The sequence below is a fragment of the Akebia trifoliata genome, chromosome 2 (genome assembly GCF_017979445.1).
Source record: "Akebia trifoliata isolate Shusen 1 chromosome 2, ASM1797944v1, whole genome shotgun sequence".
Taxonomy (NCBI): Eukaryota; Viridiplantae; Streptophyta; class Magnoliopsida; order Ranunculales; family Lardizabalaceae; genus Akebia; species Akebia trifoliata.
The window spans coordinates 26,437,074-26,581,252 of record NC_141376.1 but is presented as its reverse complement, the minus strand read 5'-3'; the positions used below and the strand labels follow the sequence as shown (position 1 = coordinate 26,581,252).

At 36.0% G+C, this 144,179-nt stretch overlaps 3 protein-coding genes across 4 annotated transcripts; 1 reads left to right on the top strand and 2 right to left on the bottom strand.

Moving 5' to 3' along the window:
- The first annotated feature begins 42,003 nt into the window (after positions 1 to 42,003).
- Positions 42,004 to 47,934, top strand: LOC147409995 (myb family transcription factor MOF1-like). Its single transcript, XM_086460264.1, has 6 exons — positions 42,004 to 42,597; positions 42,676 to 42,752; positions 42,838 to 42,874; positions 43,279 to 43,432; positions 43,536 to 43,773; positions 47,523 to 47,934. The coding sequence occupies exons 1-6, from the start codon at positions 42,471 to 42,473 to the stop codon at positions 47,829 to 47,831; spliced, it is 942 nt and encodes a 313-aa protein (XP_086316390.1). The 5' UTR covers positions 42,004 to 42,470; the 3' UTR covers positions 47,832 to 47,934.
- Positions 47,935 to 62,283: 14,349 nt separating this feature from the next.
- On the bottom strand, positions 62,284 to 139,186 carry LOC147409993 (protein ACCUMULATION AND REPLICATION OF CHLOROPLASTS 3, chloroplastic-like). Of its 2 annotated transcripts, none has more exons than XM_086432186.1 (16): positions 138,762 to 139,186; positions 135,716 to 135,774; positions 107,171 to 107,235; positions 97,915 to 98,049; positions 96,331 to 96,379; positions 86,382 to 86,494; positions 86,233 to 86,304; positions 85,839 to 85,949; positions 78,963 to 79,144; positions 69,876 to 70,160; positions 69,715 to 69,785; positions 67,201 to 67,604; positions 65,472 to 65,576; positions 65,250 to 65,387; positions 64,697 to 64,863; positions 62,284 to 62,824 (listed from the first exon to the last, which is right to left on the bottom strand). In XM_086432186.1, the coding sequence occupies exons 1-16, from the start codon at positions 139,115 to 139,117 to the stop codon at positions 62,767 to 62,769; spliced, it is 2,370 nt and encodes a 789-aa protein (XP_086288312.1). In that variant the 5' UTR covers positions 139,118 to 139,186; the 3' UTR covers positions 62,284 to 62,766. The 2 variants fall into 2 exon arrangements, with proteins under 2 accessions (XP_086288312.1, XP_086288313.1); XM_086432187.1 differs by having other exon boundaries at positions 67,201 to 67,553.
- LOC147409994 (uncharacterized) lies at positions 127,579 to 134,744 on the bottom strand. The gene is made up of 2 exons (XM_086432188.1): positions 127,943 to 134,744; positions 127,579 to 127,706 (listed from the first exon to the last, which is right to left on the bottom strand). Exons 1-2 carry the CDS (start codon positions 128,448 to 128,450, stop codon positions 127,669 to 127,671), a joined length of 546 nt encoding a protein of 181 aa, XP_086288314.1. The 5' UTR covers positions 128,451 to 134,744; the 3' UTR covers positions 127,579 to 127,668.
- Positions 139,187 to 144,179: the final 4,993 nt, after the last annotated feature.

Here is a 144,179-nt window from a genome sequence, read left to right as displayed (position 1 = left end):
ATGGATGAAGCTGCGCTCCGTCAGATTTTAGAAACTTTTCAAGCACATATTATTATTTCTGTCCAAACACAAATTGAATCCTTGAAAATTGAAAAGAAAAAAAGATAAAGCTATAGAACCTCAAGCTGTGTTTGACCTCATCGAAGACCAAGAAGATAATGAATTACCTGTCGACCCTATCTTAGCTCATCAAATAACTCAGGTTGAAACTACTTTGAAGAATATCGAAGACCCCGACGATCTTACTCTTGGATTAGGAGCAATGATCTCGTTTCCCACGGTTCGTCTACTAGAGAAGTTCATAATGCCAGATATGAAGAAGTTTGACGGGATTGGATGCCTTAGGACTCACTTGAAAGTATATGTCAGCATAATACAATTTCGGGGTCTGAGTGAAGAACAGATGGCTCAAATTTTTCAAAGAACCCTTACAAGTCCTGTCCTACGCTAGTTAATGTCATTGGACTCATCTCGGGTAAGAACATGGTATGAAATGATGAAAGAGTTTATTGGTTGGTATTCATTCAACACAGATATTTAACTCACAAGAAGAGATTTAGAAACTACCAAACAGAAGTCTGGGGAAACCTTCACTGAATTCATTGCTCGATAAAGAGCTAAAGTCGTTCAATTATGGGATCGACCTCAAGAGAAAGAACAAGTCAAGATCATCCTCAAAAATCTCACTCTAAATTATGCTAAGTACTTGATGCCTCAATATTTTCCTACTTTTCAATCCCTCCTTGAGGCTAAAAATCAAGTAGAGGATGCCTACTCTTCTGGACTTTTTGATAACTTATCTGAGTCAAAACCCAAACATTTCAAATCCAGTGTCAATTCTTTACAAGTGGCCAACACCTCTTTCACACTATCTCCTCAAGCTGCTCAGTCCTCACAAAATAAGTCGATGAGACAATTTTTCAATCTTGGAATGTCCCTTAGTGTTGCCTATCAAAAATTAATGAAAAAGGGATTGTTGACACCACTGCAACCTCAGACTTTACCTAATCCCCTCCCTTCAAACTTGGACAATGGGAAATTTTGTGAATTCTATCAAATGCTTAGTCATATTCTTGATAAGTGCATTACCCTCCGTCATGCTATCCAAGACCTTATTAAGCAAGGAAAAGTCACCATACCCGTTCCTACTACTCCCAATGTTAAGACTAACCATTTGCCTACCTTTCAAAATCAACCTCTTCCTATTTTGAACCTAATATCCATATCCAAATTCGAATCAATTGACCCAATTTCCTTTATTCACCCAATTGGTCCTAATAGTACGTTCGCTCCATGCCAGAATGAGCTCAACTACCCTAAGGTAGTGACAAAACTAAAGAACAGAAAAATTATTGAAGTAATGAGTTGTTCAGTATATGACATGTTCAAATCAGAACATGAAGAGGTAGCAAAAACGGACAAGTTCAAGTCACACATCGAAGATATCCAAAGTTGCAGAGGGCTTAGAATTGTGTCCTTTCATTCAAAATGATGTCCTCACTTTAAGTCTTCTTTTTTAGTTTCAATTTTCTTCAGTCTTTAAATTCAGTTGGTTACTTCAGTCACATTAGTTTTTTTTCTTAATTTTGAACTTTAATCAAATGTGTCAGTCTATTTTTTTTATTTTCAATATATAAAGAAATTTTTTATTATTATGCGTGTAATAATGATGTGAATATAAAATTTAACATGAGGAATGACTCAAAGCTCACTAATCAAATTTGATAAATATGGGAGTTAAAGAGTACACTTAAGAAATACAAATCGGTACTACATTATCCTCAGGGGAACATTAGAGAATAATAAATTTACTTGAGAAATTCAACAATGTTCATTTATGGTCTCATGAGGATATATTGATAGATTGCACTCAAATAGATCAAGACATAAAGTCAATGGTGATTTTCAAAATCAAAGATTATTAGTTAAAAATCATGCAGTTGAAACCATCGACAAAGGTGCTAAGATCTAAAAGTGGATCGACCATGTTTTTCACTCAAGAGAGGAGAGTTCTCATTCATAAAAGAATAAAAGATTTTCTCAAGTTCTAAAAGAGTTGAATAGTCAAATACAAAAAACTCGATCATACTTGATTTCACAAAAGAAGACTGAAGAATATTCATTCTCAAAAGAAGATCATACTCGACAGAGCAATAAAAACATCGAGTTCCTAGAATCTTGACCAAATCAATTAGCATTTGACCAAAGGAGGTCTCCTTTGGTCAAACCATTTTCTTGTCTTACCAAGAAGAAGATAACCTTCTTTAGCCCCTTGCAGCCTTTTAAAAAAAATCAATAGCCTCTTCTTTCTAAACCACACCAACCAACCTCCAGAGGGAAGTCTAAGTATGAACTACGTTTTGACCTGATTCTAAAAGAAAAAGAAATATTTTGGGTACGTAAGCAACCTAAAAAGTTACTTCAGGCCCGATCACGCAAAAAAATGTATTCTCTTAAGAAAAGTGTCATCTAAAAGGAAAATTCCCTATTGAAATGTTCAAGAGAAGAGAATGTCAAACTAGGGGCATTAGAAAAAAACTGACAGAAAAAAAAAGAATGCTAAACTAGGGGCATTAGAAAAAAAAGAGTCAAAAGAATTTACAGAAAAGAATAACAAAAAAAGAGAATATTAGACTAGGGGCATTTTGGAAGTCGAGGCTTTTACCCTTTCTTTCTAAAGCATGTCCTAAGCCCACTTATTAAGTCCTCTTGAATGTTAATTGACTCGGTTAAGGTGTAGAGAACCAAGAAGCTGTTGAGTTGAATATTCAAGATCATCGAAAAAAAAGAGAAGTCTGCTAAGTCGAAAATCCAAAAGGGTGACTTAGGCAAAAGATGTAGCATAACTATAAAGCCTACTAGGTTGAAAATCTGAAAAGATGACCTAGGAAAAAATCAAGGCATCTTTAGAAAAAAAAATCCGCTAGGTTAAAAATCTGGAAAGGCAACCTAAGAAAAAATTATGGCACCATCAAATGGGAGGAAAGGTCCCATCAAGAAGAAAAATTCAGAAAGAAGCTTGTACAGAAACTAGGAAATGTAGAACCATTCAAGCCACAATATTCGTTTTTCAGCCAAGAGCTCACATCCGACGAAGACAATGTTGAAGTTGAAAAAATCAGAAGTCATCTTGAACATTGTAAGATCTTCAAGAGTATGTTTACTTGTTCAAATATTCGCTAATGGAATATGTAGAATCATCAACCACTTTGAAGAGAAAGATCTTATATTCTAATATTTATCAAGATTTTTTAAGTCCAGCTTAAGTATTTTTCAAAAGAAATTCGAAAGAAAATGATCAATCCCTTATTGCACATATGATAATCTTAAGAGTCTTAAATTTAAGGGAATATCAGTTCTTCTATCTGTCATACATCAGAGTTCATATTTTCAAACATAATCCATTCCATCAATCTCGTAGTCAAATTCCAGTTAAAGCCAACCTTGAAACTAGGGGCATTTTTTAAAGTCATTTAATTCCAAAGTTTTGTTCTTAATCACATGATAAAAAATTAAAATCTTACTTAAAAGTCCGATGAAGTCTAATGATAATTATGAATCCAGATACATTATAAGCCAATAAAGGCCCGATCTTTCAAACTTTGAACTTGATTTTGAATCATAGAATGAATTAATATGATTATTTCAGTCACTATAAATCTGAGCCCGAAAAACGTGAATTAGTGAGTTCGAGTCTGAGAAACGAGACTCCAACTTTTTTTTGAATCATAGAATGGATTAATAGGATTTTTTAAATTCCTATAAATCTGAGTCTGAGAAACATGGCTTAGTGAGTTCAAGTCCGAGAAACGAGACTCCAACTTTTTTTGAATCATAGAATGAATTAATATGATTGTTTAAATTCCTATAAATCTGAGTTCGAAAAACGTGACTTAGTGAATTCAAGTCCGAGAAACGAGACTCCAACTTTTTTTGAATTATAGAATGAATTAATAAGATTGTTTAAATTCCTATAAATCTGAGTCCGAGAAACGTGGCTTAGTGTGTTCGAGTTCGAGAAATGAGACTCCAACTATTTTTTAATCATAGAATGAATTAATAGGATTGTTTAAATTCCATAAATCTGAGCCCGAGAAACGTGGTTCGAGTCCGAGAAACGAAACTCCAATTTTTTTTTAAATCATAAAATGAATTAATAGGATTGTTTAAATTCCTATAAATCTAAGCCCGAGAAACATAGTTTAGTAAGTTCGAGTCCGAGAAATGAGACTCCAACTTTTTTTTAATCATAAAATGAATTAATAGGATAATTTAAGTTCTTGTAAAACTTAGCCCGAGAAGCGTAGCTCTAATAAGTTCGAATCCGAGAAACGAGATTCTAACTTTTTTTAATCATAAAATGAATTAACAGGATTGTTTAAGTTCCTTAGCCCGAGAAGTATGGCTACAATAGGCTCGAGTACAATAAACAAGACTCAAACTTTTTCGAACTCTAAAAAAGAATTTCAAATAGGATTTAACGAAGTTCCTACAATGTTATGGCTCCAATTACCTCATTGTTCAATCTTGCCATGATTGCTTTCATTGTATAAGCACATTTCAATTTTGAATCATTATTGTCAGTGAGAGAAGATTTCTAGGACTTGACACATTTTTACTCAGTAAGCATCACACTATTGCACACACGTGCACTTTTGCATTAGTCAAGGAAAATTTTATAAAATTCGAGGATCTGACATCGCTAGTGAGAGTTCAAGCTCGAGGACCTGACAAACTTATTCGGGGAGAGTTTTATCCTCAAGGATCTGAACGTCCCGACGAATTGTTAAATCAGGCTGCAAAATGAATTGTCACTAGCTTTGGCATTCGGATATCGCATTATTTACCAAAATAAATTTTCTATCAAGTTTGCTTCAACCGACTACCAAAAAGGGACATCTGTAGACACCCCATGCACTCGCCTGATTAATCAACTTGTCAACCCGATTGCGACAGTTTCCAATGTTAGATGGTTATTCCAATGCTCTGTTTGTTACTAGATATGTTTTAGAAATTCAGATGAGGTATCTCAAACTAACAAAACTGTAGAAATCACGTTACGCTAGGAAAATGTGCCCTAAAAACATAGAAATCATCATTTTTCAGACAAGAAGAAGCTTCATGATAAAAATTACTAAAAAATGATCAAATTACCAAAATACCCCAACATCAAAACATCTCTAGAGTCTACATTACTCTTAGGAAAACTCTTTCAATCACATAAAATAATAAATCGAAACCAAATAAATCATTTTGCCAATTTTTATAAAATTCGACAAAATTATGAAAATGCCCCTCATACAGTTCACGACCATTTCGCACAAAAATTTTCATAACTGACACAAACAAATATTTTCATTGAATTCCTTACGAAAAATCGATTCCAAAACATCTTGGAATATTGAAAAATGACTTAAAAAAGCAAAAAATCCTCTCTTAGGGTAAAACGGTAATTTTATAATTTTAATAATTAAAATTTTTTAAATTAATAATTAAAATATTAATTAATGTAAAGTGAAATCCTAATTAAAATTAAATTTTTTTTAAGTCAAGTCAATAAAGTAAGACTTAAGTCAAAATCCTAAAATCTAGTCAATCAAGTGAAACTTAAGTCAAAATCCTAAAATCAAGTCAATCAAGTAAGATTTAAATCAAAACCCTAAATTCTAGTCAATCAAGTAAGACTTAAGTCAAAATCCTAAATTCTAGTCAATCAAGTAAGACTTAAATCAAAATCCTAATCAATTTAATAAGACCAAAGTCAAACCCTAATCCTAATAGAATTCTAATTAAACTCTAAAACTATCTAAAAGAAATTTAATTTAACTCTAACTTTATCTAAAAATCTTTTTAAAATATCTATAAATAGGGGTCTCCACACCCTAATCTTGTATGAAAAAATAAATCTTAGAAAAAGTAGGTCAAAAAGTCTTCCTAGCCTTCCCCAAATCCTAATTTTGAAGCCCTAACTCCTTACCTAACATTAAACCCCAACTTTTGCTCAAAAAACACCTAGAAATCCTTCAAAAACACTCAGAAATCCATCAAAAATTAGGAAGTAGTTAGATCTAAGGAGAAGATACTTCATCTTGAAAATCCGAAGCGGATTCAGTAACGAAAACGAAGCAAGGAATCTCTTCGTCAGCTCTGAGGGAACTATCGTTGTGATCATTTAAGTATTTTTCATTATTATTTTTTTATTATTTATTTAGGCTTTTTAGTAATGTAGTTTTATTTGAAAAAAGTAGAGACCGGCGTTTGTCGGGCGAGGTTAGTACGTAACAACTTCCAACCCCGTAACGTGATCCCCGGACCTGTATTTTCTTTCGTAGATTAGTGTTATTTGTCTTTTAGAGTCAATGTTCGGTTCCTAGACTGTAATAACTAGGTGGCGACTCCGAAACCTCAAAAATTAAAAGCGGATCCGGGCACCAAGCAAATCGAGGGTGCTTTCACAAGGCTACCTTCCCTAATGGTGGCAAATCTCTGTCTTTACTGCATCTGAATTTCTGCGGGAAGCTCTGCAAAAATAATAACACTAGTAGTAGCATTAGTAGCAGTTGAAGCAGAAACAGAAGTAAAAGTAGAAACAAGGGCAATCGACCCCCTAGGTACCACAACCAACTGACTAACCTCTCTAAAAAGGCTAGAGCCTCGAGAAATCTAACTCATATTTTTCTTTCTCCTCCTGGCTGGGATAGATGGAGGAGCGGCCCTGGTGGTAGGGGAATATGTGATCAGGAACTCTGAGAGGTTGATGTCTATCACGTCTGAAGACCTTGACAGAATCCTAAAAGGGGAAGAGTCAGAAGCAGAATAAATCAAATGTTTTATACCCTGCCCGCCCAAGGAAAAGGAAGTTGGATCAGTGGGATTCCCTCGTCGTGGAGGTGGCAGAAGGGGAATAGAATCAAGAGGAAATGGATCAAGATCCCCCATGGTCTGCTCAGCTCGGTTGGAGGCAACTCGTAAAGGCAGGCCGTAGAACATCAGCAAGGAGGTCTTCCACCATTGTCCTCTCTGTAGCCCTGGTTCGGCAGTCCACTATGAGCCTCCAATCTTTGGACGCTCTACGTTATTCTTTCTTAGCCTCCGTAGCCACAAGGGCAAAAGAATCTTTAAAAAAAGATAAGGAAACAGTTAAAAGAGAAATAAGCCTTGAATAGAGTAAAGAAGTGGGACACAGCCAACAATCTCAAGTTAGCATTACCCTAGAAAGTCTGAGGGGCCCTGAATCCCTCATGAGGAATGCCAGGGGAAAATTCCCAATCCCCAAAAATGAAAAGGGGGTCTCTATGCCACCCCTTATTAAAACTGGGGAGATAAGGAATCAGTGTCACTACTGCAGTCTTTGAGGACAATAAGTAGTACCCCAGACTTTTGAGGATGGCCTCCAGATTGTACTAGAAAGGAAGTTGTTGGGGGTAATGCCCGTCTTTTTCGCAATCTCCATTAGACGATAGAAGTTCCGAGACATTTGGCCTGGGACCCGGTTTGTCTTATTAGAACCTCTTTAAGGAAGGGAGAGAGAGATAGGGAAACTAAGGCTAGCCTTAATTTGGCCAGTATAGACCAAGATTTCTCCGTAGCGACATTCGCTAAGGGCTTCAGAGTCTTCACCTACTCGAATATGTATAAAGGTCGGAATATAGAGACTCCATTGAAGTTGGGAAACAGTGATAGCCATTGAGAAGATGAGTGTGTAGAAGAAGGTGGGTAGAGGAAAAAGATTACTTTAGTTTGAGAGAGGTAACTGTAGCAGCGAAGTAAAGAAAGAGATAGAGACTTTTCACAAAAAAATGTGATTGAAAATTTTTAGAATTTTAGCATGATAACGAGAAAAGAAAGTACTAAGTCCCCTAATTATAAGAAAATGCGAAGGAACACATCTGCCTGAAAGGATAACTTGAGCCTAGTTGAAGCGTCGCAAATTGGGGGTAGTGCAGAATGTAGTAGGACACGTGAATGGACACAGATGAAGAGTGATCCATCTGAGCCGTCAAAGAAGATTCAAAATGGCATTGTATTGAATGCGTCGATTTGGAAATAGTAGACGCAATTATGAAGATCAAGGCAATTGATAGGAAAGTAGAAACATATCTCGAGGAGATGAAGGGACGTTATGCCTCCTCGAGAGGGGGTAATTGTAGAGGGAAATAATTGCGCACTAATCTAAGCCATACACGTGTCCAAATCTGTTAAGTAATATCAGGTGCTAATTAGCATACAGGCGCTGCCTTGTAAGTAGGACAGGTTGGAGCAAAAACGTCTTTAGTCTGACCGGTAAGACAGCATAGCATTGAGCAAATCCAAGTTAGTCAAGCCGGGCAGACTGGGTTGTAGAATAATCGTAAGGCTGATATACGCACATTAATCTTAGAGATCCCGGAGGAAATCTCTGTAGTTTAGTACGATCAATCCAAGAGATCTCGATTAGGTAAACAACTCCGTATAATCGGTAGATACCCCATGATTATAGCCTACAAGGGGAAACCCTATGGACAACTAGGGGGGATAAATAACACAATAAACATTATTGAGAGATATTTTTTTGGGGAGGATCAAAGTCTAATCAAATTTTTGAGATTATTCATCTGTTTCTCTAACTTGACCGTCGAAGTGAGTTTGGCAGGTACCACACCGCCACGGGAAGGGAGGTGCTAGGAATGACTTCGAATCAGTGTGATTGAATCCATCAGAGCCGTCCTCCAGATTTCGACCGCACAGAAATGATGAAAAGTATATTGAAATTGATCATTCATATCATGCATCTTAGGTCATGCCCTCACTTGTTAGAGTCAATAACCTATCATACGACATGTTTTCTATGAAGTTCTCTCATGCTCATTTGACACATTTACTGTCATCAATTTATTTTGTTGGAAGGCGCCAACAAGGATTATTTATTAACTTGTGATTTTCATTCCATTGTAATCAATACCATTTCCAATTAATATATTAAAAAAATCACTATTCAATGCCACCAAAGATCATAATTGTATAATTGAGCAAGTTACGACTTAACCAGCTTCCATTTTCTGATGACCTTTTGTCACTATTTGGACATTGATGATGTTTTTGTTGTAGTTCGGTGAGATATATTATTTCATGGGGGCAGTTCAAGGGACATATGTAAAAACAATGATTTTTCAAAATATGGGTTAGAGGTTTTGGATTGAGCTGATTTTTTGTGAGGATGGTCACTATGATGAGAAGATCATCCTCACAAAAAATCAGCTCAATCTGAAACTTCTAAATCCATCCAAAGTGATTTACAAATTATTGATAAAAATTGACAAAAATTTAACGGTCCACATTTTAAATCACTTTTAATGGGGTTAGAAGTTTCAGATTGGACTGATTTTTTTTTTTCCGGATGATCTTCCCATTATAGAGATCATTCTCACAAAAAAATCAGCTCAATTCGAAACTTCTAACCCATATTTTGAAAATTTATTAATATTACATTATTTTTACATATGTTTTTCCATATGTCCCTTGATCCTGACCCTTATTTCATATGCCTCTCACTTTACACAATAAGGGAATTATATAATTGGTCCAAGGTAGAGTCCGCATCTTTCAAGACTAAATTAGGGCTCAACTAGCATTATTAATAGGCAGGTTTAGTCCGACTTAGTTAGTCCTAACCATTCTCTAAAGTGGCGGGCTTTACCTTAGACCTGTCTTATATAGCTATCAATCTTTAGTTGTTAAGCCCTAGCCTAGCGATAGCGTACTCATGTCTGACGATAAGACCAAATTGGATTAAGAGGCCAATTGGCTCAATTGACACCCCTAGTCTCAACCAAACCCACCCAACCTTTATTGACAATCCCACCCAAGTAGTTAAAGCCTCTACAATATAGTCTCCTTCAAAAGATTGTTCATTGTATAGTGTGTGGATTACAAAATTTCCAATACCAAACACAAGAATTCTGATGGTCAATCCTACACAGGGACCCAACAGTGATTTCAAATGATTATAAGGATTTCATTGTGAAAAAAAACAAAAAAAACGACATTAAATGCTATTGGATCCTCTTGTACACATATCTCTAATACACGATTCCCGAGGCATTTGCTGCTGTACAATCCAAAGAAACCGGCGCCCTCGAAGCTCTATTCTTTTGTTTTTAATACAATTAAAACTTTATTTTGGAGGGTATTTCTGTCAACAATCATCATTCCGTCTGCCAGAATTTCCCATCATTCCTTCCTGCTACTGTCTCATTAATACTCTCAGATACCGACAACCACTAAATATTATTTTTCAAGCTATTGCCTTTAATTTTATTTGGACCATTTTACCCCTTAAGTACATTCGCATACTGTTAACGTGTCATTCCTCCATATACCCTTTAACAGGAAATAGTCTATGGTTTTCACCTCGGCAGTCGAGTCGGCGATTTGTTTGCATCTAGGAGGCAAAAAGAACGTTTACGTTGCTTATTTGTACGATTTTTTTCTGACACCTCACCGACTCCGCTGTAAAAAAATCGCCAAAATCAGAGCTCCTGTACACATAGTTGACACGTATCTTGGAGACTTGGTGACACAGGATTTACTGTGATTCTCACAATTCTGCTGTGGAGATGAGCGTGGATGATTTTTCCTTGTATCGCGCGGAAACACATTATGTGCACATTCCACGTAAGACTTGTGAGAGTCGCAGTAAATACCTATGTCATTCCAGCATTTTTCTTTAAAAAAAAATATTTAGTTAACGTCGGCCCTTATCGTACACTTTAAAGTGTAATAAATACACCTTGGGATAAACCACATGAGTAACAATTGACTTCCTAATATCTCTTCTTAACATGCTAGGAGTGATTATTTTGGATCCTATGAGCTTACCTAGAGAGCTACAAAATATTGTAAGTAAGGATGTGATTGGTCATATCTATAGTAGAATGTAATCTTATATTTTCCGGTTGGGGGTTTGTCTAATCCCCTCTTATTTTATTTTATTTAAAAAAAAAAAAGATAAAACCCCTAACTATTTTAGTAATAAAGAAAAATATTATCCATAATTTAAAAAATATTTAGTATTTTACTTTGATTATCCATAATTTTGCATCTCACAAATATTATTTTAATATTAATATATAATTTAAAATCTGAATTTATTTCTGTTTAGAAGAATTTCACATTCATAATAAGTTATTTGAGTCAACTCAATCTCTATGGATACAAGGCAGAAAACAAATTAGGTTTGAAAATTGTAACCATTGATTGAGGTTGTGATAGGTGATGTGTTTGCATTTATATACCAAACTTTGGAATGAAAATGTCAGTCATAGAGGACAAAATTGGCTTGAATTATTGTAGCTTTCTAAACAATCTTTACACCTACTGGGTTGAGGAAATAATTTTTCAATGACCATCAATAAATAAATAAATAAATAAAATTTTAATTACTTGATAAATAATGAAACAAAAAACATATTTTCTCTAAAAATTAATATTTCATGAATTTTCCCATTAATTAAACCCATTCTCCTATATGGAATTTGAGTTTGATATAGCTAGACGTTTACACCAAAAAGGTTTTCTACAACATATGTCAATATTTCGTGTCCACCTTTTATATGTTCATGTGGTTGTTGAGACAACTTGAGAGTGGTAGAGGCATGGTTTCCCTTTTCACACATTCCTTGAGAATCTTTCACGTTGGGTTGGGTAAGGTTTGATTTTCTCCTTGAGGTTGTGTGTCGTGTAGAGGTTTATTTTCCTAACATATTGACCAAGTTTGTTATTGCAATTGTTCATTTTTAACAAATCAATCAATCTACATGTTTTACTAGGAGTTATATTTATATTTATAAAAATAGTTAATTGACATGATAATATTATTTGTTTTTTTCCTTAATTTCCTCATGGGAAATACAAAATATCTCTCTCTCTCTCTCTCTCTCTAGACCATTGTGAATATTTGAGATGAGTCATGATAATCTAACTACCCCACGTGGCACACTCAATCGACTTTCTTGATGTGGCATGTTTGGGAACCATAGATCCATACGCCTCGAGATACACGACTCTCTTGGGATGCACTTTTTGTTTTATTTTATGTGAAATACAATTTTGTATCCCAAGAGTTATAAATCTACAGTTCCCAAACTTATCACGTCAGGAGATTCGATTGAGTGTGACATGTGGGGTAGTCAGATTATCACGATTCTATTTGAGATAGATCCTTTGTTTTCAAATTGACAAAGATATATACTTGACCTTAGTCTTCTCTAAGAGACTAACAAAAAAAAAAACATGTAAGTGTCCTTTTATCTTCAAGATTTCATCTCTTTAGATCTTCAATCATTAATAACAATATAATTAATATTTTTTTGTTGAAAAAGTTGAAGACTAAAACTTCAATATATGTAGATGATTAAAGGTTTTCCCACAAAAGGTCAAAGACAGGTCGAGATTGAAAAAGAACCCAAGAGATTGAAAAGTTTCAAGAAGGAGAATTTGGAGTTAGGTTATTAGACTTGTGAAAACACCAATGTCAAAAGGAGTAAGTCTTAAGTTTGAAAATGGGCATAGAGGGCGTATCTTAAATATGCACCAAAACATGAATGGGTATTGTTTAAGTCACCTTTTCTTAAATACACGATTCCCAAAAGCATTTTGACCTTTTTATAACTAAGCATTACCTCTCCCTAACACAGGCGGAGCCAGGATTTTCTTTTAGTAGGGGCAAACTTATAGTTACTTGGAGGGGGAGGGGGCAAAAATTAGAGGGAGATGAGGGAGAAAATACTTTCAAATCCATCTCCTAAGAAATAATTTTCCCTCCTAATTTTATTCTCTCATGATTACTTCATGTCCTAAAACTAAAAGCCATAATTTTGAAACTCAAAAAATTGATTTTAAACTAGATGTATATCGTGTGAAATGAAATCGATAACTCACAAATCGATTTAGATGAGTCAAATAGAAATATATCAAACTTCATAAATATTTTATTTAGATGAGTCAAATAAAAATGTTTTAAACTTTATAAATATTTTTGAAATAACTAATATATATGTTCATTTTGTTATTCTCAAAAGAAAATATTATATATAATTGAATAACTCGAACAACTTCCTAACCTAACTTGGTGCAATTTTGGTTGATTTGATCAAGTTGACAAACTGACTTCATGATTTGAGAAGTTGATTCTCTCAAATTTTGTAATTGAATTGTCTTGAAATCTAATCGAATAAAATCGACTTTATCAAATTTTAGAACTATTCAGATTAAAAACAAACTCTTTGTTTTATAAATAATTTTCTCATAAAATTTATGTTTTCATTACCATTTTCCAAGGGTTTCATAATCATTTGAAATAGAAATCCATGCAATCACACAAATCCTTAAAATTATTTTAGATTATTATATATTATTTTTTTATGAATCTAATGGTGAAAATATATAAACTAATTTCTTTTATATAAAATTTATATGATTAATCAAAATTATTAATTGAAGAAATAAAAAATAAAACTATGATCAATGGGGGAATTGATTGTAATTTCTTCTATTAAATGTCCTTTTAAATTAATCATGAAAATATCCTTTATTTCTGGTATCTGAAACGTCTGCTGCATGAAGAGATCATTTATGGGGTCAGAGGAGACAGATAGAGGTTTCAGGGATATTTGTGGGGATTTTCAGAGTGTTATACAGAGAGAAGAGAGAGGAGAGAGGAGAGAGAGAGAGAGAGTATAACAAAAGAAAAGAAAACGTGATTGATGGAAAGAGTAATTCTATAATAAAAAAAGCCCATAAAAATATTGAAAATTACCTATTATACCATATCATATAGTAGGGCCTGGATATTTGTAGGGGGGTTTCTTTTCTTCTTGGTTAATTGATCACGTCCACGTAGTTGACTTTTTGACAAGAAAGGACATTGTTAGGGTTTTGACCGATTCAAGATAAGAATGTAAACAAACAATCAAAACTGGGCCCACTCACCAATCAATGTTTTTGTCCACCCAACTTCTGTACTAATTCTTCATAAATGTTCCAATCTAACGGTGAAAAAATAATCAATCAAATTAATTGAATTATTTTTATGTGTTGATCCCATGAAATAATGACGTCATCATTTCATAGAGAAAAAAGTTAGGTTAATTATGCTGCGCAGTGCAGCGCAACAACGGGTCAGATATTCTACCGGTAGCCGTATTTGATTGGTGTAGTTTTAGAAAACAGTGTTTTGTGTACATAGACAGTGGAAGGAAGAAGTCTACAGAGGCAGACATCTTAGCACATAAAAAGCTACACCATTCTCATTCCTAAAAAGCATCAATAGACCCTAAAATGGACTTATTTCTATCAAGAAAGAGGATTCTAGTCCACAGCAAAATAAGGAATAATTTAGTAATTAATGTATTTAAATATTTGATTGAATAGTTCATTTTAACAATTTGTAAAAATCATGAAATAATGATTCACAAATAATTATGTCTAAAACAACTTTAAGCAATAATTTGCCAAAATAACAAAACAGGCACTCCCAATAACATTCATCGTGCCATTGCCATTCCATGACAATACAATTTTCGTTTGTCCTCCTTCCCTTATCGATAATACGATAACATTTAAGATCATTCGACAATCTTCACTTGATAATGATGATGATTAATAATGTATCAATCAACCTATAAATTCTTCAATACATAAATCATTCAACCTACGCAACTCTTTGTCAATAAGTTTTCAGCTCTTATACTTTGCTCCATGACTCATCTAGTCAGTAGGTTTTTACATAGGTTGATCCCATTATGCGCACTTGAGGTGGAATGGAGAGGAGGATGGTAAATGGTTATGAGAAATTTTAGGTCTTAAGGCCTTTTTTTTTTGCATAATTTTATTTTTCGTTATCATTGGGTAGAGTTTCAAATGTTTTAGTATTAATTTTTCATATGTATTTGAATTTTAAAATTGATTTTTCAAATGTAAATCTAAATTGCACTTGAGATGTTAACGTTGATTCTCCCACAAAATTTTCATCGTATTCCAAAATACTAATTATAGTAAGATGGCAATTGCATTTTCTAGCTGATCAAATATTTATGAAAGGACTAGCTTCTTTGAAGTCATGATTTAATCCTAGCTATCCAAAAGGCCAAAACCAACTAATATATAGTCCATAGTACCAAATCCCGCTATCCAATTCCATGTCAAGTAGAACACATTAAAACTATTTGGCATACCATGGTGGTGAATCATTACTTTGAAATTGACTTGATTGATTTTCTGTTGAATTCACCAATAGACTTGTTCATGAAAACAATATTCACTAAAAACATTCTCCAATCCTATGACTACAAATTGAAGTTTGATAAGACACTACAAAATATGAAGTTTTTTTAGACAGTTTTAAACTGTCACTAAATTCATGAAAATCTCTTCCAATATATATAAGGGTGGTTTAGTCAAATGCCCATTATAGTGGTGTCGCCAATTACTTTTAGCGGCCAATTAACGGCGGTTACAAAACCACCTCTAATAATAGCAATTTAAGGGTCTTTTTAAAACCGCCTCTTATTAATGTGAATCAAGGGCGGTTTTCTAGTATTAACAACTATTTTTTAGAAGAAGATTGTTATATTTTTAGAGGTGATTTAAAACCGCCTCGAATTATTATTATTATTTTTAAATTAAAGAGATAAACTATACCCAACAGTTTAAAATCGCCTATAATCTCAAAAAATAATAATAATAAATTAAATAAATCTTATTTTAGGTGGTTCAAAATGACCCCTATAGTTATCAATTTTTTTATTGAAATTTTCGTTTCAAAATAAAACCTACATGTATATAAAGAAAAAGGAGCTGTTATTGGCACCCCAAATTTCACTTATCACACTTCAATTTCTTAAGAAATGCTATTGACACCCCACATTTTGCTTATTACACTTCAGTTAATTAGCACACCATAATTAAAATAAAACACAAAATTCACATTACAAAACATTATCACACTCTGTTCAAAAAATTTCACTAAAAACGATTGCATTGTCACTTAGAACAAAGAATACAGTTCAATGGCAATAAATATCAATGCATAGAATTGTAGAAATTTTATTATAAAGAATTTAAATCAACAATATAGCCCTTAAAATTAAGGTAATTGATTAAGTAGTGAAATAAGCAAAAATGACATCTTTGTCTACCAAAACGATAGTAAATCTGAGATACCTCTTTACATGATGGAGGTGCATGCTTTCCCTTTATGGTTCAAGACCTCCTAAAATACTCATCTTGCATCACAAATGCCTTAGCAAACAAGATTTTTCTAAGACAACAAATAGTAATTAGTTCTTTAGATTCTCACCCTTAGGGATTGAAGAATCACCAATCCGTCATCTGCAGCTTTATCAAGAAATGTCTATTTTTGTCCAAAAGCAAAAGGAAATTTGTTTGCAGATGCCGTGATTTTATAGGAATATAATTTAACAATTTTGAGTTTCAATATATCATAAATTCATCTAAAAGCGTAATAAAATCCAAGACCCATTAAACAACATTTCAATAGACCCAACCAAAATCATAAATAAAATCATAAATCTTACACAAGCAGAAGTAGAAAAGCAAGTTAACTCACCAACAGAAGAAGAGTGAGCTTATTTCCCTGAAGTAACACTAAGAAACTTTTGTTCGATGATTCGTAATGAACCACACCACACATGTAAACAACTGTTTTCCTCCTTGCTTCACTTTTTTTTTTTTCATTTTTATTTTTTTGATCGGTAAGTTGTTGCTATAAAGCGCCCCAACCTATAATATTAAAATTAGAAGCTAACACCGAATAAAATTACAAGTTTATCCTTTAAAAGAATTAAAAACAAATCATGAAGAATACTAACTTGATAAAATGAATGGAGACGTCCTTACAAAGAGTCCCTTTTTTTTTTTTGAATGGTCTCATGGATTCTCATTATCTTAGAAAAAAATCACATATTGGGTTTGATTATAGACGATCTTATAAAACAAACTTGCATAAGTTAATTAAGAGTTGTGCTACACTCGTCATTGGACACTGCTTTCAACACTTCGCTGACATGGTAGTACGTAGATAACCATAGATTTATTTCCTTGAGATAAAAGTAAAATATATACGTTTCTCTATGCCCTGCCACATCAACGAAATGTCGAACGCAGCATCCAATGAAGTCAATTAAGCATTTTTCGTTAATTAATGTGTTACAGTCAAATCATGTTTAATTGAAAATGAGTTTCCAACGTTGCTACACATTTGCATAGTAACAATGGCATGTTAATGAGTCACTCTATTTACAAACAATCCATCATCACCAATTGAGTGAAAAGTGTAACCATCACCAACATCATAAATGTGAACATAGAGATCTAGAGAATGTAAAGATGATAGATTTCAAAGATGATGTGAAACAACTCTACTAAACCATGCACAAGAGAGGTTAAGATATCTCAATTCATGGAAATATTAAGAGAACATTAAGATTTTTCTATTAGAAAAATTGTTCCAGTTCAAATCTAAGTTATTTAAAATGTTTCAACTCTAGCAATGAATGATTTACCTCCTTCCCCCGCTAAGCACGCAACTTGGCGCAAGGGCTTCAGTCAACGTGGGTGTAGGTCGGGGATTGGGAAGCACTAGATACTTTTCTTACAAAGAGTACGCTAAGTCTTTCCTAGGTTTCCAGAAGAAAACATCAAAAGTGGAGGCCAATCATACTCCCTTATTATAGAAATGGCACTAAGCTAACAGATATGCCTTGGCACGGGGCTGATATGGCTTCATAGTGAGCTTTACATAATATTACATGGGTGCTCCCGGGTGACTCCAAGGAAAGCTTACCCCTAACTCTAGGTGATAGAATGTATGGTCGTCATAGTTTTCCCTATCTATTCTACAGACGTCCTCTTCGCATTGCCTTGACAAACTCTTCCATCTTCTGTTTGAAAGGTTGTAGGTTGTCTGCACTCTCCTATATAGCTTCACATTCTGATATGTTCTTCTATGTGACGAAGTACTCCACGTGCTACTACTACTGTTACTGGTTTGAACTGCTGTGACTTGACACTTTCGAGAATTTTGTTGACAACACGTTCTAGCTGAATAATTGAATGAGAAGATGTACGTATTGGAATGTTGTATGCGGGATCTCCTGGATTTGCATGGTACCGCTTGAGACTTCTTGCATGGATGACAGGGTAAATGCTACGAAAATTTCACGGTAACCAGAGTTTAGCAAACTTGTAGGTCCTTGAACTATGTCTCCTGTAGCCTGAAATAATTGTGTGAGAAGTTAAACACTATTGGCCTATTATAATTTCAAAAGGATTCTTGTTGGAGGAAGAGTTCTTCTAAAGGTTGGAATTTAACAAATTCACCCAATTCATAAGTTTGGCATTGGCAAGATGCCTAAAATACTCCAACACAGAATTGAATCTTTCTGTTGGCTAATCTGATTGAAAATGTCCACTGGTTGGAAAGTCAAGCTGAAACCCAAGTAATTTGCATGGTTCGTCCCATAACTTCTCTATGACTCTTGAATCTCTGTCGTTGACAATACTTTTGGGCATACCCCAATTCGTGTTGACATTCTAATGAAGTAACTGAGAGACTTCATCTGCAACTTGACAGTAACCTGATCTCAAACCTAACTTTGAAGAGTACTTGACTACCCCAAGTTTATCAAACAAGTCGGTAATCTGTCAGATAGGATACCTATTCTTGATGGTGATCTTCTTTGACACTCAATAATCGACACAACATCGTAAGAACCCATACTTCTTCTGTTGCTTTCATAACTTAGTTAGTCTTGGAGGATTCATCCTAAAAGGACCCTCTACAGGAGGCATGGTTCCAGCTAGCAATTCATTCTGATGATCTATCGACCTACGTGGCTGTAATGTCTTCGGAAGCTCATTCGATATCACATCATCAACTTCTATCAATACTTGTGTAACTTGTTTGGAAATTTAACTATGGTCATGTTCTTCAGGTTCAACTTGTAAGGTAGCAATGTATGGTTGCTTACCTTTCTTCAACTCTTTTTTCAGCTGAAGGGCTGCAACCAACTTTCTTTCTTTCTTACCTGTGGAGATGAGAATGAAGCTTGGACATTCACCTAGTATACCCAATGTGTTAGCGAATAGCATTGGTGCAACCCTGTTCTATTGTAAGAAATCCATCCTAATGACAACTCTGAATTCATCGAGTGAAACTATGAGTAAATCAAGCTTACCCTTCCATGTACCTATCTTGATGGATAGTGGCTTAGGAGTTTACATCATCGGTACAACCCCGATGATCTATCGCCCTTCGTGGCTGTAGTGATCACGTCATCAACTTCTGTCAATACCTATGTAACTTGTTTAGAAGTTGAACTATAGTTATGTTCTTCAAGTTCAACTCGTAAGGTAGCAATGTATGGTTGCTCATCTTTCTTCAACTTTTTTTTCAGCTGAAGGGTTGCAATCAACTTTTCCTCTTTCTTACCTGTGGAGACGGGAATGAAGCTTGGACATTCACCTAGCATGCTCAATGTGTTGGCGAATAACATCAGTACAACCCTGTTCTACCACAAGAAATCCATCCTAATGACAACTCTGAATTCATCGAGTGGAACTACGAATAAATCAAGCTTACCCTTCTATGTACCTATCTTGATGGACAATGACTTGGTCGAATCTTGGATAGGAGTGGCTTAGGAGTTTATAACTTTCATGTGGCTTGAACCTTTATCGAGTCGGATATTGAGACGCTTCGCCTCTATAGGGGTAATGAAGCTGTGTTTAGCTCTTGTATCAACCATTCTTGGGTGGTTTTGCCACTAACTTCGACATCAACATACATAAGACCCTTCCGTTTATGGCTTTTTTGAGTCTCGAATGTTTGTTTCATTGCATTCAATAGATGCATAGCTCCCATGTGAGGAGAATCTCGTCCACTCGTACTCTCGTGACTAGGATCACTTTGGAAAGTTAGTAGTGTAGTCAGTTTGACTTGCTCTGGGTACTTATATGTCTTGTGCAGCCCACCACACAAAATGCATATATGTTTGTGATGATGCTTGACTGGCGAAGTACTTCTACTCTGTGAAGGGGAGGAATTCCGTTGGGATCCGTGATCAGAACTATGTCTTTGTCCTCTATTCTTACCATTCGAAGACTTCTTTTGTGTGTTCATGTTGCTTCGAGTACCCTTCGAGTGAGGGTGTACATTTTGTTGGCTCCCTTTCGCGAGAGTATAATTAGTTAACTGCTCGATTGCTGTAGTTGTAGAGACGAGATCTTGCACACGTTGCCTTTGGAGCTCTGTCTGAACCCAAGGCTTGAGACTTTTTCGAAATGAGAACAACTTGTCTTTCTCTAACATGTCATGGTTATCAAGCATCAAGGCTGAAAACTACTTGACATAGTCGTGAACTGTACCTGTCTGGTGAAGTTGCCTTAATTTTCTACGGGTGATGAACTCCACATTCTCTGATAAAAATTGGTGTTTCAATTCCCTTTTAAGGTCCGCCCATGTATAGATGGAACATTGGCCACTTTCCATCTCGGTGTACTTTGTTCGTCACCATAGTTTGGTGTCACCTACAAGATACATAGAAACTATTGTTACCTTTATCTCTTCTGAATCCGGACGAGCTGCAAGGAAGTACTGTTCCTTGTCGAACAGGAAATTTTCGAGCTCTTTCACATCCCGAACACCATTGAAGGTGCGTGGCTTGGGGACTCGTAAGCGCGAGGGAGAAGTAACACTACTAGTAAGCTGATCATTACTGACAGCTCTAACAAGGAGACCTACCTTCGTAGTGAGCTCCGTAATCTATTCCTGTAAGTTGGCTAAGGATCTTCGGGTATTGTAACACCCTGGATTTTCAACTCATATATCGAAGAAATTAAATGGTGAGATTTGGAGAAAAATATCGAAGGAGAAATTTAAAGTAAAATACCCGAATATTATTATGATCAATTTTAAAGAAAATCAACTTCGCCATTAGATTCAAAAGGATCAGAATATATCCATTAGCCTGTAAGCAAGTTCGAATTCGAGTTCGGAGGAAAAAGTTAACAAATCCTCGAATTTCGTGTTAAGTGAGACTCAAAATAATAAAATTTTGTTAGAGTGAGAATCAGAAAGATTTGATGACACTGTTAGGTCCGTAATGAAAAATTATTCGAAATGGTATACTTACTTGTCAATTTCCGAGTCCGAATAGTTAAGTTACGGTCGAAACTAGAAATAATAAGGAAATTACAAGTATGCCCTCGCCCTTATTATAAAAGAAAATTTATTTTGAGAATGAATGACCGTTGAACCCCGACGAAGAAGATAAAGTTGTCGGCTACGACGATAGCTACAACCTCACCCTCTTTGTTAACCCATTCACGTTCGTTTCCTCACCTTCCATAAAAAATCAGTAAGCAAGTTAGGGTATCATCGAACTTGGAGCTTCACCTTACTAGTAGAGGCTCGTCTTCTAGGGTAGAAGTGGAGGAGAGTGCCGTTGTCGAAGGAGTTGCAAACCCTCGTCCTCTTTGCATCAAACTCAGCTCAATATCAACTCTTTCACTACCAACTTTGATCCTTGTACGAGTTCATCACTTTCGGTGTCCACAAACAAAGTAGGGGACTTTCAATTCCTATTGGTAACTTTAGATTTCTAAAAATGTGCATTTAAGTTGATTTAACAAAACTTATTATTTGTTTTAAATCGTAGAAATCTTTGTTTGAATTGAAATTCATGCTAGAAATAAGGATTTGGTGTGTTTTTATCTATGTTTTAAAATGTTGAATTCGTGGGTGGGTTGAGAGGTTTGAAGAACGGAACAAAGATCCAAAAAAGGGATCGAAAAACTCAAAAATCGCGAGTGAGGTTCAGGTTGTCAGCGGGAAGGGTCGGTGCCACTGGTACCTGCCGAAGGCATTCTGTGGGTCCCACCGACAGAATAGAGCTTCTACCACTGACAAAATCAAGAAGCTGTCGAAAATTTTATTCTGTCAGCAGATGCCGTCGGTCCCACTGACACTTGCTGATGAGTATTCTGTCAGTTCCACCGACAGAACAATGGTTCTGCCACCGATAGAAATAGTTCTCTTCAGAACTGTGTTCTGACTCTTTGCTTAACTTCCCCATTGCTTATACTGGATTTCCCACCCTTCATTTCATTAAAAACATTCCATTTACTTTAAGTTCTTTAATGAAATTAAGGTTTTACCCCCCATTTCAGAACAATAGGAATGGTTTCAAAATCCAAATCTCAAAGGATCAAAATCTGAATTTTGATTTCAAGAACAAAACGTAGATTTCGACGTTTTTGGCAAATTTTCAAAATGTAATAACTTTCGCATTAATTTAAATTAGATTTAAAAAACTATATGGTGTCGAATCTCATGATCGAGACTTTCATTTCGAAAAATCCATTTTCAATTTCAAGAACTTTGAAAAATTGAGTTTCCGACACGTAGCCAAATTTTCACCAGTTTTTCTTATTTTTTAATAACTTTGGTCTCGTGCATCATTGGGACCTTATTTTTGAATAAACTTTGATGATTTTCAATGGAAATACCAAAAGAATGACTTTGAAAGATTGGAAATGGATGGCTGATTTGAAAAGATGAAAAGTGAGAATGTCGAGAGAATGGGAAAAGGGAATGAACGGTAAAATGTCAGAATCACACCCGAGGGGTGATGTCTACATTTTACATTGTATGTTGTATGTAGGTTGGTGAAAGGATATCCAGGTTATTAATGAAAGGGTTGCATCTTTATTTTCGATTATGTTAGCGCGTACGCTGAGTACTGTTATTTATTTTTAAGCCGGGTGGCCACAGTTGCATGGTAGGAACTGGATATCCATTCTCAATCCTGTTCTGTTAATTTCTATTTTGTTTCAAATGAAAAATCATATATATACGTAATTATTTTGTGAGCTGTTAAAGGATTTGTGAATTCCTGAAGGGATAGTGCGTCACATCATCCGGAGGGATGCACTATCCTGGGATGTACGGTAGGCACCACCAAGCTCATACGTGGTATAGGATGCGTATGAGAGTGGAGTCACAACTGGAATCCGGGTCCATTCCTTTCTTATCTTTACCAGTGAACATGTATTGTAAAGGTGGTCGTATACGAGTGAAATGTCATTTGGGAATCACATGCATGCCTAATAGGCATAGACGAAGATGATTGGTCAGTGATCACTAACAATCTAGTAGTAGTCGAACGTTCTGACACATCGAAAAGAGACCCATTGCTTACGGTCACGTCAAATGGCCAGCCTGAGTCGGATAAATGGTCCTACAAGCGTGGTAAACAGCGACCAACCACAAAATCAGGAACTACAATGTTATTGAGGAATATCATGTCCCGAATGGGAGCGATCCAGTCGTGAATCCCAATTCTTTAATTCCAATACTCCACCACTTGTATTATGTATCTGTTGTTATATTTCGAATTATAAACTGAAAAGCATGTCTATTATTTCAATGTTGTCAACAACTGTATTTGCATAAAATGAAAAATGTATAATGAGTATGGATGATTGATGCTATGTGACACTTTAAAATGTTTAGTTGCTTATCCCTGACTATAGGTACCAGTTGATCGTATTTTATTTTGTAAAACCTTGCATGTGTTAAAATGTTCAGTATGCTTTATTCGATCATGTTTAAGAAGGGTTATTAGTAGGAATTACTTGTGGACCTACTGGGTAACCATTGTTACTCACCCTTTCCTTTCTATTTTTTTTAGCTTCAGCACTTGTAGTTACGGAGGTAGGCGCAGAGTCGGTAAGTGAGGAGTACTTGGTCGGTCAGATCCACGGTCAGAATTTGTTGTCCGATGAGCGCTAGGGCCATATCTTTTTTGTGTAGTCAATTTCATCCAGGTGTATACATATTTTGAAGTTGAGTACTAGGGTTGTGTTAGAGTGAGGTTAAATTTTTGTATGCATGTATATCGCTAAACTTCCGCACTCTGATCTATTTACACGGTAGATGTAATTAGTCTTCCGCTGTTATTTCTATATTTACATCTTATATACAGGTTTTGTCATAACTTTGCTTATCAGGTGTTGTGTTTCGTTGACCGCTAACATATGCAGAGGAGGCCATGCCAAAATTTTGAGGTGCCACCTAGTACCTTGAGATTTGGCATTGGGATTTGTGTTAGCGTTCGGCGGGACGCCACAGGTATCTTCCTCGAGGTCAACTACTCTAGTTCTGATGGTCACAAATTCTTTTTCCAACGTGTTCTGACGTCCATTTAATTGCGTAATACCATCAATGAGACCCAATAGCTGGGCCATCTTATCTTCGAGTACCTCAATACGTTCCTTGTTTATAGTGGTGGTGATATGGTTGGAGCGAGTTGGTCCACGATACTTTTCTCTCCTCTTGCCATTGTTTGCATGAACTAAATGGAAACTAGGGGAAAAGCTTGGGGTTGAAACCAACGTGAACCTGAACCAACGTGGTTTTACTACCAATTGTGCTCTACCAACTGAGCTCTAATACCAACTATCACGGTTGTGTTCTTTCAGAGTGAGGTCGTGTGGTGCAAGGGAGTGTTAATCCATAAGTAAGCCTGTAAAAATGATCGTACACCACAAACGTAGTAAGCAAACAAGATAACGGGGCAAAGTCCGCAGGTAACTTTGTTGATATAATATTGATTACACGGGGTAACACATTACAAAAGCATAAAGATGTGTTACACTACAATAGATGATCTTATGACACGTGAGACTTCCACGTAGCTTGGCGTGAGTGCTTCAGTCAACGTGGGTGTAGGCCGGGGATTGGGAAGTACTAGATACCCTTCCTACAAAGAGTATGCTATGTCTTTCCTAGGTTTCTAGAAGGAAACATCAAAAGTGGAGGTCGGTCATACTCCCTTATTACAGAAATACCACTAAGCTAATAGATATGCCCTGACACGGAGTTGATATGGCTTCATAGTGAGCCTTACATAATATTACATGGGTGTTCCCGGGTGACTCCGGGGCAAGCTTATACCTAACTCTAGGTGACAGAATATATGGCCGTCACAGTATAAATTTCATCGATGCCTTTGTCTTCATTATAACGTTTTTTGTGAAATGCAAATGAGTTCCGAAGATTAAGCTTGATGACATGCCCGATTTTATTATCGTAGCATATTCCTTTCAAGGTTTCTCAATATTTTAAGTCCTTAAAACAGAAAGTAAAAAAATATTTATATGCATAACAAGTGCTTCTTTTGAGGGTAAGACCTACTGCAAAGAAAAATATGTATAGTGTTTAGATTTTATAGTCTTGCAAAATAGGAATCACCACCAACATAAAGAGGATTTGAGAGAAACTCTGGATTATCAATCAACCACTGTTAACACCAAAAATCAAAATTTGTGAAGAAATATTTCTATGATGAGAATGGTTCTATACTGTTAACACCACAAATCAAAATTAGTGAAGAAATATTTCTATGATGAGAATGGTTCTAATCTTCAATGGAAGCTATTTAAATTTTTATTGCTTGGGCATTTGGTAATTTATTGATTCATTCTATCATGGTGGGATCTTGATGAGATTTGGGTTTCAAATCTTTCATCCCCCAATAATTCTTTGTTTACTTACCTTTCTAAGAAAATTGTAAACTTGTTTTGCTGATTTTGTATCTCCAGTACTAGAACCTTGAATTATGGTGCATAACAATTTAATTTATTAGAAGAAAATCTTTTGTGATGCATAAACTCAGGGTTCTACACGATGCTTATAGTTGGAGACATCTTTGTTGAACATGATCAATGGAAGCAACCATAAAACTGTATCACAAGCTTAATTATGAACTTAGAATATCAGAAAGTGAACCATTAAAATTTGTGTTAATCCATCTCTTAACCCCTAGCCTTTTCCATTTTAAGTCCAATATTTCACTCCTAGCTACCTGTCCTTACTCACCATCTAAAATAAGTATTTAATGAGAGAAGTTAAAGTTTGTTTCCTACTAGAATTAACCATGCACACACATCCTACCATGTTAAAACATATAAAAAATAAAATACACATACAAAGATGAATCACTATTGCAAAGTCTTAAAAAAATATATATATATATAGTTTAAAATCACATATCCCAGATTCTTAAAATTATACAATGGAAAAGCATTAAGAGAGAGATTAAAACTAGTCCTCATATAGGGAATGACATCTTAGAAAATTTCCTCACATCAAAATGCTGCCAAAGAACATCTAATTTATTCAATAGTTTAAAAATCTGAGGATACAACCTCTTCTTTTGGAGATATCCAGATAAGTAAATAATATTTGTGTGCGAAACCAGTTTGAAAATTCGGGCCCTATTTTGTAATATCTCATTATAATATGTTTGAGTTAGAATGGAGGTACCCAATTAGATCCCACTTTCAAAATCAAATAATTGGAATTCATATCCAAATATTGTAACTTAGAGAATTTATCAAAGTGAACCTCATACACGTGTAAATATTATCTCTACAACGAAAGCTTTTGCGGGAAGTACAACTAGGGCAGTGTTTTGTTCAACTCAACATTCTTGTCAACTTTTCCTTAAATTCCTCACCAAGTAAAAAATAAAAAATAAAATGGCGGTTAGTAATAAGTAAAAGCATCAAGCTACTAAAACATCATTGCTTTAATAGTAAAGTAGCTTATATTCCAGATTATATAAAATAATTACCTTTTGGCCAGATGTATTAAGCGAACTGCTCCTTGCTTAATCCTTTTTCCTTTTTTTTTATATCCAGATTTTGGACTAGCAATGTAAAATGTTTAATTTTATATTGACGGAGTTAAAAAAGGTTTACTTAATAAGCAAAAAAATGAGTTAGTAACAAGTAAAAAAAATTATATAGTAAGAAACAAAAAATATGATATATGGGATACTAAAAAAATATGAGGAACTAACAAACAAAAAATATGATATGAGTTAGGAAAAGTGTATGAAGTCTTATACCAACATACTAGTATATGTGTAGCTTACATTTTTCAATAACAACATAATTTCACTTATAATTTTCTTAGTAGCAGCATCATCTACTAGCACGTTATCATCATTGGTGTGGATCTTAATAAATAATTATGCTCAACTAAGTGGACCCTTTGTGAGATTTTTCTTTTTCTATTCACATATTAGAAAATAACATAACAGTGACTATATTTATAATTAATGAAATATTAATAGGATTGATATACATCTTCATGAAGTACACATGAGAAATTCTTCAAACCAGATGTATGAAACATTGTCTGGTGGAAATAATTTTTCTGATTAGTAGTACTCCGACGTTACATTAAGATCAATTTATTAATTAACAACTCAATATGTAATGTTAACAAACTTAAGTTCTTTTACACAAAACATATCTGACCCAATTCAAAATTCTAAAAATCAATCAATGTGATCCACTGCTCAAAAGAAATATCATTTAGACATTTTTGAATTCGAGTTCTATCATCAGTAAATACATCATAAATATGAGTCTTCAGTCTGTGTTTATAACTTTCCATAACTTATTAATTTTTTTCATTACATGCTTATGATGTTGCGAACCAATGACAAATTTATCCTAAAAATCAAATAAATATGTAAATATATTATAGAAAATTCATAAAAGTATATCGATAAAAAAATTTATATAATTTTATTAAAGATATCTAACATACTGAAATGCTCTACTACACCCTTTCTTTGGTATGCTTATCAATTATCTTACATGATATGACTTCTAATCTGAGTAGATGTAGGTTTCTAGTTAAGACCCCACAAAAACTAGACAAATTTTGAATATGCTTACCATAAGATTGTCTAGTTTTGCTGAAATATATTTTCAATATTCGATTATGTTTGACATTAAATATGTTAATGCATTATGTTGGGTTTCGCCTTCTCTTGGGGATCGCTCCTGAAGACACTTCATCAACCTCATGCTGAAGAGGGTCCATTTACATTTACAAACAATGTTAGAACATAACTATGAAATTAAAATAGAAATTAATTAAATATTCATTACAAATTTAGGTAGTACATAATTATTTAAATAATGATATTGATATACCGATGAATACTTAAATTAAAGAATTTATTACAAAATATGAGCTCTAACTTAGTGATTTTCAAAATCAGATTCATTTGCATCATCAATTGGATGAGGAGGCGGTTCAGATAGTGAGTGGGAAGGTGTATCGATAGTAACCCTCGATACATCATCTCTAACTCAATTAACATCACCATCATCACTCTCTTTAAAGAAATTTTTATCAAAACTACCACCAATGGATGGTTCTCCCATATATTGTCTTCATCATTAGCAATTTTCTCATTATGTTATATAAATCTCTTGATTTAGTCCATCCTAAATTAATAGGATCTTCTACATAGAAAACTTGTCATGCTTGTGAAGCGAATGCAAATGGTTCATCTATGACTTTATCTCTTTGAAATAAAAGTTGTGTGAAGTTGACAAGTGTAAATCTATGATCATCAACTTTTATTCCTTTGCTCATTGTCATAACATCAACTCAATCATACTTAAACAATACAAACTTAAGACTATGAAAATATGTCAATTCAATTATATATGTTAAACACCCATAATATATTATTGTTCATGTAACGGGTTTTTTATCTCTAGCAATTGCATCACTTGTAGTGGTTATAGTAATTGCAACACTACTATTTTGATTTTTTACGTTCATTCTTCTTATCCGATACACAAAATCTAAAATCGTTATGAATATAACCCTTCAATACTTTTGCAAAACTTTGTGGACCTAAGTTTAAGTTTACATTTTTATTTGATTTCTTTAGTAATTGTATCTAATTGAAATAAAAAAGTTAATATTGATACATTACCAACATAAAATTAAAGAGTAATAATCATATTTAATTTATTTTACTTACATGATCATTGAATTAAGTAGTAAATATTTCATTTTATAATTTTGTAATTCATGATAATTCTTGTGTGAAAATTATATTCTAAGATAATGCATATGTTTTCTGCACAATCATAAAATTAAATTACATTACGTACACTTGTGCATAATGTAAATAATTAAAAAAAAATCATTTACTCTATGTAACACATAACATTCTTGTTGTTGAATAGTATGTAACGATGTGCTAGTTTTTTTTCTAATTCCCTCAAATGAAATGTAATGACGCCTCCTATCGCACAATCATCGTAATTTCTAATTGGTCTATTAAATCCTATCTCAATGTTATGTAGATATCTTGAATAGAATATGAGACATTCTTTAGCCAAGTATCCCTCAGTTATGGATCCTTTAGGCTGAGATCTGTTTTGTACATAAAATTTTAATATGTACAAATACTTATATAAAAATAAGTATAATGTATATGAGATAATTGTTTGAAAGTAATTCAAACTAAGGTCATAATTACTTTTAGTGGTACATACTTTTCGATTAGATACATCCAACAATATTGAATAGAATCACTTAATATTGCATCTTTAGCCAAATGGATCGGTAGATGTACCATAATATTAAAGAATGTTGGCAGAAAGATTCGTTCTAAATTACACAACATGAATGCAATGCGTTCCTCAAGTTGATGTAATTCTTGAACATAACATACTTTACTACATAATTCACAGAAGAAAATACACAATTCAATGATGACTATAACAATATTCTTGGATGATGATCAATTAATAGTTAATGGAAACAAGACGTGCAAGTTGCGATTCTTCAAATTAGTAATTTTACGTTCTTTCATATTGACATATCTTGTGATATTGAAAGAGTATGTATCTAGAACCTTCAGACTCTTTAGTACCTTACAAAATAATTATTTCTTGTATTTGTCCATATAGAAATAAGTAGTTGGTAAATAAACTTTATTTATCGTAGACACTATATGTGGGTGAAGTGTGTCCCTCAAACCCATTTCTACCAAGTCCAAACAAGCCTTTCAATTGTCTTTTGATTTACTTTCAATGTTTAACAAAGTATCGATTATATTATCACATTCTTTTCAATGTGCATCACGTCTAGATTATGTCTCAATAAATTGTTCTTCTAATATGGTAATTCGAAAAGTATGCTTAAGTTCTTCCAATTATCTAGCATCATGTCATCTTATGTTTGTCTCTATCATTTTTTTTCAACTTGTTTCCCAAACTTAAACTCAATCCCATTCAACAAAGTTATAATATCATTTCCAGACATAATAAATGGTAAAATCCTATTGTTCACCATATCATCAAATGATTTTTTTTCCTTACGAAACTTATGTAATAATATTTTTTTCTCTATGAAAATATCAGCTATGTAATAATATTTTTTTCTCTATGAAAATATCAGCTATATGTATCCTTATTGCAAATAGGACACGCAAGTTTCCCTTTTGTACTCCAACTTAATAACATAGCATAACCAAGTAAGACACTAATGATCCATATCAAAGGTACACGCATCTGAAAAGGTCTTATTTTTTTATGCATCATACATCGTTATTTTACATTCTCACAATTTGTTCAATTCTTCTATTAGAAGCCTCATGCAAACATCTATGTCATTTTCAAGACTAATAAGACTAAGGATTAATAGGAGTAAAATCATGTTTGACTGTTTCATATACATCCACATGGGAAAATTATATGAAATAAGAAATGCCCATAGTCCTGAAAGGGGTAAAACTATTGCTAATTAATCCAAGTCTTATATTATGATCGTTTGAAACAAATGATAAATTCTAATGGTCAAAATGTTTCCATGCTAATGAGTCTGTCGGGTGCCTTAACAGGCAATCCTTCATATGACCCTTGTCATATCATCTCATGTTAGAAGTAATTTTGGTTGACATAAACAGTCTTCGTAGCATTGGTTTTAAAAGAAAATATCGTAATATCTTAGTTGGACTTTTATTCTTCTTATCCCTTAAATCATTTCTTTCATTTTTTCATCTTGAAACATTGCATGTATTATATTCTTATTTCTCATTGGTTTCCTTCCAATATATCATGCAATTATTGGGGGTATCCATGGATCTTAGTATAGTCAAGACCTAAATCTAATATTATTTTTTTGGTCTGACTAATTTTTTTTAGTAATGTTGACCCATATGGGAATGAGGCCTTAACAATTCAAGTAATATCATAAATGATTTGTTGTTTCATCCATTAAGACACTTTATGTGAAATAGTTTGACTATGAAAGATAATTTGATATGTTTTGTACAACTAGAATACAACTCCTTCTCTCCATCACATATCAAATTGTAAAATTTTTTTAACTTCTACATTTAAATTACTATAATTTGATATGTTTTATATAACTAGGATGCAACTCTTTCTCTCCATCACATATCAAATTGTAACTTTTTTTAGCTTCTACATTTAAGTCACTATTTATTATATGCATACAACTACTAATATCACAATTTGCTTAGGGGATTATAAAAATATCATTCAAAAGATCTCCTATTTTATCTCCCATACTTTGACATTTGATCCCACATTTGAATCTAAATTCCGCTCTCTCGATAATGTTGATCCAATATCTTCACCGTGGAAGAACCATCTAGTATAATGCTTATCAAATCCAAAACAGATCATATGGTCATATGTATTTTCTCTACTTTGATATAACACATTGTTGCATTTCGAGTATGGACACTTCAACAATGGTTATATGCTTAAATGCTAACTCAATGAATTATTTTACCCCTTCAAAATATTCTTGGCTAATCCTAAGATATTCAACAAATTCGTACAATCAATATATAAATGGTGTGACATTCCCATACTAAACTTAATAAGCTATTAAACTCATTACCATGGCTGAGCAATAACAAGTTTAAAATCCCAACATTTATATAACATACCTAATGTTGTTAATAGGATCAATGGGAATAAAAATCATCATCGCATCTAATAAGAAGGAAATTATAAAAGTACCCCACGAATTAATAAAGGCAACCCACATAGTCTTATAGAGGTTAAAATTTTTGGAATGTATTGATTTTGGGTGAGGATGATTTTTATGATGAATAGATCATCCTCACAAAAAATTAGCCCATTCTGAAAATTCTAACCCCATCAAAACAAGTTAAAGAATCTTAAATCGTCCATTTTTTAAAATTAATTTTCATGGGGTTAGAAGTTTCGGAATGGGCTAATTTTAGGTGAGGATGATCTACTCATCATAGAGATCATCCTCACAAAAATCAGCACATTCCAAAACTTTTAACCTATATAAGACTAAATAATTCGGTTATGTGTGGGTTGTCTTTATTAATTCGTGGGGTACTTTTATAATTACCCTTAATAAGATATAATCTATCGACCACACATTTATAATAAAAACAAAATATTCCAAAATGGATTTCGGATTCACATAATTATTGTTTTAGAAGAAAATGAAGAAAGTAAATAAAAACCAAGCTGAACTAAATTCAAGATAAGAGGACTAATAAATATGGCTCATTATGTACAAAAATATTTTTTTTAGCCATAGAGACTACCTTAGGCCTACATGAGAATATATAGTAGTATGCATTGAGGCATAGAGATGAAGCTTAGCTCCATAGAGTCAAAATTTGTAAAAAAAACTACCAAAACAAATTCAATTCGATAAGGATCCGATCTTATAAGATTCTAATCCAATAACCCTATTTTTGATAAACCATGTCTAAATTCGATAAATATAAGTACATGAATTATATTACATATTCAATCAGATTTGATTTGAACTTAATTAAATTATTAATAAGAATGTGATTAGATGCTTGTTGCAACAATCACGAGTCAAATCCGATCCATATCAAATTAATCCCACATCCATCAGATTCGAATTTGATCCATTGACAACCATACATATTATTATATAAAAATCACAGGGGTGGATGTCAAACCTAAGTATAGAAATAACAAACCATTGATTAGTCAGTAATGAATACTATAAGCATTAATTTTCCACTCATAAGCATTGGTTTGATGAAAAAATATATGTTTTTATTAATAGAAAATAAAATGGCACTTATTTCACAATTCATTAGAGAATAAAATATGCACATTAAAAAAAAGACACCGAAAAAGAAAACTTTACATCATTTACTTGTGACTACTTAAATATGTGATATATAGATATTTCAAGAGAAGTAAAATTCTTTTTAAAAATGCATAGTACAAGAAAACTATACTGACATACATAAGCGAAAGTAAATAATTCAAACTAGAGGAGAAGACTTCATCTTTCTTTAAAGTCCAAAAAAAAATTTAGATTTGAATGCTAAGGTTGAAAATGGAAAACTCAAATAATCATGGATTGCCTACGCAATATTCTTGAGTTTTTAGGTATTGTGTGGGTATAACAAGTTCATCATGTAATCGATAAATCTTATTATATTACCACAAGTGTGGTGCAAACATTCAGAAAATTTTAAAAAGATATAAAAAAAAATAAAAAAAAGACTTATATATTGTTCCATAAACAAATCTTAGTTGTTTTCATGTAAAAAAATTGAAATAACAAAACTATCCCTAATTCATAAAAAAGGATCAAGAAAATAATACTTAAATCTCTTTATATTGTCACAAGTGTGGTGCAAACATTCAGAAAATTTTACAAAGCTTACAAAAAAAATACTTATATATTATTCCATAAACAAATCTTAGTTGTTGTCATGTAAAAAATTTGAAATAACAAAACTATCCCTAATGCATAAATAAGGATAAAGATAATAATACTTAAATCTCACTATATTGCCATAGGTGTGGTGCAAAGATTCAGAAAATTTTAAAAAACTCACAAAAAAAAAAAAACTTTTATATTGTTCCATAAACAAATCTTAGTTGTTCTCATGTAAACAAATTGAAATAACAAAACTAACCCTAATGCATAAAAAAGGATAAAGAAAATAAAATAGAAAATAACAGGTTTGTATTATATTTCTCTTTTTTATTTTTAAAACCTGAATGGGTCTTTATTCTTGGTGATAAGTTCATGCATTCTTCATTAGGTTTTCTTTAATTGTAGTTTCCTTCCCTTTCAGAACAAACAAGAGAGATGATTTGGAGTCTTTGGGTTATGTATTTATGTATTTTTTAAGGAAAATATTATGTACATATGCCCTATGGTTCATGTTCTTTACATTATTTTCCTTTAATACTGAATTTTCCAGTATGTTTGTGATTTATTTTCCTGCACACTTTAATTCAACATTGATGATTGCAGCTATCAACCTTCCCTGGTAAGGTTTGAAAGTTGGAACTAATTAAAAGGCAAAATTATGATGTAATTAATTAAAAGAAGAAGCTTATACACATAGAGTTATTGTCACTCACTAAATGTATTATTTTTCTTAAGACAAAAACCCTTAATAAAATCAGAATGTAGGAGATCAAAAACCCTTAAGCTTGAATTCAAAACCAATTGTATTGAAAGCAATTAAGAAGAAAAAAAATTATATTCCAACTCTTATTCACAGATTTGGAGTTTGATAAAAAAAAACCCTCATTTCTTCTTCTTCGTCTTCAACCTTGAAAAATTGTGAGAGAGTGGGATGGTTTAATAATGGAATGGAGATATATAGTGGGAGAGGGAGAGAGGGTGAGAGGAGAAGAGGAAACAAAAAATTACCATCAAATTGGAGACCGCGAAGGCGCCAAATTTGTTGATCAACTACAGAAGGCATCTATAAGAAAAATGTCTTGATTCTTTATCTCTTTAATGGCATTTTGGAAGAAACAACCTCGATTTACGGTTTGTTATAGCAGTTCACAAAATTGCCATTTATTTTCACCACTAAAATCGGCTCTGTTTTCATCGATTCCTTCTACAAAGGCATTTCCAATGGAACTACCCTTGATTAACCCTGATCGATCTCCTATCTTGACACTTCACATAGTCATCTAAACGAAATAGAATTGGAAACCCACTGATTTTTTAGTGAAGCCTGTAGAGACGTCTTCTCAAACCACCTATAAAGAAAACCCTAATCTTTTGCGACCATGTTCTTATATAAGAATGACTAAGATTAGTTTAAAGGAGTTTCTAAGAAAAACGCCACTATAATTACGCCTCTAAATCCTGTCTTTTTTTGTAGTGAGAGATTTATTTTACAAGTTTCCCCAAGGATGGGAGAATTGAGTCTAAAGAGTTTTTCATACAACACATGAAGGAAAGTGGCATTATTGATGTTTTGTTGTCTTTTCCATCGACGGTGAAACGCTATAAACTTCTTCTAATAAGAAATCTTGCAAAATTTTGTCAAATTAAAAAGATTTGTGTCGAGGTGACTTTGTTTTTCACTATGTTTCACACTGTGCTGACGAGGAGGTGTGCACATAACCATAATGCTTTTCACTCGTATCTCGAGAAAATGTATTTATGGCCACCACATTAATGCAGTGTGAAACATAGTGAAAAACAAAGCCCCTCTAGGATTTTTCAATTAAAAATCATCATAGAATTATATAAAGTTTCACAATGAAAATAGTTAACAATCTAAAACTTGTGAAAATTTAGAACTTCTCATAGTGTACCAAGCAAGGCATAAAATTAGAAAAATCTTGATGTGGGAGTGAATCCTCTGTCATACTTTTTCCTACAATTTCCTATAATCTAGTATATGGTTGAAAGAGCGTCTCGTGGCATGAATGCTGGAATTCATTCACCAATTATTTCCAATCTATTTGATCAGACTTAAAAAAGAAGTTTTTTAACTTTTTTTTTTCTAATATGATCCAAATCAATGATCATCACATGAGTAATGTGTTAGATTTTATTTTTCAGCCTGGTATCTCCATCATTGAAAGAATACCACAAGAACTACAAGAGAAAAGTAGCACAGAGGATATGTTATCTTAATTCTAATATTCATTTTGCCACGTAATTGATTTTGAAGGACTTTTCTAGTTGAGGCTCTCCATCAACATAACCATTTCGATTTGAGGATAAATATTGATTTTCTAGACATTAGTTTAGACCTTTTGGGGATTAATATAATTTTTCCTAGGGATAACATTTTCTTGGGAATCCAAATGGCCTTACTTTCAAAGAGAGGATAAGATATTCAATCAAGTTGAGACCTTTTGGTTGCTAGTTAGAGGTGCACATTGGATCGGACCAAACTAAGAACTGAACAAAGGCATTTTGGATTGGTTTCGTTTGAGTTTTTAGCTCATCTATTTCGATTTTGATTTACAATTTTGAAAAATCGATTGATTCGGTTCGACTCTTATGTCAAGAAGTTCTAGAACCGAACTAAACCAAACCAAACCAAGAACCGAACCAAATTCATTATATATATATAACAAATAAAATTAAATATAATAAAAAAGAGCTCTATGTTTATTTATTTTTTATTCTGACAAATTTAATCACCAATTCGAGTGATCCAAATGACATAGCCTTAATCATCTAATAAGTTTCAATTTTGGAAAAATCACTTATGTTATTAAGTAGAAAATTGAGATTATAAATATATTGATATTATATTTGTTAGATTATATTATTTTTATTTATTTTGCTTATTTTTTTTATTATTAGTAGGTATCCTATTGTTAGTAGGTTTCCTATTTTCTATGTTTCTTATATGGGTCCCGTTCAGCAACAAACATTTTGGCAAAACATTTTTCAAAACATGGGTTAGAGGTTTTGGAATGGGCTGATTTTTTGTGAGGATGATCTCTACGGTGAGGAGATCATCCTCACCAAAAATCAGCCCATTCCAAAACTTCTAGCCCTAGTTTACACGTTGAAAACTCGTGGACCGTCCATTTTTTGTAAACCATTTTTGATGGGGTTAGAAGATTTGGAATGGGCTGATTTTTGGTGATGATGATCTCCTCACCATAGAGATCATCCTCACCAAAAATCAGCCCATTCCAAAACCTCTAACCCATGTTTTGAAAAATGTTTTGTCAAAATGTTTGCTAAAATGTTTGTTGCTGAACATTTCCCTTCTTATATATACTTCAGTTTTTATGTAACATAACATTAAGTGATTATTGGAATAAGAAACCCTAGCTACTCTTGGTTTTCACATGGTATCAGAGCCATCATCTTATGGATTTTGCTCATATTGTTGAAGAATGATTATTTTTGTTGAAAAATATTTTTTTTTGGTGCGTTAATATAATTATTTTCGCTACCGTTCGCTTGCTTCCGCACGTCTTGATTAGATTCTGGTTTGATTTCGCATCTTAGTTTGATTTCGTTATTGTTTGGTGATTATTTGTTAGTCTTCTTTATTTTTTTCTCATCATGGCTGGTCGTAAAGATGATTCTCTCTAGTCGATTAGTGTGAAATTAGATGGAAAAAATTATTCGTATTGGAGTTATGTTATGAAGAATTTTTTGCGGGACAAATCTATGTGGGGTTATGTTACGGGTACAAGAATTCAACCTACAGACAAGGCTATTGATTATATAGACTCGTTGGATGTTTGGGAGGCTGATAATTCGAAGATCATCACTTGGATCAATAATTTTGTTACGCACTCTATAGGTGCTCAGTTGGCAAAGTATGAGACTGCCAAAGAGGTTTGGAATAATTTGGCAAGATTATACACGCAGTCTAACTTTGCAAGACAGTATTAGTTGGAGACAGATATTCGTATTCTTCAGTAGAAGGATATGAGTATTCAGAATTTTTATTCTGCCATGTCAGAATTATGGGACCTGTTAGCACTTACAGAATCCGTTGAATTACGAGCATTCTCACTTTACATTGATCGTAGAGACGAGCAACGACTGTTACAATTTCTGATGGCCCTCTGTGATGATTTTGAGGGATTATGTGGGACAATCTTGCATCGTAACCCACTCCCTTCTATTGATTTGGTGGTCAATGAACTTTTAGCTGGGGAGATACGTCTTAAGTCTCAAGCAGACAAAGGGACTGTCCCAATGTCTACTCCATATGTTTTTGCAACACCTCAAAGACCCTCTAATCAAAATAGGTTGAATTCAAAGGTTTCTCATGATGAATGTGCTTTTGTCAAAAAAAAATGCCACTAGAAGGCTCAGTACCCATTACTGTTGAATAAAGTCAAATCATCGCAACCCCAACAACAACAACAACAACAACAACGACGACGACCTCAACAGCTACAACTGCCATCTCAGATTCCTCCATGACAATTTGGTAATCAATCACCCCAGCGTAATAATGTAGTGGCTGCACCATCATTAGATCTGTATATGTTTGAGCAATTTCAACAGTTTCTTGCCTCACAACCACATGCCATGTGTGCTTCTTCTCATGTAGGTTTGTCATCTTCGAGTACTTCAGGTATATCTTCCTCCTTGTGGATCTTAGACTTTGGCACCTCTCATCATATGTCACCTAATCTGTCATCATTTGTTTCTTTATCTATCAATTCGTCTGTGTCTGTTTGTGATTGCTGATGGCACTCCTATGCCATTAGTAGGCGTTGGTTCAATTATTACATCTTTTTTATCTCTTCCGGATGTTTATTACATTCATAATCTTACTTTGAATCTTGTTTCTGTTAGTCAATTATGTGAGTCGGGATACTTAATCTCTTTTTCTTCTTCCACTTGTTATGTGCAGGACCCGCGATCTCAGAAGCTGATTGGGACAGGCCATAGGCAAGGGGGACTCTATGTTTTGGATCAGCTCAAAATACCGGAAGTTGCAGCTTCAAGTGTGGATTTGTCATCTTTCGTGAGTCATTCATCTTTCGATTTTTATTTTTGGCATTCTCGTTTAGGTCATGTTTCAGCGACTCGTTTACAATTTTTAGCTTTTACTGAAGCATTAGGAAATTTAAAAAACTTATGATATTTTTGATTGTAGTGGTTGCAAACTGGCAAAATTTTCTACTTTACCATTTTATAGAAGTCTTTCTTTTTCTCTTGCTCCATTTGATCTTGTTCATTCTGATGTGTGGGGACCTTCCCCTATAACCACAAAAGGGGGGTTACGATATTATTTTTCGTTTATTGATAACTGTACTCATTATTCTTGAGTTTATCTTATGAAATGTCGTTCTGATTATCTTTCTATTTTTAATAACTTCAGAGCTCTTGTAAAAACTCAACATTTGGCTATCATAAAGTGTTTTCGTTGTGATTTGGGATGATAATACATTTCTAACGATTTTTCTAATTTGCTTGCTTCCGATGATACCCTTCATCAAACTTCTTGTACAGATACCCCCGAACAAAATGGTGTTGTAGAAAGAAAACATAGGCATCTTGTTGAAACATGCCATTCTCTTTTATTGTCTGCTGATGTTCCTAGTATTTTTTGGGGAGAAGCAATTCTTACTGTTGCTCATTTGATTAACAGGATTCCAACCTTACACAATTCAGGTCTGTCACCTTTTGAGAAGTTGTATGGATATGCTCCTGATTACTCTTCTTTGCGTGTTTTTGGTTCTATTTATTTTGTTCTTCGACCTCAAGTCGAGCGTAATAAATTGTCCTCGCGGTCTACTTTGTGTGTCTTTCTGGGTTATGGCGTAGGACAAAAAGGATATCGTTGTTTTGATCTAGTTAGTCAAAAGTTATATGTCTCTCGTCATGTTGTGTTTCTTGAGCATATTTCATTCTTTTCTATTCCTGCTAGTCCTCATAATATGACCAAGCTTGATTTTATTCGCATTGATCCCTTCACTATTGACACTGAGGAAACACCACCCGCTACTCAAGTTTTAGATAATACATCTTGCAGGTTTTCCACTGATAGCTCAATAGATTCTGGTACTTTGGTTCCTGATACACTTGTTCCTCCTCCTGCGACTGCCCAATCATCTCTTGAGACTGTGGTTCCTCATCCTATTCGCTAGTCTACACGTATTCGTAAGTCTACTAAGCTACCAGATTTTTCTTACTCTTGTTATTCTAGCACTTTTGCTTTATTTTTAGTTTCTATTAATCTTTTTTCTGAGCCCTTATCTTATAGAGAGGCTGTTCGTGACCGACTTTGGTCGGATGCTATGGCTGAGGAACTTGCTACTTTGCATCAGACTTGTACTTGGGATTTGGTATCTTTACCACCAGGAAAACGTGCCATTGGTTGCCGTTGGGTCTACAAAAATCAAAATTAAATCTAATGGATCTATTGAAAGATACAAAGCCCGACTTGTTGCTAAAGGTTATTCTCAAGAGTATGATATGGATTATGAGGAAACTTTCGCCCCTGTTGCAAAAATGACTACTGTTCGTACGCTCATCGCAGTTGCTTCTATTCGTCGATGGCACATATCTCAGATGGATGTTAAAAATGCCTTTTTGAATGGTGATCTTCATGAAAAAGTTTACATGGAGCCTCCTCCTGGTGTTTCTCACCAACCTGGTACAGTTTGTAGGCTCCGAAAAGCTTTTATGATCTCAAACAAACACCGCGAGCTTGGTTTGAAAAGTTCTCTACTGTGATTACTTCGCTTGGTTTTCATCCTAATCATCATGATTCGACATTGTTTGTTAAATGTACTGTTGCAGGTCGTATTATGCTCTCTTTATATGTTGATGATATGATTATTACTGGTGATGATGTTGACGGCATTGCATCTTTGAAGTCTGAGTTAGCTCATTGCTTTGCAATGAAAGATTTGGGCATGCTATGATATTTTCTGGGCATAGAGGTCGCCTTCTTTCCGAAAGGTTATATGTTATCCCAGTCCAAGTACATCGCTGATATATTTGAATGTGCACGTCTTACTGATAATAAGGTTGTTGATACCCCTCTTGAGACTAATGCTCGGTACTCTCCGTTTGATGGCTCTCCCTTGTCGGATCCTAGTTTATATCGTACTATTGTTGGCAGCTTGGTTTATCTCACAATCACTTATCCAGATATTGCACATGCTATTCATGTAGTTAGTCAGTTTGTTACTGTACCTACTACAGTTCATTGGGCTGCTTTTCTTCGTATTCTAAGGTATCTTGGGACACTCAATTTCAGAGTCTTTTACCTTCATCTACTTCATCTTTAGAGTTGTGTGCGTACTCTGATGCTGATTGGGCTAGTGATCCTACGGATCGTAAGTCTACCACTGGCTTTTGTATTTTTCTTGGTAATTCTCTTATTTCTTGGAAGAATAAGAAGCAAGATGTTGTTTCTAGATCTTCCACAGAAGCAGAATATCTTGCAATGGCTTCTATTACTTGTGAGATAGTTTGGTTACGTTGGTTGCTTGTAGATATGGGTATTTTTCTTCATCACCATACTCCTTTATATTGCGATAATAAGAGTGCTATTCATATTGCTCGTAATTCGGTATTTTATGAGTAGACCAAACATATTGAGATTGATTGTCATGTCGCTCAACATCATTTTCAACTTGACACCATCACATTGCCTTTCGTTCATTCTTTCGTGCAAATTGTCGACATATTTACCAAGGCGCACTCCACTTCACGTTTTCGTTTTTTGTTTGGGAAACTCTCCATGCTTCTAGCAATAGCATCATGAGTTTGAGGGGGGATGTTAGATTATATTATTTTTATTTATTTTGCTTATTTCCTATTATTAGTAGATATTCTATTGTTGGTAGGTTTCCTATTTTCTATGTTTCTTATATATAATTTAGTTTTTATGTAACATAATATTAAGTGATTATTGGAATAAGAAATCCTAGCTTCTCTTGATTTTCACAATCAATGCCATTCTCTTTGTTATGCCTTTTACTGAAATCATTGATGATCGTAAATTTTTTCATATGATTTGATGATTGTTGTTTTGATATCTATGTTTAGAAGACTTAAGAATCAAATCCAACTAAGGTTGGTTTGGATTAATTTGATTTTAGGATGATTCCAAATTTGTAGAATTGATTAAATTCTATTTGATTCTAATTTTACCCCAACCAACCTGATCCGTGCGAACCTTATTGTCAATTAAGCTTCCACGTGCAAGAAAAAGCCAAGCTGTCGAGAGTTGGATACTTCTCTCCACTGTCAGTGTACAAAACTTTCTAAATGTTTTAATAAGCTATAATTGATGGGCTTTTGCTATCATAATTTGACGTTGTTTGTTTGCTGCGAGAGAGAGAGGGAGAGAGAGTAAGGGTTGAGGTCAAAGCTTTTTAGTAATGATTTCGAGGAGATCAGAATCTCGTGATGAGAATTTTCTTTGCAGGGAAGCAGAACAGAAGCAAAGACATCTATAAGGAATTTACAGGCCCCCCAAACTTCGTTCTTTCCTTTTCTCCTCCTCCTCCTCTCTCTCTCTCTCTCTCTCTCTGTCTCTCTTACACACACAAAAGAAAGTGATATATATATTTGTGAAGATTTGTTTAGAGAAGAAAACCCAGACCAAGACAGAAGCTGAAGCCCATCAAGTAAGACAAAACAAGAAGAAAGATACCAAGAAGAGATTCATTCATTTAAAGGGATATCTGAAGAGTAAGCTCATTGATTTTCTTTTGGTTTTAGAGGTTTTGGTTAAGAACCCATTGTTGTATATCAACTATCTAAGTGAAGAATTTAGGAGGAAAAAAAAGGGAAAAAGATGGGAAGTTGTGGAAGGAGTGGAGTAGTAAGACAGTATATTAGATCTAAGGTACCTCGTCTGAGATGGACTCCTGATCTTCATCACTGTTTTGTTCATGCCATTGAAAGACTTGGTGGTCAAGAAAGTAATTCCTCTCTCTTTCTCTCAAGCTTTCTCTCTCAAGTTTTCGTCTCTCTCTAACCTCTTCTTTTCTTCTTTGTAGAGGCTACACCTAAACTTGTTCTTCAACTTATGGATGTACGAGGGCTAACTATTTCACATGTCAAAAGCCATCTTCAGGTTATTTATTTTTACTGGATTTTTCCCATTTTTCTTTTATTTTTCTATCTATTTTTATGACTGATGATTTGCTGATTCAAATCAGATGTATAGAAGTATGAAGAATGACATGAGTAGACAAGGTATGTGAAGGTTTTTTTTTTTTATTATAGGTTTTTCTTTAATTAATTAATATCAGGAACGCAAGATTTTCATTTGTTTATTATAAAATAAAATATGAAGTAGTCAAGTTCTTCTGAGTTTCCACAATTGGTAACCTGTGAACTCGGATCTTTTCTTCTTGTTTTCACCTCTTCAAACACTACTGGTTTTGGTTCCCGCTCTTCATTTATTACTTTCTAAAGTTTCTGATAAAGCTGGTGCCTACACAAAGTATATCATAAATGAATAAGAGACCACATCTTTTTTTAAGCTTCTAAAGAGTCTCTCTCTCATCAAACCTTGTCAAATGTTTGGTCCATTTTCTTATCTAAACCATTAAATATTCTTACATGTGTGTGTGTGTGTGTTGAACTTTGAAATACAGATTTGAATAATCCAACCCAGAAAAGAGAGCACTCTTTTGATTTTCATGATGCCTGTGTTGATGATGAAGAAAATGAAATGGGTTTCTTACCATCTTTAAAACCCATAAAGGATTCCAACCCTCAGTCCCTCCACAATGCTCTCCCTCTAAAAAGGTCAGTTTAGTATAGATCTCTATTTATTTTCCAAAAGTGAAATAAATTAAGACTACAGACTCTTTTCTCACTTACCCATGTTTCTTTCTCTACTCAAAACCAGAGCTAGAATAGAGACGAGTTCTATCTCCAATAGTCAGCAATGCAGTGAAAGATTAAGTGATACAGTCCCCTTACCGTACTATTTTGATGATTATCTGCAAATCAATGCTACTAAAAGGTCTATAAAAGAGGGGTTCAGATGGCAGACAGATCCTCAAAATACACCACTCTTCTCTCTGCCAAATGATCTTTGCAAGCTAAATACACCAGGCTACATTGAAGAATCTGAGTTTTTCAAGGTAGAAATATTATACCCTTTAATTATCTCTTTATCTCTTCTATGTTTGTTTTGTTATTTTCTTTTCTTCATTATTATTATTAAAAAAAACTTTTTAGCCTTTTTAAGCCTCTGATTCTACTTTTGTAATTTTTCTTGACCTTCCCTTTGTAGGGTTTGTTCATATTGTCAGTTTTATGTAAGATTCTATGAAATGTCCCACCATTTTACCTGGACTTTTCAGATCATCCCACAGTAGAGAGACCTTCCGTCAAAACAGATTTCCTAGGGATCTGTACTAATCATCTAGATATTAAAAAACTTTTTTTTTCTAGGGATATGTTTTCTAGGGAATCCCTAACATCTCAACCCTTTGTTTGATGGAGAGCTTCAACCCTCTCTCTTTTTTTTTTTTCTTCATATTTTAATACTTTTTTTTCATTAAAACGTGAAAGATTCTCCACTGTTATAAGATGGTCCTTCAATCTAAATGTAGATCATCCGACATTGGAGTAAATGCAGTGTCCACTGCGTGTACCCAAGCCGTGTCAAAGGTCTTGAACTCTTGATTGATGGACACATGAGCCACGTTGTGGCAATACAATTTATAATGATTCACGTGGGGCTCTTAGTGCCTTTCACTATCTCAATTCATTTTTTATTTTCTCTTTCTCTTGCTCAGCCCTCAATTGGGCAAGTGGGTATGGGCTAAACCTGTGTTATCTGGTTCGTCAGTTCACTCCGTTCGAATTTGGGTTCCAGGTTCGCCACTCTAGAATGAACCCAATTCGGAGGGGTGGGTAGAGATAATTGGTTTCTTGATTAGCTTTGGTTTGCTTGTCCATATATATATATATATATATATATAATTCAAGAATACAAGTTATAAAAACATTTATAATGTTAATTTTTTTTTTTTTTCAAGTTACATAGAAATAAATTAAGAAAAGAATGCTGGAGTGACCTCAAGCTGGAACCTCATATCGCACTTCTTGACGTGAAAGTAGATAAGAGCAATAGATGCGTCTTCACTGGTATCTCAATGAAACTTTCATGTCAAGAAGTGCGATATGAGGTTCCAGCGTGAGCTCACTTCAGCATTATTCTTAACAAAATAATCCATATTTTAAATATGAACAATGAAAACGATATAATAATATATTTTTTTTTAAAGAAAAAAATATTATATATAATAAATTAGTTGGATTCATTGAACCAAATAAAAAATTATTTGGTTTGTTGAACTTAATGCTTTGGTTGGCTGAACCAATTATGTTTTGGTTCACTGAAGCCAACCAGAATTCGGTGGATTCGTGGTTCGCTTGAGTTTACAAACTCAGTAGTAACCGTATTGCAAATTGGTTCGCTTCGTACCAATTCGTGGTTCAGACTAGTAGCAATGAATTGGGTAACATAAGATCAAATTAAGCCCCTACACATTGTTCAATATAATTTATAATGGTTCATGTGAGTCCTTAATGCCTCTCACTATCTCAATTCATGCCCCAAAGTGGTAGGAGGGGCCAAACTAAGCTCTAGTTATATTCGGAAGAGGCAAGATGCCTAGTCCAGCTCTCAAGCCCTAACTCATTCTGGATGAGCTTGATCTGACTTTGGATTTATTACAAGGCTTGATAAAATAGGTTACAAAAATTTTACTCGGACTTGTGGGTCATTTGGTTAACATTTTTTAATTAATCATTAGTATTAGCATAGAAAACTTGAACTTAATTATCGATTAAATGAATTTGAGTTTTAGATCAACTTTTTGTGCGGTCTTGAATGTTAGAATGCATTGAAATTAGAGGTTCAGATCAAATTTTGTATAGGATATTTTAGACATATATATTCTGGGGGTAAGCCAGACCATGTCTAAATTGCAGTCGAACCCAAATTTTATAGGCTTAGAATTATGAGCCGACCATACTTTGTGGGCTCAACATCAAAAGTCCTAGCTCTCATTTTTAAGGTTTGGGCAGGCCAGCTAACCCGACTTATAGCCTTCTTCCTCTCACTAGTTTAGAACTTCATTCTACTCTTTCCCTACACATTGCCCACACATTTTTCTGTCAGTCTACATACAATTTTATCTTTCATAAATGTTTTCTTATTTTCCTGATATTCTTTTATTTAATTTGTAGGTATTAATATCATGTATTCTTGAATTTAAGATAACTTCTTGTCTATTTCAAAATTATGGAATGACTATTAGATGGACTTTTTGCATGGTTTTAGTAGTGGTAGATAATGTTAAAAAATCCAAATAATTACTAAAATTGGGAGGGGGAAACATATTTAATTGTTTTGGAAATTTACAAAGTATAGGTATCAAATTTTGATTTTTGGAAAATTATGGAAAAGGTAAAACATAAACATTATAAATGTGGATCAACCAACACTTAGAAAATACAATGTCTTACTGTCCAAAAAAATAAAATGCAATGTCCATCATGGTCCCCAGCCATGTCAGTGGTCTTGATTGATGGACACATGCGACATGTTGTGCTTTATAATGGTTTATGTGAGTTCTTAATGCCTCTCGGTATCTCAATTCATGTTATTTTCTGTTTTTCTCTTACTTGTCCAGTTGACTGCCAAACAGGCAAGTATGGTAGGGGCCAAACTAAGACATAATTGATCTGTTCCGAAGAGGCAAGATGCACCCTAATCCAACTCTCAAGCCCTAGCTCAGCCTGGATAAGGCTGTTCCGAATTTAGATTTGATCTAAGGCTCGATAAGATAGATTTCGAAATTTACACTGACATGTGTCATTTGGATAATATTTCTTAGCATTATTATTCATATGGAAAAGTTGACCTAAATTACTGATAAAATGAATAGTACAAATTTTCAACCTTAAATATATTTTTGGCGCGGTTACAAGTGTTAGAATATATTGAAATTTTGTTAGGAGGCGTCTTTGAGGAACACATGAATTTTTTTTAAAAACATTGTGACATAAATGAGATGGATCAGTGGAAATAATAGGAAAGATAAAATTATGAATGAACTCATTAGAGAAAATGGAGGAGGAATAGCTCCGACAAGCAATAAATTGAGAGAAGTACATTGAGATGATTTTTAGGCATGCTCAATGAAGGCTGGTTAATTACAGTCCCCCACTCCCCACCCCCCCGCGTTAGAAAAAAAAAAAATTATTGAAGCTGAAGATTTTAAAATAGAGTGGAAGACCCAAAAATAAAATGCTGATTGATAATACACTTTCAATGATGAAAGATGTGGCCTTGGATAGCATGGACGGAGAACTAGGGTTCGTTTTACTGACTCTGATCCTTGGGAGAAGGTTTGAAGATGATGATGATTTAAAATGTTTAATTTAATATAAATCAGTGGACCTAAAGAGTCTAAGCACACATACAATGGGTCCCACCTAAAATATCTATTTAGTTAAAAATTGACATTATTAAATTGTCTAAACAGTTTGCTCTATGGTATTCTTCTGGAAAAGCTTGAAAGAACATATGATTGATCGGTCATAAAATAGTATGATGGATGGTTTTGTCTCAACCATCTAGGGGGATACATTATTACATATACATGCATGTTACATTGCTTAATATGGCACTTTAGACTATTTGCAAGTAAACGATTCATTTTTTACTAGAAAATATGATTTGTAATTAAGAAAATGTTTTTGCTGTCTTTATTTTTCCAAAAAAGTCATTTTGTCTACAATCATGCAAACCATAAAATATAATCTGTTTTGTTTAGAATTAACTATAGCATAAAATCTCATCTTCTTTTCACAGAGAGCTAAACTGGATGAACAACAGTTGTCATCTTCAAGAGAGCCAAGAATCGAAAACATGGATAACGTGTTTCAGCCACCTATATCTCGGGGACGAATAGAAGAGGAAGAAGCGGGTGGTTGCTCTCTATCATTGTCACTCTCACTTCATCCTTCGACTCAAAGGAGCAACGCATCATCAGCCAGTGAAATCAGTGAAGCTTTCTCTTGGACTTCAAGATTGAACTTTCAAGACTGCTCAGGTGGTTCTTCTTCTTTAGGGGAGTATGATATAAATTTGGATCTCTCCATATCTTTGAAGGGTACCTAATTAATGTTGGATGCTAATGTAGATCTCTTCTTTTTAGTTCTAAACAAATTCATCTATTTTCCAATATTATTCTTATTTGATTCTCCTTCAGTCTTTTTATCTTTATTTCCATCTCCAAATAGTGAAAGTGGCTGTGTTTGACATTTCACGTTTTTAAAGGGACAAGACAAGACTAGACTATCGATTTTCTTTTTGTAGTTTCTTCATTTATAGCCAGATATACAAAAGGAATTTGTTTTAGTGAATCGTGTCACTCCTATTATTATTATTATTATTATTATTATTTTTAAAGATGATGAAACATATTTTATTTTTAACATTCTCCTATTCCTATTTGACATGTCAAGTTTTTAAAGGACTAGATTTGACCTATGATGATTTTTGTTTTTGTTTTTTCGTTTCTTTATAGCAAAGATATACAAAAGGAACTTGTTTTAGTGAACGTCACAGTTTTTTCACTTCTGTTTTTGGCTTTGCAATGGAGAGATGTATTAAATAAGAGGAGAATATACAAAGGGAAATACCCATTCACACAAGTCTAAAAAGGGGTAGAGATAATCTATCCCCAGAATAACATTTTGGAAAAATGCTGAAGTAACATTAAAATTGACATCGATTCTCACATTGCTGATGTGGATGTATGTATGAAATCATAGATGCTTTTAATTGAAGTATAAGTGAAAAGCATCCATGGCTATGTGTGCACCTCCACATCAGCAATGTGAGAATCGATGTCAATTTTGATGTTATTACAGCACAACCTAACATATTTTTTGTTTTCAAGGGGAGATTACAAACATTGTAAAACAGGGAGTCCGTCTGACTGACAGTACCAAAGTTTGCAAGAGAATCAGCCATCGAATTCTTCTATTTTTTTTTTTTTGTTACAAACGTTACTCCTATTTGTTTTTTTTCTTTTGTAAAAATGAAGAAACATATTTTATGACGTTGAAGAATTAAATTATTATCATACTTATTTCTTATATTTATTTCTTTTTCTACTTCTAGTTATCATTCCCCCGAGGTTGGTTCAATAATAATACTAACTACGGGAGTTTGCTCCCTCTCTTAACTTACATTGTTGCACGTTGGAAATTTTTGTAGAGTTGTGATGTGTGACTGTAGGACTAGTTCCATCTCAAAAGGGTGGGGAACCCTGTATTATGAAAAAAAGAAAATTATTAGCATTTATTTATTTGTGTTTTTGCTAATTAAGAAAGTTGATATAAAATGGTGAAAGTGATAGATACAAGAATCGGACTTACCCCTTACATTACAAATCAACTCCGAAAAGATTATTCAGATCCAATTTGTCCCTGGTTATAACTTGTCTAGCACAAAATGGGAGATCTGTTCAAGGAAGAAAAGTAGAGACCTTAGATCTAATTCACACACATTCGAACTAATCATTTCATACAGTTCATGTTTAATTTCCTAAATGAGTCTTAGGAGTTCTCTCAACTCGTTAAGTTACACAAATATGCTTAAGAGCATTTGAAGAATGTTAGTTTATGTATGGATTGCTTAGTACTTGACACTTAGCATAATATCTCCTTCTAGGTGCGACATTAATTAGCAAAGGAAAATGTATAAACTTGCCACAAAGGGTTCAGCCTTTGGTCATAATTAGAAGAAATATTTAAGTTGAAAATTTAAAAAGAACAAGATGATGAATCAAAGAATGTGGGTTGAGATAATGAAAACAAATATGAACAAACTTCAAATAACAAAAGACATGGCTCTGGACAAAATTGAAAAGAGGAAAATGATTACATTAACCAAGTCCTTGGGATAAGTTTTTTTATTTTCATTTTTATTTTTTTAAGACAATGATTAAGGATTTGAATAAATCAGTCCAAATTTGGTGAAAAACCAATGGATATATCAAGGTTATGCCTGATATGGTATTCCAGAATTGGTCCAATCCATGTGGGTCTTGAATTCTAATGTTGATTAGTATGCGTATAAATGAGTCCATAAGTGAGTGTCTAGTAGTTATGTTTGAAAAGAAATGGAGGCTCTTGAATTGGAGAGAATCCTTGATGATCCTCCAAAGGAAAATTAACATTTGACATTGATTTATATGTATGATAAACTATTAAAGACCATTCTATGAACTTCAACAAATTTTTTATTTTTTTTTGAAGATTAAAGGGGGGTTAGGCAGACCCCCAACCAGAAAAAAGAGAACTACATTCTGCCATATCTATGCTTGGAGGCATCTTTACAATGTCCCTAACACGAATTGGGAGATCCCTATACTCAAAGAGAATTCTGCCCGTAGTGGGAAGGAAAGAAGCTAAAAAATCCATTGCTTGGTTGCATTTTCTAAAGCAGAATTTGAAATTAATTTGTTGAAAAAACGAAGCTCTATCTCCTATGGCTTTGACCAACCTCTCTTCCCTCCATGGAGTAGCATCCTTCCCCTTGATGCACTTAATTGCCACCTTAGAATTTGATCTAACCTGCAGGTGTTGGATATTCTCTTCTACTATTATATTCATTCCCTTTAGGATGGCTTGAAGGTCGTGAAAAAGGATGGACTTTTCTTGTGTATGTTCAGATAGGTCCCTGACTGTAATGCCATTGCTATCTCTGATAATGGCTCCTTCTTTTCCAACATCCCCTCTTAGGAAGTCATCTGTATTCAAGACATGGAATTCCTTTGGGGGTTTGTCTCATTTGCACCTCACAAGGGTTTTAACCCCAAAATTAGGCGAAAAACTCCACAAGGCCATGAAGTTCCTTGAGTGGGCATTATCTTCAGTGCTGGTTGCCAAGCTTTGGAATTTCTTTTGGACATCTCTAACAATGAAGGTCTCTATTAGTTCTAGAGGGTTGTAGCTGTTATGGAATAGTCTTCTACATCTTTTAGCCTACAAATGGTGTATGAAGGCGTTGAAAGTAAGCTTTTTGACAATGGTTATCGTGGATTTACCTCTGAAGTTGTTGTTTGCTCATTTTTCTTCTTCTCTCCAGTCTCTATTCGAGTAGCTAATACAAGATCTCTTTAAGATCTTCTGCCAAAGCTTCAAGGAGAACTTGCATCCTAAAAACAAGTAGTCTTCATCCTCCATCGAGTTTCCGCAAAAACAACTTGAAGCCTGGATGATGCCTTTCTCATTCAACCTATCTTGGGTCTTAAGCCCCTTGCTAAGACATAGCCAAGAGATAGGAATGTGTTGTTTAATATTGTTTGGGAACCACACCAAGCTATGCCACCTAACTTGAGGAGAGGGAGGTTTAATGCTTTTATAGGCTGATTTCATGGTAAACATGCCTTTGGGGTTAGGAATCCATATAACTCTGTCCTTCTCGGCACAATCCAAGTCCAAGGCACTGATCTGCTGCCACATTCCCCCTAAAGAGGCCGCAAGGTGATTAAGCAAGTGTTAGTGCTCACTGAAGATCAAGCTGTTGATATTAGCTTCTTTGTACAAGTTGTTATCATAAGGGTCGTGTTGTAAGTGTATAGAATTACCCCATATCCAACCATGAGTCTTGCCAAATAAATGTATCATCGTCGTCACCAATTATATGCACAATTCAGTCTTAGATGGTCTCCCTTAGTTGAAGAAATTTCCTCCACATCCATGAGGCATTGTTAGGCTTTATGGGCATTGTCCAAAAATTTTCTCTTTTAATCATGTTTTTCTTAATCCACTCCACCCAAATGCTGCTCTTGTTCGATGCGATATCCCATATTTGCTTAGCTATTCCCGCCTTATTTTGAAGTTCCAACTCATAGAACTCTAGCCTTCCTTCTTCCCTATCTCTTGTTATCTTCTTCCAACTGATGCAATGCATCTTATTGCTCATGCTCGGGCTAGCGCAAAGGAACTTCTTGCAAATACTTTTGACCTATTTCAGTACTTTCTTGAGCAACATCAACACATTAGACCAATAAACCTACATGCTAGTGATTATCGACTTTATAAGCTCCATCCACCCAGGTAGGGATAGAAATCTCACTTTCCAAGTCTTTATTTTGCTTGTGATCTTGGTGATAAGAGGTTGACAATCAGTTAGTTCTAGTCTTGAAGAAATGAGGGGCAGTCTGAGATACTTAACAGGGAGAGAGACTTCACCAATCTACAATGTATTGCTAATTTGAACTTTGTCGCTAATACTTACCCCTACACAATAGAAACTACTTTTCTGCAGATTCATATTAAGCCATATTGTGTTACTAAACCACTTGAGAGCTTCCCTGATGGCTATTGCTGATTTGGGGCTGCCTTTGAAGAAGAGCATGAGGTAGTCTGCAAAAATCAAGTGACTAATTTTCGGGGCTTTGCACCTTGCATCAACTCTTTGTTTCCTTTTTTAGCGAGATCCTCTAGCTTGGCTGAAAGCAACTCTATTACTAGAACAAATAAATAAGGGGAGATTGGATCCTCCTAGCGGATTCCTCTTCTACTTTGGAAGTAGCCTTTCAACCTTCCATTTACATAGGCGTGGACATGCATCCTCATATCCAAGCAATGAAGTTATTAGGGAACTTCATCATTTCAAGACACTAAATGATCGCCTCTCATGCCATTGAGTCATATGCTTTCTTCAGGTCCACTTTGGCCACACATATGGGAGGCCCCCTATCTCTGTGAAGGTTTTTAACAAGCTTATGGGATAACATTATATTATCTTTTATGGATCTGCCTTGAATAAAGCTGATTGGTAGGGATTGACTAGCTTGTTTAGAGTACCTTTGAGCATGTTAGTTAGAATCTTCGAGATACACTTGTACAACACGTTGCAACAAGCTATGGGTCTGAACTTTTCTACGGTGGTGGGTATTTCAGTTTTTGGGATGAGGGTTAAAATTGTAGCACTCACTTCTCTCATCAGCTTGCCATTTTGAAAATAGAATTGTATAGCAGACATAACATCATTTTTGATGATGTTCCATGTCTTGTGGAAGAAGTTAGTCGTGTACCCATCCAGGCCTGGGGTTTTGTCCCCATCGATGGAGAACATAACTCTAGTGATTTTATCTTCACTCACAGGAAAGAGCAACTCATTGGCTGAGAGCACATCAAGCTTCTTCAACTAAACTTCATTGACACCAATGTTGGTTTCAGATCTGGCCCCATACAGGTTCTTATAGAATCCAAGAATTTTTGTTTCCAACGCATCTGCATTCTCCACCTAATTCCCATTGCCATTTTGCAGTGAGGTGATTCTGTTCCTAGCTCTTCTAGCCACCAAAGATTTGTGGAAGAAGGGTGTGTTGGAATCTCCCAACTTGAGCTAGTTGACTTTAGACTATTGTTTTGTTACAACATCTTCCCTTCTTACAACCTCATAGTAGCTTTTAACAACTCTTTTCTCCTCTTATGCAAGGCCAGGTTCATAAGTTGAAGTTGTATCTCTTTTTGGACCCTTTGAAGATGTTGGAATGTCTGCACCGATTTTTTCTTGTCATCTCCATAGAGGTTGGAACTCCAAGCCTTTAGGACTATCTTGAGTTTTTTTAACTTGATAACCACCTTGTACATTGGGTTTCCTCTCACATGACCCTCCCAGCTGTCTCTCACCACAACCAAGAACGAGTTGTTCTCTACCCAAAAATTGAAAATTTTAAAGGGCCTTAGCTTTTTGACATCAATAATACTCAGGGTAATAGCCATGGGACTATGATCTGAGATCCCTGGAAGAAGGAATTCAAACTCGGAGTTGTTGAAAGCCTCTATCCAATTAATGTTGGTGAGCACCCTATCTATCTAGGAGAAGATTCTTTTATTATCCTGCTTATTGCACCAAGTAAACTTGCAGCCTCTTGCTTTTAGGTCCATAAGGCTAGTCTTTTGAAGACACTTCCTAAGATCATCGACATTAGCATTCGTGACCCTTTTACCTCTTATCTTCCCCCATTGAGATGTAATGGCATTAAAGTCCCCCATAACTACCTAAGGGAGATCAGTATGGGTTGTTATGCATTCTAGCTCCTTCTAGGCCCGTTTTCTTTCAAGTCTGGCATTTTGCCCATAAATCACAGTCATGAGGAATTAGGGACTCTCCTTATGGCTCCTTTCATAGTAATCAACTTATCTGATTTATAAACTAGTTCCATCTGAACCATTCTACTGTTCCAACCGATCCATGTCCTTCCCTTCAAGGCATTGGTGTAGTTATCTTCCATCTCTTAGTCAGGTCACACCTTTCTCATAATGCTAACTTTATTGATTTTTCTTATTCTTGTTTCCATTATCCCCATGACATCTATTTGGTTCTTAATGAATCTCCAAACCTTTTGTTGCTTAAGAGGGTCGTTCATCCCTCTAATGTTTTAGGTGATGCACTTCATTGAGAAATCTCTATGTCCACCCCTCCTCTTTCTCTACCTCATGCCCCTCTCCATATTGTTCTTGTTCCTTCATGACTCTCATTACCTCTTTGATGTGCAGTAGAGAAAGGAGAATGTTGGCTTGCTTCATAGAAAATTCGTCCACTCTCAACTTATTGAAGTCTTTGCTATTTCACTTCTGAATTTCAACACTCATGTTGTCTTTCTCATCCTGAATCGCTAGAAATCTATTAGAGGGAGTGTTGGACTTTGAGTTGGGTGTTTTAATTTTCCTTTTGTTGATGCCTCTCTTATCTAGGGATTCTTTCTCCCCATAAGCCCTCTTATTAGCCCCTCATCTCTCAGGAGTCTTGATGCTAGTCTCCTTTTGCTCTTTAATATGATTCCCTATATGTGCTGGCTCCTCCCACTCCAATCTTTGCTGGGAGTGATTGACGTCATTTTCCCTAGTTCGATATTTTTCTTTCAAATTGTCTCCTTGGCTTATAGTAGTTTGGGTAGAACTGATTTTCCTATTGTGCTTGTTGGGGATAGTAGTCCAGTCCTCCTTTTCTCTTTGCTCATCTTTTATTTCTATTGAAATTCCCTTCTCAGTTGTTGTGCTTAGAGCACTCTCCATTCTAGTTTTCGTAGAGGTGCAATGTCCTTCTAGGTGGCAAAAGGTATAGCAGGAAGGGCACCTAGGATGCATCCAATTGTATTCAATGAAGACCTCAGCTTGAGCTTCATCCCCCACTTCCACATAGATCTTGTTGGGAAGATCTTTTGTAGCATTTATTTCCATATAGACTCTAACATAAGACAGCCTTACGAGGTCTTCAGTAGCACTGTCCATAAACATGGGTTTTCCTATCGTACTTGTTATGTAGCCTAGGTCTGGATGCCAGAACTGGTTAGGGAGATCATGGAGCTTGATCTAGGTAGGGATGACTGTTGCTTCCAGTTTTTCTAACTCTATCTTGTTTGTCCATTCTTTTAGGATCATGAGTCTTCCTACAATAAACCATGGCCCCTCTTGGAGGGCCTTCTATCTGTTTTCTTCACCCCCGAACTTAAAAAAGTATAACTTATTCCCTTTTGAGTAGGTTTCAAGCTTTCTATCGATTTCCAGAGTTTGTTTACTGCATTCTTGACAAGTACGTAAAAGAACTCTTGTCCTAGAAAGTGGCCTACCAAGCTGCCCTTCCATTCTTCCTCTCATTTCTTGAGCATTTCTTTAGTGCAAGAGATGAGATTTTTGTTACTGTCAAGTGCTTGGGGCTAGAAGGTAAGTTTTCCATATCCTATAGTTGAGGCTTTTGTTTTTGCTCCCACCAGCCCTGCCCAGGACAAAGGCTTGTTGTTTTTAGGAATAAGCCCCTTTGTGGGAAGTACTACTAAGGCTTCCTAGGTCCCAGTTGCCTGATCTTGTGTTTGAGCTACTACAGTGGTCCCTAACTTGGTTGTTAATCTTGCCTCGCAGCCTCTTGCCAAAGTACTGGTGGGTTGGATGTCTCTCCCTCCTACAATGGTCTCGTGTGGCTGAGCTTCTATAGAGCTGTTTTGCACAAGAGGATGTCCTTCCTATCAGAATGTAAATTAGATTAGTTATTGGAATCTAATTCAAATTCAAACTTCCTTGTATTTAGTAATTGGTTGAGTTTTCCTTGAGACTAGGACTTTTCCTTGTATTTCAGAGTGATTTAGTTTTCTTTTACTGTATATGTACTCCTCTTTGATTAATGAAAATATACAACTCTTCACAATTGAATCTTCCAATATGGCACCAGAGCATCTCTTTATTCTCCTCCATTACAAAAAGTTTTTTTCCTTTCCCTTTTTTCCTTCCTTATCGTCCAACAATAGAATGACCACTCCAATCACCTCCTCAAATACTACCTCCTGCTAGCCTTCAAAACCATGAGGTTCTTTTCATCACAATAAACATCTTAGCTCGAGCCCCTCTCAAACTTACCTCCACCAGTTACATCTTTGGGAAGCTACAATTTGAAACTTTATTCGTTGGATATGATTTCCTTGGGTATATCGATGGATCCACACCCTATCCTCCCAACACCATCATGACAAACAACACCACCACAGCAAATCCATCTATCAAACTCTGGATTCGCTAAGATTAACTACTGCTAAATGCCTTGATTGGCTCTCTCCCCCCTACCATCATTCCCTTCATTGCACAAGCAGGGACTACTAAAGAAGCCTAGACCATACTTGCTAACACGTATGCCAAACCCTCTCATGGTCGCATCAAACAGGTCAAAAACCAACTCAAGAATCCAACAAAAGGCACTTAGGAAATAACTAAGTATCTTCACTCTGTCATAGCCAGTGTTGATGAACTAGCTATACTAGGTGCACCACTGGATCTTGAAGATCTCACAGACAAAATACTGGATGGCCTAGGAGACGACTACAAAGAACTTGTTTGTGTTGTACAAGCTCGTGACACATCTATTTCTTTTGATGGGCTTCACGAGAAGCTTCTCTCTTTTGAAGCCTCTACATCAACAACCACCAGTTCAAAAACACCTCTCCCTATTACCGCCAATCCAACACAAAAGCCTAACCACACATGGCGTCCAAACAAATCTAACACCAATTGGCGTCCCTATTTTCATTCACCTACTGGTAATCCAAATTGGCGCCCACCAGCTATCACCACTGGTCATCCTCCCATGCTCTCAGACTCACACTCCCAATATCGTAACAATCGTCCTCCATCCCAATCATAGAGGACACACAACTAAGAGATGTCTTTTCTTTCAGGTGATTCCAATTCAGTCCTCCACTATTGCGCCTTCACCAGCGCCGAGTCAACTTTGTTGTCAACAGCACATCCCCCAATCCGACCTGGTCACTTGATAGCGGTGCCTCTCACCATGTCACATCAGATTTAAGCAATATGTCTCTTCACTCACCTTACAATGGATCTAATGATGTTATGATCATAGATGGTACGAGTCTCTCCATCACACGCACATGCTCTACCACTCTTTCCTTTCCCAACTCAACTTTTACATTGTCTGTTGTTCTTTGTGTCCCAACCATGAAGAAAAATTTAACTTTCATTTCTCAGTTTTGTATCACTAACAATGCCTAGGTTGAATTCTTACCATCTTCCTTTTATGTGAAGGATCTTCACTCGGGGGAAATTCTATTCCAGGGCAGTACCAAGGATGGAGTATATGAATAGCCGATTCCCACACCTGTGTCTACCTCAATTCTAGCCTTCTCTACTACCAAGACAACATCCACCAACTAGCATCATCGTTTAAGACATCCGGCTTTTCCCATCTTAAAGCATATTCCATCTAATTATCATTTAAAAACATCTTCACCTATGATAAAAGATTTCTCATATAATGCATGCCTCTGTAATAAAAGTCATAAGTTATATTTTTCTACTTCATCACTTGTGCTACACACCCTCTTCAAATTATATTTTCTGTTATATGGACTTCTCTAATTCTGTCTTCCAATGGCTTCAAATACTATGCCATCTTTGTCGACCACTTTACCAAATACATCTGGTTTTATCCACTCAAACGAAAATCAGATGTTTAAGAAGTGTTTAAGCGCTATAAAACCATTGTTGAAAATTAGTTTCAACACAACATCATCACTCTTTATTCTGACAATGGGGGATAATATCTAAGCCTCAAGGATTTCCTTTTTAAAGTTGGTATTACTCATCTAACCACTCCACCTCATATACCCGAACACAATGGTTACTCTAAAAGAAGACACCGTCACATTGTAGAAACATGACTCACCTTACTCTCACATGCCTCCTTACCTTTAACATTTTGGTCTCATGCATTTAGTACTGCTGTCTATTTAATTAATAGAATGCCTACCACTACTCTCAACCTCTCCATTCCCTTTCAATTAATTTTCAAAACCACACCAAACTATTATAAGCTCAAGATTTTCGGATGCTTATGTTATCCATGGCTTCGCCCCATAAACTAGACCTAAAATCCAAACCCTGTGTCTTTCTTGGTTACTCATTATCTCAGAGCGCCTATCTCTATTTTGAACCATCCACCCCTAAAACCTATGTCTCTCGCCATGTTCAATTTGTAGAATACATATTTCCTTACACCACTCTCAACAATTAGTTACCCTGTCCTACTTCTACTACAACTGCAACATGGCTTCCACCAGTTATCATAGTTCTCATCCCTATTCTAGTTCAGTCGCATTCTCACACTCCAAAAATACATGCTCCAGACTTGTCTCCTGTTGCTGATCCCTCTCCAACCTCGTCACCACTATCCCAACAAACAGAATCTCCAACACAACACCCCCTTGCTTCACAACCTATCTCTACACCACCTCCTCGCCATCCAATGACTACCCGAGCCAAAAACCATATTACCAAATCAACTCAAAAAATAAACCTTCACACCCACTTAGCCTCTTCACTTAGCCTTGAACCCTTATCCGTTACTCAGGCCCTCAAAGACCCAAATTAGTGCAAAGCTATGTCTGAAGAGTATGATGTCCTTGTTCACAATAGGACATGGGAATTGGTTTCTCCCGCTGGTATCACCAATCTTGTAAGTTGTAAGTGGATATTTCACATTAAAAGAAATTATAATGGCTCTATTGACAAGTTTAAAGCTCGCTTTGTAGCCAAAGGCTTTCATCAAAGACTAGGTGTAGATTATCCCGATACATTTAGTCTAGTTATTAAGCCAACTACTATGAGAATTGTGCTTAGTACTGCTGTAAGCAATGGTTGGTCCCTTCACCAACTGGATGTCAACAATGCCTTTCTCCAAGGAAATTTATCAGAAACAGTATATATGGCTCAGCCTCCTGGCTTCATTGACTTTGATCATCCCACTCATGTGTGTAAACTTCACAAAGCTATTTATGGCCTCAAACAAGTTTCTCGGGCATGGTATCATGAGTTGCGCCAATTCCTTGTGAATTCCAAATTTAAAAATTCTCATTCTGACACCTCTCTGTTTGTTCTAAACAGTGGCCCCAAAATGATCTACTTGCTGGTATATGTTGACGATATTATAATAACTGGTAACAATGAATAACTTGTATCCCAGGTTGTTGATTATCTAGCTCAGCGTTTTTCACTCAAGGATCTAGGCACTCTCTCGTATTTTCTTGGTGTTGAAGTTGTTCCTCATCGACATGGTATCCTACTTTCCCAACGACAATATATCCAGGATCTACTTACTCGAACTCATATGCAAGATGTTAAACCGGTCCTTACTCCTTCACCAACCAATTCATCATCACTTACGCTATCATCAGGATCACCTCTCTCTGATTCATCTGAATACAGAACAGCAATAGGAAGTCTTCAATACTTGTCTCTCACCCGTCCGGAAATTTCCTTTGCAATTAACAAAATGTCTCAATTTATGCATGGAATCTTGTCAAAAGAATAATGCGCTATCTCTGTGGTACTTTGAATGATGGGCTTCTTCTTCACCGAAACTCACCACTATCACTTCATGCCTTCTCCGACTCACTTCATGCTTTTTCAGATCTGATTGGGCAGGTAACAAAGATGACTACTCTTCCACTGGTGCTTACCTTGTTTACCTTAGCCGCAATCTCATTTCCTAGAGCTCTAGAAAGCAGAAAATAGTTGTTTGCTCTTCCACAATTGAATCTCGTTCCAATACCTCCAAGTCAATTGTGTTCTCTCCCGTTTCAGGCATTTCGTCGAACAACTGCTGCCCTTGGTCTATCATTAGAAGAGGTCCCCCTTGGGTGGGAGACAACAACTTTCTCCTTTCCAAAAATTCCATGAAGCTTACAGGGGTATGGCCAAACCCTCCCCTGCCATGACCTTTGTTTCCCCCACCGTCATTAGTGCCCCTCGACCATCCTCCTCCTCCTCTTATCCTTAGATTTACTCCTTCCCAAGTTGTCCAGAGTGGCTCCTTGTCTACTAATTTCTTGTGCTTTTCAGTGCTTAACATCGTTGTCATCTGCATTTCTCAATTCTCTTCTATGAGAATTATGAACTTGAACATTTTAAACACATTAGAAATATCATTTAATGGTCAAATGTAATTATTATTATTTATTTTTTAATTTAGATATTCTTTTCGAGTTTGACAACTTTTGTATAAACCTGATTGCTTTAAAAAGGGTTCGGATGACTGGACCTTAAACTTTTCAAATGGCCAGATCTCAATTAGGCTATGGTTCAATTTGGTTGGACATATTTATATTTATTAAAAAAATTCAAAATGTACAAATTCATTTAATAAAATAATAAAAATGTGTAACATTATAATAAATCACCTTCAAAATATTTACTGTAAAAAGAGAGCACTGAATTGTTAATTGTCATTACGATTTGACCATTAAAAGTTTAATAAGGGTGCGTGTAATTGCATGGAAAGTCATTTTAATCCAATTTGAAATCCATTGAAAAATTAAAGTAAAAAAAATGAGATGGTGAAAAATCAAATTTCATTGTTTGATTGCAAAGTACTAGTTTATGTCTGCTTCTCTATGGTACCAATTATTGCTTCATTAATAGGCTCTCGATTCGACTTTGATCGTTGCGGACTAGTACCAAGATTGAGTTCAATCACGGCAGGGCTGCAAGTCAAAATAGAAAAACTCACATTGAATTTAGGGATAATCAGGCTCGAACTGAGTTATATCTCATCCCTGCCCCCATCGAGAAATAGAACTGGGTAAAAAACCAAAAAACAAAAAAACAATAGAGGAAGAAAAGGGGAGAGGAGGGAGGATGGCCAAAGATGGCATTGACGTTACGATTTTGGCAAATGTGGTGGTGACTGTTAGAGCTGTCAATGGGCCGGAATTTGGCCCAATCTAGGCCACCATGGATCAGATTTGGGCTTAATTATTAAGGCCATTTAACTATCGGGCCAAGTGGGCAAAGCTCGTTTGATAAGAGGGCTGGGTTAGGATTTTAAATATAGGCCTAATGATGGACCAGCCCGCTAAACTATATTAAATTCAATATATAATAGTTTTATTAAAAAATTAATGATGATTCCCTTACCTTCATGGTATCTTTGAAAATGGGTTTGACCCAGCTCGTAAATGGCCGGAATGCATGTGAATGTGGACCCAGCTTGGACTACGGTTTTATTTACTAAACCCGGCCCAAACCAAACCCAACCCAACCCAGTCCATTGACGGTCCTAAGAACTGTGGTGATGTGGAAGAAGAAAAACAACAAGGATTAGGATTTAATTTGAGGTTAGATTTCATTTTCACATGAGGATAGGTAGGAAAATGAGATGTTGCAAAGGCTGAATTTTTGAAAAAAGTCGAAATCATTTCCCAATAGGAAAAACCGTAGGTGCCAACTAACTTGGTAAAGTCTTTAGATGATGAAACCATAAACGTAAAGTTTAAATCCCGTAGCACCAAGTTACCGACCTCATTAATAACAAGCTTACCTATTAATTAAAAAAAAACCAATCAAACCCATGGAAAATGATTTTCCCACCTACATTTTCCATGTGAAATCAAACACACCCTAAAATAAATATTGTTTTCTGACAATTATCTCAATATTTTGAAAGGGTTCACAAAACCAATCCAATTTAAATGTAACCTAGTCTGATCACCGGGTGTTCAATCCTTTAAAACATTGTTGTTTTCGAGGTAGGAAATTAGCCTGCAACCACCTGAGTCCAAAATCTGAACAACCGACAAGATCCCTTGGGAGATCAATAACCCCAAATCAGGATAGGTAACTCTCAACTTCTTTTGTGCAAGTTCCAAAACAGTTTCAAGGAAGAGAACATTATAATTTAGAAGCCAAAATGGCAATCACATACACCTTGGGAATGAGTGTGAGTCGTAACTAGACGTGTTTTAAAAATTAGGAGCCACAATGGCATCATTACCAAATACCGAAACATGCCAATCATGCACAAAGTGTTGTTAATAAAACTTTGAAGTCATATGTTGCAATTTTAAAATGGAGTGTGATACAAGCAAATCCAAACAAGATATGACCAAAAATTTCAAAAAACTATATAAAAGTGGAGAACAAAAGCAAAGGTACGTAACTTAACTATATCATAGTACTCTGCTATTTTTTTTTATACTGATTTTATAGTATGGTAAATGATTGATAGTTGAAATTCACCATCAAGCAACGAGAAAAAAGAATTGAAGCCGGAAGACAATTTAAACCCAAAACTAACTATAAATTACAACAGTTTAACATGCTTTTTACCTATTGAACACGTTCAGCCAGGGGTGGATTTACAGTGGGGGCTGTTGTCCCCACAAGAATTTTCAAAGTCTATGGATTAGTGAGCTATTGCAACAAATAAAAAAATGTCACTATTGCCTCCACAATTTTTTTCCACTCGTAGTTGAACCCCACCCCCCAAATATTTCTTTTCACTCTTACTTGTCCCCACAAAAAAATTTCTACTCTTGGTTGCCCCCACATGGGCAAAATCCTGGCTTCGCCCCTGCGTTCAGCTGAGCTTCTCATGGGACCATATGGAAATCATCCTATAAGAATCAGCCCTTTCTGAAACTTCTAACCCTATCAAATATTGAGTAAAATATTTATAAAAAATATACATTTATATAATAACATGATAGTGAACTTTCTATACATGGTGTTACCCTGGCCTAATTTCAGAATTCCAACTGTTCACGGCTTAATAGCACACCTTCATCCCAAATCTCAGCCCACCTGTAAATAAAAGACATTTGATGGTAAGTAATAGACACAAGAGATAGGATAATGATTATTGTGACAAGGATCACAGTAATAACAAGCTATTTTTGGTATTAAAAGGAGAGACAACATCGACAAGCATAAACTCATTTTGAAATGTGTGGAAAACGCATTAGGAATGATGCTTGACTTATGAGGGAAGAAATAGGAACTGCAAATCCTCTTTTAGGTCGTGCTCTTACATTCAACTTACATATAACAATAGAAAAATGAACAATAATACTACATATCATTATGATGAAATCAGGATTTTGCAGTTTTGAGACTGTTGTTTGCACTTGGTGCATGCAAAGGTTCTAACTTAATGTTTGCCTTATTGCAAGTCAAACAAGTAAGGTTCAAGATTACAGATTCAGATAGATCCTCTTGCTTCAATAGGGAAAGACAAAAATGAATTCTCTCCTTGTATGTACCCTAAATAGCTCTATCATCTGACCGTAGGCTGTAAATAGTGTAACAGGCCTTAGTTGGGACTTAGTGCCAACTCATTTTCTCTTGATGATCAGCGAACAAGGCATTATTTTCGATGATCAAAGTGAAGCAATGATGTCCATGGGTTAACTCCCTTGCACCTGCCAAACCTTATATACATACTCATCTCCCTTGTGTGCTCGGAGGTGGTTCACTTAGATTGCACCATGTAGCATATAGTGAAGCCAAATGGAAAACTCCCGGCATCTGAGTGCATGATTGACTCCACACGACCAATGCATGGTTCCTATCTGGCACATTGCAGCTATGTAGCACATTAAAACATATCTATATGTATGTCCACTTTGCACTACCTAACTTTATTCCCCTACACAATGAGAAGGCCAATGCTCCTCACCAGGTACAAATGATTGTTTTTCTTACTGGAGCAGTTCTGATGCTCAGAAGAAGTATTCAATTCTTTTACCTTCATCCCGTAAAGTAATCATTTCCTCATGGAAAGGGAGGTCCAATGACCTTGGTAAAAAATCAGACAGTTTTCCGATTTACAAGGTAAGGTAACTAGGTGGATTAGGGGAAACAAAATGTAGAGAACAAAATTGAACTTTTAACCTATCAAATCTGTCATCACCAACAAATGACATAAGGTGCACAAGTGACACAAGGCAGTAAAAAAGGTATGGGAAGTTTTGAAGCTTCAGTGCATGATGTACTCCTCACAAACTTTTAATCCTTTTCAATAAGGTGGAGTGCTACCCCGAGGCAAGTAGGGGAGTTTTGGGCCAGCAAATCACAGTCCCCTATGGTGAGAGGTGTTTGCCTAAGAAACCGTTTTTGACAGTAGTGGTCTATAGTTCTATTCATAGTAGCGTAAGCACTAATTACTCATGAGTTGTTCACAACTTTGAATACCCTTTCTCAGCCTGTTATCTATACAATTCTTTGCCGAGCCTCCATATCCAAACAATATTGCCTTTTCTTTCTTCAATAATCTTCAAAGGCAACAAGTGCTAGAAGAATGTATGCCTAACATATCAAATAGCAAAAATAGCAATCAAGAGTTCTAGAACCAATAGAGAATCCTAGCAATTGAGCACAAAGAAGAGACAAACAAAGGAGAAGCTCTGATTATATTTTACATTGTGGATATTTTCCATATTTGAGCATATAGAATTATTTTAAAAAAAAGAAGGAAGGGAACACTTCTACTGCAAAGCTTCCAAAGAAAGATAACAAACCTACATATACGAATGCAAATAAAATTAGAATATAATTCTTATGATAGAAAAACTTGCTTCTTTGTAGAAGCCCTCCAATGCGTTTGGTTGGCTACTACTTTCATATTCATTAAGTAATAAAAAAAAGAGTGCAAGATGGTCAACCATATATACTTACCTTGTTCCATCAATATCAATGAACAGGCTGCTGCCATGTCGCCATCCATCTTGGAAATGGCCAAAAAAGATTTTTCCATCTTTTGAATAGAAGCGACCTTCACCATTTGCCTTTCCCTTCCAGAAGTTTGCAAACCATCGATCCCCAGTGTGGAAATAGAACCAACCCTGTATGAACATAGACATTTAGCCATCCTAGGTTTACAGCAGAATACATTATACCTTTTGAAAGCAGTTATACATTGGGTGAGCAAGAACCAAGTATTATTTATTTAGAAGGCTAAAAATTGACAGTCGAGTAACCTAATTTTCAGATATGGAAACAAAAGGTTCTGTAATCTAGTTCCAGGTGCAAGATGAGTATGTATCTATGGAAATTTGATACTAAAAATGAAAGTAAGCAAACATCAATACATTCTATAAATATGCACAAAACATTTTGGACTTGGCAAAGGCATGAATGCACAGATGCACCAGAATCACACATTTCTTAGGGTCAAACATATATAGTCGGAAACAAATACAGAGTTGCGAACAGATATAAGCAGGCACACCTTCCCATGCATGAGGTCATCTCTCCATGATCCTTGGAACACATCCCCATTACTGTAGTAGAATGTACCCAGACCTGATCTCTTACCATAGCGCCACATGCCATCATAAATGCTTCCATCCACAAGTGTTAGACAACCCTAAAGAATCAAATAATTAGGTACATTAACAAACTTGTGATACAAAATAAGAGGTAAGATTGTGTTGAGTGCATGGTAGATTACTTTTCCTTCAGGAAGTCCGCCTTGGCAACGTCCTTTGTAGATTCCTCCTCGATACTGCATCTCCATAATAGGACTCCACTTTTTATGCGAGTCTCGTTCAGCTTCCTGCATAGAAATATTTATCACATGTGACTCTGTCCTTGAGTGCCAACTAACATATGGCATGACTTTGACTTGTGAATATTGAACAGAATTAATGAATTACTAGTAGTCAATTTTCCACTCCAAGATTTAGTGAGGAAAACAAGTCAAACATTGAATCAAGACTCAAACAAAACCATGGATCTAGATTTCTGAATTTGGAGTTTACATGTTCAGTGAACATTACAACCCTAAAATAAACATTGAAAATTAATGGCACATGGGAAGGTTAAATTCTTAGAAAATTGGGTCATGCTGGTTAGTCAAGAAAATGGCCTTCTAAATCATGGAGATCTTATTAGTCAGGGGTTATTAAATATCAAATAAGGTTCCTTGTATGGGATATTTCAACAAGAACTTTTGCCCCTTATTTTCTAATAGTTTGGATTCCCTAGTTGTTAAAATTGACTTGTCTTTGTCTTTTAGGAACAAATCCAGACAAGATGAGGTTTAAATTTCCTATGCCAATTCACCTCCCTCTTCGTGTGGAAATGAAGGATCTGTATCAGTAATGATCGGTAGTACCATGCCACTTGGGGTTATTTGATGCATCATAATCCGATGTTGTAGAAAGTTCCTAGAGTGCAAATTTGCCTGAACTTTTTTTTTTTTTTTTTCTAGAAAGGGAGTTTGTTTCACTCTTCATAGGAGAAAAGGGACTCTTCCCAAGTTGTTCCTCCTTTGTTTTGCTCTAACAAATCAGCATTTTATTGACAGAACAGAGATCACAGGGTCTTGAATTAATCATCAATTATCTGCATTAGATAGATTTCTAAAAAGAGTTGTGCTGGAGAGACCTCAAGCTGGAACCTCATATTGCACTTCATGACGTGAAAGTGGATAGGAACCATAGATGATTTTCATCGAGATATGAGTGAAAAAGAATCTATGGTTGCTATCCACTTTCACATCATGAAGTGTGATATGAGGTTCCAGCTTGAGGTCACTTCAGCATTATTCTTCTGAAAAATCCACCCAATTATGCACATATAGAAGTGTCAGAAAAAAGAGTAATTTCCATACCTAGCCTACCAGAAGTTTAGATGATGGGCCTAATATTGTTAGAATACAAAGATTCATGTTATACTTTAATGCTGTGAACTAATGATACATCAAATATTAAAGTAAAAAAGATTGTGTTTCAATTGTGTCATAATGGTATTATATAAATCTAACCAATTAAAAGCAATGAAAAACATGTGGTTGAAGTAATCTGCTAAGGGTATTTTAGAAATGCCCCCCTGTTAATTGATTATATTAGGTTTACCTTCGTGCCAAATGAAAGATTAGGTTTACCCCCCTTGACCGTAAGTCAACGTTGCATTTTCTTGATGATTTAACGATGAAATTTTGAATTTTTTTTTTTGTTGCAAAATGCTCTTCATTTACTTAAATTATTAAATCAAAATTTCACAGTTAATTCATCAAGGAAAAAGGGGAAAGGGGAGGGGGTAAAACTAATCTTGCATTTTGCAAGGGGGTAAACCTAATATCACCAATTTAAAAGCGGAGCGTTTCTAAAATACCCATCTCCTAAAGGTCAGTATCTCAGGAACTAGACATCCATCTTTCATGATTGCAGTTTTACCAGCATGGATGATGCGCGCACAGAAAGCAATCCTTGCTTCCTCGGAGCGTCAGCATATTTTCCCTTTAAAAGTGTGGATGCAGCATTATAAATATCTATTGCTGCTTCAAAACCTGCATCAGTTAATGCATCCCAAGAAGGCATAGTTTTAGTGCCCAGAGATTCTGCACTTGGATCATCAGAAGTTCTTGGTTCCGAGGGTTGTGGAGTGTTCGTGAACTCAGTACTGTCTGTTGAGATTTCAGAGAGTTTTACACCAACTGGAAGATTGTAAAAGGGTTGGTCATTGAGCACAGGACTAACTCCAGAGATAGATGCCCTTTCTTTGGCCCATTCTTGTGCAACGTCGAAACCTGGTCCAACATTCCAGCAATTAAGTGTCTCCCTTTGAAAAACAGGTCCACCTAGGCAATACAACCAAATTATGATTCGAAGTTATAATCAACATTGAGAGATGATGAAATATAAGAGATTGCTGTTACGTATAGTAAGGTACAGATGTTTAAAGGGGTGCGCTATTTGCACCCACTTTTTTGCTTGTCTCACACACTTTACTGCTTTCACCCACCATCCCCTACCAAATGTGATTCATTCTTCTCTCTCTCTCTCTCTCTCTCTCTCTCTCTTTCTTCTTCTTTGCATCTATGAAAGTTTCAACAAGGATTTACCTTGGAAACCTTAGAGCTTGCAAAATAGGTTAGAAATGATTGTGAAAACCTAAACTCCTAATTCTAGGGGTCGTTCGAAAATCTTGGCAGCAAAAAAATATAATAAAAAATCAAATAAAGTCTACATTCGGTAGGTCAGTACTGGATTCACCAACATAGATTCGGTAGGAACCTACTGAATCTACCTAAAAGGATTTGGTAGGTTCCAACAGTGTCCCAATCGGTACGTTCCTACCAAGTCTGTTTAGGTGGATTTGGTAGGATCCTGCTGAGTCGCAACGAAAGTTTTTACTAGCTTCCTACTGAACAAAAATTAGTCTACCGAACAACAAAATATATATATTCGTAAAACACTCGGCCTTTGGAGGAGTAACTGCACTACTGGTATATGTGGATGATATTATTGTCACTAGTAATGATGCAAAGGAAGAAGGAGCACTCAAGAAACGTCTTGCAGAAGAGTTTGAAATAAAGGACCTAGGCAAGTTGAAGTATTTCCTAGGTATAGAGGTTGCTCGTTCAAAGGAAGGAATATTTGTCTCACAACAGAAGTATGTGCTAGATCTTCTCAAGGAAACTGGAAAAATAGGTTGCAGGCCCATGGAGACACTGATATAAGCAAATCATAGGCTAAGTGAAGCTCCAAAAGATGAGACTGTAGACAAAGGGATGTATCAACGATTGGTTGGAAGACTGATTTATCTCTCTCATACTAGGCCTGACATAGCATATTCTGTTAGTGTGGTTAGCCAATTCATGCACAATCCTAAGAGTATACACCTGCAAGCCGTATACCGCATCCTCCAATACTTAAAAGGTAGTCCAGGTAAGGGAATTTTATTTAAAAAGGGAGCAAACTTGCGTTTGGAAGCATACACAGACTCAGATTATGCAGGGTCTGTGGTGGATAGAAGATCGACGTCTGGTTATTGTACATTTCTAGGAGGAAATCTAGTTACATGGAGAAGTAAAAAACAACCGGTTATAGCAAGATCAAGTGCAGAGGCAGAGTTTCGGGCAATGGCACAAGGAATTTGTGAACTTCTATGGATCAAAATAATTCTGGAAGATCTTAGAATCACCTGGGACAGTCCAATGAGGTTGTATTGTGATAACAAGTCAGCCATCAATATTGCTCATAATCCAGTGCAACATGATCGTACAAAACATGTGGAAGTGGATCGATATTTCATAAAGGAAAAACTAGACAATTGTTTAATTTGCACCCCATACGTTTCAACAGAAGGGCAACTTGCAGATGTTCTAACGAAAGGATTACCTGGAACCACATTTCAAAAAGTCATTAGCAAGCTGGGAATGGAAAGCATATATTCACCAGCTTGAGGGGGAGTGCTGAAAAATCTCCAAGGCTTATTTTAGGAAAATAGGACATTCTTGATTATTTTTTATTTTTCTTAACTTTCTAGAATATTCTTGTAATCTTCTACAATAGGATAGTTTCTAGAATATTCTTGTATATTCTTATAATCTTCTACAATAGGATAGTTTCTAGAATATTCTTGTAATCTTCTACAATAAGATAGTTTTCTAGAATATTCTTGTAATAGGATAGTTGGTCTATAAATACCCTATTAGGGCATTTGTAATAGCAATCCAAGAATTATCAATAAATTCAGTTTCCTACAAATTTTTTTTTTTTTAAGTGAGCGTGGCGAGTAATTTAGAAAATTACATTTAAGTGGGTGAGACAAGCAAAAAGGTGAGTGCAAATAGTCCAACTCATGTTTAAATCATTGATAAAACCACAAACATAAATTATAGAATTCGACTTCAGTGGTTCAGAATCACATGAAATTCAAAGAATATTCTCTCATGCTGTACATACCTTCAAAAGTTCGATCATAAACATTAGAAGCAGAGTTGTTAATCCCAATCTCACTTTTTTTAACTTCACTACTGCATTCTCCACAATCACATAGTATCACATCTCAATGCATTAGAGTACTGCCACAAAGAAAGTAAGACAAGAGAGGTGAATCAACGAACCTCGAAGCATGAATTTCATCATAACTGCTGCCCAATAGTGTCTGTAGCTCTTCAGAGTCCAGATCATGACTTCCATTAGTAACATCCACAGAATTCAAATTTAGCATATTCCCACCATCCGATGAACTCATCACTTCTGAGGGATATGGATTTCTAAGAGAATGAGCTGGTATAGGGTCTTCAGATTCGGTATGGTCTCTCCTCAAAAGAGAGAAAACAAAAGGAAAACGCAGGGCCAAACCAGACAAAAAACCCTTTCTTTGAGGAACATTTTGTTCACTAATTCTGAGAATCACAAAGGAAGTTTAAGTGTCAAAAATCAGAAAATTAATAAGGAAGTCAACAGTCAATAGATTGCCTCAAGTAAAGAAATTAGCAGACAGTAGTTATTAGCTATGGAACATGGAATATGGAACTAAAATCACAAGGGGAACTTAGTTGGAACATCAACTGGTTTTTTAGAAGGCCATCCACACTTTCAGCTGTTCTGCATTGGTTAACATTGGCAGAATCTTATAATGGGAGGAAGGTTTTCTAGATGGCCACCCATTTTGTATCACTAGCTAGGCTGAAATGGCAAAATACAACTTTCCATCTGATTGGATCCTAGGGATTGGTCTCTTGGACAATGCCCATCATTCCATGTACTGCAATCTTTCCCTCTGAATAACAACCCTTTAATTTTTTAAAAATTAAAAAAAATCAATTATGTCATGCTGACCTTTTCCCCCCTTTTGACAGGTAAGAGATTTATTAGAAATCAAGGAATTGATGAGAGAGAAATTCACTACAACCAAAAGTTTTTTATCCTCAGTAACTCGGCCCATCTAAAATTAAAGATGTCAAACAAAGTACCCCTGAATTTATGAGAATTTTGACTAAAAGGAATTATCTTAGGGATGGGTTTTAAGGGTTTTCAAGATTAAAGTGGTTGCAGATTTGTCCAAATAGGGTGAGACACTACTAGAAAAAAAACTTATAACTAGAAGAAAATGTTAAGAAATAGAGTTGTGTAGAATTACAAGAAATAAGTAGGAACCATAGTATTAAATTTCTTCAACAAAATATGTTGAAATATTTCATTTCCACAAGGTCCAAGACGAAATTTAATCAACACTTTTCTTTTGTCTATATTTCGGTGGAAATCACTATCATTTTGCAAAATATTTCTATGAATAGAAAATTTTGATTGAATTAATTATACTTAAGTACAAAAATACGATATTTCGGTGGAAATCACCATTCATTAGTCATACAATAAGTCACTAATAAAAAAATTACACATAATATTTAACTTTCAGTACAAATGAATTATAATTAGTTAGGAGTCTAAATCATCTTATTTTGATTTATATCTTTTAATGATTGGGAGCTAGAAAGTCTACAAGTAGTTTTGTCAACAGGAATTTTTTTTTTTGATAGATAAAGATGATCTTGATTTCATTAAAACGACGGAGGTCGAGGAGACCAATCGAAAGGAACAAGGAAAACAAACCTACCAAAATGCAGATAAAAACCATGAACAACACCAAGAAGACTACCCCAAATCTAGATTACAAACCCTTTCCCACCTCACAAGGAAATCTTCAAAGAATATACCACTAAATTCTTTAAACCTTTTACACCAAAAAAATAACAAAGCTAGGATCTACACGACCACATCTTGCAAATCCTCTTCTTTATCCTCAAACACACGACGATTCCTTTCCTTCCAAATGCTCCAACTTACGCACAAGGTAATAATCCCCAAAGGGTGCGTTTCGCCTTTAAGAAGTACCTTCCCGAATCCAGCCAACTTGCCAACAAGTCTTTCCAAGAGTATGGAAGACACCCCCACCAAATCAAACAAAACAAAAAAATGGTTCCAAATCTTACTCACGAACTTGCAATGAAGAAGATGATTCACTAACTCCTTGTCTTTCTTGCATAACAACAAAAATTTGTGAGATAAAACCCTTTCTTTCTCATAAGATCAATGGTTGGCAACCTCCCAAGAGTGGCATGCCACATAAACATTGAAACCTTGGAAGCGATAGAAGCACTCCAAATCATGGTGTGAGGAAAATTGTAATCGCCACTCTGAACTCCGCTTAAATACAATGATCGCACGGTGAAATTACCATCTTTTGTGCCCACCCAAACCCGACTGTCCTCCACATCATAGTTCATTCGCTCAGAGTTCACACAATCTGTAAATCTCACTAAACTTTCTAGCTCCCAGTCATTAAAAGGCTATCTAAACCCAAAATCCTAGTTGATCCCCTCACCAACTCTATGAATAAAGGAAGAAAATACTTCTCCTTTTTCAAAGAAACTTCAAACAACTCCGGGAACTATAACTTTAGAGCTTGGTTCCCGCACCACCAATCCTCTCAAAATCGAACCCGGTCGCCCCTTCCCACTTTAAATTTAACCTTCTTACGTTACAATAGAAGCCTTCTTAGAATACCTTTCCACACCCCATACCCATGAGCACTATTAACCAAGCCACTCTCCCACCCATTTCTTCGAATCCCGAATTTATCTTTTATTACGCTCCTCCAGAAGCTGCCATCTTCATTTCCAAATCTCCAAAGCCACTTCCCTAAAAGAGCCGAGTTCATTGTGTTAAAATCTTTGATACCCAAACCTCCACTACTCTTGGGAGAGCACACCTTCTTCCACCACACAGTGCAACTTCTTCGTCCCATCTCTATCATGCCAAAAAGAATCCCTACACAATTTGTCGAGCTTCAACTCCATACTTTTCAGCAATGAGAAGAGGGAAATGAAGTAATTGGAACTGATGACAATGTGCTTCTAATAAGTGTCAACTTACCTCCTTTTGAAAGGTATGCTTTCCAATGGCTCAACTTCTTCCTCACCCTTTTCAACACTAGATCCCATAACTCTTTGTTGTTATATCTACAACCCAAGGGTAGACCTAGGTAGGAGAAGGGAAAATTGCCAACCTGAAACCCAATCAAAGCCACCAACATCTCTAACCATGTAGTTTGGCCTACTGCATAAAGCTTATTCTTCTTGTAATTCACTGGAATGCTCGAAATAGCCTCAAAGCAACCAAGGATCCCACTCAAAACATGGACCTGTCTAGTTGAGTGATCCAAAAACGCAAGTGTATCATTTGCAAATTGAATATGTGAATTAGGAATACCCCCCGTGCTTGCACGGAACCCAGTAATATTTCTAGTCTCCACCGCTTTGGCTAACATCCACCCCAAAGCTTTCCCGACTATAATAAAGAAAAAAGGTGATAGCGGATCACATAGTCGAAGACCCTTGAACTCCGAAAGAAATCGGAAGGAGACCCCTTCACCAAAATCGAGAAGGAGGAATTAGTGATTCATTCAAAATCCATGTAATCCATTTGTTACTGAAACTCATTCTCCTCATCAGATATTTTAGGAAATTTCAATTCACATGATTGAAAGCTTTTTAGAGATCAACTTTGCAATCAAAATTGGCTCATTCGACTTCTTTCTTGAATCGATGCATTCATTAGCTATCAAGACGCCATCTAGAATCTATCTCCCCTGCACAAAAGCCCCTTGAGTTGATCTAATGATGTTTGGAATCACTGTTCTTAGTCTTGCAACCAACACTTTGGAAATGATCTTATACACCGAGCACACCAAACTAATTGGTCTCAAATCCGATATTTCCTCCATCTCGAAGCTTTTCGGAATGAGAGCCACAAACTGCAGTTAGACCCATGGTCCAAAAAGCCCTCGGCAAAGAAGTCATCGAACACTGCCAATAAATCCGTTTTCAAAGTTTCCCAATTACTCTTGAAAAAAGTCACGGAGAATCCTTCCTAACTCAGCGCCTTCTCACCATCCATACTCGAAATTGCAGCAAAAATCTCTTTCTCGTCTAAAGGACGCTCCAACCAACATTGATTCTCATTGGAGATCCTATCAAAAGAAAGATTGTCCAAACGAGGTCTATCAGGGAATTGTCCTGTATACAATGTTCTATAAAACTCCACTATGCCTTCCACCACCTCATCCTCCCCCTCTTTCCACGCCCCCTTCTAACTTCAAACGCAAGATAAAATTAGCTTAATTGCCATGACTAGCCATCTTGTGGAAAATTTTGGTATTACTATCTCCTTCCTTCAACCATCGTATTCTCAATTTTTGCCTCCAACTTATTTCCTCCCGGTCTGTAGTTTTTTGAAATTTTGGTTTTAAATTAACCCGACATATCATTTTCTCTTCGCTAAGGCCGTTTGTCTCTTCTTTCTTGTCTAAACATTCCAACTCCTTCAAAATCTCTTTTTTTCTAGCATCAATGCTACCAAAGGTGTCAACATTCCATTGTTTCAATCTCTCATTTAAACTTTTCAGGTTAAATCGGAAGATTGTGCCTAGTCTCCCCTCGAAACTATGCTCATTCCACCAAAGCGTGATCAAGTCATTAAAATTGGGATGGGACAGCCACATATTCTCAAACCTAAACGGAGTTGGGGGCGATTCCTGTATAGTCCTGCAACCAAGACAATAGGTGAATGATCCGATGTTGGATTCGTCGACGTACGCCTGATCCTTGTGCCCATTATTGATTTTATCAGGAACTCCGCCACTGATCTTTGGAGATCCTGTAGCTCTCTGAAGTCTGATGTTCTTCCTCTTTGCTTTAGTGGCTGCGTCCAACAACGGTTTCATTACCCGCAAATTTGCTAGCTCAGTTTCAAATCTCTCTTGAGGGGCCAAACTTAAAGCTCTTTGATTAGAATGGCCCCCAGTCCCTGTTGTTTCAATGTTTGGCCACCTTCCAACCACCTTCTTCATACACAATTGTGCTTCTTTCCCAATTTTGAAGGTGACATCCAGTAAAATCACAGTTTCATCCTTTTCTCTCCTAATTGACATCCCTACTATTAGACCTGACTCCAACAAGTTTGCCAAAAATTCTTCTGACACAGCTTTTAGGCCCTATTGATCCTCATCTTCCCACTCAGGCATGCTCACAATGACAAGTTCCTGTGCCAATCCATTGGAACACTCTCCAAAATCCTTCGTTCGAACATTATCAGCCATACAAATCGCCAACTGACCTCCAGAACCATGGGAAACACAAACTTCTTCTTACATTCCTAGCTGCAGCCCTTTTGGATAACCCCAACAAGAAAACTAGAGACAAGGCACGAAGGACGGAAGGGATCCTTTCAGTTCAAAGAGCTCCAACTTCCCTTCTTGAACTGTTATACCAGAGATCAAGAGACGACTCGCGGTCGATCTCTCATGATCAGGCATAGCCCCCAGAAAAATCGCTTCGAGCTGTTCCTTCCACGCCAAGGCACATTCGATCCTAGTCTTCTTTGAAAGAACAGGGGCCGAATCAGACCCCAAACAAAAAGAACCTGATGATTGGGCCTCTGCCAAAAGCCAGCTAGCATCAAATGAATACAAGTCAAAGCCTCCCCGTTTTCAAATGGGCTCAAATTTGGGTCCAGATCCAAGACTAACTCCTCAAAGGAGAACATGTTTGTTGAGTCTCCCCTTTCATCCAAAGTGGGAAAGTCCTTGGGCTTCTCGAAAGAACTAGGATCCAGATCCAAATCTGCCACAACACCAGCAGGCTTGCCCAATACTATTTGCCCAACACACGAGTCTGCTACTAACCTCGTGATTTGCCCCTACAAGCGTAGAGGATCCTGCATTTTCCACGTCGCCCTCAGCATATAAGGACAAAGGAACCTTCTCATACAAGTTCTCTATGTCCCTGTAAACGAAATCCTCCGCACCATCCTGAAGCACAATCAATTCCTCTGCAGCAGCCGCAGAATACTCGTCATCTGTCCTACAAGACTCTTCCTGATGTACAACTACTTACACCCCTTCCCTCTCATTCCACTCCACCACATGATCCTCCACTACCTCGGGAACGCTGCCACATGCTCGACATGTGTCAACCTTGAAATCAAATTCAAAATTTGAAAAGTCTCTTGGTTTTGCTACTGCCACACCCAAAGTGTTATTTCTAGGCTCATCTTCCCCAACACACCTCCTTGTAACTCCAACTTCTACAAGTGACGGAATCTTTAGTGGCACACAAGCTCCAGTCTCCACTGACATCAGCAAAGCTTGCTGGATCCCCTCTTCTGGATCTGCCTCCACTAAGGTCAATATTTCTAAATTCGCGAGGATCCTGTCTTGGGTTTTGGCCCTACTACCCATCCCAAATTGAGTTCTGGCCTCCAATATCCATGGGTTTCTGCCTCAAAACTCTAACTGTAGCTGCAGCTTCATCATCCGCTTTATTGATCCCAATATAGTATTCGATGCCTTCCGAGCAGATCAAAAGGCCACAAGGTATTCTCCATTTTCTCCGCCCAACATGGATTCTCGCAGCCGATTGCTCACCCAGATTCGTTGTTGTTGCATCTACTTCTAAAAAACCACCCATTTGCTCTGCAACTTTTTTGAACACCAGCTTGTCCCACAACTAAAATGGTAAGCCCATAATCTCCACCCGGCACCCCTTAAAGTTATGCCACCCACTGTCCAGCTTATTAATTTGAGCAAACCAAGATTTCAACTCGATAACACAGCCATCCACCTTGACTGACCCTATAGAGCAGATCCTCTTCTTTTCAGCCTCCGACCCAGGTGTATCACCTTTTTGTTGCTGCTCCAGGAGAGAACTTCACTTCCAAGGGGAATATTCAGAAGATCAGTTTAACCCAGTTCACGAGATGACTGTTTGCTTCACAAATGACCGCCCAGCACCAGGCTCCATAAGCAGACACATTGAAGCCTTTAATAACAAAAAGATCCCACCCTTTGTACATTGGATAGTTTTTGAATAGTGGTGATTGGGACGACTTTTTCTCTAGTACTACTCAATTGATGATTCCTAGACTAGCTTTAGACCATGTGTAATAACTAGACTACTAAATCCCTTCTATTTCAAGAACACGTTAAAAATCATGTTCTCCTATGCAGATAAAAAAAGATGTGTTTAGGAGTAACTTGAAGGCGGTCAAATTAAAAAAAAATCAAACAATGGAAAAATAAGGATTTTTGGTGGAAGGTTCCAGCTAGCTTAGTTGGTATAGTTAGCGTGAGTTGATACCATACATTTGGGACCAAAACCTGTCTCATCCAACTTACAAATCTCATTAAAAATAGGCTTACTCAGTGGCAACACCAAAAATTTTGGGCTTATACCAATAATTCAATTGTTTTCCACATACACCATGCAACTTTGAGGCCATGCGAACAAGTCTAGCTTACACACCAAAACCTGGATTTTGGGTGGGTTGTTGGGCATTAAAAAGAAATTTATTATATGGAAGAAATTGATTTACTAGAAGGAAGAAAAAAATAAAGGTTTAAAATCTCGTTTCAATACAACATTAAAGTTGGATGAAAAACCAAGACTATGTTGACCAAAACATTTCAAGACAATCCAATCCAAGACATTCTCGAAACATTTAATGTTTGTGCCAGTCTCAAATGAAATCAAAAGTTCCCCCAAAACATTCTAAACAACATGATACTCTGAACCATGGGAAGGACCCACTTTTTGTTGGAAGATAAAATAAATGAAATAATATTTCAAGATGCAAGATTATGACATGTCTGATGATGTCATATGTGCCTTTAGCACCTTTTATTGAATGCCCAACAGCTCCATCACCTCTCTTCATTTGCACAAAGGCCTACGATCCATTGGATCAATAAGAGCCACTTCCAAGCTCTTGCTTGGGTGTGCTTCATATGAGCATGAACTACATCACAATTGAGATCGAAATTGGAAAGACAGATGCATTACTTAGTTGGACTCGATAAAGTGCATTGCATGACTTCCCACCTTGGATACCTACTACTTTTCCACATTTCTCACATCCTTTCAAATCTTTCCACCACCTAATTACAAATCTCAATAGATCAATAAAACACCCCTAAAGGAAAACTAACATATAAGGATGGAGAATCACCCACTTTGCACCCTAAATGACCAAGCCAACTCATAAATGTTGTCCATTTTCCTAATGCAAAATCCTCAATATTCAAAGGATAAATAAAAAATTCAATGTCAACTCAAGTACCTAAAAATTTCACCTCAAGAATCTGAGTCAAGTTTGGTTTGTTAAGCACAAAAATACAGTGTCCTACGCAAATTGCAATTTTGAAATGGACGACCATTAAGAAAAACCATGAATCCTTCCAACGCTAGTAGTGCGAGAGTTTCCAATACATTAATGAAACAGAAAAGTAGATAGGAGATCAACTTGACTTTCCTCCCTTGAGCTCCTACAGAACATAGGTGGAGAGCCTAGGATATGGAATGAAGTTGTGGAGATGAAGACCAGGATCCACTTTCACTTCAACCCAAAAATCCCAATTCACGTGAACATAAGCCACCTCCCCATCAACTTTGCAAACAATCCTTGGCTCAACTTGTCTCATCCCCAAATCCATAATCTCATTTGTTAATAGGATGCTATCCAAGACTTGACGACATTTCATGACAGCAAACTGTAAAGAAAAATGTTTTATCCACCAAAAACTTTTTCAATTTGGAAGATAGAACTCAAGCAAAATCTTGTTGGTGCTTCCCACAAGGTTAACTGTTTCAATTCCTTCAGACCCCTTTTGGGATTAAAAAAATAAAGGTAATATTAGAACATTTGTCCATAAAACGTTCCTTGACTACACTATGAAAATATAAACTGACAACACGCCAGCATTGTTACCTTGGCACTTCTACTTTTTGAATTTTTGCAGTGCCGGCACTTTGTGGCATTTGGACAATCCTCAACATGGAACGACATTTATATAACATTTACAAAATAAATAAATAAACATCATATGATATCATCAAAGTATGACTCATTTTAACATGGTAAATAAATTGTCATTCTAGGAAGAATTGTGTACGGTAACACCACTTATTATCAGTGAAAATGCTTGGGCCCTTAAAAACTAATTGTATGATATGGGATAGTTTGACATACATCTTTGAAAAACAGGTCTAGTGTTTGACAGGAAGGGAAACCAAATGAACATCCGTACAGTGATAAATGTCTATACTACTTATCAGTCACCATTCTCAATAGATAACGAAGATTCTTACCCAATGACTATGATTGTTGTTACAATTAGGTTTGGCTCCAGATTAGGTTCATGAAGTACAGATGCTAGGATTTCCTTTTTGCATCCTGTAATTTGACGGAAGATATGCAAGAAGGGATGAGGATCACTGTTGTCGGTAACATCAGCACTAGCAACGGTGCAGACAACAATGCCATTCAAGTCCTGTGAACTAATAAACAACATTAGTAGGCAAGATCTAAATCTAGAGAACTATGTGTTTTTCCATTGTATTTGGTAACAAAAAAATGAAGAAAGTACATCGTCAGAACATAGACAACAATTAAGAAAATTTTCCAACAATAAAGTAGATTAATGCCAATAGAAATCATGTTTAGGACAAAAGTGATAGGGAATATTATGTCAATTGTATTTTCTAGAAAGTAATGTGGAGTCATTTCAAGTAGAATGTTTACAATCTGTAAGTTCAAAGTTTAATTTGGCGAATACACCACAAGTGGACAGCCATTTAGCATAAACATGTTGTTGCTTGAATTAGGAATGCGACATGTGGTTATTTGCAGTACATAACAGCTTGAACAAGAAATCATTCGTCATAGAAGCACTCATAGCCATGGTATCGGCCAAGACCAATATGAAAGATTGACCACTAAACATTGAATGTTTTGGGATTGTATGGGAATATTCAGAATGTATCGGCCAATACAATATTGGTTTTTTTCCCTGTCCGAAACATTCCTACGATAAAAAATTTAAACCATGATCATATCGATCAAAATAACTTCAAATGATATCATTCAAGATAGCAGGACATTAGCCTTAAAGACTTCTATTTCCACTGCAATTCAACTTAAGACAAAATGAGTAACTCTTTGAAAATCTCTAGGACTTGACTCTTACGACTTTCTCCAATCTAACTACAAATACTTTCTCCATGTTACTATACCTCTTTCACCTATTACCTAATAGCCACTTCTTTTTTGACGAGTGACGAATATATATCACATAACAAGGGAGTCAATGGAGATAGAAGCAAAACGTCAAAAGGAGATACAATAGAAAGAAAAAAAATCACCTATCGATCCCTAAATCAACAGAAAATAAATCCTCCTTAAACCACCCTTTACATTCCTCGAACACGGATGACCAATGAAATAGAAAAGCCTTGATGTTAAGAATGATCCTTTGAAGACCCTCCTCCTTGCCTTTGAAGGCCTGCAATTATGCTCCCGCTTCTTCAACAGAAAGAATATGCACTCTTGTTGAGTAAGTGACAACATGGAAACCTGGATTTTTAATTAATTCTCCGTCAATAGAACTCTTCAGCCTCCTAAGTAGGTTGTTTTTGTATTTCTATTTATATTCCTATCTTCTTTATAAATTTAGAGTTATCCAAAAAAAATAAAAATAAAAAGGCCATGCGGACGAAATCCCTAAAATGTACATCATTTATAATATCCGAAAGGAGAGGAATCAATGACAAGCACACACAATCTAGAGAGACAACTTAAGTTTGCCTTAATGTGTGATCTACAAATTAATGAGAACACATGAGCAATACATATCAAACTTCCAATCTTCTTCTAACTCTACCCAAAGATCAAACAAAGAAGGAAGAAGAAGAATCCACTGTTTTGAAAAGTCGTGTGTAACTCACCACACGATGGTCTCTCTATTATAAGTCAAGTTTTAAATATTTACAAGTATAACCCCCAAACTATATCTATTTATTAAGATACCCAAAACAAACAAAGAATATGAAAAACCACACTAAACATACATACAACTAACACCCCCCCCCCCCCCTCTCAAACTAATGCATATCATCAAGGAGCATTAGTTTGTCTAGAAGAAAGGCATATCGGGCATGAGACATCGGCTTGGTAAAAACATCAGTAAGCTATATTTCAGAAGTAACATGGGGGAGTGCAATGATGCCAAAAAGATAGTGGTCCCTAACATAGGGACAAGACACCTCTATATGTTTTGTCCACTCGTGAAAAACAGGATTGCACACAATCTGAATAGCACTTGTATTATCTGCATATAGAGGAGTGGGGGAACTTTGTTGGATACCAAAATCAAAGAGAAGGTGCCAAAGCCAAACAATCTCACTCGTAGCAGCAGACATAGCTTGATATTCTGCTTCAGTACAGGATTTGGCAACAGTCTCCTACTTCTTGCATTTCCAGGAAATTAAAGATGTTCCTAGAAACATGTAATAACCAGTTGTAGAATGATGAGTATCCTGACAACCCGCCCAATCAGCATCAGTATAACCAACAAGTGTATCTGAAGAAGATGAAGAAAAGAAAAGACCATGATGAAGGCCTCCTTGCAAATATCTAATAATGCGATGAACTGTTGTCAAATGAAGTCGACAAGGGTTGGAGACAAACTGACTGACAATGTGAACAACATAAGAGATATCCAGTCGTGTCATAGTCAAATAGATCAAGCTACCAACCAACCGTCTATACATGGTTGGATCTTCTAGAGATACACCATCGGATCACTATACCTTACATTTTGTTCAAGTGGAGTTTCGACCATCTTCCCATCAGTTAGACCGGCAAAGGCAATAAGTTCTCGAGTATAGTTCTTTTGGCTCATAACATACCCACGAGAGTCCTGAGATACTTCCAATCCCACGAAATAAGTCAATTTTCTTAAGTCTTTCATCTTGAAGGAGGATTGAAGATGATGCTTAAATCGAGTCATACCCAACACATCATTACCTGTGATTAAGATGTCATCAACATAAACTAGATGATAGACAAAACCTTGGTTTCCATTCTTTAGAAATAGAGAGTGATCACATGAACTTTGCTGGAATCCAAATGAAGCCACAATATGACGAAACTTCTCAAACCAACATCGGGGAATTTGTTTGAGACCATATAAGGCCTTCTTCAACCAGCATACTAGTCCTAAGTTTTCTAAGGTCATTTTAGGAGGTGGTGCCATACACATTTTTTTAAGATCCCCATGCAACAAAAGGCATTCTTAACATCCATTTGCCAAATAGTCCATTGACGAGATGCAAAAATAGCTACAAGCACACATACAGTGGTCATGTAGGCTACTGGAGCAAAGGTCTCATCATAGTCGATCCCATATTCTTGTTTGAAACCTCGAGCAACTAATCGTGCCTTGTAGCGATCTAAACTGCCATCAAAGTTTAACTTCACAGAGTACACCCATTTGCTTCTGCTGAAAATCTACAAGGCTTATTTCAGGAAAATTGGATATTCTTCTTGATTATTCTTGATCACTCTTGACTTTCTAGAACATTCTTGTAACCTTCTTTAATATGATAGTTTTCTAAAATATTCTTGTAATCCTCCACAATAGGATAGTTTTCTAGAATATTCTTGTAATAGGATAGTTAGTATAGTTTTCTAGAATATTCTTGTAATAGGATAGTTGGTATAGTTTTCTAGAACATTCTTGATAGGATAGTTTTCTAGAATATTCTTGTAATAGGATAGTTGGTCTATAAATACCCTATTAGGGCATTTGTAATGGATATAAAAGAATTCTCAATAAATTCAGTTTCCTACAGCTTCCTATAAGTTGTGTATTTTGGGGAAGTGGAATGAGTTCCCATGTTTCATTTTCATCCAAGGCATGCAATTCATCAGTCATTGCCTTATACAAATGTGAATTCCCAGCAGCCTGATAGAAACAATATCGAGAATACAGAAGAGACCATGGTAAGAAAATATAAACCTATCTTGTGGACAAGAAATACGAGAGGAACAACGAACATGAGTAGGCGGATGATTATAGGGAGATAGAGAAAAGGTAGGGATTGATGTGTCAGGTAGATCTACTTCAGATGAGGTGATTGCAGGAGCTTCAGAAGGAGGCGAATGAGGATGTCAATCATATACTTGCAAAAAAGGCTCAAGCATACTAGAAGAAATTGAATGATCATAATCAAATGAGGTGGGTGTCGGATACTCCGTAGATGAGAAATCTATGGTAGAGTTGTGAGGGTAATAAAACACAGGCTCCAAAAAGAAAACATTTTGTGTCTCTACCTATTGAACGGGACAAATTGCAACACCATAGATTTTACTTGCATGAAGTAAACCCATATCAATCTTGTGCAATCATCAATAAATGTATCAATAGGCAAGTCAATTTGAAACATAAAAGGAAGACGACCAAAGTGTGGGTGGCCACAACGTTTTTGCTATAAAGCCCATATTTTATTCATAGATGGAGCAAAAAAACAAGTAGTAGATGAGGAAGATGGTTCAAATGAGAGGAGGAAGCTTTGCCCCTTTCTTAGGACCCTTTGCAATCACCCTCCTTGTTTGAAGATTCTGCACAACACAACCAAAAGGGGAGAAAAGAGCAAAACAATTATTTTCCACCAACTGACAAACAAAGATAAGGTTTGCAGTCAATTTTGGGACATACAAAACATTAGATTGAGTAATTTTTTGGTCAGGTGAGGGAGACAAGATAAAGGTTCAACCTTCAAATTCGTTCCATCAGCAGTACAAATTTGTTGATTGGAAAAGCCAGATTGAATGGAAGTAAAATGAGAAGGATCACCTGTCATATGACTTGATGCACCTGTATCAATAAACCAATCAGAATCTAGTTCACCTGAGAAGTTGGCACTGGATAGGGCTTGGGAAATTTGTTGCATCACATGAGGAGGAAGAACAGAACCTGGGGAATTCTCATAGAGAGGAAGCAGCTGTAGGCAAAGAAGTCATGATAGAGGATGCATTATAAAAGGGATCCGGAGTAGCACTAAAAGCCTTTTGAGACGTTTTATGATTCTGAGGCTTATTTTTGCATTCATTTATCCCATGTCCATATTTTTTGCAATAAGTAAAATATTTTTTTTTTCTTAGACTACCAAGAAAAATGACCCATCTCCTTGCATCCATAACATTGCACCTTGGAAAGATCTTTCGATGCTTTATTTACACCTCCACTGTAAAGGCTGAGTCAACTACAGTCCTTGCAGCATCCACCATATCTTGTGTCTGAAGTCTAGTCTCTTCCCTCAAAAGTTCAGCAAGAACAGTATCAATATCAGGAAGAGGCAGCTCTACTCAGAAAAGAAGCACAGATAGGTTCATATTCAGGCCTCAAACGCATCAAAAATTGCATAAAACGGCTCAAAGAGTAGTTTTTTCCGTCAAGTCGAATCAAAAGTCTTATCAACAATAATCCATAAGCCTTGACCTTGAACAAAGGTCTGAAAGGAAAACTCCCACAAAGAGTAGTTTTTTTCTGTCAAGTCGAATCAAAAGTCTATCTCCTTTTGTCAAGACCAGCCATACCCAAAGATCGAACAAAGAAGGAAAAAGAATCCACTATTTTGGAAAGTCGTGTGTAACTCACCACACGATTGGTCTCTCTATTATAAATCAAGTTTAAAATATTTACAAGTATAACCCCCAAACTATATCTTATTATTAAGATACCCAAAACAAACAAAAAATATGAAAAACCACACTAAACAAACATACGACTAACTATACAGACGTCAGCCATGATAAAAGAAAGAAGGGGAAAACCCTAGTGTACAAAAACCAAAAGTGATGACTAAAGACTAACGAGGGGGCAATTAAAAAATAAAACTTGCTCAATTGCCTTGAAGTGGTCATGGGGGACCTGCCAACTACAAAAAAAGTAAACTAATTTAACCCTTTCGAACTCTTTAAAAATAGCTGGCCATTAAAAGAGTTAAGATGGCATCCTAAAAATGACAGCATCCATTATCATATATTTTTCCTAAAATGTAAGGTTTTTCCTCAATTTTCAAATGTACCAACTCATTGAGACAGGAAGCACTCTCCAAATTATTCACTCCCAAAATTCGAAAGCCTCCCACTTCAACCTCGGATGAACTCTATCATACTAGTAGAAAATAACCCTTGATGACAAAGAATGTAACAAATGCACATGACTCAGGATCTACCTTGGATGGTAGCACCAACACTCTAAAAAGAAGAAAAAAAAAACGTGTCGAATGATCTTCCTTGACTCATGAAATGATACACTGTTATGATCTTAACTGAGTGTGGCCAACCACAAGAAAAGGCAATCTTTTTTTTTGATAGGTTAAAAAAAAAAAAAAAGGCAATCTTTGACGTAATAGGGAGGGGTTCACCAAATGAGAATGGACAGGGAAGGAACTGTTGGATTTTTCACAAGCCCAGAAAAAAATTCTGCTTGGACTAAGACCCCTTTGATATCCCACCCACAAACGAGTCTATCATCCTCATGTGACAAGAAAGGTACCTTATAGGAAGCCAACCAAACTAGTTGATACATTTCCCAATTACTTGGAAGTCAACTATGGGGATACCAAACAATCCTGTCCACAAGCAGCTTAAGACACCTTTTAAAAAGAAGTCCTTTTTAACTACCCATGTGACGCATCATAAAGATTTCAATAGGCTTGCTAAGCAGCTTGTCTTCGCACCACAAAGCATCCTAAAATTGAAAACCATCCTCCAACTCTAAAACAAACACCTTAAAGAAAGTATCATAAATATTATGTATACCTACCTATAAAACTAAACCATGGAAAAAGGCAAAGATTAAAGATCGAGGGATATTTACAAAAAATATATTTTTGATAAAGATGTATAAAACAGGGAAAGAAAAGAAAATTAGAAAATTAGAATCATCAAGAACAAACTCTTTTTTCTTCCTATAAATGAAAAAAAGAATGTAACAAAGGTAAAAGTAGCTACAAAGGATTGAGTAAAAAAAAATACATATCTAGGAAAAGTTCCTATTACACTACTCTTTGTTTGCTCTTTGCTAAAGAATTGTCAACACCATTTGCACCACTTAGCATATGAAAAAAAAAAAAAAAGAAGAAGCTCTCTAAGGACCATGAAATTCAAACTTATACCTTTATACCACCACCAATAAAAGGACAGTCAAAGACAGCTCGTGCAATTGACGATTTCATGTCGTTACCAGCTCCAAATCCAACTTTTGCTCCTCCATAACTTTCCAAAATCTGTACACAATATCATTAATGTTCGGATAGGCTACAATAGATCAAGAATCAGAAAAGAAAATAAAAGAGATGAAAATTTAGAAGTCGAGTGTTACAAAACGAATATATAATTCAAAATCCATATTTAAACTTCAGACAAATAAATTCAGACACACTAGCCAATAACAAAAAAGATCATTGATACCCAAACATACTAGATGGAAGAGAAGAAGTTGAATATTGCATTATAAAAATAGGATAATGGATATTGTAGCAAAAGTAGAAGATGGTGATGAAAACTCACTTTTCTAACTTCTGGAACTGTAACTTCCTTTACTTTATTATGTGAATGATCAAGAAATTTCTTGTACTCTTCCTGCAAATTTCACAGCTGAAGTTCTTCAAGGATTCAAAATTTGATAGTAACATAGAACTCCAAGAAAGCAAACTTACAGACATGAGAATGCAGATAGAATTGATGGCCACCAAAATAGCACTATTTGCACTCTTCAAAGCCTCAGCTAGAGTTACCACTTCCTTTTGGAGTAGAGCATCAGTGTCCACCACTGCAGATCAAAAGAAAAAAATGACAATGTACTCAACACCGTAAAACATGTATTTGCATCAACCCAATCAAATAAAAAATTATCAAAAAGTTGGGGTAATGCATCGATGATGATGACAATCATACAAAATTCTCATAAACAATTACAATGTTCTATTTGTAGGTAAACTGGATTAAGATGAAGGGAACATATCTCATAAGTGATACAGACCAACACATTAGGTCTTCTAAGTCATATGGTCGAAGATCAAAAACCAAAAACAAACAAATGCCAAGAAAAGAGGTCCAGGTTCTCAACTCTTGTCGAGACTAGATATCATTAATTCTATGAAGTGAATTTTTTCACTCAAACATCCAATTGAGAAGCAGTTAGATGTGTGTTTCCCAAAAAATAGTCTATGCCCTGATCATAATATACATGAAAGTATTAGGTGTTTGTGAACAACAATGGCATACCAACCATGCATACAATTCTTTCACATTTTGAAGGTCGTGTTCAGCTCGTTTCCAGACCGAAAGTGAATTTGGTGATTAAAAACTCCACAAATAAATCCTACAGAAGGTCTTTCACCCAACAAACTTGCCTAGCAATCATTTAATCGAGGTCAGACATAGGTGGTAAGAATTTTAATACGCATACACCATATCTTTAAGTAGTCTTAGAGTGCCAAAAACCCTAGAACAACACATTCAACCCCTTTTGTAGCAACTCAACAACTTTGTTCTATAGCTTCTCATGGTCTTTTGGCATATACAACAAGGTACCTTATTTGGTAAACCAAATCCCACGATAATGGATATGAGATGTTGGCATGATATTAAATTCTGATTTTGGTGTCTATTTCAATTAGTTTAAAAATGGAATATAAGTATGGACACAAACACAATTTTCATGGAAATGGTGAAAGATTGAAGGAATTTCTTTGCGAGGGTAGGTAGCAACTGATCAAGCATGAAAACGTACTTATAAGTCATCAAACTGCAATAACATGAAGATTAGTAGCATGCCACCACATCTGTATTATGCATGGACATGACAATAATCATGTTGTGTTATTTAAATGCACCTTAATATGCAATACACTTGCTTACATGAATATATTATTAAGTAATGACTGTTGTAAAATGTTTACTATCTATGGTGTGTGCTTGTAACATTTTTGGTGTTTGTATTGTATGATGGTATACTTGTACATTCTCTTTTCTCTTCTTAATACAAAGGCTTGCCCGAACAAAGTAAGTTTTCCCGATTATCAAGTTGGCATCAAAGCAAGGGTTTCTTGCTTTTTTTCTGAGCTTTGTCGTTAACATCAGCATGACGTCAACCTTAGTTCTTCCCCAAACATCAAAGATCAATGGTTTCTACTAGTTTTTTATCTACTGATTCTCATGGGCTGCTCATAAATCAAATTTGATGCCGGTTGATGCGTTTTTTATCGAGTTGCAGATTTGGAGAGCAGTTTCCATGATTTTCGTATTTCTTTGATTTCCTCATGATCCAAATCTCTGATGGAAAATCCCCCAACTGGTTGTGTCATTTCTAGCTATAGATCACATCTATAGCCTCAAATATATTTTTCTTTGGGCTTTGATGCGTTTTTTGTGCTCTTTTTAGGGTTTTTGGTTGGTTCGGATGGGATTTTTTTAAGGCAAAATTGCTGCCCTTCTTTTCTCATCATCTTGTGATCCTTTTGCCCCTATTTGGCTCTCTCTTGCTATCCTTTGGTAGCATAACCTTTTATTGGGATCCTTTTCTTTTTTTTTTGGCGATTTGGTTGTGTTATTCCACCATAGAACATTTATTTTATAATGGATTCCAAATCCCTAGTTCCTCTCACCCTTTCTGATCCTATTGCTAATTCAATCACCAATCTAAAGTTTAATGGTGATAATTTTCTTGCATGGCGTTGAGCTATTACCCTTGACATCTGGGGTTTGAAGATAAGTTATCTTACAGGGGATAGTCCTCGACCTACTATTGATGTAGGCGTTATTGCTATGTGGGATTTTGAGAATTTCATCATTCTGAGTTGGCTTCTCAACTCTACGGAGCCCTTGATTATCACAAACTATATTTTTTGAGAATGCCTCATCAGGTGTGGATCTCACTTTCACGGACATATGCCTTAGTTGAAAATGATGCGTGAATAGTTGAGAATGACGCGTGATTCTACCAACTTATTCGCGAGTTAGCTACTTTTTAGCAGGGAGAAAGTTCTGTTTTTTATTATTATAGTGCCCTCCAATGCCGTTGGGAGGCGTTAAGTCAATATGAGCTCCAACCCGAGTCCGCTAAGATTGTTGCTAAGCAGGTTGAGCGTCGTCAGATCAATGATTTTCTAGGGGATCTTTGCACTGAGAATGAGCAATTGCGCACTCAGATTCTAGAGACATCCCCTTTTCTTCAGCTTCGCACCATCTATGCCATAGTTTTTAGTGAGGAATGTCGTCGTGCAATTATGTCACTAGGGACTTCCTCTATTGATCCTCGAGATCACATTTTTTTTGTCAGTGCCTCTCATTATCCCATTCCTCCCTCTGTTGGACGTGATCGATGGACTGATTGAGGTCGTAGTGGTCGTGCTTGTAGTCTTTCTAGTGTCATATGTTCTCACTGTGGCATTGCAAGGCATGGCCGTGTTCCGTGTTATCATCTCCATGATTATCTTGAGGGCTACCATTCTCATTCTACTGTTGTTACCAATGATTCTACTATTGTTGATGCTTCCCAACCCGAGTCTATCACTGATGCTTTGAACTCGATGAAAGCACAAATGGCGGAGATAATGTGTACTACTGCATTGTTTTGTGCTGAGATGCAGATTTCATCCCACCCTACTACTTCTGCTCCATCCTCTTCTACAGTTGACACTCATACTCATCTGCAACATCAGGTATCCATGATTCTGTAGCTTATGCAGTCATTGCTACATCATTTCCCACTCAGGAGTCACTGACCACATGACAGGTGAGTCTCAAAGTTATTCATTATATTCTCCAACTTATTTTCCCAAAACAATTTACCTTCGTAATGATTTTTCTACTCCCATCATTCCTATAGGAACTTTCCCCATCTCTTCTTCTCTTTCTTTGTCTCATGTTTTACATGTTCCTCATTTTTCTACTAAGCATCTTTCTATCAATAGTATTGTTAAACACTTAAATTATTGTGCTCTTTTTTATCCTACTTATTGTGTCTTTCAGAACCTGTCTATGAGAAGGATTGTTGGTAGGGGGGTTGAGGTCGAGAGAGGAGGCCTATACTACTTGGACACTAAACATTCATATTATGTTGTTGTCATTGCTATTGATTGCGACATTCCTACTATTTTTCCTTTTTCTATAGGTGTTAGTGTGGATAATTTACATCTGTGGCATGCCAAGCATATGCATGATGGCTTTCAAACTTGTGTGCTTTAATTCCAAAATTTCATATTTTATGTTCTTCTTTTAACTTTCAATGTCCAATTTGTGAACTTACTAAACATGTTAGAATCGTTTATGCTTCACGCATGCATCATTGTAATTTCATGTTTGAGTTGGTGCACTCCGATGTTTGGGGTCCTTCCCCAACCACATCTGTAATGACTTGAAAATCCTAAAATGTATCTCACGGAAAGAATTTTAGATCTGTGTATTGATTTAAAAGTATAGATTCTTAATTTTTAATATTTGAGGAAAATTAACTTCACCAATAGATTTTGAAGGATCGAGAAACATACTTTACCCTGTAAGCACGCCTAAATCTGAAGTAGATTGAAAAAGTTATCAAATCCTCGAGTTTCGCATTAGATATTTTCCCAATAAGTAAACGACACCTTAGAGACGTAATTTGAGGAAACCGATCATAGCATTAGATTCGTGTCAAAAAATCACCTGAAATAGAGTATAAGTTTGTCCAATTCAACATTCGGAAAAAATAATTCCCAAAATGACAAGTATGTCCCAACTTAAGTTATATAAATATCTGAATTCTATTAGAAAAAATCAGATTTTTCTTATTCTCTTCTCCAAACAAATCTCAATCATTTTCCTTCAATATTTGAAACTCAGATCTATACTAAACAAGAACGATCCGAGCTTAGGCGCAAGAAGGAAAGTTGTTCCTCTCGCCGAGGGTTACGCGTGGATGCAAAGAAATCCGATTTTTGCCGGAAGAAAAATTTGGAGATTGGCCGGAGGTGATTTTAAACTTCGTTCAACCGATGAAAATAGCTTGAGGTAGGTTGCCTTCCCTTCTACCTCCTAGTTATGCGATAATTTCATAGAAAATCCATATGATTGTTGATAAATCGATCGTTTCATTAAGTTTATACATATTTGAACGATTTGAATCATGTTTGCATGCTTATTTATGATTGGTTTTAGTTCATTTGATGTAATATAAGCATTTTATAGTTGGTATAATATTTGGATCGATTTTGGTCGAGTTTCGAAGAAAAATCAGCAATTCGGAAAAATATCTGAATGTTGAGTTTGGTTCTAATTTTTTTAGTGTTGCTTCCATATAGTATGTATACCCATTTCCTACCTTTATTTCATTAAAAACAATTAAGTATTACTTTAAGTTCTTTAATAAATAAATAAATAATTCGTTTTCAATTTCGACGTTGAAAAATCATTTTTTTAACACTTGGTTAAATTTTCACATATTTTCAACTTTTATGTCTTATGGTTTTATCTTTGTTTTCGAGTCTCTTGACTCAACCAAAACCATCGAATGGAATTGGTTGATGCTTTATGGATTTTGAATTACTTTAAAGGTAAAATTAATTTAATAGATAGTAGGAAATTAGATGATAGATTGATCGATTTAATTGATGGATGGATAGAGAGAACGTATGTTCTCGCCTGATTGATGGGACAGTGCCTCCAGTTCTACGTAGTGGCCATACCACGTAAAACGTGATAGATAGATAGAGGGATGAGATGATTAATGGATAGAAATGACAGATAACTGTCATTGGAGGGCACTACCAGACTTTGTTTGTATTTTCGATTAAAAGAAATGATATATTATATACAAAATAAATTATTTTGTTTACCAGTAAAGGTTTGTAGAAAACCCATAAAGAGTGACGCGTTGCTGTGTATCCGGAAGCAGCGAGTTAATCTAGGATAACACTAGATGTCATACGCTCTTCGGTAGTATGGGATACCTTAGAGCATATTACAGCTTATGAAATCCGGGAATTTCTCCTACTTATTTCCTGGGGAACGTTGTGTGTAAAGGCGGTCTCTGTATAGCTAGGCGGGGTTCACATGCATTGCCTCTTGATAGGCTTCGACGCGAGGGGTCTCCTGGGCTAGTTAGTGATCACTTTTAGTCTGTAGTGGTCAAACGGTCGACCTCACCGTTAGTTGAACTCAGTATTGGGTTCTTGGTCAACGGCCAGTCTGAACCGGATAAATGGTCATCCAACCGTGGTATGCTAGACCGGCCACAAAATCAGATTTATAACGATGGGATTCCACATCAGAGGTTAAGTTTGGAATATCGTATTGCCATAGCTGAGGCGGTTATATCGGCGTGTTCCTCTGCTCTCTTATCGATTACACCGCCGTGTTCTTATTATGTATCTTTTTCTTATTTTATAATGATTGATAGATGTTTTCATTTAAAAGATGCATATGTTACTTTAAATGATTGAAAATGATAGATTGAAAGTTATTATAACTGTTTACTGAGTATACTTAGACATTTATCGTATGTTACATTATAAAAACTTGCATTATTTAATTGTTCTGATGATTACTCGTGCATATATGACTCGCTGTTAGAACGGGATTCATCCTGCTGAGTAACATTCCCCTGTTACTCACCCTATCCTTCCCCTTTCAGATAATTCAGCTATTGAAGAGCTGTTCTTTGAGGAGTCTTTTGAGGAGGTCCTCGAAGAAGAACAAATTGATGTCTTGCCACCACCGTGTCTTTGAGGATTAGTAGGGAATCCTAGTGGTTTTTGTTTGTAGGTAAGAAATATGTTAGTTTAGAAATTTTTGTAACCTAATGAATTATGAGATTTAGGATCTTGACTTATATCAGTGTTTGTCGATTTCTTTCGCTTACTCTAGACTCTCGTATATATGTTAGTCAAATGTTTATTCCGCTGCGTATATTTTCTTTTCATAAGTATTATTATTTGTGAATGTTCTATCAGGTTGTGAGATTGACTATCTCACACCTCGAAATTCTAACTAATGAATCATAGGGATTCGTGTTGGGATTTCGGGGCATGACAACATCTCTTGATGGGTTTTGCTACTATGTTACCTTTATTGATGATTATTCTCACGCCACTTGAATTTACCTTATGAAATCTAAGAATGAAGTTTTTTTCTAAATTTAGAGAATTCCATGCTATAGTGTCCACTAAGTTTGGTACTCCGATTAAAGCTCTTCAATCTGATACTGGTGTTGAGTATTGGTCCTCTCCTTCTATCCACTATCTTTTAGACCATGGTCTTATCCATCAATTTACTTGTCCTTGTACCCCTCAATAAAACGGTGTTGTTGAACGTAAAAACTGACATTTGGTTGGGGTTGCTCAATCTTTATTACGTGATATGGAGATGCCTAAGACCTACTAGTCCATGGCATTCTTACTGCATGTTTCTTGATCAATCACATACCTTCTCAGATTTTCATGGCCATACTTCCTTCCAAACTCTTTATCTTGGGCGCCCCATGTTTTCCATTGAGCCACGTGTATTTGATTGTACTTGTTTTGTTCAAGATCTTCATCCTAATCGTCACAAGTTAAACGATAACGAGATTCGTTGCGTTTTTGTTGGTTATTCTAGTATGCCTAAAAGATATCGTTGCTATGATCCTACATCTCGTCAATTCTTTACTTCCAAAGATGTTACCTTTTTCGATGATGTTCCTTGTTTTTCTAGAGATCCTTCTACACCTCTTCTATCATTGCTTTTGCCTGTACCGATTGATCTTCCCAAACCAAAGGAGTATATCACTTATGTCTGTCGCAAGTAGCATGGTTCCCCCTCTTATGCACCACGACCACCTTTCTCTACGTAACCTCCGGTAGGTTTTTCTCACCCTATTGATGAACCTATTGCTTCTCTTATTCCTATTGGAGCTATTCATCCTATTGATACTTTTATTCTTGAGTTGCCTATTGCTCTTTGTAAAGGAGTTCATAAGCGTGTTACTCCTTACCCACTTGCAAAGTATGTGTGTTACTAGGTTGTTTATTCCCCTTATTGGGCATTTCTTTCTGTTGTTGACTTTGTGACTATCCCACGCATAGTATCTATTGCTCTTGTTGGTCCCGTATGAAAAACTATTATGCTAGACAAAATAGTTGCCTTGCAAAGTAATTAGACTTGGGAAATGGTCTCTCTTCCCCCTGGGAAGAAAACAATGGGTTGTCATTAGGTCTTATTGTTAAGCATAACTCTGATGATAGTATTGCTTGGTACAAAGCTCGTCTTGTTGCTCATGGTTTTACAAAAACATACGGCCTTGACTATGTCACCTTTGCTCCTGTGGCAAAGTTGACTTCGGTACGAGTCCTTACCTCCATTACAGCTCATCAAGATTGGCCACTTTATCAGTTAAATGAGAAGAATAGTCTTTCTTCATGGGAATTTCACAGAAGAGGTGTATATGGATCGACCACCTGGGTTCCTACTTCAGGGTGAGTCCCTAGAGATGGTTTGCAGACTCAAAAAGTCTTTTATGGTTTGAAGCAATCACCTGTAGCTTGGTTTCATCCTTCAACGAAGTGGTGATTAACATGAGCTTTCAGAAATGCCCCTCTAATTATACAATCTTCATTCATTCAGGCTCCATAGGTCATACTATCCTTTTAGTCTATGTTGATGACATTATTCTCATTGAAGATGACTTGTCCTTCCTCACTTACGTGAAGAAGGAACTAGGCCGTATATATAAAGTTAAGGATTTGGGTGCCTTAAAATATTTCCTTGGGCTTGAGTTTGCTTGTTCCAGAAAAGACATTTTTCTCTCACAAAGAAAGTATGCATTGGATCTCTTCTGTGATACCGGTATGATTGGTTGTAAACCAGCTACTTAACCTATGGATTCGAAGCTATCTCTATATGAAATTGAAGATGATCTTCCTTATCCACATACCTATCAACGGCTTGTAGACCGGCTAATTTATCTCACCCTCACACGACCAGATATTGTCTTCGCTGTGAGTTTGGTTAGTCAGTTCATACATGCTCCTCGTATTACCATCTCGCAACAGTTCATTGTATTCTCTGTTATATCAAGTCTAGTCCAAGCCGTGGACGTGTATATTGCTCACATGGTCATTTGGATATCACCACTTTTACTAATGTAGATTGCATAAGATCTACTTCTGATTGTCATTCAACCCCAAGATAATGTGCCTTTCTAGGAGGCAATTTGGTTGCATGGAAGAGAAAAAAGCAACCAGTAGTATCTCGTTCGAGTGCCAAAGCTAAGTATAGGGTTATTGCTCATGGTACATGTGAGCTTCTTTGGCTTCGATCTCTTCTGTGTGAGTTAGGATTTCCTACCAAGAAATCTATGACATTATACTGTGACAATGAAGCAGCAAAGAAGATTGCCTCTGATTCTATTTTGCATGAGCAAATCAAGCATATAGAAGTTGATATCCACTTTATCTGTGAAAAAGTCCAAGACATTTCGCTTAGGATGCATCATGTTTCTTCCTCTCATCAACTCGATGATATATTCACTAAAATAGTTAAATCATCCATCCCTATGAATGTCACTGTCAAGTTGAGCATGTTTGATGTTTATGCTCTAGCTTGAGGGGGAGTGTTGTAAAGTGTACAGTGTCTATGGTGTGTGTTTGTATCATTTTTGGTGTTTGTATTGTATGGGGGTGTACTCGTTCATTCTCTTCTCTCCTTAATACAAAGGCTAGTAGGGTCATTGCCCTAACTAAGCAAGTTTTCCAGATTATCAAGTCTAACATTCTCACATTATGATCAATGGAAATATAATTGAAAGAAAAATCTCTATTTGATGGGGATTCGTAGATTATCCATGGATTTCATTGAATTTATAAATGATACAATAGAAGAATTGTTCTCAAATGGGCCAATTCAACTTTTTTGAAATATAACAATGTGATGAAAGGAAAATTTAAAGTTAAATGCCTTTAAATAAATAATCACCACACAAAATAATTAAAACATGAATGATTGTGTGTGCTTAGATATGTACAAGTAAATATGCTTATAACAACCTCAGACTAGGCTTTGGACTAATACCTTAGACCTAATCTAAGATTGGGTAGGGCGTGGGTTAAGTGGTGGAAAGAGGTTTGGGATTGGGTTAGCACTCAAGCAGGACAAACCTACCAATGTTGCCACCATAATAGAGGAAAGGATGTTGAGATTTATGAGCGAAAAGCCGAAGATAAAATCATAAACGTGTTCATCCATGAAAATGTAAGAGCAACCTAGTAGCTGATCAACTATGGAAAAGTTGATTGAGATGGTTCGTACATTTGCAACAAAAATCAAAGACAACACCACTAAGAATGAATATGCAGGTTGAAAGTTCGAAAGAGCAAATGTAAGACCAAACAGGAAGTGGCATAAGGTAGAGAGAATAGATATAAAGACTCCTAAACTAACATAAGACATGGTTATATATATATATTTGAGTGGAGGGCCATGAATCATCCAGCTGATCCCAGATATTGGGGATAGGACCTTGATGATGTTAAAGATCATCTATCTTTATTTAAATAGAATGGTGCTTTGTTTGAATAATCTTTTTACAAGCCACTTAAAAGAAACACTAAAATAAAAATGTAATTGATACATGACATCAGATCAAGACCTCACCGATAAAGAAGTTTGTGTGCTCCCGAATTTTGTTTACCAAGTCTCTAACCTGTAGTCAATCATTAAATTTCCATTTAACTTGTAAAGTTCTAAAGCAAGCATTCACCAAATGCAGCCTTTAATGAGCTGACACTTGGCACAACAAAAATAATGTCTGAAGTCCAGATTAAAAAAAAAAAAATCCAGAAAATTGAACAAATCTTTTTAAAATAAGAAAGATATTTCTTAGCAGTTAATGTGCAATTGAAAATCCAATCAACAGCACCACACAACAATCACATACCACATTGGTGTAACACATTTCTTAGGAAACAAATATTCTGGAAATACCTTATGAACCTTTGGGTCTCCCCTTGGTGGACTTACACATTAAAAATTAGACTGATTGGTGATTCTAGACTGGACTTTTGGTCGAGAGGTAAGGCCCAATCTTCAGTCATTGAGTTCAATATAGTCCATATTGCATTTTGATGGTTATTTTTCATTCATGGGGAAACATAGCAATAAATTCCTAATAGTCCAACATAAAGACCTCATCTAAATGACTAGCCATACCAAAATTTAGTTATAGCAGATGACCCTAAATGACTAAGAAATTGTATTCATTTTGGACAACCAGAAATAAAAGGAAAAGAGTTTTGAAGTAAGGCATACTTGTAGAATGTTTAGGATAACTGATCAACCTACTTTTTGGTTAATGTGTTATTTTACACGAGATTCATTGATCTAACTATCAAAATTAGTACAACCATGCACAATAAGGACCACATACCACCACAAATATATGGTAGACAAATGTTCCTTCAATTTTTTCACAAATGAACTAACATTATGAATGGTGATCCTTAGCAAGGACAATTTTCCTTCATTTGCAAAACTTGGGTAGCTATCGAGATCCAAGTTTCCTTAATGTATCATAATTTACCAGAGTACCACTTACAAAATCTGTTGTACCCCAAGATAATATTTTAAGGCTGTGCTGCCGTATGGAATTTCCAGAAATTGTTGTGCCGTATACCTAGAAATTTAGCACCCATGTCACATGTCAAGGTAACAATGACCCTCATTCATGGTGCATTAAGGAGTATCTATGATCCACGCAATCAAAATAGCTATAAAGTCATCTCCCAATCCTTGAGATTCCTCCTAAATACGAAGTCCCATGACACCAAATCAACAACCCATACCATGAAATCCCTAATCGGCTGATTTTCATACTAGAAAACACAATGGAAATGGGAATGGATCAATCTTATCAAGTATATATTCTCCCAAAGATAAAGTTGTCAGCGTATGAATATAAAAAATCGCACCGATTTTGAACCTCCAGTACTGCAAACTACGTCCAAGTAATAGTCAACAAAAGGTGTTTGACAAAGTAAAGACATATAATGAAGAAAATTTCATAAATAAAGACTTGAATTGTAATAGTAAGTTAATACATTTATTATAATTATATTGAGAAAATATGTAAAAGTGTACCACTTTTCAATGTCCTGCAAATTGTTATTATGCATTTTCCCTATTTCTCTTTATGGTAAAGATAAAAGAGACATGAAATTCTAGCTTCAAAACATACCCTACCTCATCTTGGCGTCTTTGTCCTTCAAAGCTGAAAGGTTTCAGAATAAGGCCAACAGCCAATCCATTTGTTGATTTTACAGCTTTAAGAAGCTCAATTGCTATAGTGTGATCTATGCCATACCCTGCAGTTGCCACCTATATCAAGAGCAAGAGATTGTAGCTGATAAGTATTGTCCATTGAAGAGGACCTACAGAATAAGAATTTGATTACAATTTGCTTAAGCAAATCATTTAACAGATGATTTAATATACAATGCTTATGTTCATGAAAACAAGATATATTATAATTCTTGTCAAATAGTAAATATAAGCATTTCAACCAAGGATTCTTATGCTAAATGCAAGTACATTCATCAAAATTCAGTGTTGCAAATTATGAATCAATATGACCGACAGTTAATTTCTACAGCCAAACAAATTAAAAGAATGTCAATGAAGCACTAGAAACTGCAGATATGTACTGATGTCAATATACTTTTTATCAGTAATATTAAGGTCCATGGGCCTGGCCTAACTCAACCTTACAAAACCGGCTTCTAAGGTGAGGATTGCTGTCTCCTCAAATACCACACAAATCGAGCAACCAGGACCGATGTGAGACTATTGTTCTAACAAGTAAATTAAATCTGTTGATGTAAATATCACATCGCACTGTACCATTATATGCTGCTTTTTGGATAATAAAATTTCAATTAGAGAATGTCCACCCAGGTCAACCCCAATCAAGTTAAATAGTTTTCTTAGGTAGCATTCTTCAAACATCTCCTAATAAATTTGCACTTAATAGGTTTTTTGGGGTCATTATCCTAATATCTTATCATGAAGAAGATGATTAGCAGTCAAGTTTATCAAACAACACAATCTGAATAAACACCTCCATTTAGATGGAACAGAGATTCCCACAATTCTCTCAAACAATAACTTATCCCGACAAAAATATCCCTCGACAACTATAAATAGAAAATTTCCTTTTCAAGTCCCCTCAAACACAAACATTCCAAAAGAATGTAGCCTCTTACAATGACCAGGGAAAATGACCACTCCTCAGTTCCTTTGTCCAATATATTGCACATAAAGATCGAGAACCAAACCACCTCTTCTTTCTTCTTTTAAAATAATGGTTCAATGTTAACCCCACAATAGAAACCAATCTATAAAAACACGGATACACATAACACAATCTACCTATTCACACCAATTTTCTTCCAAAATAAATGTTTCTCACCGTTCCCCACCATGAAACAAGTACCTTTAACATGGTCCTCATAAAAATTTAGTGAATATAACCAAAAAAAGGTCTTCTCCATTCTAAATATCCACAGTAGTTTCTCAAAAAGTGGGTATCACTTAGGAGGGGGTATTACAAATTGTTGGCCAATTCCCCCTAAGTGGCATATGACAAATGAGAATAATATGTGGAGGTTGGAATTTGTAATTTCCAGGGATAGATAAATTGAAGATCTAGAGTCGATAGAGAATGAGTTTCAACCACCACCAATAGGTAAAGATTGAGTCAAATAAATTGAAAAGCTAGAATCTTTGATAGAAAGTTGGTAGTTCATTAATGAGGTTCAAAATCCAGATTGAGTTCCAACCATCAGCAGAAATTGAAATGGAGATGGAGGATCTCCTTACTATGAAGATATATGTCAATGTTAGCTAAGAAACTTAACTCCAGTCATTGCACAATTACGTTTGGTCTGTAGCCAGGTCCTTCGGCTTCTTCCGACGACTGGAGTCAGTCTACGGATCAGGTTGTAAGGCGGTTGGTGTTTGGTTGGTCTTTGATGAAGGAAAATAATCACCCTATAATGGTAACAATTGGAATCAAGAGTTTTGAGTTTAAAATTTGTTTAATCCAAAATAGTCTTGGGTTTGTGATTTTTGAGCATTCCCCTTCATGGGCAGGCTTAATAAAGTTCTTAGTTGAAGAAGGTATATGGCTTTTAAAAAATCTATCAGAAGCCATTAAAACACCAACGGGATAACCATTGAGGAGTAAATTCTCCTTTCGTATTCACATTAGGGTGGCAAAAAAGGGTCTAATAGAAGCGAAGCTTTTTTAAATATCTTAGACTTTACTTCCAAAAACAAGTTAGCCCGATTATCTTCCCCAAAGGAACTAATCACTCGAGCTGGAAGTCTTTGACGAAAGGGATAGAAGAGGCTCTAGAGTTGAAGCTACCTTTGAGTAAGCCCTTAATCCCAGTGTACAAGCCTCAACTTGTCGTGCAAGGGGCGAAGTTCTTACCCCTAGTGCTCAAGTCGCAGGTTGTTGTGAAAGAGGTTAAGAAGCAGGTGTTGGCTCCATTAGTTGCTATTTATGGTGGGAGAACAAGTTTCTCAGTATCTATACCATTCTGTGGGTTTGGAGATTAGCCAAACATTATTATTTGTGAGGGGTCCGACTTAACTAAATGGATTGCTACTAATTGGATCGTTATACAAGAGGCCATTTTCAAATAACTCCATCTTTGCTATGAACTGGCTTCGTATGGGATAAGACCAAGATAACTATTGCCAAAATCAAAAGAGCATTTGGATTGGTTTATGTCAATTAGCTCGGTGAAAAGAAGGGGTAGCTTGGTAAATTTCCATCAATGGTGCACGCTCTCGAATTGTCTACCTAATCAATGGGTGAAAAGTACTTCGATTGATGTCTACGATTTACTACTCCAACTCTAGACCTTGGATGTGTTCAAGTCTTTACATAAACCTTTAGGCAGACTGATAAAAGTCGACGACTCAGTGACCAATGACCAACAGAAGTAGGTTCACAGCGGCAAGAATTCTAGATGGGAATCTAGGAGCTAAAAGCTAGGTGGGAAACTGTTTCCTTTGGTTGCCATAGGTATTCTGTTACCTTTATGGTGGTGGGTTTAGGCTTGGGTCCAAATCCTCGAAGTGCTGATAGAGGGAGGGATATTGTGGTCAATGCTAGAGCTGAAGTTGGACGTAAGAGGTTGGAAATTGAGGAGGTTAGGTGATGGGTTGTAAGGGAGTATTCGGAGAGGGTGGAACAGCTAGAGAAGAAAAAGGACGGTTGTTGGACAACGTTGCTGATTTGGACCTAAAAGCCCAACATTTTAGTCAAGCCCATGAAGTCTTTAAGCTAGTTGATTTGACCCTTCAGGAGCCGTACGTTAAAACCTTAAATGTTAAGTCGGGTTAAAGAATTTGGTGAGATCTTCTGAGGAAAAATATACGCAAATTAGGAGAGATATTAGTTTGGTGCCTGCGAGTCTTCATGAGGTGGTCTCCAACTCTGGCTTGGTTTAAAAGGAGTTTAAAAGGGCAGGAAGAGAAGGAAATCCCAACTTTGAGTTGTCGAATGGCCTAGATTCCTCGTCCTCTTCGTCAAAGGAAGATTCCTCGTTGGATTTGGACGCATCTTTTGTCCAAGATTCGTTTGGAGAAAAATCCTTACAGCTGAATTGCGAACCTCATTGGAAGGAAACTTCAAGAGAAGGTTATCGACCAGATGTAGTACAAGGGTATCTTGGGATAAGGGATGAGTTGGCATGCTCAAAAGGTGGAACACAACAGTTTACAATGAGGAAAGTTTGAATGACAAATACGTGTAAAGATTTCTAGAATTGGGACTAGCAAGGAAACCAAAGAAACAGGCCTCCAAACTCACAAGTGGACCCTTTTCAATGGGTCCTATTACCAATGCAAGCCTAGACTTTGTTCATCAGACTGGGCCGTGAGTGTAGTTGAAGCCCCATGCCCTTCCAACATCAGTCTTTTGGTTCATTAACTTCAGTTCTGGCCCATTTATGGTTTAAAGACATTTGAGGTCTCAAATAATGGATCTAGACAGCTTAATGAGTCCATTTGCTCTCATCTTGTTAGGATTCATATCAAGTCTCAGGTGGTTTCTAATGAGAAGCTTCAGTTTGAGGACCAAGAATCACTTTTTGAAGATCTTCAGACTAAAGCCCTTTGGAGCAGACCCACGGATTGTGTTGTGTTGAAAGAAGGCTTGGAAAAGGGGCTTGGTGTTGATGGGCCAAACCTCCACCTCTTAAAATGATTAAGACTGAGCCAAAGGGTTGTTTGAAGTTCAAACACTTACTAAAAACACCTTCGTCTTTGAGAAAGGGGTAAGGGAAGTTTGCAAAGATTGAGTGCACTACACCTTTGAAGGGGAGTGTTTGGTGGGAGGAAGAGAAACCTTGAGTTTAGGGGTTGAGACGTCAGAACGGAATCTCTTTCAACTAGAAGTGTCTCCAATTGCTGATTTGGTTGAAAATAGAGATAAAGAAGCTTTGTTGTTCGGACACAAAAAAGTTGCAGAGAATTCTTTCCCTGCAAGCTCCGTAAATCATCAGGTTTTGGACTTCCTACTAAACCCTATAATTGGTGCCAGAAAAGGTTGGCGGGCTGCTAATTTTGTATCTTCCTTGTTAACTTCAAATTTCTATTCCATTCCTACTTCTTGGTCTTTTGAGGTTTTTTCTTCATTGTTAGGTTTTTTTCTAAGGCTTAAAACGGGCCGGGTTCAAGCTAAATATGAGTATGTCCATATCCATATCTGAATTTTGTATCCGGATCCAACTCGGATCCTAATAACTAAAATCATATCCAAACCATTTTACATTCATTAAATTTTTATCCGATCTGATCCAACCAAATTAATTGATTCAGGTCGGTCGTGTCAGATAATGTCAAACTGTTAAAGGTTATCTTAAATAAAATTGCCAAAACATGGCCAAATGGTGACATGAACTCAGGACCTCTCCATTTTGAATAGAGTCCTTGACCACGACACCCAACCGTTGTTGGTTGATAAAAAAATAACTTGAAAAATATAAAAATACAACTTGCAAAGTAATATAACATTCGGATTATGGCGGATATAGGGATAGATCCGTATCCAACTCAAGTCAAGGTACATCAACCCATATCCAAACCATATTTTAATTCAGATATACTCCAAGGAACCAAATTCAGATTCAGATCACTCGGATTTCGGATAAAATCCATCCCATTTTAAGCCCTATTTTGTTCCAAAGCTTGCAAGGTTTAGGGAAAGTGTTTCTAGTCGTTTCCAGCTTCCGTTATTGTGTTTTCCTAATTCAAGGCCACCTTGGAAAGGTAGAAGGCAGCCTAGGGTGGTGAACAATTGTAGAGAGACCTTGGTTACCCCGAATTTGTTGTCATTGTCTTCTTCTGGTCCTAATAATGGACCCCCGATTGCGAGGTGTCTAGAAGACAGAGACAGGGAGGCTGAATCTTTTGAGACTTTGGGTTCTGCCTTGGTTATCCACAGATCTGAAAATCTAAAGGTTGTGGGGAAGTCTTTGGTTAGCAGGGGAGTATGTCCGCAGAATTTAGAAGTGCCAGGAGGAGAGAGCTAGTAAAGCTAATGTTGATATGATTTATGAATTATGTTCTAGTTATTGGGGTTGCGATAGGTGTTTCTAGGTTGAAAATTTTCAGTGGGGCTGAGATTATGATGAAATTTGTTTTAGGGAAGAAGATGGAATTTGGAATGTTCCTTCGAAGAGATGACAAAATAAGGATCAATAGTGTCTTTGAGGTAAACCGTGTGTGCGAGGATGGATTCAAAGACAAAGTGGCTGAAAAACAGGTCGATAATTTAAACTCGATTCTCCATCCAAGAGTGTAAGGAATTATCAACCCAATTAAATTATGGGGGGGAGGGAAGAAAATATTTCAAGGAGGAAGAGGGAGGAAATCTAACGAGGTGGAAATTTTAGGAAAAGATGTGGGTTTCTGTTGAAGTCAGATGACAGTAGGAGAAGAGTTAAGGGCCTAATAGTTCAAAATATAAGTTAAGCTTTTGTCTTGGAAGGTTAAGGGTTTAGGGACTCGTCGCAAAAGGGCTTCTGTGAAACAAATTGGTAGGTTTCAAAACCCCCATGTCATGATTTTTCAAGAGTCAAAATTGGAGGTAGTTAGTGGAATTCAGTGGAGTGGATTACTCTTCCAGCAGTAGGTTCTTCGAGAGGGATTATTGTTTTGTGGGGCACTAGATTTGCAACAATAAGAGGACACTTGATAGGGACCTTTTCAGCTTTTGTTCTATGCAATTGTGTGAGGTCAACTGAGACTTGGGTGCTAATTGGCACCTATGGGACTACAAAATTGGTAGGTTTCAAAACCCCCATGTCATGATTTTTCAAGAGTCAAAATTGGAGGTAGTTAGTGGAATTCAGTGGAGTGGATTACTCTTCCAGCAGTAGGTTCTTCGAGAGGGATTACTGTTTTGTGGGACACTAGATTTGCAGCAATAAGAGGACACTTGATAGGGACCTTTTTAGCTTTTGTTCTATGCAATTGTGTGAAGTCAACTGAGACTTGGGTGCTAATTGGCACCTATGGGACTACAAAATTGGTAGGTTTCAAAACCCCCATGTCATGATTTTTCAAGAGTCAAAATTGGAGGTAGTTAGTGGAATTCAGTGGAGTGGATTACTCTTCCAGCAGTAGGTTCTTCGAGAGGGATTATTGTTTTGTGGGACACTAGAGTTGCAACAATAAGAGGACACTTGATAGGGACCTTTTCAGCTTTTGTTCTATGCAATTGTGTGAGGTCAACTGAGACTTGGGTGCTAATTGGCACCTATGGGACTACAAAAGCTCGGGAGTGAGACCAATTTTGGGGCGAACTAGAGGGTGTTTTGGTTTATTGGGATAGCTTGTAGTGTGTGGGAGGAGATTTTAATGTCATTAGGTTTGATATTGAGGAGAAAGGAGGGCGTAATTGTCTTTCAAGTAAGAGGAAATTTGGCAAGTTTGTGAACAAGAATGAGTTGATTGATTTATTGTTGGGAGGAAGTTGTTTCTCTTGGACTAACAATCAGGCCATCCCAACTACGACTAGACTCTATAATTCTTAGGCCAGTTTCAGATCATTCTACTATCTTTTTGGAGGCAAGGGTTGATTTGAGGTGTCAAACCCCTTTTCACTTTGAAAATATGTAATTGAAGCATGAAGGTTTTTTTGAGCTAGTTAGCTCTTGCTGGAATAGTTTTGAAGTTTTGGGAAGACCTGGGGCAATCTTTAGCAAAAAGTTGAAATAGTTGAAGGAAAAGTTGAAATTGTGGAATTTGAGCTTTTCAGAAGAATAGAGGTTAGGAAGAAAGCTTTTTGGAGGATATAACAGTGTTGGATAGGAAGGAGGAGGAATTGGAAGTTATTGAAGAGGAGGAGAGAGTTTAAAGGCACAATTTGAAAGCTAAGTTCCAGAAAGTGATTTTGTTGGAAGAAATTAATTGGAAACAAAAGGCCAAAGTGAGGTGGTTGAAGCAAGAGACAATAATACAAAGTTTTTTCATCGTGTAGCCAACTCCCATAAAAAGGAGAAATTTCATCCGGAAGTTGAAGGTAAAGGTTGAGTAGAAGAGTCCTATCAAAATCTAGGTGCATCAAAAACCAAGCATCTTTCAAAGGGTAGGAAGTTGACCATAATTAGGAGCACCCTTTCCAACATTCACTCATTTTTTATCATTGTTTACAATGACAATAAAGATTGAGTTGCAATTTGAAAAGTTAGTGAGAGATTTTCTTTAGAATGATAAAAAGGAAAGTCGTAAATTACATTTAGTGAATTGGAAGTTGGTGTGCCAGCCTAGAAAATTCGATGGTCTTAGGATTAAAAGGTTTAGATTTGTGAATAGAGCTTTGTTGGGTAAGTGGTATTGGCACTTTAAAAATGAAAAAGAGGAACTTTGGGGGAGAGTAGTTGCAGCCAAGTTTGGGGAGGACCCTATGGGTAGGGAGTGTAATCCAAGTAGACAACCCTATGGTTGTGGTGTTTGGAGAGGTATTTCTAGTGTGGGGATAGCCATGGGGGGAGCACAGCCACTTTGAGGTAGGGAGCGGAGATCGAATTCATTTTTGGGAGGATTGTTGGTGTAGTGAGAATCCTCTATAGACTTTGTTTCCAAGGTTGTACTCATTGTCCATGAGGATAGGAAAACATGTCTCTTGGTTCTGAATTAGAGGGGTGAGTCTTGGGATCTTGGTCTGAGAAGAAGGCTTAACGATTGGGAAATCAGAAACGCAACTTCTATCATAGATTTGCCAACCTCCTCAGGTCCTCTTGATAAGGCGGATCGTCGGATTTGGAAAGGTGCTAATAACGATCTCTTCTCTATAAAGTTATATTCTCTATTAGAAGATCTTAAGTCTTGTTTTCCTTCCTCCTTTGTTTGGGCTTCTAAAATGCCGACCAAATTCTCTTTCTTCATGTAGTTGGCAGCTAAGTCAACTTCCAACAGTTGACCTCCTCAAATACAAAGGTTTGTTTTTTATTGATTATTGTTGTATGTGTAAAGCGGGTAGGGAGTCTGTTCAGCACCTTCTTATTCATTGTGATTTGGCTTTTGGTGTTTGGTCCCACTATCTTTCATTGTTTAAGGTTTCTTGGTGTTTTCCCAGTTCATTTACTTCTCTTCTTTAAGTTGGAAGTTTCCCTCATTTTCTGGTAGGTTGAAGATTTTGTGGAAGTTCACCCCCTTTGCTATTTGTTGGGGCTTGTGGAAATAAAGGAATAGGCGCACTTTTGATGGCAAGGAAAGCTTGACTCAAGAACTTATCTTTAGCGTTCTTGGTTTGTTGTTCTTTTAGTGTAAGCAATTTAAGGAATTTAGGTGTTTATTTTTTGAGAATTTCTTGTTTAGATGGGACATTTTTAGTAGGGAGATATTGTAATCTGTTTTTTTTTTTTTTTCTTTAAGGACTCCTTGTCCACTTATCTTCACTTATAAAATTAAAAAAAAAAAATAGAATCTCCATGGCTTGATCTAACTTGTTTTTAATGGAACCAGAAACGCATATTTATTGCACATAATCATAAATCAACTGGAAGAAATGAAGATCAAATCCTTAAGAGCCTAAGAAGAAATTCTAAAAAATAAGGCAATATCAAATGCAATGAAAAAAAACATATAAATTTTAAGCATGAGATTATCATTTGGTGACAAGAGATCCAATGGAAAATAAAAGAAAAAAACTAGAAGAATATGTCCAAAGTCCCTTCCAATGATATGGACAATACCCTCATGATTCATTCCTGGCAGTACGACTTAAAAGAGCCCATGCACAAAAACAACAAATAAAGAAAAAGGAGGGTACTCTAAGAAAAACCAAGAAAGACAGTTCATATAGTCAAAACCATCATAAGATAGATGGCCTCAATGACATTATTTTCGAAAGTAAAATCATAAAAGAAAAAATTAATTAATTACATAAACAGGAGTATAAGGTAAGGAATGAACATACAAGGATAACAGCCCGAGGAGATGATAATAGAGATGATGGAACTTCCACAATCCTTGGTATCATATCTGGGAAAAAAAAAACCCATAATTATCATCAACCAAACCTTATCCTACCATCATTTGGAAAACAATGTCATTAGATGCATGTTAGATATATCGGTATTTTATATATGTCATTAGAGTATATGTGTAATTTCATTTATTTTTTAGTTTTATATATATACCACGGTTCATAGTGAGAGAGTCAAGTTCGAATCCTCCACTTTCTGAATTATTTTCTTCTTTAAACCCTAATCTAATCTTCTATATGGAATTAGAACTTCTCTAGTGACCAGATTTTGGTTCTCTCTTCTTCTTCCGCATTTTTCCTTTTTCTTCTTTTCTCTCTTGGTATAAATCAGATTTTTCTTATTTGATTTGTACTTATTATCCTCGTGGTGGTTAAAATCCTCTGTTTGGAGGATTTTGTTTTTGTGGTTGGAAAATATCCTTAATGTGATCATAGATCAAGGGTTTTTCAAAAGTTATTAGTGGTTGGTTGTGGTGTGGTGTGGTGGTTAGGTTTCAAATTGTATTTCTAGCATTCAAGATACCCTGTGATTTCATCTTGAGAGGTATTGGAGATCTGTGATTTTAATTGGAAAGGGTTTTCGAGCTTTGAGATTTTATATGGAGGAGTTCTAGAACCTTGCGACTTACTAAGATAGATTTCTTTCTGCTTTTTGGTGGTTTTTCATAGATCTTGGCAATAAGAAATTCGTGTTGAGGAGATTTTTCGGCAATAGAAAAAAGTTCACGAAAATTTTGGGGGAAGCGCCAAAAAGTGCAAAACAATTTTATTAATTCTTGGGCAATCAGTTATTTCATCATGAATCAAAAGACTATCTTGGGTATATCTACTGATTTGGTTGGAACTCAAATGACTTCTACTTGCTTAAATGGAAATAACTACATACAATGGCAAATGCAGTGTAGATATTTTTGAAGATCAAGGGTAAGAAATCTCATCTAACCATAGTGAAATCTGATTCTCTTAATGAAAAAGCCACTGAGGTATGGGAACACAAAGATGCTCAGATTTTTACTTGGTTGTGGAATAGTATGGAGTCATAGATCAGTGTTAACTTTATGTTTTTAAATACTTCAAAAGAGATTTGGGAATGAGTGAGGCACATATATTCGGGATCCAACAATATAACTCGAATTTATGAGATCACTCAGCAATATTTCTCCTTACAGCAGGATGATAAAACTATAGATCAAATATTTGCTTCATTGATGCTTATATGCGTAAAGAACTAATCAATATCAACCTATTTCTAGTGATATCCTTCAAATGTAGAAGCATAGAGGATATAGATGTCAATCGTCTTCTTTCATCCCTTCGATCAAAATATGTAGTCAAGTCTCAGATTTTAGGAAGTCCTGATCTTCCATCCTTGACAAATGTTTCCTCCATGCTAAAGAGAGTCACTCTATCAAATAGTGGCCAACCTACGAGCAATCGCTCTGCTTTAGTTACTCTTGGAGATCATGGTCATAAAGGTAATTGTGGAATACGTGGTGATGGTCGTGGAGGCAGAGGTGGCAGTAGAGATTCAGGGGGAAGCCATGGAACCCGAAAATGTACCCACTGTAGCAAGGATGGGCATACTATTGACTTTTGTTGGGATCTGCATGGGAGACCAATTATCCCTCAAGCATCATTATCTTCAGTTCAGGATGTTGTGCAACCTACTATTTCATCTGATAAGAGCATTGAAAAGAAATTCATTGTCCTTTCTCGAGAAGAGTATGACAAACTAGTCTCCTACTCATCAGCTACTACTACTTTAGCCCAGACAGGTAAGGTATCCACTTGTTTATTATAATCTACGAGCCCCTGGATTATTGATTATAGTGCATCAGATCATTGGTAGGTAATTCTCACTTGTTATCATCTCTTTCTCCATCTTCTCGTCAAAACGTTAAATTAGTCGATGGGTCATTTTCAAAAGTTGTTGGATTAAGAACTTCACAACCCAATCATAGTCTTTCTTTGTCCTCAATATTTTATGTTCCTAAATTCCCATTTAGTTTTCTTTTTGTAAGCCAACTTACAAACAAATTGGATTGTTCAGTGACATTTTTCTTTTCTCATTGTGGTTTTAGGATCTAAAGACAAAGAAGATGATTGGTGGCGGGCGTGAAGTAGATGATCTGTATCTTCTCAACAGTGCTCTAACCCCAGCAACTTTTCATTCATCTTCTAGCACCTTCTAGTGGCATTGTCGGCTTGGTCATCATTTTCCTCATGTTTTACGAAGTCTACTTCCTACTTTAAAGAAAGACTTCATACTTAATTGTAAAGTGTGTCAATTTAGAAAACACCATCGAGTGTCTTTTCCACTTAGTATGGATCGTAGAGAGTCTAGTCATTTTCGTTTAGTACTTGGTTATTTTTAATGAAGGATCATTATGAGTTGTTTAATATAATTCAACAGTTTCATATGGAAATTTGAACCCAACTTGGTACTTCTTTATGCATTTTACGTTCTTATAATGCAAAAACAAAATTTTCTCAGTTGTTATACTACTTATTTGCAGTCTCATGGTATCATTCATCAAACATTTTGTGTTCATACCCCTCACCAAAATGGGGTAGCTGAACGTAAAAACCACCACCTTCTTAACGTTGCTCGAGCCTTAATATTTCAGATGAATATTCCCAAATATCATTGGAGTGAGGTTGTTAATTGCTTGTCATCTCATCAATCGTATGCCTACTATTGTCCTTGATGGTACTTTTCCACATCAAATCTTATTTCCCGATTGTCCTATTTTTCATCTTCCTCCTCATGTTTTTGGGTGTGTATGTTTTGTTCATCATTTGGGTTCTAGTCGTGACAAGTTAGATCCCAAAGTTTGAAATGTGTTTCTTGGGCACTCTTATACTCAAAAGGGTTACCGGTGTTATAGTCCCACATTACACAAACACTTTGTTTGTGTTGATATTACATTTTTCGAGTCTATACCATACTTCTCTACTGGGTCATCTGTTGATGCTAAATTAAAAAGTATTCATTTACTTGTTCATATTCCTATTTCTGAACCCAATCCTACTCCACAACTTCAAGTTTATCACAGGAGGATCATTGCAGCACCGCCAGCACCAACTTCTTTGTCGACATAAGATCCATCTCCACCTCCTATATCTCCTTCCATTCAGGTAAATGGATGTTACTTCATTTTCTAGTGAATTACCTATCGTTAGCAAAGGTACTCGTTCTTGTGTTACTAGATATCATATGTCTAATTTTATTTCTTATGCTTCGTTGTCTTTTTCAATGTCTTTTTATCCCTACTTTCTCTTCCATTTCTATTCCTAAGAATCTCAAGGATGCCTTATCTCACCTGAGAAGGAGAATAGCTATGGTTGATGAGATGGATGCTCTACATCATAATGATACTAAGTCTCTAACTCTTCCTCGTAGGTAGCATGTCGTTGGTTGTAGGTGGATTTATGCTGTTAAATTTCATCTTGATAGCACAATTGAAAAATTGAAAGCTCGGTTAGTTACTAAGAAATACACATAGATTTTTGGAGTTGACTATGTTAAGACTCTCTCCAATTGTGAAAATTACTTCAATTCGAGTGATGATTGCATTAGTTACTACGTCTGATTGGCTCTCATATCAGTTAGATGTTAAAAATGCATTCCTACGTGATTTGCATGAGAAAGTGTTATGGAGCAACCACCTGGGTTATTTGCTCAGGGGGGAGACTGGGAAAGTATGTGAGCTTCGGAAAGCACTCTATGGTTTGAAGCAATCTCCACTAGCATTATTTGGTAAGTTTAGTAATGTGGTTCTTGCATTTGGAATGATGTGGTGTCAGATAGATCATTCAATTTTCCATCAGAAAACTGAGGGGTATATGTTGCTGATAATCTATGTTGATTACATTGTTTTGACTGGTAGTGATGTTGATGGGATACAGAAGTTGAAGTTTTATCTTCAACAACAATTTCATACCAAGGACTCGGGAAAATTTAGGTATTTTCTTGGTATTGAGGTGGCTCATTCAAGTCGTGGTATTAGTCTTTCTCAGAGGAAGTATGTGCTAGGTTTGTTAAAAGAGACAGGATTAATTGGGTCCAAACCAATAAGTACCTCCATGGACCAGAAGTTGAAACTTTCGGTGATCCCAGCAAATACAAGAGGTTAGTTGGAAAGTTGAATTACCTCACCATCACAAGACCAAACATCTCACAGGTTAGCATTGTGAGTCAGTTTATGGAAACACCTAGGATGCCACACTGGGTAGCTATTCAACGTATTATGAGGTACCAAAACGTGGTTTGTTGTACAAGCCTAATGGTCATACTCAGATTGAGGGATATACAGATGTAGATTAGGCTGGTTTTCCTTTAGGCACAAGGTCTACCACAGGTTATTGTACCTTCATAAGATGTAATCTTGAATCATGGAAAAGCAAGAAGCAAATAGTGGGGGGCTAGATTAAGTGCAAAAGCTAAATATAGAGTCATGTCTCATATTTCTTGTGAATTTATTTGGTTGAGACATTTTCTCAAGGAGATTGGTTTCATAGTAGAAACACCTATGAGTCTTTTATGAGATAACCAGGGAACCATGCATATAGCTTCCAATCTAGTGTTTCATGAGTAAACGAAGCAAATCAATGTGGACTATCATTTTGTTCGTGAGAATCTTCTGAATGGTAAAATTGCCACAACATATGTCAAGTTTGGAAATCAACTTGCTAATTTGTTTACTAAATCGTTAGGTAGTGATAGGGTTACTTTTCTACATAACAAGCTAGGATTATATGATACATATTCTCTAGCTTGAGGGAGAATTTTAGATATATAAGTGCCATTAAGGCATAAGTGTAATTTCATTTGTTTCTTTATTTTATATATATATATACTTTTCTACATAACAAACTAGGATTATATGATACATATTCTCTAGCTTGAGGGAGAATTTTAGATATATAAGTGCCATTAAGGCATAAGTGTAATTTCATTTGTTTCTTTATTTTATATATATATATATATATATATATACCACGGTTCATAGTGAGAAAGTAAAGTTCGACTCCTCCATTTTTTCCATTCTTTTCTTCACTAGACCCTAATCTGATCTTCTACAATACACGAGTTTTTTTTTGTCTAAAGAGCACAAAACCAACAAAAGAGAATGCAACATAACACAAAAACAACTACACGTGAAATCAAAGTTGGTATGTTGATTAACAACTAAAACCAAAAGAATCAATAACTCAACCAGATATGCTATAGCCAAGGTTTTTTTTCATTCTTGTTTGGATTGTGGGTAGTAGGGTTATGATTTGACCCACATTATCATGGCTGCAATGCAAAAGCAACCAATTGAGGTATGGGCCTCTATTTAAATAAAAACTAAGATCAAACAATCAAAACAACTTGATTTATTAGTCAGCTTGAAAAGATTCTAAGTTCTCTATGAGAAACAACAATAAAGTTTTTTTTTTCAAGTTGCGGTCAACATTTCCAAGTTTTCAAGGTTAGAACAGGTCAGATTGAAGAGTTGTACACAATTGCAAACAATAATTCTTTTCTGCTATCAAAACCCAATAGTTGCTGAGGTTTCAGACTTCTTTTGTACATGGAAGAAAACAGATCTTAATTGTAACATAACCTAACATTGCTAATTGTGTTAAATTTTAGTAAGGCAACTTTTTCTCAAAGGAAAAAAAATAAAATAGTAATGAGTGAAAACTTTAAACTATATTTTGCTATTGTTCAAGTAAAACATCAAAATGCTATTATGCATGTCATAATTAACTCCTAACACAAAAAACATTACATTTTTTTCCTTCCCTTTGTTGGAACTGCAGTGCCTTGTTTTTCACCCTTCAAGTTATGATGATTAATCTTGTAACCTAAGATGCTCAGATATTAGTACCGATATGGACACTGGTTTGAGAAACAAGGATAGTGTGGGATTTCTCCACCACCACCTCGAAATTCACAGCACCACCAGATCAAAACTACAAGAAGAACACCCACAAGCACCAGTGTGGTACCTAAGAAAGAGACTCTGATACCCAAGTCAGATTCACACTTATTATTCATTTGAAATCAATTCATTCTTCATAAACAAATTTACCTTGTATTTAAACATTTACAGTCACTTTTTCTGCTTTGTAATCCTTCCTTCTTTAGTCTTTGTTTCCAATTCATCTTCCTTCTATTTTGATAAGATTACACCCAATCCCTGGATCTTCTTCGGGATTCTAAGGATTTAAGCTCAATTAGCAAGTTTACCGCGATTCCCAAGCATACTCAGGAAGGGAAGTGGCTTCCCCCTCCCTTGGTCTGTCGCTCGGGAGCCACAATGCCAACATGGGGTCTTCTTGTTGGCTACCTTTCCTAGCTTATCCTCCAAGTCTTGCTTCCCTCTACTGTCATGCAAGTATCCCGAACATGCCTTTTGGGATTTTTTCAACTCCTTCTGCACTATGCGACTTATGTATCTCTAGGATAATTTATGATCTTGTATGGATATTCCTTGCAATGCTAGGGATCTCGAGAACCTTCCTTTCTTTGTTGCCTGAACTTCTTTAGAGGAACGTCTTTTCACTTACCCACTACCACATTTTCTGTTTTGCGCATTTAATTCTCACAACTTTCCATGCCTTTAAATCCTCATCATTCAAGAGAAGTTGAAAAGTTAAGTTAGAAGAGAAAACTCTCCCTTGAATCTATTTCATTCAAGAAAAAGTGATTTACAACTACGTTCGATGGCCTTTTTATAAGTAAAACTAAAACATAACAGCCCAAGTGAAATGACTACACTACCCTTCCATGAACACTTGAAGCAACAAAAGAAAACTAAAGAAAAACTAACAATACTAATTAACTTGGACTGCATCATTTTTCCATCCTAAAGAAATCGACCACAAGTCAGTCGACACAATAGGGCAGCAAATGTTCTACATTAACACATCAGATGTTTTTAAATGTGGAGGAAGCTCCACCCATTATAGCATTATAATTGATGTACTCCAATATCTTGCTAGTTCCCACTTTGCAAGCTCTAAGTTTTGTGTATAAGCCACCCGACTGCCTATCTTTGCTTAAAACCACCCAAACCAAGTCACTTGCATTGTACACAACTCTCCTGTTGTGAAGAACAGCAGCTTCCTTATATTTGTTGTTCGAACTCTCAATTTGGAATTTGATTTGTACATGAAGATCCTTCATAAATGCTGTCATATCTTCAATCATGGCATTGGTCCTCTTGTTTGTAGATAAAGGAACCAAATCAACAACACTAGAGGGCTTTGAACCATACACCATTTCCAAAGGAGAAGTATTAATAGTCCAGTTCTTTGAAGAGTTGTAAGCAAATTCAACCAAAGGAAGAACATTATCTTAGTCCTTGATATGCTCCCGAACCAGGAAATGAAGTAAATTGCCTAGGAATTGATTGATAACTTTCATTTGCCCATCAGTTTGAGGGTGAAAAGAAGTACTGCAATTCAATTCAGTTCCCATGAACTTTCATAAAATATGCCAAAAATAACTAGGGAACTTGGCATCTCTATCAGAGACTATAGAAATAGGCACACCACGCAACTTGTAAACCTCTTTGAAGAAAAGTTTAGCAATATGTGAAACATCCATAGTTTTTTGGTACAGAACAAACTGTGCAATTTTGGAGAACCGATCAACAATCATCATGATAAGAGTCATTATTTCTTTGAGTGGGTGGGAGACCCAATACAAACTCCATACTAATGCATAACCAAGGTTTTTTAGGTACCAGAAGTGGTAAGTACAGCCCACATTGGTAGCTACTCCCTTGCCCTTTCAGCACACACGGCACTTTTGAACATACCTTGTAACATCCTTTGTAATTCCCAGCTAAAAGTAATCATTTTGAAGCAATGCAAGAGTCTTATCTGTATCAAATGACCCAAATTCTGTAACTCAACACGAAGCTTCTCTCGTAGGGAACACTTTGGCACACACAACCTCGAACCCTTGAAAAGAAAATTATCTTTGAGTAGAAAATCAGCATGCTTATCTTGCTGAATTATATGTAGAATAGGAGCGAAATAAGGATCCTCTTAATAATGATCCCTGAAGCTATCAAAACCAGCCACTACATTCCTCATCTCTATCAATAAGTAGTTCCTCAACTTAACCAATCAACTATTACTGTAGCGGAAGCGTAGGACTCAGAGTCAATGGACTCAAGTTGAACCAATAGGTTCAAAAGGGTGAATCAATGAATTCCAAACTCTAGAAAACTAAAAGATAGATTTGTTCTAAGCAAAGAATTATATTGATTGATAACTCCATCATAACAACTTAGAATCCTTCTAAAATACTATAAATTAACATTCCTAACCTATCTATAACATGATAGTAACTTTCTAATACTATTGTAAGTTAATTTGAATACTTCTAAGCACTTCTAATTACAATTTAAATAATTACAACGATATTTAAAACAAGTTAGAAACTAATAAGGAATTGTACTTCTAAAATAACTACGAAATATAAATCCTACTAGAACTAGAAAATATAAATCCTACTAAAACCAAAAACTAGAAACTAGAAACTAGAAATAAATCATACTAGAATTAAAAATCTACTAAGACTCCGACTAGGATTATAGATGTCCTACATCAGCTACCTTATTAAGAATACCCGACTTGTGCTTCAAAAAGAAATTGAATTGTTGTAAGAAATTCACCCACTTGGAATGTTGTTTGTTTAGATAAGATTGGCTATCGATGCACTAAGAGCTTCATGGTCGGTACAAAAAATGAACTCCTTGAAAGCCAAATAGTACCCCCAATGCTTGATAACTTGTACTATGGCATAAAACTCCAAATTATAAGTTGAATACTTGAATTTGACACCATTCAACTTTCACTAAGGAAGGCAATGGGCTGTCTTTGGCTAAGAACACCACCAATTCCAACTCCCGACACATCACAATCTAGTTCAAAAGTCTTATAAATATGGCAGGTAAAGCTAGAACAGGAGCCTCAATAAGTACCTTCTTCAAGAACACAAAACTATCTTGGGCATCTTGTGTCCACTCAAATAACTTCTTTAAGGCAATTCGTGAGAGGGCTGCTAAGGTGCTGAAATTTCTAATAAAACTTCTATAAAAAAATAATAAGGCTAGGAAAATTTCTTACTTCTTGAATGCTATAAGGTATAGGACAATCCACAATCACTTTGGCCTTGTCTTCATCTATGAGTATAGCATTGGAGGACACCACATACTCCAAGAAAACCACTCTACACACAGCAAAGCTACATTTATTCAAATTACCATAAAACTTCTCTTTCCTCAACAAATCAAACACTTGTTGAAGATGGAATGGAGGCTCCTTCAATCCACAGCTATAAACCAATATATCATCAAAGTAGCCCACCATACACACTCCCAAAAAAGGTTGCAACACTTGAGTCATCACTCACATGAAAGTGATAGGAGCATTGGAGAGTCCAAATGGCATGATAAGCCATTCAAAGAGCCCATTGTGTGTCTTGAAAGCAATTTCCCATTCATCACCCAGTCGGATTCTAATTTGATGAAACCCACCTCAGACATCAATCTTGGAAAATACTCTTGATAGAGCAAGATTTTAGAAGACCAGATGTCACGGATAGGGCAAGATCTCAAATAACTATGTAATTAAGACTATGAGATCGCAAAAATCAGATTTCTGATGACTTTAATCGAAGAAAATCACGGTAAGTTTGACCAAGTCAAAGTAAGTCGTGGATTAAAGTTAAAAGAATCAAATTTAGTATTAAGTAATAAACTCTTAATCAATACTCATCAGCTAGGTGTCATCACCTTAACTTTATAGGAAATAAAGTAATAATAAATAAAGATATTTTTTGAAAAGCAAAACAAAACTATGTGGTAAAGCTCATTCTCCATCAAAACCTTACTTAGTACCTTCAATTTTCTTCCCACTTCAATCTCAACAATAGCTAGACCAAAAGCTCTGCAAATCAGCTCTTTGAAACTCTTCAAAAATTCCTAATCGATTCTCAAAGTAGGTAAGTCAAGACAACTCCTTGTATTTTCTTTTATATCTAAAACTCAGTTTCAACTTTAGCCTAAATCCTTTACAAATTAAGTTGTTCTTAATCTTACCTAAGATTAAATCAATACCATGAAAAATTAGTGAGCAAGAAAAGAGAAGGAAAGGGATACTAGAAGAGGTAGCTTGGAAAAGAAAAGCTATTGGAAATAGTATATAAGTTGTGGTGGCTAAACTTTCAACAGGGATTTTTGACTAGTAAGAATAAGAATCTGATTTTGAGTTCTTTAACAAAATTGTAGACATTGAAAAGTTATTCAATCTAGACAAAAACTTTACTCGATTTCAGCTTAGAAAGTAACACCATTTGAAAAATCAGACATAAATTGACAGATATTCACTCTCAATTTCAGCCATAAGATAAGGTTAATGAGATGAGAGAGCAGATTGTGGATAGTTAAACCTCCGATTGTTGGTATAAGAAGGACGAGAATCAAGCATAAAGGATTCTACCTTTAGGGCATTGTTTATGGTTGCGTGCAAGCTTGTGTATTGATGCGTGGTCAATAGTTTGGTCTTCATTCTCTTGAAGTTCATTCCTTGAGAGAATGCGAGCGAAGTCATCAACATATTCTTGTATACTTTGAGTCCCTTGCTTACAATTTTGTAGGTTAATGAACAAGGTTTGGATGTAATCCGATGGTAAGTGTTGTTGCTTAAGCAATTGCTTCATGACTGGCCATGATTGCACTTGCCAAAAGCCTTGATATAGTCGATCTCATTGGAGATGGTCCCACCAAGAGGAGACTGCCCCGGTTAGCTTAAAAGCTACAAGTTTGACTTTCTTATCCTCCGAAATTTTCATGTACTCGAAGAATCGTTCAACAATGGAGTTCCAATCAAGAAAATCCTCAATATGCAAAAGCCCATTAAAGGTAGGAATATCCGCCTTAAGCCTATAGTCAAAAGACCGCTTTTGTTGCCCATTGTTGCAAGGATGTGGAGGTGCGTTATGCATGAACACGCATTCAACCTCCTCAAAATCATGGAAATGTTGATTTGTGGATGGGGGATAATGGCCCCGTCTTGCATTGGCTTCGCAATATGGAGGTGGGTGAGTATGGGGAGGGTTAGAGAGAAATCTATCATGGTCAAAATAGGGATGTTTAGTTGGGGGAGGGGAAGTATAAGGATCCAATTCGTCTATATAATCCATATATCGGGCTGTTATGGTCGTTGAAGGGTCATTGAAGTTATTTGATGGGTTTTGAAGGATATTTGGAGGATTAAGGTTAGGAAAAATGTTTTGTGGGAGTAGATATGTGGTTGTTGGAGGGTGAGAGATTTTATTTTGAAGGTATAGGAGTGATGTAGTATGGTTAGAAGGTTGAGGGAAGGTGGTATAAGGTGTGGGGAGTAGTGCGATTTGGGCAAAACCAAAATTATAGGTAAGATTTGATTTTGAGAGAATTCGGCCTCTCTAGAAGAGTTTCTAGGGGCTGAATTATGAAGAGAATTGTGGGAGGAATGGTGGGAATCCTTTGGGTCATCTCCAAAAGTTTTTTTACCTTTCTCCTTCTCAATGGTGTTGAGAACAATGCCTTGAACACGGGACTCCAACATAGCCATAATTTTGTTGGTGATTCTTTCTTCAAACTTCTCCAATTTAGCTTTCAATTGATCTTCTAGATAAGATTCTGTGATAAAATCAACTTCACCAAACATCTTTTGTGGATCGTAGCAAGAGCTTTGATACCACTTGATGTAGCGGAAGAGTATGAATCAATTGATTCTATAGGTTGTGTTCAATGGAACACTCTAAATCAATTTGAATCAATAGATTCAATTGATAAACAAGTAATAGCTTGAAAGAAAATATAGCATAAAGCAAAAAAGTAATTATAAAAGAGAAAAGATAATCGAATTGATTATTGATTTTCGAATTTGGAGCACCTTACATAGATAATTTAATCATAACAATTTAGAATCCTACTAAAATATTAAAAATTAACATTCCTAACATATCTATAACATAATACTAACTTTCTAATCCTAATAGAACTCAAATTGGACACTTCTAAACACTTCTAATTATAACCTAAATAATAAAAACGAATTTAAAATAAATTAAAAACTAATAAGGAATTATACTCTTAACATAACTATGAAATAGAAATCCTAGTAGAACTCTAACTAGGATCTACATCAAAGGGCTAACTGCATCTCAGGAAGAAGTTATTTCTACTCAAGTAGAAGTCAAAGGCTGAAAAATGGGCTAATAGAACTTAAGGCAAAGTACACTTGCGAACCTTTATTCAACTTCTAGCCCAAATGGATAGGAAGTGGGCGAAGCAAGAAGAGAAGCCAAAAAAGAGACTTGGGTGAAAGCTTGTAGGCTTATGGACCTCAATGGCGTCATGGGCCTAACTTGTTCTACTCCACAAGTCCTTTTCATTCTTCTGAACATACTAATTGGGAGACCTTTCCAATCTAGTTTAATCTTAAATTCCAAGATTCACTCATCCCGGCATGTGTCCAGGTGAAGAAGCATGAGAAGAGGTGCAGTTGCTTCAACCCTTCCTAAGTCCAGAGAACCGCCCCTGCCAACAGCAGTCATTGCCCTAGACAAAGTTGAGCACTCTCAATCCTAGGCTTCTTTCTCTTTACTTCTGAAATTTTTTCAATGTTTATAATATTAAGTCTTTCTTCTGAGAAGCATATAGAAATATTTCCACCATGAAGGCAATCATTTATTGCTCCCCTCCTTTTGAGAGGGCTTTTAATCTTTACTAGCTTACGTAGTTTCCTCACTTTCTTTGCATGGCATTATGTTGCTTAATATTATGTTGCTTCTTGTTTGGATTCTAAATTACCCCCATTGACCCATAGTAGTCCTTAGGGGAAGCATTCCTAGAAAGGAATGCAGCCAGCTTTCCTTTTTCAAAATTTCACCTCTTGATATTATGGCCACTCCTTGGACTAATTTACTTGGATACCTTACTTTAGCTGTCCTATAAGGCTACACACTAATTAGCATGCTAGCTTTGAAAGATCCTCTTAATTTGGAAGGGGATTTTCCTTTTTCCCAAATGCGTCTAGGAAGATTAGTGTTAGGGAAAGTACGTTGCCCATGGGAGCTCCCTTCCCTTTCACCAAATACCTCTGGGAAGGTGAGTATTTGGGGCCTATGTTACCCAATTTTTTGGTACTAGTCCAAACCACAAATCGAAGTAGTTCGTGGTACAATTCGTATTACATTCATAAAATAAAGCAAACCACGAACCCACTGAAGTTTGATTGGGTTGACAAATCAAAGCATGCTAGTTTGCAAAAAAAAATTTAATTGGTTCGGTAAACCAAACAATTTTTTAACTAGTTCGGTGAACCAAACCAATTTATGATATTTTCTTTTCATATTTTATATCTAGAATTTGGATTATTATATTAATTTCTTTTTATTGAACTTAGAATTTTTAACATTATAATTGTACTTGTATACTTGATATATATATATATATATACAAGCGAACCAAGCTAGCGAACTAAGAAACAAATTATTTCTACTTGCCCCTACAAACCAAGTTCATTCTAGAATGGTGAACTACGAACTCGAATTCGAACCAACAACTGAGGTTTTATAGTTTGGGATAGTACATCGCCCATTGCCGCACCCCCCCCCCCCCCCCCCCCCCCTTTTCTCAAGTACATCTGGGAAGGTGAGCATTCGAGATAGTACATCGCACATTGGATTCCCCCCACCCCCTTCTCCAACAACTTTAAGAGGCTAAGTGTTTCGCCAAACATTCAAACATTCTCAAATATTGACAGAATTAAAATAGACTTTGATTTATTGAATAGTTGTCATAAAAAAGTAGAGAGACAAAAGGAAAGTAAGATCTACTCAAATTGCCAAAGCTATCAAAACTACCAACACTCAGTAAAATATTCCTCTACATATATTATTATGAATGTCTTATCTTGAGAATAAAATCAACATCTAAACAAAAACATGGGTAACTTATTCTACTAGTTGTAAGGCTTGAGGTCAAGTGCATTCCATGGTCATGGTATAACTTCCGCTGCAATAGTACAAATGTACTATGTCCCTGATTGTCCCACTCTCTCCACGACATACGTTCCGTCCAATTTACCCCGAGCTTGCAGCTCTCGAGTGTACTGGAAGACTCGTCTGAGTACTAAGTCTCCTTCCTTAAAACACCTCAAGTTAATCTTCTTGTTATAGAACTTTTGTAATTTCTTGTAGTATGAGGTGAGTCTAACCAATGCTTCCTCTCTTCCTCAAATAAGTCCAAACTTTGCATAATCTATCCTTCGTTTGTTCCTGGTACCACCACTCGAGTTCTCTAAGTCGGAAAGTTCCCTTCCAATGGGAGCACCACTTCCATTCCATAATCTAGGGAAAAAGGTGACTCCCCCATGCTCCTCATTGGTGTGATCTTGTACGCCCACTTACCTTTGGCTATTTCCAATCGTTTCTTAATAATTTCCAACAACACTTTGTTGAAAACTTTCGTTTGACCATTCCGTTGGGGATATTTAGGAGTTTAGGAGATGAGAAGATCAGAATGATTCTTAGACCTACGCAAAACCTCTTCACCATGCTGCTAGCAAACTATTGCCTGTTGTCTACCATTTGGGTGTGGGGGACCCCAAATCAATATACAACGTTAATCCAAATGAATCCCTTCACCTCTTCCTCCCAGATTTTAGCTAAAAGAACAGCCTCGATCCACTTGGAGAAGTAATCTGTAGACGGGTTCTCGAAAGTGGCCCCACGATATCCATTCCCCATTGAGAGAACGGCCGAGGGCTTAGCACAAAACTGAGCTCTTCTGCCGGCTGGTGGGAGATCCTTGCATGTCTTTAACATCTATCACATTCTTATTTTCAACTTGCATGTAGGGCCAGAAGTTCCCCTTAGTCAAAGTGATGTAGGACATCTACAATTCTAAGTAGTTTTCTAATTCTGTTAAATTTCTATTTCTATTTCTATTTATGTTCTAGTAGGATTTCTATTTCTACTTCTAGTAGGATTTCTATTTTATAGTTATGTTAGGAGTACAATTCCTTGTTAGTTTCTAATTTGTTTTAAATTCGTTTTTATTATTTAGACTACAATTAGAAGTGCTTAGAAGTCTCTAATTTGAGTTCTAGTAGGATTAGAAAGTTAATATTATGTTATACATAAGTTAGGAATATTAATTTTTAGTATTTTAGTAGGATTACAAGTTGTTATGATAGAGTTATCTATATAAGGAGCTCCAAATCCGAAAATTAAGAATCAATTCAATTATCTTTTCTCTTTTAATTATTTTTTTATTTTCATTCAAGCTATTGCTTGTTTATCAAATGAATCTATTGATTCAAATTGATTTTGAGTGTTCCATTAAACATGATCTATCGAATCTATTGATTCACACGCTTCCGCTACGTCACAAAGCTTTATGAGCCAGAGATCTCCCTCCCGAGTGGTTCCTCTACGCTGCCCTTTGTTTATTTTCACCAATATTTTTTGTGCTTCATTGGGTGTCACGCACCTCAAATAAGGCCTTCCATAAGTCATCCTATCCAACTATCCATCTATCAAAGAATATTTGGCCGAAATTACCTTGACCCTCCTTGCTTCCTTAGGGCTTTTCAATAGGACACCCAAAGCTAAGTATTGTGGCTTTGGTATTTAAAAACCCAATGCTAAATTTTTTTACCTATGAAAAAAAAAGTAACTTTTTAATTATTCTCTTAGCTTGAGGTTGATTGGTCTCAATTTGACTTTGGTGGTTTTAGGGACTCTTGGTGGACCCCACCCAATTCTTTTGGGTATGGGGTGCATGACAAAGCTATTTAATTCTTGGGCCAACCCACTTTGATGGGTTTGCTGACCAGATCATGGGCCACCCCTGCTTGGATGGGTGTGTTGACCCAATGCCTGGGGTCTTGGACATGTTTGAACCACAGGTTTTATCCATGGAAACCTAGATCCAGGCTGTGAAAGGCCCATTCCTAGCCAACAGAATCTATTTGGTCATAAGGCTCCTAGGAAACTTACTTGATCTATCAGAAAAGGAGGGACCTTTTTGCAATTTCACAATGTTGGAGTATGTAGTGACCTTTCTACAACATCAAAATTTTGGTGTCTATAGGGGAGTAAAGAAATAACGGATGGAGTCAGCGTCCAAGAGGAGTTTCACACCAAAGAAAGGAGATTTCACCTCTAGAATGACCTAGCAAAAGCCAAGAATTTAATCTTTCATTAAATCTCATACAAAAGTGCAGCAAGTAGATCATATTTATAGGGTTTGGTCTATTCCCTAACTTTCCTTGGACTTTCTAATTCAAAAAAAAAAATTTTGTAAAAAGCTAAACAAAACATTAAATTCATAGATTCTAAGGATCGTAATAACCGAATATCTTTATGAAAAGAGAAATTCTTTCTGGACTTATTAAATAGCACCTATTAACAATAAAAATTCTAAACTTCTTGACACACTTCTGTCTTAATAAGAAAAACTCATAATAAATAAACTTCTAATTCCTAAAATGTAGTTGGCTAAACATGGTTGCCACAAAGCTATGTTCGACAAAACCCTTAATATCTTTCTGTTTAGGTTCTATTGAAACATACAAGTGTGTCGTCCACCAGCATTGAAATCTTTTTTTTTTTTTTTTTTTTTTTTTTTCTCCCAGCCCAAAGATAACCTTAAATAGGAATGTTATGGACCCCATTAATAACTTCTTTTATGATCAGCAAAGAAATTCCCCTCATTGTGTTGTATGAATAGCCAAAATATCCAAATTTATGTGCTGAAAGTGGCATCAACCATGAGCTAAAAAATGCTCCAAATTTTTTTTGCAATGTAAGCCTAATTGTGAGGCAAACAAAGCCCTGATTTTTTAATTTTCAGTCCCACCATATTTTGTATACAACACTGCATCACAGTTACTCCAACATCAGAAATTGATTACAAGTAATTTTCAAATGCGAGAAGACATCTTATATTTAAAACAAAATCTGGACAGTTGCTAAACTTGTTATACAGTCGTAAACATTGTCACCAAAATCTGCAACTTATTGAAAAAGTCGTGATTAAATCATGACATTTTCCTTCACCGATTTAAACAAGTTTTAATCACGACTTTTTCATTAAGTCTTGACCTATGCGAACTTCACAATTAAGTCGTGAACATCACAATTAAATCATGAACTTTGGGCTTAAATCAGAAAAAATAGAAGATGAACTTGACAAAGACGATGGAGTGGATTTGAGAGTTTTAGGATTAGGGTTTTTGTGGAGAAGAAAAGAGATGAAGAGAGAGTTGTTTTATTCTCTCTCACTCATATATATATTAACATCATAAGAGTGTTACTAATAACAAAAGAACCCTTGGAAGATTAGAAATAACCAAGAAACCCTTATAAGAATTTCTACACTCCCCCTCAAGTTGGTGCATATATATTTTTTATGCCCAACTTGTTAACAATACTATGAAAATGTAAACTACTCAGCCCCTTAGTAAGGATGTCAGCCAACTGATCTTCAGTTTGCACGAATGAAGTACAAATGTGTCCAGACTGCAACTTTTCTTTAATGAAGTGCCTATCTACCTCAATGTGTTTAGTTCTATCGTGTTGAATTGGGTCATGAGCAATACTAATGGTTGCCTTATTGTCACAATACAAACTCATCGGCCCATGAATAGAAAAGTTCAATTCGGTTAAGAGGATTTGAAGCCATAGAAGCTCGCACACCCCATGAGTCATAGACCTAAACTCAGCTTCTGCACTGGATCTTGCAACCACTGTCTGTTTCTTACTTCTCCAAGAAACAAGATTACCCCCAACAAATGCGCAATATCCAGAGGTGGAACGACGATCTGACACTGATCCTGCCCAATCTGCATCTACGTAGGCTTCAACACGCAAACTACCATGACAAGCATATAATAAACCTTGTCCAGGAGTGGATTTTAAGTACCTTAAGATTCTATAAGCAGCATCTAAATGAGTTGCAGTTGGTGCATGCATAAACTGGCTTACCACACTAACTGCATAAGCAATATCTGGGCGGGTTAAGGTAAGATAAATAAGCCAGCCCACAAGTCTCTGATATCTCTCAACAGCAGTGCAGGGTTCACCATTAGACTCACGAAGCCTATGGTTTGACTCAATGGGAGTATCACAAGGCTTGCAACCCATCATACCTGTCTCATGAAGGAGATCCATAACATACTTCCGCTGCGAGATGAAAATACCCTTCTTTGATCTAGCAACTTCAATCCCAAGAAAGTATTTCAATTGACCCAAGTCCTTAATCTCAAACTCCTTTGTTAACTGGTGTTTTAATTTTTTCATTTCATCATAGTTATTACCAATCACTACAATGTCGTCAACATAGACTATGAGAGCAGTAATTTTCTCATTGGAATGTTTAATGAATAATGTGTGGTCAGCTTGACTCTGCTTGTAACCATACCCCATCATGGCACAGTGAAACTTTTCAAACCATGCTCTAGGAGACTGTCTCAAGCCATTTAACGCCTTTTTTAGTCTACACACTTTCCCTTCAATACCTGGACATTTAAAACCAGGAAGAGGTATCATATACACTTCTTCTTGCAAGTCACCATGCAGAAAAGCATTTTTCACATCAAGTTGTAGCAATGGCCAATCTTGATTGGCTGCAAGAAATAACAACACTCTAATAGAGTTCATTTTTGCTACCGGAGCAAATGTTTCGCAGTAGTCAATGCCATAAGTTTGAGTGTAACCCTTGGCGACAAGTCTGGCTTTATACCTATCCACTGATCCATCTGGGCGATGCTTCACAGTAAATATCCATTTACATCCCACTGGTTTCTTTCCTCTAGGAAGAACAACCATATCCCAAGTATTATTCTTCTCAAGGGCCTGCATTTCCTCCTCCATTGCCTTTTTCCAACTTGGTTGAGACAGGGCATCAACAACACTACGAGGAACAGATATTGAGGACAAAGCAATAGCAAAAGCACGATAGGAGGAAGACAAAGCATCATATGAAACAAAATTGGAGATAGGATGTCGAGTACATGACCGAACACCTTTTCTAATTGCAATGGGAAGATTAGAATTATCAACTTCAGGAGCAGGGATATTACCTTTGATCGATGGATTTGGGGAGGATTCTTGGTTGGGCTCATGAGGACTCTCTTTAGTGCCTTTGTCACGTCGAGAATACGTAAATAGTTCTTTCTCTTCTTATATAATAGGAATCTCTCCCTGGCCATTATTATTGTCAACTTGTAATTCTTTCTCTTGTATAATAGGAATCTCCCCCTGGCCATCATCACCACTATTATGACCACTATCAACATTGTTAGAGGGAAGAGGAAGAGGACAAGACAACAACTCTTGGGGAAAAAACATTTCTCTACTTTCATTTGTCTCCCCCTGGAGAGATGTGTTCCAAGAGGAATAAAAGGAGGTAGACTCAAAAAATGTTACATCCATAGATACAAAATATTTACGAGAAGGGGGATGATAACATTTATAACCCTTTTGATTAGAAGGATACCCAAGAAAGACACATTTGATGGCTTTAGGGTCAAGTTTGGTGCGGTCAGCTCGAGAGACATGAACAAAACACACACACCCAAAGACTTTGGGGGGAATGAGAAACACCTTATCAGGAGAAGACAAAACCTCAATGGGAATTTTAAATCCCAAGACACGCGAAGGCATGCGATTAATAAGAAACGTAGCAGTTAAAAGAGCATCCGACCAAAACACTTTCGGTACATTCATAGTAAATAAGAGAACTCTAGTAACTTCCAATAAGTGACGATTTTTTCTCTCAACCACGCCATTTTGTTGAGGAGTACTCACACACGTGGTTTGGTGAATGATACCATGCTCACTAAAAAATGAAGCAAGACCATCAGACATGTATTCTCCACCATTATCAGATCTAAGGACTTTAATTTTTACACAAAATTGTGTTTGAATCATTTTGTGAAAGAGTTTAAATACAGAATACACATCACTTTTAGCTTTGAGTAAGTAAACCCAAGTAACACGAGAAAAATCATCCACAAATGTAACGAAATAACGAAAACCACGTAATGAGGTAACTGGGGAAGGTCCCCACACATCAGAATGAACAAGAGAAAAAGGTGAACTGCTTTTGTTACCACTAGCAGGATAAGAGGTTCGACAATGTTTAGCAAATTCACACATCTCACACTGAAGATCTGACACAGAAATAGAACAAAATAACTGAGGAAACAATCGTTTAAGCAACAAAAAAGAGGGATGGCCAAGGCACCTATGCCACTGTAATAACTTCTCAAAACGATGGCCACTTCGAACAGTAGATGGAAGCTTCTGGACTGAGGTAGCAACCCATGATGGGGGATCCAAAAAATAAAGTCCTCCTTCCTCATGCCCCGTACCAATCATCCTCCTCGTATCCAAGTCCTGGAAAACACAATGAGAAGGAAAAAAAGTGATACTACAATTTAATGATTTCGTGATATGACTCACAGAAAGGAGGTTTAAAGCAAAATTAGGAACATGAAGAACAGATGATAAGGTCATAGATGGATGAGCAATAACACTACCCTTGCCAGCTATAGAAGAATAAGAACCATCGGCAACTTTTACTTTGTCCCTACCAGAACATATATGATAGGATGAAAAAAATGAAGACATACCAGTGATATGATCCGATGCCCCTGAATCAATAACCCAAGAGCTGTTAGGAGTGGAAACAGACGCACTGAAGGCCGAGGCCGAAGTACCTGAGTAAGCGATCGCAGATGTAGAAGCCGTACTAGGAAGCTCCAATTGAGCCATAAAACGCCGAAAAGCCTCAATCTCACCTCGAGAGAGGTTAGTACTATCAGATGCCGGTGTTAGAGTTGGAGTAGGCTCTAATGTCTCCATGGAAGTAATAGAAAGAGCACTTGAACCCCTTCCACTATTGTAACGACTACCTCCTCGGCCAACGGCGAATGAACCTCTATGTGATGGACGGCCATGAAGATCCCAACAAGTATCCTTAGTATGGTGAGTACGACCACAATTGTCACATTTCAACTTATCTTTATCATCAACAGTTGTCCCTGAACGACCACCGCCTCGAGCACGACTACTATTGCGACCTCCTCTTTGGGACATTGAGGCTAAGGCTGATCTCTCATGAATGGTAGGTTGAAGCATAGCATTACGACGACACTCCTCACGATGCAAATAGGAATATACTGTAGTTAATGATGGAAGAGGCTCCTTTCCTAGAATTTGAACCTTGACTTGTTCGTACTCGGAGTTTAAACCGGCAAGTAACTCAAATACACGATTTTATTCAACCAACTTCTTATACGCAATAGCATCGATAGAACAATGGGCCCGAAATGTCTGATAATGATCCAACTCTTCCCATAGACGTCGGAGAGTGGAGTAATATGTAGACAAGGACTTATCACCTTGCCTCATCTGCCAAATACTATGGCGCAACTCATACACACGAGCTGTGTTGCCTACTTCTGAATATGTCTCTGTAACTACATCCCATATTTCCTTGGCGGTTTGCAAAAATAAGTAATTACTGCTAATGTCGGGTTGCATAGAATGGAGTAACCAAAACATAACAATAGCATTCTCTGCATCCCATCTGTCAAAGGTTGGATCTTCAGAATCAGGAATTGGTAACCTACCGGTCAAATATCCCATTTTACCTTTTCCTTTAATGTATAGTATGGCCGATTTAGACCAAGCAAGGAAGTTATGGCCATCTAGCTTCACCGTAGTGATCTGAAGATTAGGAGCAATACTTTGAAGATTACTCATACTCCCTTCACCATTCAAAGACACATTCGAAGACTGACTAACCTCAGACATTGTAAAGAAACTTTCGAAAAAAAAACAACACCTTGTGAACACGAAATACACTCCACTAGATATCCGAAGTTGATGTACACTTCACCCGATGGAGAAACACACTTATTATCCTCTTTAACAACACATGGCAAGCATTAGAATATGGAGAACAAGTCAATCCATATCAGAAAATACCACAAGAGATCAGATTTGGATAAAAAGCACCATTTTCAACAAAAAAAACAGAAAAGGGGTCCAAAGAAAGGATCACCGAAGCTTCAATATTTGACCAATCGATCAACGGCCACCACCATTAGATTCCTCATAAAAAAACGACCAAACTACTCATGTCCAAACTCAGAAACAAGTAATCGAAATGAACAAACGGAGAGAAAATGACAGATCCTGAATTTCTGTCATTTTTGTTGATTTTTCACTAAAAACATCATAACTTGCTCAAAACAACTCCAAATCGCATGAAACTTATTCCTAAAATTCTCTAAAATCACCCTCTCTTAGAAACAATAAAAAAAGGTCAAAATATCCGACGAAAACAGCACCAGATGACGTCAACACGTCGGTTGCTGACCTCATCAGACGCAGCAAGTAAGAGAGTCTTCTTGTCTCTCTCCTTTTTCTTTAAATTTGTATCTAAGGTCCTTATTGATCTTGAGCTCTGATACCAAGTAGATTTGAGAGTTTTAGGATTAGGGCTTTTGTGGAGAAGAAAAGAGATGAAGAGAAAGTTGTTTTATTCTCTCTCTCACTCATATATATATTAACATCATAAGAGTGTTACTAATAACAAAAGAACTCTTGGAAGATTAGAAATAACCAAGAAACCCTTATAAGAATTTCTACAAATGGTGATCATTTTACCGATGAAGTGTTAGATAATGGGGATGCAAATGAAGATGACATTGATTTGATCAGTTAATGAATGTTATACCTGTGGTCACTTGTAATTTAATATGGGATTTGGTGATTTATAATTATAATTTGACATGGTACTTGATTATATAATATCAATATGTAGGAGGAACAATTAAATGGTCCTAACCCTAACACGATTTTTTCATGATTTTTTTTTATTGTTCCCTCATTTTACAGTATTTTTCGAATTTTTCCCTTGCCGACATATTCTCAAACCCCTACTTGGTGACTATGGTCATAAAATAAATGAACCTGTTAAATAAGTCTGTGTCAAGTCTGTGTCCTTTTTGGTATTTTCCCTTTACTCATATTATGTAATACTTATATAGTCTAATTAGGGCTAATTAATTTAATACTTCTTTTTTCCTTAATCTTCTTCTCTCTAAATTCGAACTTGGTATCAGAGCCAAGCTCTCTACCTCCATCGAAACCTACTGCTACATACTCCATCGACTGACTCTTCCTTAAATCATCACCCAACTCCTCTCGTTTTTCAATTCATATCACCCCTACAGGGATCCTCTGTCACTACAAACCCTAATCGCATCATGCGATAGGGAGTTAATAACTGATCTAAGCCTGCGATCAGGCTGTTCTCACAGCAATGGTTGTATCTAAGCCCTACGACACCCAAGGCGACTATTTATGGGCATTGCAACACACAAGGTAGCCTTTTTGGTATTGTGCGACCATCGTAGGTGGCTGTATGAGGTGTGCGATCATTGTGGGTGACTGTCTAAGACCTGCGATCACAGCAGGTGCCTTCTTTGTTTTCTTTTTACATCGTAAGAAGCTACTCTGGCTTGTGCGACACAGCAGACTGTTGTTCTGAACCCTACGATCACAGCAGATAGCTGTTTTTTATCTTTGACCATCGTTGGTTGTTATATGAGATTGGTGTGCAGTCTATGAATCGGTACTGCAAATTCAACAACGAAATTCTTACTCTGTTTTTTTATCTTTGACCATCGTGGTTGTTACATGAGATTGAGAGCACCACGGTACTTGTAAAGAGAGTGGTGACAGTCGTTTTTTAACACCTACAGAGATTTTTTGATTCCTCGCTCACAGTAATGACTACTCGGGTCACCCACATCAGTATTTGATCAACTTTCACGGTTTTTTACAATTGTGCCTCTTGTTTTTTACTTGAACTCCCTTCAAACCAAAGCATACGGACCCCTTGATGGCCTCTGAGACATCATCTTCCTCGATCACTAGTAATGGATCGACTGGCCTTCCTTCTCACTTAACCGATTTGCCAAGCATTCAAATTACTACCATGAAATTAGATGGTCCTAATTATCTCATTTGGGCCCGATCGGTTGAAATGTTTATTAGTGGAAAGGGAAAGATCAATTACCTCACAGGGACAGACAAACAACCTGCACAGACCAACGCTTCTTACTCCCATTGGTTTGCTAATGATTCTATGATCCGATCGTGGTTGGTTACATCTATGCAACCACACATTGCAGCCGGTTTTATGCTATCCTCTACAGCAAAACAGATATGGGAGTTTGCTAAGAGCATTTACTCGCAACGTCAAAATAACGTTCGGATCTTTAACTTAGAATGTGAGATATCTCGTCTTTCGCAAGGTGATTCTTCAATTACCACCTATATATCATAGCTACGTGCTCAGTGGGAAGAGTTGACCTTCTATTCCTCATCCTATGACTAGAAGGACCCTCTTGATGAGACATTGTATGTGTCCATTATGGATAAGAATCGGATTTTTCAGTTTCTGGCTGGTCTTCGGGATGAGTTTGAGTATGCGAGAGTTTATTTATTGGGTATGGATCATTTTCCGTCCCTTTCTTCGGGAGATCATTCCGCTATGCTTGCTCACCTACCTTCTCCACAGTCCCCCAGCGGGTCTTTGCCTACCCGTCAGCGACATAAGTGTAATCATTGTGGAAAGTTGGGTCATGTGAAGGCTCGTTGTTATGCACTTCATGGTCATCCTAATCAGCATCGTCAACAGTCTCAACGATCTTCAGCTCATGTAGTTTTTCAGCAGACGATTGATTTAGCACCTCCTTCAGCTATTACCTCCCCATCGGATTCGATATCTCTATCCCAAGCCGAGCTTGACAGGTTCAGGAAATTCTTCAATCAGATAGAGACTTCATCTCAGTCGGTTTCTACCTTCGCTCACTCAGGTACCTTTGCATCTGCACACAGTGTTTCCACCACTTCCTCACCATGGATCATTGATTTTGGTGCCTCAGATAACATAACCAGTACGTCCTCCCTATTTAAAATTTATAGTGTTTACTCTGGTCATCGCAAGGTTCGCCTGGCTGATGGTTCTTTGTCTTCCATTGCTGGTCAAGGTCTTTTACCTGTTACATACTCTTTATCCTTAACTAACACACTACATGTTCCTCAACTTACTACTAATCTTGTATCCGTCAGTAGTCTTACCAAAACTTTGAACTGCAATGTAACTTTTTATTCGTCTCATTGTGTCTTTCAGGATCTGGAATCGAAAAAGACGATTGGCACTAGACGTGAAGTGAATGGATTGTATCTCCTGGATGTTTCCAATTCACCTAACACCCATTCTGCTCTTCAGCTTAGTAGTAGTAGTAGTCAGTCTAATAAAGTTCATGTAATGCGTTGGCATTTACGCTTAGGCCATATTTCCTTTGGATATTTGAAACACATATTCCCTAATTTATTTAATAATAACAATTTGCTTGATTTTTCTTGTGAAACTTATCAATTAGCTAAACATGTGCGTTCTTTTTATCCTATTAGTATGAATACTACTACACCTGCTATGTTTGAGTTAATTCATTCTGATGTGTGGGGTCCTTCCCCCGTCACATCCACTCTTGATTTTAACTATTTTGTCTTATTCATTAATGACCACAGTCGTACTACTTGGGTTTATCTTATGAAACACAAGAGTGAGATTTATGAGATCTTCAAGCAATTTCTTGCTATGGTTCATACCCAATTTGGTCGTACCATCAAGACCTTCCGTTCTGATCATGGTAATGAGTACACTTATAGTGAAGTCTTGAAACTTTATTTAGAGTCTGGCATTGAGCATCAAATGTCCAATGTTAAGACCCCTCAACAGAACGGTCGATCAAAAAGAAAAAATCGCCATATTCTAGAGTTAGCCCATGCCATTTCTATTGGCATGAATGTGCCCCAAACCTATTAGGCTGATGTAGTTCTTACTGTTGTTTACCTTATTAATTGGACCCCTTCCAGTATTCTTCAGTTTGTCACACCCCTCTCTAAGCTCTCTCCAGATCGTCCCGTGTTTCCAATTCCTCTGCGTGTTTTTGGGTGTGTCTGTTTTATTCAAATTCTTGACCAAACTCATACTAAACTTGACCCTAAGGCCGTCAAATATATCTTTCTGGGTTATTCCTCTACCCAGAAAGGATATCGTTGTTACCATACTCATTCTCGACGACATTTCATTTCTCGAGATGTTTCTTTTTTTGAGCATACTCCTTACTATAGTAGGTCTGTTGGCATTCAATCTAAGTGGTTTCCTTTAAATTCACCTGATGATCCCTTTCCTTCTTTATTTCCCCTTCCCATGCCTGTTCCTCATTCTCCACCCACCGTTAGTTCGTCCCCTCCTCCATTGCAGGTTTACTCTCGACGTCCACGTGATACTACCATCCATCTTATGTTCGACCAGCTCGCCTCCATCTGTTCCCTGTGATGATCGTCATATTGCCACTTATAAGGGTAAGCGCACTTGTGCTTATCCCATTTCTAATTATATACATGATTCTGCACTCTCACCCTCCTATCGGAATTTTCTTGCTTCTGTTTTTGCTATTTCTCTTCCTACTACTATTGCAGATGCTATTGCCCATTATGAGTAGCGAGCAGCTACGATTGATGAGTTAACTGCTCTTGAAAAGACTCAAACTTGGGAACTTGTTCCTCTTCCGCCTAGAAAGAAAGCTGTGGGTTGTCGTTGGGTATTCACACTTAAGCATAATCCGGATCGTTCCATTGCTCGTTATAAGGCACGTCTGATGGCCAATTATGCTCAGACTTATAGGCTTGATTATCAAGAAACTTTTGCTCCGATTGCCAAGATGACTACCATTCGCGTTCTCCTTTCTGTTGCTGCTATCAGAGGGTAGCCTCTCTTTCAGTTAGATGTCAAGAATGCTTTTCTCAATGGTGATCTTCAAGAAGAAGTCTATATGATCCAACTTCCTAGGTTTCTTACTTCTGCTTCTTCTGCCCATGTTTGTCGTCTTCGCCGGTCTCTTTATGGCCTGAAGCAGTCTCCTCGTGCCTGGTCTGAGTGCTTCACTAAGGTTATGCATCAGTTTGGATTTCATCAGAGTTCTGTTGATCACACCTTATTTTTGCGTCACTCCCAAGGCAAAACTGTTACTCTGATTATGTATGTGGATAATATTGTGATTACTGGAGATGATGAAGATGGCCTTATCGAAGTCAAAACTTACTTAGGACGTCAATTTGAGATTAAAGACCTTGGACATCTTCGTTATTTTCTAGGTATTGAGGTTGCGAAGTCCCAGTCCGGTATATTTCTTTCTCAGCGTAAGTATGTCCTTGATCTACTAAGTGACTCTGGTCAGCTTGGATTTCGTCCAACTGATATTCCTATTGAGCAGAATCACAGGTTGGCTGATTCTGAGGGGAAATGTTTGTCCGATATTGGTCAATATCAGCGTCTTATGGGAAAATTGATCTACTTGTCTATGACTCACCCTGGCATTGCCTATGTTGTTAGTATTGTAAGTCAGTTTATGCACTCGCCTCGAACATCTCATCTTACTGTTGTTTATCGTATTCTTAGATACCTTAAGGGATGTCCTGGTCAAGGTATTTTATTTAAAAATCATGGTCATCTTCGCGTTGAAGCATGGACAGATACAGATTATGCTGGTTTAGTGACTGATAGAAGGTCTACTTCTGGGTATTGTACTAAAGTTGGTGGTAACTTGGTAACCTAGCGCAGTAAGAAGCAGGATGTAATTTCTCGATCGAGTGCTGAATCAGAATACAGAGCTATGGCACTTGGGAGTATGTGAATTGTTGTGGCTCAAGATCTTACTAGCTGATTTATATCTTCATGTGCCGGTCCCTTTCTTACTATATTGCGATAATAAATCAACTATTAACATAGCTGCAAATCCGGTTCAGCATGACAGAACGAAGCATATCAAAGTTGATCGTCATTTCATTCGAGAAAAGATTGTTTCTGGACAGATTTGTACTCCCTTTATTCCTACATCTCAACAACTTACTGATGTTCTTACTAAAGGTGTTAGTAAAGCCTCCTTTGAAGATGTCTTGTCCAAGTTGAGCATTGTTGATATCCACGCACCAACTTGAGGGGGAGTGTTAAATAAGTCTGTGTCCTTTTTGGTCTTTTCCCTTTACTCATATTATGTAATACTTATATAGTCTAATTAGGGCTAATTAATTTAATACTTCTTTTTTCCTTTATCTTCTTCTCTCTAGATTTGAACTGAACCATTATCTTAATTCGTGTCAACTTATGTATATTATATGATTTTGGCATATTATGATATTCTGCATTGAAACTCAGTCAACAGCACTAAATGTAGCCAACATATAAAGTTTTTAGTTTATAAATTGATAAATAACTTTTCAGCCAACTAAAGATTCAAAGGACCAAAGAAAAAAACCTTTTCTAAGGGACCTCTGTTGTAACTGAACCTCCTTTGAATCTTTCAAGAGAATATTCCTACAATACATTTCAATGACACAATCAGCCATGCATCAAAAAAAAAAAAAAATCACAAACAGATAGAGAAATATATACATGGACCAAAAATGTATCACTCAATCCAATATGGATGGCAACCGAGTGGCACTTACTAGCATCAGAACTCAAATCATCTACTAAGCTAATATCTACAATGCTCAATTGGCTAAATCTGGATTATTTTCATTAATATTGTCAAATGTATTGTCGATGTAATTGTCTGAAAAAGCTTTGACACCAAAAACACAAAATAATATAAAGATAAGGAAAAATCATGCTTGCTTCCAAAATAGCATGAAAAAATATCTTTATCATAATGTTTTCTATAGTAGAACTAGAGAAACTCTATTGCCACTCCAACTTTTGCTAACAGCTAATTCATATTTAAATCACCAAAGAATTAACACGCAGCTTGGGGTGCTGTTACCAAAAGTTGGTGTGGCAATAAAAGCTCCCTAAAATTATTCAGAAAAGAAGTTGCAACATTACTTCAAGAATGTATCATGCAGCACCAAGAAGTAGGATCACGGATCGGTAATGATTTTATTGACCAAAGGACACAAAATTATTCACGGCAACCTCAACAAGACAAATATACACATAATGCACATCTAGAAGAAATATAAATCTAAGTTATGTCCACTAATAGAGCCAACAATAAAACAAATGAAAAACAAACGAGACGTTCAATGACAGATGAATTCATGGTTCAAATTATTACTGATGTGAAATGTATGGGCTGGAACCTCTAGGTCTTGGGTGTGATGAAGCTCATACATTGGGAATTCATTGGGTCATTGTCTCAATTTGTATCATACCATCTTGGTCAAGACATCTCGTTTTTTAAATTGATAAAGGTGAACCTCAAGATCAAAACTTAACCTGTGACACTTGATCATAGCTTTTTTTCCTTTCTTTGAGATAAGTAGGCCAGAAAATGGAACATATAAAGTAGGCCAGAAATTCTGAAACCCACTCAAAAACAATAGAGAATACTATCAAGCACCAACTAAAGATTAACCCATCAAGATACGAAATCTTCATATCTACATCCCCTTGCACTCTAGATTAATAGAGGTCAGCAGTATACTATCACCTTACCCCCCTGAGAATGGTAGCCTCGTGTCTCCTATTTCTCTTCAATATAATGATTCCTAACATTCTTAATGGAGCAGCATATAGTAAACACGATTACACTCCAAAAACCTACTCTTAAGCATAACTGCATAACACTGTCTATAACAAAATCCAGAAAGAAGTCCATCCAAACTTCTCCAGCAATCAATCAGTTACCCACTCTCTCTACACATGAAGTACATTTTTTCAATAGATAGAGAAAATTTATTAAGAACAGCCACTATAGTCAAACAAAATCTAACCCAAGCAAAAGATCTTCAAAGAACACCCCCGAAATTCCTTGAACACTTTGCTTCAAAAGAACATGAACCCCTTAGCACAACAATAATAACCTCTTGGATGGAATTCTCCTTCCCCATAGAAGCCTAAATATTCTTAATCCTCTCTTTCCAAAAGGCATAACACACTGAGAAAGGGGTTTGAGTCTAACGATTCTTTTTGGGTGAATTACTATTTCATGAGCTGAAAATGAGTTATTTACGATTCCGGCCACTTTTCATTTTAATTACCAAAATGTGAACAATCATGTTTTTGTTAAAAAGAATTCAGAACGAAGTAATTTTTTTTTTTTTTTTGATAAATAACGAAGTGAAAAACCTCCGAATTCGTATCATTCACGTTTTGGTAATTAATATGAATAGTGAGCCGGAATCGTAAATTCATCAAAAGTTGATCACTTTTTCGTAAATATCTCTTCCTTTTTTGCAGGGACAAGGCCACAATCTACCAACTATGCAAAAAAAAGATATAGAAGACGGAGAGCACCAACAAACGGTAAACATAGACATAAAACGAGACCATAATTCATGTGAGAAAGAAGAATGGAGAGAAAAGTGATTGGCTGATTCGCCACTAACTTTGCAAAGCCAACAAAAGTCACTAGAGTATTCGAGATGCCTTTCCACACTCCCATCCTATACGAGGTAGAACAAGTTAACAACATCTCATCCATGTCTTTCGCACCCAAAGGTTCTTATATTTACTCTTCTTAATGCATTAGTCTCCTCACCAAATCTCCAATGCCATTTACCCAAGAAGGCTTTCTCGATCTCACTAAAGTTTCACAATCCTACTAGATTCCACTACATTTTGAACGGAATAAGAGTTTTCACTCAACCAATTGATTCTAGAACTCTTCAACTTTGTCCCCTTGGAGAAATTTCATGATCAACATCTCCAATAACCCATGCCACAACATAGGCTTGATAAAATAATTTCGATGAGAGAAAATTTCCTCCATTTGAAGGTACTCCCCATTTTATTATGTCAACCTCCACTCAAGTCTATTGATTACATGGTAATAAATTGACTTTGATCTATCACAAACTCCCAGACAAAGCCTTGAGCATACAAAAGCCAACTTTCCTACTTTACACACAAGATTCTCGACTATCCTTCCCAAGCTTGCAACCGATATTGGTGTGTTACCCACTATACTGTATAGGATTGCACAACACAAACAAAAAAATAAAAAATAAAAATCTATTTTTTTTTTTTTTTGCATTGCTGAACTCGTATAGTATGATATGCACGGCATTGTATCAGATTGCAGACACGAATACAAAATTACAATGTTCTAAACTCACCAATTCAACTTATATAATAGACCTATAACATATGGATCAATTGGTACAAGTCAAATCGTGATAAACTATCCATAAAATAAAATGAATTTGAAAGAATGAGTAGGATTGCAGGAATAATAAGATCACAAGCGACCGATCGGAAAAAAAATAAAATAAAAACTCCCAAGGAATCACATAGTGTAAATTTAATTTCAAATCGATTTCAGGAAAATTTTACTAGAAATTAAGAGGGGAATGGCGTACCAGAATCTCAGAGACGACAATGAAGACTTGAAAGGAGATTCGAGACAAAAATCGAGAACAGCGTCGTTTCGGCTTCCAATTCCAACCACTTCGACGAACTTGGAATCTTCTCCTCCTCCCCAAGAAACATCGAAATCTGCTCGAGATTCTTCATTAAGACAGCCATGATTTGATGACGAATCATGCTCTGAACTCAAAGAAATTCGAAGAGGAACAATCGAGATTCGATTAAGTTTTCTGTAGAAGTTTATGCGACGAGAGAAACCGCCATTGAAAGAGGGTTTTGGAGAAAAAGGAGAGAACAATGAGGGTTTGGAGATTGGGAAGGGAAGGCTCGTTGGAATGAGAAGCTCCATGATAAGCTACAGTCATTTATTAGAGGATGATTTTCTTTTCTTTTGGAGAGAGAAAACAAGGAGAGATGGGTCGAGGGAAGGAAATAAGGATCATAATTATTAGTCGAGAGATTTTATTGCCACACCAACTTTTACTAAAAAAAGCATCCCAAAAAAGATGTGCGCTAATCATGTTTCCAAAACTCGATTTGGCGTCTCAACTCGTCCATGGACGAGATCGAGTTGTCTTGGACGAGTCAACTCGTTTAACATCTCAATTTTATATTGATTGATTTGCATATATTTAAATTAAAATAATTATAATTTTTAATAAAATAAGATAAACAAGAAAAGAATTTTGATAATATGACGCAGTTGTGACCATGATTTTTAAACTTGTCCGCGATCAATAAGTATTACCCGAGTTAACTCAGTATCAGAGCTAAATGAGATCAACTCACAAAGTATTTTGAGATGATCGCATATCGTGAGATAAGCGAGTCGTCTCAGATAATATTTTCTAATATCTCGAGCGATACAAATGAGACAATGTAGAAAATAATTAACTCATGAGTTAAACGAGACGTATCGGACGAGATTTTCAAAATCTCGTCCGAGTTAATAGAGACAAACAAGTTTAAAGCCTCAACCCTCTATTCTTTCACCCTTAAATCAATTTTTTTTAATTTTATATTTTTTGGGTTCATTTTTTAATAGGGATCATTTCAGAATTTTTTAGATTTTTTAAATGGTTAAAAACCATTGTCTCAACGTCGAACAAGACCAGACGTATCGTCTGAATCAACTCAATATCGGAGCTGAACGAGACGAGACGTGCTACCGAGTTTAAAAATCATGGTTGTGACTAATTCACTTAACACTATTTTCTCTCTCCTATCCATAGTGAAATAAAGAAAACTTTCTGATCTAATCACCTTGTGACATTAAAAACATGATATGATGCAATGCACTTGTAGAGGACAAAATTATATGAACTTTAAAAAGAAAAATTAAATAATTATTTTTCACTGTTGAATTTTATTTTTTAAATTGGGTACTCGTTGTCCATCCATTTTCAACATGTTGGATCAAGCTCAAAAAATAATTTTTTTTAATATAAATATTTTCATAAAATCTAAAAGGCTAGGTTGTTGGAGAGTAAATGTGATAAACAAATCACGTGATAATAATATCCCAAATGTAACTTCTCAAAATACATTAAGTCCGACAATATGAATTAGAACACAAATCACTAAACTACTAAGATAAACCTCAAATTAACGGAGGTTGTAAATCCTCAGCATACTCTTTAAATGGGACCTCGAGCGACTCTTCACTTATGGGCTCCTTAATAAGAGAATAATCTGAAATGTAGGACGCTCCTTAATAAGAGAATAATCTGAAATGTAGGACAGGGTGAGTAATAGGGGAATGTTATTTGGATGAACATCATTCTAATAGCAAGTCATCCTACATGAGTAATCAACTGAACGATTAAATAATGCAGGTTTTCATAATATAACATACGGTAAATGTCTAACCATAATCACTAAACAACTGATAAAAACTCTAATCAATCATTTTTATCATTTAAAATAATTCATACTACCTTTAAATTGTTAATCATCTATTTACATCACAAAAGAAAGGAAAAATACATAATACAAACACGGCAGTATAGTCAATAAAAGAGTAGAGGAACAAGCAGATATAACTGCCTCAACTATGACAATTTGATATCCCAAACTTCAAATCCGATGTGGAATCTCATCATTATAATCTAATTTTGTGACCAGTCTAACATACTAGGGTTGGATGACCATTTATTTGATTTAGACTAGTCATTGACTAAGAACCCAATATTGAGTTCAACTAACAATGAGATCGACCATTTGACGACTACATACTAAAAGTAGTTACTAATTAACCTAGGAGACCCTTCACGTCGAAGCCTATCAAGAGGCAATGCATGTGAACTCCAATTACCTTTACAACTATATAGAGACCGCTTGTACACACAAAGTTCCCCAAGAAAGAAGTAGGAGAAATTTTCGAATCTCAAAATTTATAATATGTTCTAAGGTATCCCATACTACCGAAAAACATATGACATCTAATACTATCCTAGATTGACCCGCCGCTTCCGGATATAAAGCAATGTGCCACTCTTTGTAGGTTATCTACAACTATTTTCTAGTATACAAAACCAGTTTGATTTTGTATATAGTATATCATTATTTCTATTGAAAATACAACTAAGATTTAGTAGTGCTTTCCAATGACATCTATCTGTCACTCCATCCATCCATATATCATATCTCATGTGATCATGGGAACTTGAAATATACATCCGTCTATTTATCTCTCATGTCTTACGTGGCATGGTCACTACATAAGACTAGAGGAATTGTCACATTAATTAGTTGAGAACATACGTTCTCTCTATCAATCCATAATCATCAATCAATCTCTATCGTCCTAAGTATCTATCAAAGTACTTTCGTTTTTAAAGTCATTTGAGATCCATAGAGCATCAACTAATTCTATTCGATGGTTTTGGTTGAGTAAAAGATTAAAAAAAAACATAATAAAACCATAAAACGCAAAAGCTAAAAAAGCTGTGAAAAATTGACTAAGGCCCCGTTTGATAATGCTTTTAAAATTTACTATCATATTTTACTGTAAGAAGCAGTTGTCAAAAACAGCTGCAAAAAGCTAAAATACTAAAAAGTTTGTTTGATAGAGTTTTGTAAAAGTGTTGTGTTGTTTACTAGAATTTGATAATTATTATTTGATACAGTTGCTGAATTCTATTGTATTATGGTAAAGTGACCAAAATACCCTTATTGTTGATAATGCACAAAAAATGGCTAAAATACCTTTATATAATTACACTATATATATATATATTTATATAAAAAATTATAAAAATAATTATTTTAATTTAAATAAATTTATAAAATTTATAATTCTATAGAAATTTCAACAGCATCTCCTATTCAAAATGGACATATTAAATTTTTCGATAATACACAATCCAACATCCACATAACATCATATATACATAACACATCCACATAATATCTTATTTATATTCTGACATCATTTAAACATAATAAGCATAGCTAATATAATAAGTAGAACTGAAATAAATAAAAACATGAAAAATATATATCCAATAAATGTTATCCACCACATACAATAGAAATCATCATCCATAATATTAATCACGATATCCATCCAACAAAAAATCAAATATCTATCCAACAAAAAATAAAATATCCATTTGTGTTTACAAACCAAAATAAATATACATCAACTAATATTACATCATTTCTATTGATGGGTTTAGCACAATATTGTATGCACTAGTGAAATATTTAGCTCAAAATTCAAGAAATGGTTTAAAAAATAGGTAATATTGGCAGGTTAACTATTACTACTTACACCCCAAGTAAACAAACATCCGACAAGCTATCCAACAAGCCATCCGACAAACATTGGGTAGGCTATCCGACATGCCATTGAGCAGGCCATTGGGCAAGCCATCCGACAGGCCATTGATGATTCTACATATTTTCTTATTGGTGACAGAATCAAATAGATAATCTCCAAAAGCATATAAAAGTTATAAACTACATCAAAATTAATGACAGATAAATCATAATAAACAAAACTACATTATGATTTCAATTTTTTTTTTCAATTCGAATTTGAAAGCAACGGATGTTACAAACTACATTAAAATTAATGACAGTTAAATCATAATAAACAAAACTACATTAGAATTTCAATTTATATTTTTCCAATTCGAATTTGAAATCCAACGAATGTTACAAACTACATCACAATTCAAATTCAATTACATTATTGAATACCTGATAATATTCGATTCAATTTATAACAAAAAAATTATAAGTTTATAAATTAGATTATCGAATACTCGATAACATTCGATTCGATTTATAAATTTTTTTATCATAAACTTATAAATTAGACTATCGAATACCCGATAACATTGGATTCCATTTATAAAAAATATTTTACAAATTTATAAATTAGATTATCGAATACCTGATAACATTCGATTCGATTTATAAATTTTGTTTATAAATTTATAAATTAGATTATCGAATTCCCGATAACATTCTATTCCATTTATAAAAAATAATTTATAAATTTATAAATTAGATTATCGAATAACTGATAACATTTTATTCAATTTATAAATTTATAAATTAGATTATCGAATTCTTGATAACATTTGATTCGATTTATAGAAAATAAATTTTAAATTAGATTATCTAATGCCTGATAACATTCGATTTGATTTATAAAAAATAATTTATAAATTTATAAATTAGATTATCAAATAACCGATAACATTTGATTCAATTTATAATATAAAAAATTATAAATTTATAAATTAAATTATCAAATACACAATAACATTCGATTCGATTAATAAATTTTTTATTATATAAATTTCTAAATTAGATTATCGAATACACGATAACATTCGATTCGATTTATAAATTTTTTTTTTATAAATTTATAAATTAGATTATCGAATACCCAATAACATTCGATTCGATTTATGAAAATAAAATTTATAAATTTATAAATTAGATTATCGAATACCTAATAACATTCAATTATCATATACTTGTTCAAAGTGTATAAGAAATTTATAAAAAACCTCAACCAAAACCCTTGACTTTAAAGATGAAAAATCAATCATTTTTTCATACAAAATGAGGGTTTCTTTGGCATAGGTTGTGGAAAGAGAGAAAAAGATGATACCTAACCGATCGCCGCAGAAGAAGATGATGTCGAGATCGACTACTATTGAAGGTAGATTGTCTGAGGGTTAGGGTTGTGTGACCTTCTATCGAGAATAAAAAAGTAAAAATGGTTGAGGGTTAGGGCTTTGTGAGGATCTATCGAGAAGAAGATCTAGAGGGCTATGCTGTGTGAGGTTATATTGAGAATAACTATGTGTTGTGTGAGTACTATAGAGAAGAAGAGAGAGAGTTATGCGAGAGAAAGAGAAAGAGAGTCGACAGAGAAGAAAAGAAAAGAA

Coding starts and splice junctions, on each gene's coding strand:
- LOC147409995 (XM_086460264.1), top strand. CDS start 42,471: ATGGGAAGTTGTGGAAGGAGTGGAGTAGTAAGACAGTATATTAGATCT. Junction 43,433..43,535: donor AATGCTCTCCCTCTAAAAAG/GTCAGTTTAGTA, acceptor ACTCAAAACCAG/AGCTAGAATAGAGACGAGTT. Junction 43,774..47,522: donor AAGAATCTGAGTTTTTCAAG/GTAGAAATATTA, acceptor TTCTTTTCACAG/AGAGCTAAACTGGATGAACA.
- LOC147409994 (XM_086432188.1), bottom strand. CDS start 128,450: ATGCTTCAACCTACCATTCATGAGAGATCAGCCTTAGCCTCAATGTCC. Junction 127,707..127,942: donor GGCATCGGATCATATCACTG/GTATGTCTTCAT, acceptor TGTGTTTTCCAG/GACTTGGATACGAGGAGGAT.
- LOC147409993 (XM_086432186.1), bottom strand. CDS start 139,117: ATGGAGCTTCTCATTCCAACGAGCCTTCCCTTCCCAATCTCCAAACCC. Junction 96,380..97,914: donor GACAAAGACGCCAAGATGAG/GTAGGGTATGTT, acceptor GATTGACTACAG/GTTAGAGACTTGGTAAACAA. Junction 65,577..67,200: donor TGCGCGCATCATCCATGCTG/GTAAAACTGCAA, acceptor ATTTCTATGCAG/GAAGCTGAACGAGACTCGCA.